Here is a 144,179-nt window from a genome sequence, read left to right as displayed (position 1 = left end):
TCTTCAGCCTTTCCAAAGTCATCCTATCAAACTCAAACAAACCTGCAAAAGTAAAAAAATCACAATTAGAAACAGAAAAAAATAAAATAAAATTTTTTAGCACCCCCAATTAAGTGACTGACCCACCTAGACCCACACGAACTGCCCACCACCACCCTTCAAAATCCACCCAACCCCACACTAAAACCACCCACCCATAACCACAAACCCCACCCTACCCAACCAAAAACCTGCTTATATTTTCCATTCAACAACTAAAACCATTTACATTGCTGTTAATCATTTCTACACCAAAATTCACAAATCACCACAACAACAAAACAAATCAAAACTTCCCATTTAATAAGCAACTAAATCCACGAAAAACCAAACCGAGTAAACTTTTCATCACCAATATAACTGATTCCTTAATTATAATCACACATAAAACAGAAACAAACAAAAAATGAAAAGCAACAAGCCAACTCGGATCAGCTTAAACAAATTGAGTGTGATGAAGAAACGAGGAGAAAGAATTGGGGTTGATGTCTTGGTGATGATGCATTGACTATGTTATACCACAATTTTGAATTTTCACAACAACCCAACCTGATCAAACCGATAGATTCCCCTGTCTATGCCCGTCTCCATATGCCAGTCAAGATCTGTTTAATTCACACTTAAAACATTTTGATACTTAACTCGTACCAATATCATTCTTAAAATTATCAAAATAATCCCACGACTCCATATGCTACTACAGCACAACTCATGTACAATAATGAAATTCTCTAACATTTGGTTACTGTATGCCAAAGTGTAGTAGGTTTCGTCATAAACAGATTAGCCACGTTCGTATAAAATGATAAATGCTAAACAAGGAATTCGCGACTTGAGCAAATTCAAACTTACTTGTTTGCTAGTTTTGAACGGAAGAGGGAGCCTAAGCGGGCTCATCTCATTCTCCATCACAAGTCTTTTCTAATAATATATCAAACAACCAAAGCCAAATCAAAATCAATCAATATAACATTAATTTAAGCTTAAACATCAACATGCATTTACGAGTCATCAGCATCCTCGTCATACTTGAATCTATGGTTAACAATCACAACAAGTTTTAAGCAAATAAACAAACAAGTAGAATTAGATACTATAGCTAATATTAAGCGGAAGGGTGATACCAAAGATGAGTAAACTATAAAAAATATCTCTTCTAGATACCAAAACATTACAATGTGATTGGGAATTGTAGATTGTCGCTTATTACTCGAATTCCCGCCGTCCCTAACCCAAGACCCCAGGCCCCAGACCCACCGCGCTCGAAAACCCCCAAACCCAACCCAAAATGCGAAACCCTAACCCCAAATACCCAAACCACCCACGAACCCAAAGCCCACACGAGACGGAAAGCACCACCCTCCCCGAACAACCCCATGAAAAGACCCACCCAAACCAAAACAACAGATCCAAAAACCCAAACCAAAACAACAGCGAAAATGAAGATAAAAAAACGAAAATTGAAAACAAAAATTCAAAAACTAAAAATCTATAAAGCGATAATTCAAAAACTGAAAATTTAAAACCAAAAATGAAAATTCAAAAAACGAAAATTAAGAAACTGAAAATTTAAAAAGCGAAAGTTAAAAAATTGAAAATTGAAAAACGAAAATCCAAAAACGAAAATTCAGAAACAAAAATTGAAAAATGAAAATCGAAAAACTGAAAATCCAAAAATGAAAATTCAAACGACAATTAAAAATAAAATATAATATACCCGATAAAGAAGCGGCGGTGATGCTTGAAGACGGCGATGATGCTCAGAGACAGAAGCGGCGATGATGCAACCAACTGAACAAAACCCTAACCACAACCAATTCAACTGAGCAAAAATACCAGATCTAAACGAGAGAAATAACCAAAACCACAATTTTTTTTGAGGAAAATGAATAGTTTTGAGGGCGATGAAGAGTTAGACAGAGGAAAGAATTGAGTGAGAGAAAGAATTGAGTGAGAGGATTTTATTTCTTATTTAGGGTTATGGACAATTGGACGGTTTGGTCAAATGATTTTGGTAAGACCAATAAATTAGCGTCTGCCAAACGGACGCTAATTTACTTAACGGACGCTAATTAGAGTCCGTTTTTGTAAACAGACGCTAATTAGCGTTTGTTTACAAGAACGGACGCTAAAATATAAGAAAGCAGACGCTAATTTGCGTCTGTCATATATCATACGCTAATTTTGAATTTACCGTTCACTTATACTGTCGGACGCTAAATTCATACGCTAAAAAGGCGGATTCTTGTTGTGCCACCTGTGGATGTAGGTCAAATTTGACTGAACCACGTAAATCCTTGTGTTCTTTTTTTGTTCATTTTTATTATTTTCTCACCTTTATTATTTCATTGATTTTCTCCGCATTAGTCAAACTACAACACCCTATTTCCTAACAAACTGGTATCAAAGCTTGGTTGTTTAAGATCTTAGGTGTTTATAGAACAAGTTTGATTTTTTATTATGTCAATGAAATTCGATATTGAGAAATTTGATAGGCAAGTAAATTTTGGCCTATGGCAACTAAAGATGAAAGCCATCCTGGTTCAAAGTGGCTGTCACAATGCTCTAGAAGGTGCATCCAAAAAGCCTTCGGGTATGACGGATATCAGTGGGAGGATATGGATTTGAAGGCACTCTAGCGATTCATTTAAGACATCTAATGAAGTTTTGAGAGAGGTTGCCAAAGAGACGACTGCTGCGGGTTTGTGGTTGAAGTTGGAGTCACTTTATATGACAAAGTCTGTGACCAACCGTCTACTACTAAAATCTAGACTTCATGATCTCTGTCTAGTAGAAGGTAAACCGCTTGAGTCTCATTTAGATGAATTCTTCTCTATAATTATGGATTTGCAAAAACATCGATGTTGAGATCGATGATGAGGACATGGCTATTACGTTGTTGTGTTCTTTACCACCTTCGTATAAGCACTTTCGATATACCTTATATGGTAAAGATGATTTGAGTTTGCAGGATGTTAATGAGGCCTTAACTCTGAGAGATTTAATTGACAATAAATTGGTTAATAAATCTAATAATTCTGCTCACACAAATGCTTTGGTTGCTCATGGTGGAAGGAATTCAGGTAAATTTATAACTATTGTCATGTGAAGGGTCATATTAAATCTGAGTGTTGGAAATTAAAGAAGAAAAATGGAGAAAGGTCCAATGAGGATCGATCTGCAAATATTGTTGACGCTATTTCTGATGATGATCTTGCACTTTAGGGTTATTACAAGATTTGGGGTTGCGGTTTCTACGATCTCTTTATGTTTGGTACCCTCTTGAGATCTCTTGATAAAACAAGAAACTATGCGGATTTTGTTTTGGAGTCTATGATAGATTGTTTTTGAGTTTATAATAAAGTAGCAATCTTGGTTATGCATTAGATTTTGTTCTAGTTATGCTATTTCTTATCTCAAATTTGGTACTTTTGTGTTTATTAAGTACATTGCAATTTAGAAATTATTGTTGTCATTCAGTTTCTAGAATTCTTTGAGTTTGTTGTTGAGATGAAGAAGTTTGAAGAGAGTTTGGTCAATTTGAGGAAGCATGCTTAGCGTTGGTGACTTTATACTCTCGATCTAGGCCATGTGATGGTTTTGTATACGGATTTTGTGTTCGAAGACGCATCGGTACACAATTATAGAAGATGTCAGTTTTCTGGATTGCCTACATGGGTAGGTTTATGGAATTTTGTTTAAGGTGGAGGTTCTATGGTGTTTGGTTGAGCATCATTTTTGGTTCAAGGTGGAGTTACCTTGTTTGTTCGGTTTCAAGTCAAGGTGGAGATTGTTAATTATGACTTGAAATCTTGTGAATGGCATAAGGCTAACTTTGAATGAACATATCTCTTAATCTATAAATGATTTTGATGTGATTCAAACTAGAGGTGATACCTTGTTCAAAGAGCTTTTCATCGATAGGTCATATGCCCAATTCCGATGAGAAACGAGAAAGTTACCCCCATTTTACGAAGGACTGCCGAGAGCAGACCACGACTCGTGGCAGCTACCGCGACTCGCGGTTTGCGAGATACGTTTCTAAATCAGTTTTTTTTATTTAGGGTTTTGTGCGGAGTATATTCTAGGGTATTTTGTGCGGGTTTCCTTATGCTATAAAAGGACCTCTTAGTGTTCATTATTTACACACAACTTATGAAACACTTTTAGCCTCTAGAATTTAGGACTCCTTGTATTATTCTCTCTGATTTTCTCCATTATAGTGAAGAAGCTCTGATCCCCCACCTATGGATGTAGGTCAAATTTGACTGAACCACGTAAATCCTTGTGTTTTTTGTTTGTTCATCTTTATTATTTTCTCACATTTATTATTTCATTGATTTTCTATTCCGCATTAATCAATTTACAACACCCTATTTCCTAACAGAGTTTTAATTAATTGTTCTTTTGTTGTTATTGAGATTATTGTTATTAATGTACTTCTTTAATTGACATAGAGGTAAAGGTGAGAAATGATCATGTATTTGCATAGAAAATGCATGTAATATTGTAGAGCCTAAATGAACGCAACATACAAAGTAAACTTAAAATTTCTTTTTGTTACTCTTTCAATGACTTGATCTATTGACTAACCTAGGTAACTGCTACACTGGCCCAGTTTCTTTTGTTGTTTGAATGCTATATAATTTAAGGTTTTGTGTTACATTAATTACACTTAGGCTATGTTTGAGAACATAAGCAGAAATAGAGATAAAATTGATAAGGTAGCTGTAATGAGTTGAACTGATAAGGTAGCTGAAAATTTCCGCACCTTAGATTGAGATGCTATAGCAACTCAATATCAGTCAATTTTTGAGCACCACAAATACAATTATTTATTTTAGTTGACTTAAACTTTTAACAGCTACTTATTTAAAATGACTTAAATATGTTGCCAAACAAAATATTTTCCATGTTATTCCAGATTTTAACCACTAGATCAGATATATGATATTTCGAGCATAAGCCGAGGACTAATTCTTAACCTACTACTTACTTACTGATCACAAAATTAGACCAGCAGTTTCCAACATTGATTAGTTGCATTCACATTGGAAAATCGTACAGCTTTATGTTAGCCAAGAAAATAAATGCGAAATAGCTTTGAAGATGCTTGTTCTGTAAATTAAATGAGTAAATATACCCTAAAATAAAATGATATGTTAGGAAATAATTGAGCGCGCGGTGTCGTCGTCCTCGTCCCTCCGCTATTCGCTTAGTTGATTACTCGTCAACGAGTATTATACTATTGGAGTCTTCACACGGCCACCACTCGGTGTTTACTAATAGAAGCTTTCGTTCATCCCTCGTCATTCACTTTGGTTATTGACATCTTAAGAAATGTTGACATTGACCAAGTCTTTAATAAAACGAAACAAAGTTATTAATCTAATACGCCGATTGGTAGCTGATCAATAAGTGTATGTTGGTGATCTGATAGTCATAATATTAAATTTAATTATATGTAATTTTGTTAGAAAATTGAAGTCTCACGTCAATATCTATCCTTATAGAACTTAATTATAATTTTTAGATATGTGCTTCTTTTCATAAGCTTTCATCACCTTATAATACCACATTCAAAGTGTTAATGGAAATCTAGTTTTTGCGAGTGAACAATCATTATAATGGAAAATATTAATATTACCTATAAATCTATAAGCCATCTAATAATGAGTGTTAAATACAGTCAAGTAGTCTAATGACTAGAGTATTCGTTAAATAGGGTTAGTATAGGGATTGATGGCAAACTATAGCTAATAATATTGTACGTATAAGAAAGTAGACCGGGATGTGGCATTGACGGATACACAGGGGTAGAGTGGGTACAATTGTACCCCCATTAATTCGAAAACTACATAGAATTTACACTTGGAAACTTTTCACAAAAATTGATGTTTGATTCAGTGGTAAGGAAGGGGATATTATTGAAGAGTTGGTCGCATGATCGATTCCAACGACTTCCATTTGCATTTTCTTTCTTTCTGTTTCTTACTTTTTCTTTTTTCGAAGGTTTTTCAACTAACACATTTTCTTCCTCTTACTCTTTAGACCCTTCTAAGTCTTATATTATAACTTATATGAAAGTTAAATATGTAATTCTTATTATGCATACAACAATACAAATTATGAAAATTGTCAATATTGCATTTATTTTTTTATCTCACTTTATACACTTATTAAATGAGCTTTTTGATCTTCTAATACCTTTTTCTACCGTATTCCATTAACACGATTATACTTATATCAACTACAGATTGTTGAAAAAAAAATCCTTCTATAATAGTCAATCTTTCAAATATCTCAAATTGTTTAGGGCTGACTAAATGTGAATATTATTAAATTTTGAGATTCAAGTTCATTATCATTGTCCACTTCTTGTATCGAGGCAATTATCTTTATTTGATTTCTTTTTCTCATACTAATTCTATTTTATGATCAAAGTTAGCGAAATTCGTTTCAAAAAATAAAATGCGGCCCAAAGATTAGAGACGCGGACATGATATATTTTACAAATCTAATTGTTCATTTTATTGTACCCTCATTTCTAAATTTCTAGATCCGTTATTGGAATGTGGGCTTTCTAAGGGGTTAGGGTCAGATTAAGATGGTTATTGGTCCATAATATGTTTTACCTATCAAAAAAGAAAAACTTCATATATAACTAGAGAATTTAATATGACCATGAATTTAGTTTACTTGCACTCAAAATGTATTTTAGACAAGTACAATGAGAATTCGGGAACTTGTGAATATTTCCTAAGTTGAGTTGTAACTACTAGGATTCTAGAAATGATTCGATGAAGCTGTGATTGAAAATGCTCGATCGGTTGGAGTTGTTAAGATTTCATGGGAGGCATTTTCGAGGAAAAACATATTTATGATGTTGTCATCCCTATTGCTCCATTTCCAGGTTTGACTTGCAAAAATAATGAAGGGTCTTCGGAGATATTATTTAGGGTAATGCTAAATGCAGCCCTTTGGGCTGCATATAAGCATTTAATACCTTTCCTAAACTAGTATAAAGTCAATCTTAACCTTTTCTTAAGAAGTGTACGAACTGTGACAGGAAAAAAGGGTAATCATTAACTACTAAGTCTATTAGTAAATGCCAAGTGGCTTCATCTTCGTCACACACATCACAGCTGGCTCCTTGCTGCGTTTAAAGGGGATTTTATAGGTATCATTTATTTGCTAAATACGTTTAAATGACACAAGACAACATTCACAAAGCAATTTCGCAATTTCTTGCAGGGCAAGGTCTACGATACTGATTATGTGTGTCAATGCAACGAAATGTCTGGAATTTCGTATTTTAATCTTCGAGGCAATAATATTTGGAGGATTAAAGGAATTAAGCTAGAATATTTTGGCTTATATGGTTGTAAAGAAAAATTAAAGGAAGTTGTTTAAATCGCATTACCTCATCACTCATCAGTATTTGGTCATGTTTGGTTGCATATAGGAAGTCATACTTTCTAGGAAGTTATTTTTTACATGTATTTGAAATTCCTAGGAAGTGTAAAATTGTGTTTGGTTGATAATGAGAAGTATAACTTCCTATGGGCAGTTCTACTTACCTAGGGGGACCTAGGTAAGTAACTTCCTCCATTTTGGAGGAAGTATAACTTTCTAGGAAGTGCAAATTCCCATGATTTTGCCAACCAAACAACTTCATATATACTTCTATTTCCTAGGAATTTGAACTTCCCATAATTTATCGCTTCCTAGTAAATTGCACTTCATATATTCAATCCAATTCCAATTAGATATTTCTCATTGTTAACTAGCCAGACTTGAGATTGTGAATTTAACTAGATTGTTAATTAGTGAATATATAGAAAAGGGCATATCCAGAATATTACAATCTAATTTCTAATGCAAGCAATCTTTAAGATATCGGGTAAGTAAGATCTAATTTGCAATTCAAGTGCATAATATTCTTTATTTAGTTTTGATGTATTTAAAGGTGAACTTTAGGGAAAAAAAAACATATTTTTCATTGTCGGCTTCCACCTCATCGCTCTCATATTTTGAAATTATTTTGACAATTTGATTTTAATTTTGTTTTTTGCAGCTAGTCTTCAGTGAACAACTTTAATTAATAATTATTACAATAACATTTTAATGAAAATTCTAAGACGTTGACATATATTATTTTAGTATCCATATTAATATTAAGAACCCACCTGATAATATATTATTTCTTATTGATCGGTGAGTATATATATGACAAGAATATACTAATACTCCATAAATATAATTAGACTATTTGTATATGGAAAACAAAATTTTAACTAGCAAGTTAATCGTAATTTGTAAGCAACAAAAGAAGAGGGGTTGTAGTAGTTAAGTTAATAGACCAAGTCAACTTGAGAGTAATAAACAATAATAAGTGAACAACATTGGTTGGACAAATCGGTGCAAACTTATTTTTAGGCCTAGAAATTATCATGCATTGCTGGTGCAATTGCTTGTACATTTCTTCCTTCAACCTATATGTTATTCTCTCCTCACATATAAATATAAACCACTACTACCATATGTTTCTCAATCTCCTCAAATAGACCAAAACTACATAAAGCTAATTGTACTGTATTACTACAAACTTGACTATGAGCAATTACCAAAATCTCCCTAAAACAATGAAAGAAAAAGAACTTGAGAAGGAAAAAGAAAAAATTATGAAAATGGTGGGCATCCCTCTCCCATCAATTTTTACCCCTACGGGAAATTCCCTTATTCCACGGGTTATAGTTACTAACATAACAGTTTATGCCATATCTACTGATATATGGATGAATTCTCGAAGGCATCCTACTAATAATTTACAACATGGTCTTAGAGTTAATGAAGTGATTACTGATATGGACCTTCACACGGCATCAAGTCATGGAAGTGTCATTGAGGTTCAAGAGGTGGTTCATAGAAAAGAGGAGTTGTTATGGTGTAAGGATTCCCAACAAAACCTGCCTTTGCACCTCGCCGTGATGAATGGAAATAAAGAGGTTGCATGCTACTTGATTAGGAAATATCCGCAAGCCTCGTATGCCTTGAATTGCTTGAACATGTCTCCTCTTTACCTTGCCGTGGTGCACCACTCTAAGGACTTGGACTTGGTTGACAACATGTTTCGCGAGCTGGTTAGGGATGATCATGTTGTTGACCATTTAAGTAGAGGAAAATCTATCGTACGTGCTGCCATTAAAGATAATAGTCAAGGTAATACTTCTTCTGCTTCTTAATACTTGTAACCGTTTAACTTTTACTATTGTCAATAACACATTTTTTACCATTAATATTATTTTCACTGATAAATTTAAAATATTATAAAATGTTGATTTATGGACAATTCATATTGAGACCAATCCAACAATATTCAACTTAATAGAATTTTTTTTATTCAACTATGATTCATGATCTTTTTGAAAAATCATTAATTATGGTAGTGTGACAACAAAATCATCCATATCAATTAGTACTCTTAAATGTTTAATATTTCTATTTTTAGCTATTTGATTCCCTTTAGAAAATTATCACATTCATAATTTTTTGGACTTGAATAATGTCGACTCTGACTTCTACTATTGTCATAATTAACTCAATTTACATTTGTAAAAGCGTATTGTAAAGATTAGCAGGTTTGACTACTATATAAAAATCAGATGAATTGTGATCCTTTAATATCTAGACAAGGGTTAACGTTGTAGACTTAGTATTATTTTTGATGAGTTCGTCTAGTAAGAGACCGTATACTTTTAAATTAAAATTAGGCAATGGTAAGCCCAATATTAAAAAAAGAATTAGTCCATTAATGACGAGTTTAATTTATTTCGATTACTAGTTTAATCTATTTAGTTACTAGGTCCACTTTTATATTAAAATTAGACAGTTTAATTTCTTTTAATAATTTTTGTATTTTGATAGCAAATTGTTAATTTTCATTTTCTTAAGGTTTAATACTCTAGTCCTTTTTAATAACATCATCATGACCACTGGTCTTTCGTCAATGATCGAAAAGTCAGTGCATTCACAACAAAGTCAAAAACTATATGGTCTTCATCTTATAATTAATGCTAATAATAGCAATAATTTTTACTTTAATTATCTTCTCAGTAATTCTTGTGTTGACTGTTTGTTTGTCAAATAATCACAGAAATGCTACAAACAATACTCAAGTATCAACCTGAGCTAATCAAGTCTCGAGATGAAGAAGGATTAACACCTCTATCTTACGCTGCTTTCAATGGTTATGTTGATACAGTTTACTACTTCCTCAAAAAGTTTGAGAAATCAATTAATTACCCAAACGAAGATAAGTCATACCCTATTCACAAGGCATGTTTAGGAGGCCAAGTTGATATCTTAAAGATGTTCCATTCCAAAATCCCTGAATCATTGCTCTCTGTTGATCATCATGGGCGAACAGTACTGCATCTAGCTGCGAAAGAACGCGGCAACAAGTTGAAGCACATAGTCTCATACTTGTTGAGCTTATCACACGGTAAAGTGCTAATGAAGAAGAAAGATGAAAATGGTTTCACGTGCTTGGAATTAGCTAGAAATAGCAGAAATCATGAGGTCGAGGAAGTTATTAGAAGAAGCATGGTTGCCTAGAAAAGACTTTTCTGCTGCCAAACAGATACAACACATTCATTCCATTACTTATTTCTGTGCCTTTTTTGTGGTGGGACGGGGGGATCTAAGGGTGAATACATACATATATTAGGTGGGTAATTCACATTAGTTTATACTATATTCTACTATATATACATACAGTTGCACTTTTATTATCAACAACGTTTTACATCTAAAATTTTCAATTTGGGGAGGGGAAAAACACGTACTTTTTTGTTTTTGTTAGTTGTTGTAATGCTAGCTTGTCGTCTAATTAGAAAAGAATGTATATAGACTTGTATATTTCGTGTGGCTTGCAATAGTTGTATAAATGCAATAAAAGTAGCAGTAGTTTCTGCAAAGATGCTTCCAGCAGTCTTAGTTAGTCTTGATTAGTTTGTGTCGGTGAACGTAACTATGATAATTCCAAATGACATATAGATCGGAATAGATTTTTCATGTGCTAATTTAGGATCTTTATTGGGGAGGATTTCAGAAATAATGATACTCGTATACAAGTATATGATGCATATCCTTCTTGTGCAGCTTTTGAGTTTCTGATATATAAGGAGCATAAAGTTTGCAAATTTACAGATAAGGCCTTTGGGTATGTCAAACCCTAGTGGCTAGTGGTTTAGTATTAGTGGGGTAAACGTAAAAAAAAAAAAAAAAAAAAAAGCCAATGAGAAACATGTTGAAGAGTCAATAAAGCCGGCTACACCTTAGTGTTCTTATCGCATTTTGGCGTTTTGCTACTTCACATAATGTCCTGAATTTCCAAATGACAAGAATATTCCTTTTTAAGAGATTATAAACTTCAAAATAATTATATTACTCTCATAATATAGTGCTTATATTTAATTTTGAATATTTCAAAATATTGTGTTTATTTCATTTTTTATTAATTCGGTTTCGCTAAATTATTCTCAATTTTTACACAAACTTTTCAAAACTAATCCTATACTTTCTTAAAATGTATGCTCTGTTTATTTGTCATTTCAAGGGAAATTTATTGCTTTCCGATTTATTTTAAGGAAAAAGAAAATAAAAACGTAGTTTCAAGACAAAAGTATTTCAGCATCCAAAATTAGCCAGTTTAAAATAGTGGGTTTTGGCTTAAATTTTTGGCTTGAGGCTCTAACCCCTGAAAAAAACCAATTTACCAAAGTCCTACTCGATCCTTCCATGATCACCTTTATTTCCCGCAAAAACTTACACAAAAATACAGGATAATATTCTATAAAGTCTAATTTGAACATATCATGTTATTAGATTACTAACTTGGTATTAGCAAAAAAAAATTACTGAATTGGCAATTCATTAGAATCAACAACTTATGAGATTAATTAGCCACATCCATCCTTGTATTAATTCAAATTATATGTTGATATAATGTTGTAAAGAAAACAGGACCGTAATATAATTTATATTGTATTTTAGTACGTAACTACTTTAATTCATATTATATTTGTCTAGATTGTTCGGAAATTTTCGAATTAATTGAAGTAGCTTTGGATCTTAGTACATCCATATCTATACAAATATATTAAAAGGCATGTTAAAGAAAGATGCCAATGTTTTATATCTATGTGTACTCCTCACTTTTAAAAAAATGTGTAAGTGCAAGATATCGAACACGTGACCTTTGAAATGAAAAGTAAGAGGTTAACTATCAATACACTATGACTTTGTTGTTTAATGTTTCAAATAAAATATGATAAAAAGTCTTGTAATAATTATAATTAACTAAAAAGACTTAACTTACAAGAGAATATTGATGTCATATTCTTTTACCACAATTTCTTTTAAGGTATTATTGTTTTCAAACACAAGTCTTTCAATTTTTTTTTACTTATCATGTCGTGACTTGAATTTTTCAATTTTTTAATGGACAAAAAATACAAAAAGTAGCAAAATAAATTATAAAATTTAAAAATAATAACATTTTTGTTTGTTGTAACTGACCCGAGACATCGTTCGGGTAAAAAAAGTACTTTAAAATGATACTCCCTCCATTTCACAATATAAAGCACGCACGATGTTCGAAGTCGAACTTTGACCGTTAATTACTCTCAATTTATGTTGATATAAAATTTTAAAAAATAATATTATTATAGTATTTTTCAAGACGAATCCAACGGTATGATTTTTATAATTTTTACTTATCGTATTTGAGAGATATTTGTGGTCAAAGCAAATTTTCGTAAAGCGTGAATGCCTTATATTTTGAAATAGAGGGAGTACATTGGAAATCAAGAATGATTTGATTATATGACAAAGAATTAACACGGTGACTTAAACTGGAAGCGTACTAAACCAACTAAAAATAAATTAAATGATGATCTAATTTTGAATTAATTGAAGTAGCTTTAATTTGGATCTGGTACATCCAGATCTAAAATAGACACATTAGGAATCAAGAATGATCTGGTTATATGACAAAGAATTAACATGAACACTTAAACTGGAGCGACCAATTACAAATAAATTGAAAACTATTTATATATAACACACTTCAAACTTGAAAATTATTAAACTAACTGACCTGAACCCACCAATCCATTACCGATAATTTAAGAATCACACATAACTCAAAACATTGATTCCACCTAATAGAAAAAGGTACATGAAGCCTTGACAGAATCTCATGACACATTGGTAGAAACACACATTTCAAACCCTAAAATTTTGTTTAATTAACCTTAACTTACTCAAAAGATCATTTTTCCAGGTCTATGATATTTTTCCAATTATAAGACTGGACTAGTTTGTGTAAATTGGCAATCATGCAACAGGAATTATCTTGCATACAATTGGTTAGAACTTAGTTCATCCCCCACCCCTCAAACGCACCTCAAAAATAAAGAACCCAGTTTGGACAAAAACAATATATAAAAGACAAATTGTTCCATCATCTGTCTTTCCCCTCAATTATTCAGATTATCTTTACAAAAGTATTATTTCCACTGTCAATAGTAGTATAAAATAGCATGCCTTTCTCTTTCCAGCTCCAATTTTTTTGTCCCTCATAGTCATAGCTCTCAAAGCAACCAAAAAAAACTAAAATATAACCCCTATAGGCTATAGGATATCATCTTCACAAATTATTAAACAAGGACCACATTATATATATATGACTAATAAGTAATAAGTACTGACTAGTAAGTAAATTAAGTGGTAACTGGTAAGTGCTCTGTTCATTATTGAAGTTCATTCATTCATGATTCATGGCTGTACAACAACAACACCAACAACTTCCCACTAATGACCACCAACTACAAGGTGATCCAAGCAGTATCAGCAGCGCTCGTATGATCAGATCATCATTATCATCGTTATCTATACTATCATCAACCACTAGCACACTACATTCATCACCCAAGACCACCATCAACGCAGCCCACTATGCAATGCTTCTGAACAACGACATCAATGGCTTGAAGGGTGTAGTCGACGAGGGCGGCAAATTCTCTGATCTTGTCTGGGAGTCTGATAACAGCACCATCCTTCATTTGGCGGCGAGTACAGGATCATCAAACATCATTGAGTTGATCATTCAACAAAGTCCAGAACTTCTCCAAGTTCAAAACTTGAATGGTGATCTTCCTATCCATGTTGCTGCAAAATCTTGTCAGCTAGACGCTGTTAAGAAATTAGTTCTTGGTGATATTTCGATGTTGGAGAGGGAAAATCATGATGATTATAAGAACACTGCCCTTCATATTGCATTAGAGAATCAGCAAGAGGAAATGGCTAAGTTTTTGTTCAGGAAATGCCCTAAAACATTTTACCAGTTGAATAAGCAGGGGATTTCTCCACTTTATTTGGCGATTAAAGCAGAATTTTGGGAGCTTGTTAGAGACATGCTTTCTGAAGATGTAGTTGCAGCATATCCGGATGCTGAGAATCAATTGTTGGAAGGGAAATCAGTTGTTCATGCTGCAATTATCGCCAAAAAGATAGGTACTTACAATACTCTATCAGTAATTAATTAGAATTTAGAATTGTCATAGTACGAGGTACAGTTTTAAATTCCATTTCTATATTCTAACTTATAAATTCACTACCAATCACTTTCTTTGTTTTAAATAAACTTCCTATATTCCTTTTCCAAGTCCAAAAAAAAGACGCATATGCTATATGAGCATGAGAGTTTGTGGAATAGTGATTGGAATGCGACTGAGTTTATTAGAGTATTGTAATTGATAATTGGTAATTATGCAATAAATAACAAAGTCACAAAGATACTCTTACTAAGTCACTTGAAAAGAAAAAACTTTCTTCTTCTTTGTTTTCGTTAATGGCAAAGTTATCATTTTACTTCTAATTTGATCTCAATACTACTACTCCAGATCTCAATGTCATCTCCTATTTACTATATTTTCTCATTAGTTAGATCTCAATACTACTGCTTCAAATGAGTTGATGAATAGTGGTTAGTACGCACATGTTAGTCTACCCATTCATTTAATGAAACTATGAAAATGTTACTACGAATTAAAATGTTAACATTTTCCAGTGACTCTCACTTAAACACAACTTGCTCTTAGTTACTCACTTTATTTTTCATCATATCGTTGACAACCACTTTTACAGCTAATCGCAATAACTACTTTTGTCAATCAGGCTCGAAAATACCAATAAAAGTATGGGCGGGAAATATACAAGAGAGGAGAATAAGCTAAGTACCCAGAAAATATTGTTGGAGAAATATCTCTATTATATATGTGAACTCTTGAATATTTTGGTGTCCACTTTTTTTTGACCATATACCCCTACTTAAAAACAAAAAATACAAAGTACAATTATCTGATTTAGAAAAAAAAGAAATCGATGCTTAAAAACTTGCAAAACAGTTACATTTTACGCACGTGTAACGTGTAAATAAGGCTAGTACTAGGCAAGAGCAAAGCATAGTTCAGGCCGTTCCTGATAATTTTTGGGCCCTAGGCGGATCTAAAAATAAAGGCCCCTATATGAGTCGATCCTAATATTTTATAGGTCATATAATTAAAACCTTCGTACCTAAAACTATAATTTATATTTTGTTAATGATACCAATAAAAAATAAGCACATAATATTATTAAAAATTGCACAAAAATAGCACAAATTTCACTAAATATTCAAAAAGTGTATCAATTTTTATTTAATTGGTCATAGTTAATTTCTTTTTTTGGGCCCCAAACGATCGTGGGCCCTGGGCGGTGGCACTCCTTGCCTACCCTCAGAACCGGCCCTGGCATAGTTTTTTAAGATAGATAAGCACACTACCTGACCTATACTAGAAGCAAGTAGAGCCATACATGAGATAATAATAGAGGGAAACCATTTAAATCATTTCACTGAATAAAGAGGGCTTTTAATAGCCTTGTACATATCAAATCCTAAAGTTAGTGTCGAACATGATCCCACGTAATACTGCACTATTAGAAATGAAAGTAACGGATACAAAGCACTAATCCTACACCGCTAAGGAACAGTACTGTTTCTCTTCACCACTCATTTGAAGCACAGAAACCAACAAATATATCATATCACTATATGAGGGTTTGATTAGGTCAAAGATGTGAGGTAACATTTTTTTAGTTTGTCTTATAAGAGATTGTTTATTTTTAAATTAAAATTAAATAATGATAAATCCAATATTAAAAGAGAAAATTAGTCTAATAGTAATTTATTTAATTTCTTTTAATAACTAGTTTTATCTATTTAGTAACTAAGTCTATTTTTATATTAAAATTAGATCATTTCTTTTAATAATTTTTGTTTCTTTCTTTGAGGGGGAGAAATACCGCATAAAAGTGAAGAAACGGTTTTAAAAGGAGTACATCTCATCAAATGATATGGACTCTCTTCATTAATTCTCTTTATCATTTTTTTTTAAATTCTTGTCGTTACACTTTTTATTTATGAAAAATATATAGCATCTTACTAACAATTATTGAATTGTGTGCACAAGTCTAATCGATTGTACATCGATGGGATGTTTCATATAAATTATCTTCCTATATATAAATTGTTTCTTCTTTGTTTTTTTAGTTCCGTTGCATATGTTTTGCATGTTTGACAGTGTCTAACTTTTGACATTTTAATTATGTACTTACTATGTTATTTAATAATTGAAATCAAGTGGATTATCACATAATTTTAGGAGCTTGACGGATAAGATAGACAAACAAGTATTTTGAAATAATTTTCGGACCTTACAATTTAATTACTTCTTGCAAGTATTTAAAATTTTCTGATTAGTTTGTCCATTTTTCTTGTCTATCATGATCCTAAAACTGCACACTAATTAAACCATTTGGTTGCAACTATTAAGGCTCTGTTTAGTTTGAATTAATGAAAATTCATTTTATTTCAGAATTCTGTTCAATTAGTTCGCTTATTTTTCTCTCATAGTTTTCATTCACTTCAATTAAATTCAAACATATTATGTTCGGTTCTGTACAATTTAGACAAATTCAGTTTATTTCAATTCAGTCGAAAAGAGCATAAATAATGGAGGAAGTATTAGATAAAGATTTGAAAAACTTGATATTTGAATATATATTCGAAATGAGGTAGTCTATTTCTCCAAAGTTTGAGAAGTATACCATATAAAGCAAATACATGTTTTTTTAATCAGTGGCGGATCCAACGTGGGTTCAGTGGGTTCAACTGAACCCACGTGGATTCGGAGAAAAATCGGGTAAAATTGGAAAACTAAGGAAATAATACCGGATATATATTAAGCGCGCGTATTATTTCAGTATGTATTATTGTGTTCCAGTGGTAGTCTGCGTGTTTTTTTGAGTCCTTGTGTTCAAGGTCGCAGGTTCTACTCTTCTTAAAAGGTCATTTTATTGTTGCTTTCCCTTTTCCTTACTTTTTATTACTACAAGTCTAGTGGTCTATATTACTACAAGTCTAATGGACTATAGCTAATGTTTTATATCTTAGTATTCTATTTCGTTCTTTTAGTTCTTCCTTTATTAATTACCTCTCCTTTATATTTGTAAATATATCACCCTCCAATTAAATATTACTAGTTTTATATGCACACGATATGTGCGAAAATAAGTAGAAAATTATTTTCATTCTCTTCTCAGTTTTCTTGCTTTAGGAATCAAATAATCATGCACTAACTATATTAATTACTTGACATTCACTGCTCATATACTTACGTGATATGTAATGAAATGTGTGTTAATATTTATAAAAAGATTATAGGTGCATTTTATAAACTAAATGTGTGAATATTAACATTTGACATGGAAGAATTTATACATCAATTCACCCAAACTATAATACGAAGAGCATATTGGTGTTGAATTTGTTGTTAGTTGTCATTTTAGATTTCATTTGTGCTAGTTTCTATATTATTTCTTTTTTTTCATCGTTTCGTATCATAGATATGTAATTACTTTCAACACTTGGTTAGTAGTGGATTTAAAGAAAATCGTCGTAATAATTGATACTCGATCCGTAGTTCGTTTTATAACTGTTTTTGTTTTAGAAGATAATGATAGTCTTTTGTTATACAAATATTTATTTTGTTATCTTTTGTGACGATATAATTAAGAATGGAACCTCTGCTAAGTACAATTGTTGAAAGTTTCTCTTTTCATTAAAAAAGATACAACTCTAGATAGTAAACGTAATTTCGGAACTTATGTTTGAACAACTCCGAACCCACGTGGCTCAAATCCTGGATCCGCCACTGTTTTTAATGCAAATTCATGTTTGTTATCTCTAGTAAAATGTAATCTTAATAACCAGGGAATTTACCTTTGCTTTTTATTTGCATGTATTAAGTGAGTTGAAATGCTAAGAGCTCTCATATTCTACTATGAGGTTAGAGGTTTGATTCTTATCACCTTCAATTTTAGTTACCTTATAAGAGTTGCGCCGGCTTTAGACAGGTCCATTTCCTGTAAACATTATAAAATTAAATTTGCAAGTTTATTACATAAACAACTTACATCCATTTTACTCGAAATGGGCAGATATCTTGGAAATGATATTGAAAGAATATAGTGAACTTTTATATAAGACGACAGATGAAATGGGAAGAAGACCACTATCATATGCGGCTTATATAGGCTTCCATGATGGGGTTAAGTACATCATCGATACATTCATAAACCAAGCATTCAAAATCGACAATAATGGCTTCTTTCCTATCCATTCGGCATGCAGCGGAGGCAATATGAAAGTAGTCAAGGAGTTCTTTACAAAGTTGCCTACGAATTCAAGGTTATTGCTGAACAAAAAGGGCCAAAACATCCTTCATGTGGCAGCTGCAAGTGGGAAAGCTGAGGTTGTTAAGTATGTTTTACGACAGCCGGAACTCGAGACGATGATCAACATGAAAGATGAAGATGGCAACACTCCATTGCTTTTGGGTGCCAAAGAGAAACATCCTGAAGTGGTTTATGTTTTAACATGGGATGAAAGAGTCAAGTTAACCGTCCAGAACAAGGGTGGATGTACAGCTCTTGACATTGCTGAGGATTATGGAGACGATGTTCCTTCATTTGACGAGGTACTTACGCTTACATTTTGTTTTTAGCTAACTGAACATAGCCTTAGTGAAACTCCGTGCTAGTGATTTCCATTTATCAATAAAAATAGGGTACAAACTAATGACAACCCTAATTGTATTAGGAAATCAAAGATAAGATATTTATTTAGAAAATATATTCAAAGATTACTCAAATCGTCTATTTTCAATATATACATAATACATTATCAACTTGTATTCTATGGTAATATAAGCAATTTGTAATTGTCATAAATTGATATACATTTATCTTGGGCAATGGAAAGAAGCTCTGAGCGAGTATAGTTATGGGCGACGGAGGGCGTATATGATATTTGCAATATCATGAAAAAAGTGGCACTTGTGTTTTTAAGGTAATGTTTCAAAATTGATAGCATAAAGACTCTAACTTAATTGATTATAGAAGTTTTATTAAAGGAGCAAAATGATATATGATGAAACAAAGTTTTTAGGTAGTTTTTGGTGATCGATGAAGTGTCAAAAAATTTAAAAAAACACATTACACAAGTAGATTATAGTTCATCTCTTATTACTATATACAGTATACTAATCCAAGAATATAGTTTTAACTTTAACAAACACTATATATTTCAGAAGTTGTTTTTATTTTTGACATCAATTCTGAATAGCTATGTTTAACAACTAATAGCTACCACTTAGAACAATAATTAGTTGACAACCATGACATTACTTTTTTTTTGAACTATCAGTACGGTATTAATAAATCTTTTTATTTTCAATTATGCAGCGCTTGACTTGGTTGGCTTTAAGATATGCGGGTGTCCCAAGAGCCCCCCAATTGCACTACTTCAACATAAACTATATTGACGCAGAATTAACCACACATAACCTCAGTAGTGCACCCTTACTTGTAAACAATCACCATAGGTCAACCACCTTTATGGCGCAAAACCAACCACTAACCCTAGTGCAAAGCCATTCCAAAACAAAACGAAAAATTAAGTACAAAGAGAGAATCAACACACTTTTATTAGTTTCCACCCTAGTAGCCACAGTAACCTACGCTTCCGGCTCCAGCATCCCTGGTGGCTATAACAACGACAAGCCCGACGAAGGCATGGCCACTCTAGCCCACAAGTGTGCCTTTCAAGTCTTTGTGATCACCAACACCATTGCCATGTATAGCGCCATCCTTGCTGCGGTCACCCTCATATGGGCTCACCTTGATGATCTCAGGCTCGTCCTATTATCACTCGACTTCGCGCTTCCATTGCTCGGTATATCCCTCGCCATGATGTCTGTAGCATTCATGGCGGCTTTGTATGTGGTGCTGCACACTATAGTTTCTTGGTTAGGTATTATGGTGTTAATTATGGGAGGGGTCTTCTTAAGTGCACTCTTTGTTTTCTTTATTCCTCTATATTCACCAACGTCTTGCATTAGGATTAAAATTTTGCGTTATGTCTTTCATGTTCCCTTCACTCTCATGCTGTTAGCTTGTGAGAAGGGAATAAGTGGAGTGCATTATTGATAATATATGGATGTTTTAGAGGACAAATGCTAAATCATACTGTATATTTTATATTTAGATAATGTTGTAAGGAATGAAAATGTTGTGGCTAACAAATCTGGCAATCGAATATAACTGGTTGGAATCAACATAAATTAATAAATAAGAATTTTTAATAAACAACACACAAAATTTACCTGAAATTTTAAATAGGAGAAATCACGAACTTTTAATATGACATGATGATACATGGAGATAATTTGATCATTCTATTAAACTCTCTAATTTATCTTTAGGGTTTTATAGTATCTCTAACTGATTTGCTCTCTCAATTTGAAAATTCTAGTTAATACAGTTAATAAGAGAAAAAAAAGCCACGTAAGTTATGGATTACGCATTCATTACAAAATTTGAACCATGATAAAGCTATTATTGACATGACAAATATAAAAAATGTATAGTTATATACTACTATATATATACCTTTAGATATGCTCAGCACAATATACTTCAAATTAACATATTAAGTTAATCATTCCAAGTGGTGCCCTTTATACCCAAAAAATTTGGTTCTCTATGCATACGCATGCTAGAACGAGCTAGGAGGGTTAATTGACTAGTACAACACGAACTATAGTTCAAGTGCACTAAACATCATAACATTTAACGGATATATTCCGTAGCATGAGCTTTAACTCGAGGTGCAAATGCACATCATAAATGTGATCGGAGGTTGGAGATTCCGTCGGAAATCTAGAATCTTGAATTTTTATTCTTTTTTTGCACCTTATATATATTCACTCCTCTTTTTATTTAATTTCTCTCGACTCCCCTACCTTGTTCAAACCCTTATCTTATCTCCTCCCCTGCTTCAAACCTCGCCTCCTCTCTCCTCCTATACACTGGTGCAATGGTGTAATATTTTACAAATCTCTCAATGTGAAACAAGAGCAGTCATCATATTTCATCGCAATCACACTCAATAGTGTCAAAATCAAATTGGGGATTATAGGAGGGGGCCACAAAATTGGCGGAGGAAATTGTGGGAGGCAAGAAGATAGGAAATTTTATCTTGTCATTTCCATGCTAGCTACTTTTCGAGATCAGGAACGAATAACAACCACCTAAGAAATCAATTTATCTATGGCACATGCATACGATTTGATTTTGTGAAACTATGGTAATTAAGTTGAATGTGATTATTTGTTATTATAACTATGTGTTAGTTTTCAAAATACACCTAAACTTGTATTTTCTATTACACAGTGTGTACTCAGCTTTGCTGATTGTTTTGTCATTTCTGTGGCCTGTCACTTGGTGGGTGGCAGAGTTTGATTTTGATGCAAGATAGTACGAGGATATATGATGAAGGTGTTTACTTTTGTAATAAAGTTTTATAATGTGAATTAAGTAATGACTTCTATATACATAGTTAAGCAAGTGATAGACTACTGAATTTTAGTCAGATTTTGGTGTATGTAACCCAGGAGCTTCTATCGGAACATCTTTGTATACATTAAGTAATGTATGGAGTGTGTTTTGAGGTATTTCGATATTCTCTTCCTTATAAATTGAGAATGTTGTGGTAATAGGTCAAATTTTATCTTGATAACGCTTCCATTGTGATTAAACTATGTTGATTAGAATTAGTAGAATTTTGGGTTTTTTTTTTTGGTGAAATAAAGGATGCATTAAATTAAATCAAAGTGTCAAACAAACTCCACAGAGTCAAACCTAGTGGTTTCACTAATACATTCGTCCAAATACGTTTCTACGCAGTAGCTAGGGACTTGATTGAAAATAATAGCTACGCTATTACATATTTGTTGGTCTTCATGTTCCATGCAAAACTTCGCCATTCGGTCCGCAAGCTTTGTTGTCTTGCCTCCTACAGTGCCAGGCCTTGAATTCCTCAAACTTCCGGGCTAACTCCCTGCATTTACATATAACATTAGTATAAATGTTAGTTTGGGTTACTTCTTGGTCAATGAGTTGCACCGCCTTCATACAATCGGAAAATAGTACCTGTTGGAACCCAAGGGAACACTCAAGAAGGGGGGGTTGAATTGAGTGGTGAAATCTAATCGTTTTTCGCAAAAATCCTTTTACGGCTCAGTGCCAGGCTCTGAGCCGAACACTCGAAAATCGCTAATTTACGTTTTTGCGAATAATAAACTTAAAAGATATCAGATTTGACACAAGATATAACGTGGTTCAATCTCACCTCTGAGATCTACGTCCAGAAACAAAAACTCTTTTATTTCTTTGAATCCTAAAATATCAAACTCTTGATACAATACGATTCCCCTCACTACTAACCCTAGTAATGACTCCCAACACTTAACTCTAAGTGTTGACACTCTCTAAAATGTAAAAGTTACATAAAAGAACGATCCTCAAAGATGTGCTTCTTAGTCAAGCAAATAGAGGACAATTACAATTGTGAAATAGTAACTTAAACCTAACCGCTCAGTGCTATGCTCAGTGCCAAGGAAATAGTTTTCAGCTTTTTAATTAGACTCGATTTATCTCTCTGAAAACGTGAGATTTAAAAGTGAATTCTAATTCCCTTTTATAGGCTTGGTTAGGACGAAAATCACTTAAAAATATCTTTATCTTTTAATCCTTGATTTAAGGGATAAACTTTATCTTTTTCTATCTTTATCTTTTAAACAAACAAAGATAAGTTTTCCATATAGATTTTCTTTTTCAACTTAAAGTATTTTTCCAAATCCTTTTAGAAAAACTGAAAACACGTTTTTATACAAATCTTTTCTTTGAAAACACGTTTTTATCAAAAACCGATTTTTATCAAAATCTTTTTCAAAAACTTGTTTTTATCAAAATCTTTTCAATACACGTTTTTTATCAAAATCTTTTATAAAACTTGTTTTTATTAAAAACCTTCTTTTTACACGCAACTTTTAGAAAATCTTTTTCTTTAAAAACTCGTTTTCCTAATCCCTTTTGATTTCTGATTTTGAAAACTTATTTCCTTTTTATATAGAAATATAATTTTAATATAATTATTTACTTTCCTAACTCAAAGAAGATAATAATTATATTAACTTTATATTTCTATATTGAGCACATTGCATATTACTAAGCATATTACATTTTAATCTAAAGTTACTATTCTAAGAAATTATAAACTCGAACTTCATTCTTGATTCTTCTTTTCTTCAAAGTCTTCGTTTATCAATTTTTTCTTCATGCATCTGTTGCAGTGTTACATACTTTCATGCTATAACATATTATATTAATTTTCATCATCAAAACATAACATGTGCATAAAACATAACATGTACATGCACAACAAATTCCCCCTTTTTGATGATGACAAACTCATGAATATAATATTGTTAAATAAACATTTGTTCCCCCTTAAAGTATGCATATTGACTTTTGTTCCCCCTCAAACAATGCATGGATTGAATATTTAGTATTTACCCTTTTAGAATCTATCCGTACCTCAGATTAATAGCTTTCAATCATTCACTTGTCCCCACATGCTCATTTATATTTTATTCACATTATTTCAACCTAGGATATCATCAAGATTCTAGTCAATATTATATGCTTTCTTTTCCCCCTTTTGTCATTCTCAAAAAGCAGCAAAAAGACAAAAAACACACATATAGTCAGAATATATCCAAAATAATCCAATAGCTCAACCAAGTGGGCTAGGGATGCTGGTGCTACAACCAACACCAATTCACAATCATCAGAAACATCCAAAAAGTATCCAAAAGTACCAAAATAGTTATAAAAACAACAAGTTTACAAAAACTACAAAGCATTATCAAAAGGTCAAAGTAGAACTAGGATAAAGAAAGCTGGTCAGGGTTTGGACATAAGTTGACGGTGACGTTGAGCGGCAAGGGTATCACTTGCTCTTTGACGAGCTGAAATCTGCTGTAATTGCCGGCGCATCTCACGCACCTCCTCCCCAAGCTTCAAACAACCAATACAAGCATCCTTTGGAACACAACCCCGAAAATCTTTCTTGACCAATTCATCATTCATAACACATAAATCCATCTTGCTCAAAAGCCCAGTACTCATAACATCAACACAGGTGACCCCCTTAGTATGGGACAGATCACATCAAAGGCATCAAAAACCTTAGTAAGCCAAACACCATAGGGATAGTATAGAGAAGATTGAGAAAGATTCTTCATATGGAGAATCATCAGATGAGGCAGACTAATGGGGAGATCATGAATCAGCAACCAAAGAAGGACCTGGTCCATAATGAGACATTCACCGCGGTTTTCAATGCGAGGCAAAATAGACTTGGTGATCAAGTTACGGAGTAGCTTATGTGGAGCAGAGAGACGGGAAACAGAAAAAATTTGGGCATGAGTGAGGGGCTGATCTGATAAGGTCCGGCTAATCGTGGCGTTGTCAATTCCCGACAACAACGGCCATGATTGGTGAGGTAATTCTGAAAAACCTGAGCAAGGTACTCCTAAGATCTGAGCTAACTCAGTCACAGTGAGGGTAATCATAGTACCATTGACAAACGAACTTAAGACCAAATCCTCATTAACAGACAAATTCTCATAAAATTCAGCAACCTTAGATTCATACACCCCAGCGTTACAATTCATCAGTTTCACCCAACCTTGTGATTGTAAAGCATCCAAGAAAAACTTAAATGCTGGTTGTGCAACCCAATCAGTGGGAAAAACCCGACCGGATAAAACTTTGACAGAAGTTTCTTGTTGTGAAGCAGAAGACTTACCGGAAGGATTTTTTTTCGTTTTGGAGGAGGCGCGTCGGAGGTAGCAGCGGAACTCGACGGACCTGAATGTTGTGGCCGGCGAGGAGAGGGAGGCGGGTTCGACTTTGGCACGGAGTGTGTAGCAGATCTGGTGGTCGGTTTTCGGACAAAGGGTTTTGTGGCCGGAGATTTTGAAGCGAAGGTTTTGAAGCGGCCTTTTGTGAAGGTGGGGGGTTTTGGTAAATTTGTTGTGGACGGTGGGGTTGACTGAGGAGGCGGTGGAGGAGGTGACGGAGGGGGTGACGGTTGTGGTGGAGGTGACAGCGGGGGTGTCGAAATTCTTGGAGGTGATGATGGGGGTGTGGGGGTCGGTGAGGGGGTAGATGGAGCGTCAGTTTTCTTGAGGAACCGCCGCCTAGCAACCATCTTTCTTCCCATGGTTGAGCACTTGCAGGTGAAAGTAGAGAGAAGGTGGAAGGTTTTTTAGGGTTTAACCGGTTATGAGAAGGGATTGGGGTTTGGGTTATTTTGAAAGTAAAAAGGAGCCGGTTTTGTGGGTTAGGTGGGGTTAATTAATGAGGGAAGGTTAGTCTACTTAGCCTTATTTCTCAAATGCTTTGCACGAGATTTCGAAGAAAAATTTTATAAAACAGTTGTTGAAATTCTTTTTGTTTTAACAAAGCAACATCAATGGAAATTTTCGAAAATTGTGATACTTTTGTTGGAATTTTTTCTGAAGCAACTTAGGTGTCAGTTATCAGGACAGCATCATTAGCCTTTTCAGGAGTCTTGAATTAAATCAAACATCTGACTTAGTGTAAGTATAATCTTTTGAACTCTTAAGTTTGCAAAGGGATCAAGGACACATTAATCAACTAGGCACTTGAAATACCCCAAGGCTAATCTAAGTTTTTCAAATCTTTCACGAGCAAGAGGTTTAGTGAAAATATCAGCTATTTGGTCTTCAGTACAAATAAATTCAAGGGCTATATTACCTTTTTCGACATGATCACGTAAGAAATGATATCTAATTTCTATATGCTTTGTACGTGAATGTTGAACAGGATTTTTAGAGATGTTTATGGCACTTGTATTATCACACATAATGGGCACATTATCAATCAAAACACCAAAATCTCTAAGTTGTTGTCTTACCCATAATACCTGTGCACAACAAGATGCGGCTGCAACATATTCAGCTTCTGCAGTGGAAAGAGCCACGGAATTTTGCTTTTTGGAAGCCCATGAGATTAAGCAAGGACCTAAGAAGGTGGCTGTTCCAGAGGTACTTTTTCTATCTACTAAAAACCCTGCATAATCTGCGTCAGAAAAACCAATCAAGTCAAAGTTGCCTCCTTTAGGATACCATAGATATAAGTTATTAGTGCCTCTTAAGTATCTAAGGATTCGTTTGACAGCTTTGAAGTGAGACTCCTTTGGACATGATTGAAATCTGGCGCAGAGACATACACTGTGAAGAATATCTGGTCGACTGGAAGTTAAATAAAGAAGAGAACCTATCATACCTCGGTAGATTGTTTCATCTACTTTCTTACCATTTTCGTCCAGATCTAACTTAAGTGCAGTAGGTACAGGTGTAGGATAAGTCTTTGAATCTTCCATACCATACTTCTTCAATAGTTCCTTCACATATTTCTGTTGATGTATCATGATGCCATTATCCAGTTGCTTGATTTGTAAACCTAGGAAGAAACTTAATTCTCCCATCATAGACATTTCAAATTCACTTTCATTAGTTCAGCAAAATAATGACATAATAATTCTGTAGTTGCTCCAAAAATAATATCATCAACATAAATTTGAACAACTAGCAATTCTTCCCCCTTACTTTTCAGAAACAATGTCCTATCTACTGAACCTCTTTTAAAGCCATTTTCCATTAAAAAGTAGATAGGCGTTCATACCAAGCTCTAGGAGCTTGCTTTAAACCATAAAGGCCTTATCTAGTTTATAAACATGTTTAGGAAAATTTTGATCAATAAAGCCAGGAGGTTGTTCAACATACACTGTTTCTTTTAAGTACCCGTTTAAGAATGCAGTTTTGACATCCATTTGAAAAAGTTTAATATTTTTAAAAGCTGCAAAGGATATCAAAATTCGAATAGCTTCTAAACGGGCTACAGGGGCAAAGGTCTCATCATAATCAATTCCCTCTTGTTGGTTAAAGCCTTGGCACACTAGTCTGGCTTTATTTCGAACAATCATCCCACTATCATCCAGTTTGTTTCTAAAAACCCATTTTGTTCCAATTACTGATTGATGAGTGGGACGAGGTTCTAGATGCCAAACTTCATTTCTTTTGAATTGATTTAACTCATCCTGCATAGCCAAAATCCAATCAGGGTCAGTCAATGCAATTTTATAATTAGATGGTTCAATTTCAGATATAAAAGCATTGAAAGCACAAAAGTTATGAAGAGATGAACGAGTTTGGACTCCCTTTGATATGTTGTGAGTATTAGGTCAGTAGGATGTGATCCTTGGTGTTTCCACTTCTTCGGAGTGAAAATTTCGTTCTGTGGCTCAGTGCCATGCTCTGAGCGTTCACTGTTGTTTTCGTTTTCTTCAGCTTCTGTTGGTTCTGCCGACACTTCTTCTTCGACAGTTTCAGTTACTCTTCTGCATCTTTTTCATTCTCGTCGCAGTTGTTGATTTGTTCTTCAGACTGTGCCATGCTCTGAGCCTCAGAACTTGTTTCAGGTTGATTCTCATCATGCTGTTTGTCTCGTGACTCTCTAATCAGTCCAATAGAGAAGTCTTCGTCATCATCTACCTGCACATCTTGTAAGCTTTTATCAGATTCATCAAATATGACATGGACACTCTCCTCCATACGCATTGTTCTTTTGTTGTATACTTTATATGCTTTGCTATGAGGAGAGTAACCAATGAACACTGCTTCATCACTTCTTGGATCAAACTTACCCAAATTATCCTTGCCATTGTTGTGAACATAACAAGTACATCCAAAACATCTTAAGTGAGAGATATTTGGTTTCCTACCTTTGATCAGTTCATATGGAGTTTTATTCAAGATGGATCGTACTTTAGTTCTGTTATATATATAGCATGCAGTACTTACTGCCTCGGCCCAAAAACTTCTAGGTAAGCCACTTTGTAGAAGCATGGTTCGAGACATGTCTTCTAAAGTACGATTCATCCTTTCTACAACTCCATTCTGTTGTGGTGTTCTTGGTGCAGAGAAATTATGATCAATTCCATTGTCATTGCAGAATTTTTCGAAATCTGTATTTTCAAACTCAGTGCCATGATCAGTACGGACAGACAGCAATTTACAATTTGTTTGATTTTGAACTTTTCGAATATGAACAAGAAAAACATCAAATGTTTCATCTTTCCCACCAATGAATAATGTCCAAACAAATCTAGAGAAATCATCAACAAGTACCAACACATATTTGCTACCACCTCTACTCCTTACACGCATTGGGCCACAAAGATCCATGTGAATTAGTTCCAAGGGTTTAGAGGTGCTAACAAATGTCTTTGACTTAAAAGATGATCGAACATGTTTGCATCTAGCACATGCATTACAAATTGTTTCCCAATCAAAGTTTATGGATGGTAAACCATCTACTAAATCCATTTTTCTCAATTTGTTAAGCAGTCTAGAGCTAACATGCATGTCCAAGTCTTTTATGCCAAAGTAGTGGATTATCTTGTAGGGCACTCATGCATGAAATTTTCTCATTAGGTAAGGTATCTAGACAGATTATATAGACATTGTTTAATCTTTTACCTTCCAAAATTACTTCCCTAGTTTTCATATTCAAGATTTGGCACAAATTTGCCTGAAATTCAACAACATTACCTTTATCACACAGTTGTGATATACTTAACAAGTTGTGTTTCAGTCCATTTACCAACATAACATTCTCGATGGAGTGTGTTAGAGACTTGCCGACATTGCCTATTCCAATGATCTCTCCCTTTTTGTTGTCGCCAAATGTAACACACCCTCCATTGTGGGCTACTAGTGAGAGGAATTGTGTTTTGTCACCAGTCATATGTCTTGAGCAACCACTGTCGAGATACCATAGGTTGCTTCCTCTCACGTTTACCTGCACAAGAATCACTTGTTAGTTTTAGGAACCCATACTTGTTTGGGTCCCTTTTTCTTACGTTGAGCATCTAGAATGTCTTTTCTAACCCAGATTTGAGTGACATGTTTAATGTTCTTTGCAATTCGATTTTTCTTTTTGTTACAGTCCTCAATTAGGTGTCCATTATTTCCACAAAAGTTGCAAATAAGATATTCAGGAAGGCCAACATATTTTCTTTTTCGAAAGTCTCTTTCGAAGGGTCTGGCACTGAGCCTGGCACTGAGTCGCTGGTCAGAATATCCTAATCCTGTTTTGTTCGTGTTGTTTGTGGTGCAAGTTAGGTAATTTAGAGCATTCTTCCCATTGGTCCATTTTTCGTGCATCTTTCGAGCAATAGAAAGTTGTGATTCCAAATATTCAACTGAGGTGTTCAAATCACTACTTCTTTTTCGGGAAATCTCTAAGTCCTTTTTAACCTTATCCAGTTCTTCTTTTATTTTCTCATCACTAGGTAGCGTAAGTGGGACAATTTCAGATTGTTGTCTTGAATTTTTAAGTTCATTCAACTCGTGATTTAAATTTTCAATTTGTTCCTCAAGACTAGACTTTTCAGCTTGGAACTCAGTGACTGGCACTGAGTTGTTTACGAGATTATCAACTAGAGTCTTTTCTTGTTTTAGTGTGTTTATCTCTAAGTCTTTCTCGTCAATCCTTTTTATTAGAGTTTTGTTTTCTTTCAGCAATTCCTTATATTCTGTTTCTAATCCAATTTTTAGCCTGGTCAAATTTTTTATTTCCTTTTTCATGTTATCAAAATTATCATTCATGTTTTGACAATCATCAATTACGTTTTCAAGCAATATGACAAGCTTACTTTTGGAAAGAAGATGAATTGAAGGTTTTAAAGAAGTTAGACTTACCTCACTGTCTTCTTCCTCTTCAAGAGGGTTCGAACTTTTAGCCATCAAGCATAGATGTGAGTCGTCATGGCTCAGTGCCGTCTTCAGAGTGGTCTGTACAGCATTCAGACATAATTTTGCTTCGTGGCTCTGAGCGTGGCACTGATCTTCGTCAGAATCCGAGTCTCCCCAGACTGCTGCGATCATGGCTTTCTTGTACTCCTTCTTAGACTGCTCTCGTTTTTCTCTAGGCTTTTCTTCATCCCACAGAGGGCATTCTTTAATCCTGTGATCATACTCACCACACTTGAAACAACCAGAGTTAGTAGCACTTTTCTTAGGGTTAAAAGTAGTGCCTTTACCTTTGGAGTTTCCACCTCTCCTGAAGTTGTTATTCCTATTCTTTTTCAGAAAGTTTTGAAATTTCCTAGTTAGAAAAGCTAGTTCTTCATCACTATCACTATCATCCGTTTCTACTTCAGTTTTTAAGGCCAACCCTTATTCTTTGGTTCACTTGATTTAGAGTCTAAAACAAGTTCGTGAGTCATTAAGGAACCAATGAGTTGTTCTAGTGAGAGTTTTGATAAATCCTTAGCCTCTTGAATAGCAGTTATTTTAGGAAGCCATTTATTAGTCAAACTTCTTAACACTTTTCTAACTAAATCTTCAGAAGAATAGATTTTTCCTAAAGATCTTAGTTCATTAGTTATTAGTGTAAATCTGGTAAACATATCTTTAATAGATTCGTCCTTATTCATTGTGAACAGTTCATATTGTTGGACTAGTAAATCTATCCTAGACTGTTTTACCTCGTTTGTACCTTCATGTGCCAATTCCAGTGTGTCCCAGATTTCCTTAGCAGTGGTGCAGCAGAGATCTTGAATATTCATCAGGTCCAATTCCAGATTGGAGAATACTCATAGCTTTGAAATTCTTTTCTGCCTTTCCGTAGTCACAGAATTGTACTCCTCTTCCTCTTTGTCGAACAGGTTTACCTTCATCATCTTTGTTTTGAATAGGAAAGGTCCAGTCTTTATGATTCTCCAGCATTAAAGTCAGAACCTTGAATGTAATATCCTCATCCTGGTCTTCCACCATCCATAATCTTTCCCGTTGAAAATTGGACACTTGGAATACTTGTCGCGAAAGTCGTCTTGTGTGTTCATGGTTTCTATTCTCTAGATGTGAGTCTTACGAGAATAGCCTGCTCTGATACCACTTGTTGGAACCCAAGGGAACACTCAAGAAGGGGGGGGGTTGAATTGAGTGGTGAAATCTAATCGTTTTCGCAAAAATCCTTTACGGCTCAGTGCCAGGCTCTGAGCCGAACACTCGAAAATCGCTAATTTACGTTTTTGCGAATAATAAACTTAAAAGATATTAGATTTGACACAAGATATAACGTGGTTCAATCTCACCTCTGAGATCTACGTCCACAAGAAACAAAAACTCTTTTATTTCTTTGAATCCTAAATATCAAACTCTTGATACAATACGATTCCCCTCACTACTAACCCTAGTAATGACTCCCAACACTTAACTCTAAGTGTTGACACTCTCTATAATGTAAAAGTTACAAAAGAACGATCCTCAAAGATGTGCTTCTTAGTCAAGCAAATAGAGGACAATTACAATTGTGAAATAGTAACTTAAACCTAACCGCTCAGTGCTATGCTCAGTGCCAAGGAAATAGTTTTCAGCTTTTTAATTAGACTCGATTTATCTCTCTGAAAACGTGAGATTTAAAAGTGAATTCTGATTAGGCTTGGTTAGGACGGAAATGACTTAAAAATATCTTTATCTTTTAATCCTTGATTTAAGGGATAAACTTTATCTTTTTCTATCTTTATCTTTTAAACAAACAAAGATAAGTTTTCCATATAGATTTTCTTTTTCAACTTAAAGTATTTTTCCAAATCCTTTTAGAAAAACTAAACATTACGTTTTTATAAAAATCTTTTTCTTTGAAAACACGTTTTTATCAAAAACCGATTTTTATCAAAATCTTTTTCAAAAACTTGTTTTTATCAAAATCTTTTCAATACACGTTTTTTATCAAAATCTTTTATAAAACTTGTTTTTATTAAAAACCTTCTTTTTACACGCAACTTTTAGAAAATCTTTTTCTTTAAAAACTCGTTTTCCTAATCCCTTTTGATTTCTGATTTTGAAAACTTATTTCCTTTTTATATAGAAATATAATTTTAATATAATTATTTACTTTCCTAACTCAAAGAAGATAATAATTATATTAACTTTATATTTCTATATTGAGCACATTGCATATTACTAAGCATATTACATTTTAATCTAAAGTTACTATTCTAAGAAATTATAAACTCGAACTTCATTCTTGATTCTTCTTTTCTTCAAAGTCTTCGTTTATCAATTTCTTTCTTCATGCATCTGTTGCAGCTGTTACATACTTTCATGCTATAACATATTATATTAATTTTCATCATCAAAACATAACATGTGCATAAAACATAACATGTACATGCACAACAGTACCAATTTTTTAAGACCATGATTGAGTGCGAGTTCTAGTCCCTCCCGAATCCCCTGAAGTTCAGCCCCCTAAAGGATCCCTCGCAAAGGTGGTTTTCGTGAAACCTATAACCCAGTTCCCCTCTTTTATTCTCAACACCCCCCCAAGTCCGCTTATCTGGGCTTGGCCCTTGAAAGCCACGTCTACGTTTAGCATGGTCCAGTTATTAGGTGTATGGTCTCCTAGGCGATAGGTCTGGGTACTAACATTTTGAGTTCCAGATACATGGGTTGCTTGAAGGAAGTCTTTTGCATTTCTCCACGCCTGAGCCAGTACTTCCTCAGGGGTATGTGGATTTTTTGTGGGATTGAAGATGGCGTGATTTCTGCTTTTCCAGATTTCAAAGCAAATGAAAGGAAATATGATAGGCCACTTAATGTTACGAAAACAACTCTTATACTTGGTGTTCTCTTGAACCCAAGTTATCAAATCGAGATTGCGGAAGGGATTGGGTGAGAATGCTAGAGTCCATATTCTTTGAGATATTGGGCATTGACGGAGGATATGGTTAGTATCTTCAACATCGTGCGAGCATCTCGGACATCGAGCTTCTTGGGTTATATGTCTATCTCTAAGCGTTTTGTTATGAGGCAGGCGGTCTAGACACACAAGCCATAGAAAGAATTGAACTTTTGGGCTTGTATTCACTTTCCATATCCCCTCTAATACTTCCATGTTATGGTTAGGAAACTGGGCTTGATAAGCTAAAGCTAGCGAAAACCCCTCGGGCTGAAGGTATATTGGGGCCCGAATGTCAGTTTGGGCATCCTGGTTAGGCGGGTCCATATTCAATATGCGACTAACTATGTGGTCCGGTAGAGTCAAGGATAAGAGTTCTAAGTTCCAAACTCCCTCCCTAATCACATTGCAGACTTTATAATTCTGCTCATATAAATTTAGAGGGCCACTAACATGAGCGCGAATATTGCCTATTCCTAACCAATTATCATTCCAAAAGTTTATATGTCTCCCATTTCCCATGATCCACTGACTGTTCTGTGCAAGGAGATCCCATCCTCTTCCTATACTTTGCCAAATTGGTGACCCTTTAGCAAATGATGTAACATAATCTCTATGAATATACTTCGAAGTTATGCATTTTTGCGCTAGACTATCTGGTCCTTGAGCGAGTTTCCATCCTAATTTTGCCATATATGCTTTGTTCATCAAAGTTTGGTTGCGTATGCCCAAGCCTCCCAGTTTTTTGGGCATGAAGGTCCTTTCGATCCCCACTAGATGGATTCGTTTTTGGTTCTCTACATCCCCCCACAAAAAGTTGTTGCACACTCTATCTAGGTCTTTGAGGGTTGCAGCGGGGAGAGCCATGGCTTGCATATAATAAGGCGGGATTGTTGAAAGGGTGGAGGAAATAAGACATAAACGGCCCGCTCTTGATAAATACTTTGTTTTTCAATTGGCAAGTTTCCCTTTAACTTTATCTACAACAAACGGGACTTGGTTTTTCGAGGGTCTTTTATGAGATAAGGGCAGGCCTAAGTAGGTACCTAAGTTTTCATTCTCCTCAATATTCAAAGTTTGTTGGAACAGGCACTTGTGCTCCGTGGGTGTGTTGGGGGAGAAAATAAGCCTACTCTTGGCTTCATTGATCTTTTGACCCAAATCCTTGCAAAATTTCCTTAAAATGTCCCTAACTGCAAAGGTCGTTGATTCATCGACTCTCCCAAAAATTAAAAGGTCATCCGCAAACATTAAGTGTGACACAGGGACTTTATCTTTTCCTACCCAAAAAGGAGTCCAAGTCTTATCCATTGTTGCCTGTATGATCATATGAGAGAGGGATTCAAGGCAAATGTTAAACAAATAGGGGGACATCGGGTCTCCCTGTCTCAATCCCCGTGTGTGGTTGAACGAGTTAGATTTTCTCCCATTTATAAGAATTGAGGATGAGGCCTGGGTTATACAACTCATAATGAGGTTGATGGACGAGTCATTAAGGTCTAGATTTTGGAGGCATGTTCTCGCAAAATTCCACTCAATCCTGTCATAAGCCTTTTCTAAATCAATTTTTAGCGCAAACCACCCAGTTTTCCCTTACTTCTTATTCATTGAGTGAAGGATTTCCGTGGCAACTACAATATTCACATCTGGCCCTCTACCCTTGATGAAACTATTCTGGTTTGGTGAGATCCGGTATGGAATCAAGGGTTTGAATCGATTAACTATAACCTTGGTTGCCAGCTTATACAAGGTATTACACAAACTTATGGGTCGCAGTTGTTTGACCGTGTCAGGGGGGTTTTGCTTAGGAATTAGACAGATAACTGCTTGACACATTTCCTGGGGAACTTTTTCATTTGAGAACCAGGATCGAATATTATGACAGACGTCCTTTCCTACAATATCCAACATTTTTTGGAATAAGATAGGATGAAAACCATCAGGACCTGGGGCTTTAGTAGGTTTCATTTGTTTCAGAGCTTTCCTTGTTTCTTCATCGGAGGGTGGATATGCTATGTCTATGAGGTGTTGGCTTGAGTTTGCTGACCATGGGCAATCCATCTGTTCTGATGAATAAAGATTTTCGAAAAACTTTTCTATGTGTATTCTAATTAAGCTAGTCAGGGTTCTGAATATCTATTCCTACCTCATTTCTAAGCGAGAGAATACGGTTAGCATTTCGTTTTATCATCACACTTCTATGGAAATATCTAGTATTCCTCTCTCCCTCCCTTAAACGATCCATTTTGTTCTTTGCGGCCCATAGGGCCTCTTCTTGCATTAAAATTTGAACTAGTTCGTCCTGAAGGTTTCTTTCTAAATCATACAAGAAGTTCGAGTAAGGCTTACTATGGAGTGCTTTTTGGGCTCCATGAAGCCTAGCCAAGACTTTTCTCTTCCTTTTATACACATTCCCAAACGTGTTCATATTCCAGTCTACAAGTACTTCTTTAAGATCAAGAAGCATGCTACCTATTTCTCCCCCCTCCCTAGGCCACGCAGTTTCTACATTTTCTTTGAAAGTGTGATCCAAGAGCCACATTGGCTCGAAACGGAATGGTTTAATGCCTATTTTAGGCGGGGGTTATCTAAGTATACTAAAATCGGGCAGTGGTCCGAGGTCACCCTAGGGAGATTCCAAAGGTTCGAATTCGGGAATTTGGTGATCCATTCCGGGTTAACCCACCCTCTATCTAGTCTCTCAAAAATTGGGTCTTTTTTCCGCATATTAGACCATGTATACTTTTGACCTTGGTAACCCAAATCTAACAAATTACAAGCGTTCATCGTAGATGCATACTTAAGAATTTTGGGTTGTTACACCATCAAATAATAAGGATATTTAAGAAAATTGGAATTTCTCTAGACTATTATTCAATAGAATAGTAGGTGAACTCAAGTCATCCTATCACATTAATACCATATTGATTTCAATAGAAAAATGGTGCTACCTAGGCACACATAACACTAGCTTGATGTTCTTGCTACCTAGAAAAGAAAAAGAATGCAGATGTTGGACAATGAAAACCTTATTTTTGGGTGCAAAAGCAGAATGAAATACTTGACGCAAAATGTTGGAGATGCGGGGGATTTCATTGAAGCATATTATCAAACGCTTATGTGCGTTATTGATATGTGCTTGCGTACATGACATTCCTTGATTAATCTAAAGCCAAAATGATAAAAGTATATTCCTTTTGTATGGGTATAACCCAAGTATATTAGCGGCCATCTCATCCTAGGCCGCGAATAAGATTATGGACGCGAGGGCGATAAAACCATTAGAAGCACCGTCCGAGCCAGTTCGTCCCCGAGGACCGACAGTGTTGGCGGACGCCTAACAAGACAAAATAAAGGGAATCTTCCCACCTGTCAAATGCGTCATAACCCTACACGTGTCAAAGGATTATACGCCCTGTCAGAGGAATAGTACTTCTATAAATACCCCAATGGTACTATTCTGCAGGTACATTCTCTCATACTAAAAATAGCTTATCTCTCTCTCTCTAGTTTCTCTCTCTATAATCTTTGTGGGACCAATTACTGACTTGAGCGTCGGAGGGGGTTTCCTCAAAACCACCCTGAGGGTAGTTTACGTTTGCATCCTGTGCAGTTCCCAGCAAGGACGTGACCTCTCACATTTTGGCGGACTCACTCGAGGACGCTAACCGTTTCCAACCGAAACACCTTTGATGTAAACATACATTGATCTCAACCATAGCAGACCAACATTCAAGTCATTGTGCACAATTTCACGTTCTAAATTGCATATCAACAGTGATGGCAAAGATAGAGAACTTATATTTTCATTGAATTCTTGCCCTCTGTTTGGGAAAAGTTCTGATTCTTTCTCCTTGCTTGTGAAGTAATTAATTCTTGCACTTTAGTGGAGCCATCGAAAATCAAAGTATGTTTTTGTTGTGCCTCTGCTACCGTCTTTTTTAAACTTGAAGCATTAAATCATCTCGAAATCATGATGAAATGGTAAAGCCAAGCAGTATAAAGCTTCTGTCTTTGTCAAAATTTCCCATGGATTGCTATCCAATTTCAATGGGTAATCGGGAATTTTGATAATATAATGAAACCCAATATATACCTGATGCTGCATATTTCTCTTGCTTTCCGTGGGAATGACTCCAGTTCACTAATCATGGTGATGATTATTGACGGTTCCCATGTTTTCCATATATATTTTTTTTTTTGAAAGGATCCAAGTTTTCCATTTTTAGAGTAGCTTAGTCTGAGTAGTAAAAACTGTAATTACTTACTAGCGTGAGAATTTTCTATAGATGAGCATGTGTTTAACATATTATCGTCCGCCAATCTCCACTGTTATTTCTCCCCCAGGTTCCGGAGCAATAGTTAATTATTGCCCCTCCTCGCACCAATTGTTTCAATATTGAACAAGAGGGTACCTGATATTACGAGGCCACCATGTATAACAATCCGTCCGACGCTCAAGTTAGTACCCAAGGATGGATAGATATCATAAAGAAAGTAGGGTATTTTGTAAAGAGTGGAGAGAGATCCCTTTACTTTGATTGTTAGTCCCCTATTTATAATAGTGACTTATTAGGTTAAATAGAGTAAATGAGCTTATTAGGGCCTACGGGCCATATAACGAGTTATTTTTAATAGAGGAACGAGCATACTCGTATTGAACCTATATATTATTATTAAGGTAATCGAGAATATAGACCGCTTTAGATGGCGTCATTATTATTCCCATACATTATTCATCGCAATCAGAAATGATCTTCACAACAATTTCTTAACTTCTTAATTTGATATGGTCTACGATGCGTAATTGTGAATGTAAATGCAGCGATACTTGATGTGGAAATATTAAGTTTGATCTTGCAACTTGCAAATACTTCTAGTAGCATAGTAGGTAGGAGGAACCAATCAACTAACTCTGAGTATTGAAATTTGAAAATATATCATAGTAGTAGCTCGATCTAGAAGAACATCGAAATGTGAACACTCTTTTGTTTGTTGACATGGAAATGAGAATCGAACAGGTGAATTTATAAAGGATTTTTTTATAATAAGTATCTTATATTTTACCCACTTTAATTATAATTACCTTATATTTTATTTTTTTTGTGTTTTACTACCTTAACTTTTCCAATTTTTTATATTTCACCACCATTTAACATTTTACATTCAAAATTCCATTTCCCCCCTTTCTTTTTGCTATATACCAAGCATTTTTTGCACGCGATGCGTGCTTGGATTTTTTTCAAAACAGAAACTCGATTTTTTTCAACGTATGTAAAAGTCAAAATTTGAACATTAGACATACAAAGTATAATTGTTTTTATTTACAAAATTTAATTGGTTTAGTCTCTGTAACTTAAGTCTCTCACCAATCTTTTTTTTTTTTTACTTTTCAAGTTCAAAATTCTATGAACAAAATAGAAATTTTATTGAATTTATCTATGATTTCTAATATTATAATTTTTTTAGTTGATTTAGAATTAAGTACACTACTTCATATATTGTGAAGAAAGTGGACACTTGGATTTCAAGTCAAATTTTTGTGAGTATGTATTGACGTTGTAGTGTATCGGTTGTAGTTTGTAAGTTAAATCCAAAGAAAGTGGACACTTGGACTTCATATCTTTTGGTTTTTGTAAAGTTTCATCATTTGAGTGATTTGTGTAATGTAAATAATCATACAATTCTATGATTTTAGTTGACTTGTGAGTGATTGTTATAATTTTATTTCCAGTATTTTTATTTGAATCTCCCTTTGGTTTGCAAGTGGATTTGTAATTTAGAAAGGAAAAGGGATAAAATAGTCTCTTCATTTGGGGACACCATAGCTTCCCCTTCCCTTATATTAGAGATATGTTGTACTTTAATTCTTGAATGATATTTTACATAAACCTTTTTTCCTTGATAATTAATCGCTATAATATAATAGAAAGAGATGGGTCCAAATATATGTAAGAGTTTCATTATATATAGGAAACACTATGGAAAAGTAAATAATTTTTTTTCCTCGTCTAACTTCTAAATTTTAATTTCACTACAAATACACCTCAGTTTGTTTTCCTTGTCTAACTTCTAAATTTTGTTTGCACACATTGATATTTAAAAATTTCCATCATTTCAAATTTGGTCCTTTTCTAAATTTTAACACTTTTAGCTTCAATTATATTTGAAATGAAATTTTGATTTTTTCATACACAATTTAATATTGGAATTTTTTTTTTTTAGAAAAACAAAAATCGTTACTTTTTGCAAATTAATTTAGTTTTTTTCTGAAAATGAATTTTTGCAAAAAATTGTTTGCAAAAAGTTTGATATTGTTTTGTTTTTCAAAATTTATTTCTGAACATGGATTTTTTGCAAAAGTTTTGGGCAAAAATATAAATATTGGCATTTTTTTAGAAAAAACTAAATTTATTTTATATGAAAATGAATTAAATTTAAGTCTGATTGTATAAAAGCCCTTTTGAACTCATTGTTGTCATCTCCATTTTTTTTAACTACATAACAGCCAACTAATTTCCTATTGTTTATTTCAACTAATGTGAAATAATTGGGAAGTTTGCAAATTATGCCGATGGATGAATGTGTGATATCACCGCCAAAATCTTATGTTTTTCTCAAATTTGTGTTTATAGGTAACTTTTGTGAGTATTTGTAAGTAAATTTTTGTAGTAAATGTTTCTTTATGTATTGATGTTCTAGATTATTAGTTTTACTTTGTATGTTGATTTTAAGTTTTAATAAAGTTTTTTGATTATTTGAATGATTTGCAACATGATTTTCTTAATTGTATGAGTGATTTGTAAAGTTTCTTCTTTTAAGTGATTTGTGAGTGATTTGTGAGTGAGTGTTGTAAATTAATTTTCGGTAGTTTTTTTTGAGTCTCCATTTTAATTTTGAGATTCCTTTTGTAATTTAGAAAGGGAAGGGGGGTAAAATAGTCAGTTCAAAAGAGGACACCATAGCTCCCCCCTTCCCTTATATAATAGAGATCTCTCCTCGATAGATCCAAGTAATCTTTGAAATTTCATTGTAGATCGAGATACATAATCGATATATGAGTTTGGCCTCTGTGTCATTTATTGTTCATGAACCTTTTTAATTGAGTAACTATTGTGAGCACTCCACTGTGTCATTCCAACTTAAATCAATTCATTTTTTACCTTACTCAGATACTTAAGGACCCAACTAGCACCTGGTGAGGCTTGAAAATCCCACTAATTTTTGTCCTTAACATAAAGAGTGTGTACCCATTTAAACTATAATTCCTCCTTACTACCAATATGCCAAATGAGGTTGCCAATAGCAGCTTTATTCCAAACAACTATGTTCCTGAAACCTAAACCACCTTTTTTATAACTGCAAATATTTTCCCACTTTACACTCCCTGACTTCTCTCCAATTGCATTTCCATACCATAAGAATTTCCTACAAACTGAATTGATTTTCCCAATTAAATAATAAGGAAGGAGAAAAATCTGGGCCCAATAACAATGAATACTTAGCAGGATAGACTGAATAAGTTGGGCTCTACCTGCATAGGACAGACTGAATAACTGCAACAATATGGTTATTTTATATTTTCTCTTTTCTTTTTACGTGATATATTGCTGCATATGGGTAAAACCGCAGCCATAAGCAATTATTCTACTAGTGCTCCTAGAATGGATTGACATTGCTTTCAGAAGCAGGAATATCCTCCAGTGGATCAATTGGATCAGAAGAAGATACTCATGTTCTAAAACGAGGAAGCAACTTATGTTTGTTGCATGTTTTAACAGCTGCTGTATATCATGTTTGGCAAGCAAGAAATGAGGCGTTTTGGCATTCTAAAGTGAGAAGAATAGAATGTACAGTTAACAATGTTAAAAATACAATAAAGCATAGAACTCATTTTTGTTTTGCCACAAATGGAGTGTTAGAGATTGTGAGTGGAAAGAAAACTTGTAAAGTTGTATAGTGTGTTTCTTGGCCTTGTGTGGCCTGTTTTATTTCCATCCCTTCCTAGTGTAAGGGCTTAGGTTGTATATGATGTTTTTTGAGAGCAATGTACTTACTTACTTACCAAGAAAAAAAACGCGGTGGTAATATGAATAATAAAAAGTACAAGGTGGTTATTCTCAAATTGACTAAAGTGGTTATAATAAAAAAGGTCTATTTATAAATTATGAAAATATCGAAAGCCATATATGATATATCATCATTAGCTTCTTTTTTTTTTTTTGATTTTGATATATCATTAGTAGTATTGAACTCTATAATATCCAATGCAATTATTCCACAAAAGAAGAGCAACTAACTGAATTTAATTTCCAATACAAGCATATATATTTTGCTTCCAATAAGACTCCTTCAGTAATTAGTTACTAGAGTTTCAAATTTTAACAAGCTACGGCTGAAAATGATTGAATGTTAGGATTTCTTGGGAGGAATTTTCCAAGGATATTGCAATGATGTCATGCTACTGCTAATCTTCTACCTTTGACTTAAATAAATTAGGCTGAAATAAAATAAGTTTCAAAATCTCTAGTCAATGATAAATTTTCTCCAGTGTAAAATACGGGATAAATTATATGAATAGGAAAACACCAGCCAAGTATTTAAGTAAACACCCAGTGCATTTCATCTACATCGCAGCTTGGCTGCCCTGCATCCATGCGGACATTTTCGACCTCGTCATCTGCTTATAATTATCTTTAAACATTTGCATCACAAACACAGATGATTTTCACAGCAATTTCTCAATTTTGTTTAGTGGACAAAGTTTTACGATTTGCGAATGTGACAGCAATGAAATATCCTGAATTCTGAATTTGATCTTCAGTAATAGTCGTAGTAGGCCAGCAGGTAGGAGGAACTAACAATGAATAACAAAATTATATTTATTCTCCATAGTTTTGATCTAGAAGGAAATAGGAGGTAGTGAGTTTTTCCTTCTTTTTATTCATTTATTATGATCCTTTTTTTCACCATATATCTCTAACAAATTTTTTTATTCTCATACTACTACTTTTTTCGTAATTCACCATATACCCTTGAATTTCTTAAAAATACATTAGAATGTCCTTAATGACTAACGGAATGTGGTTCATTCCATTAGTCATTAACCTTAATTTGAAATTACCTAATTAATAATCTAAATCTAAATTTATCAAATATGAAATGCTGTTAATTTGATGATAATAGGAATGCATGTATCTAGGATATCAAATTTATAATTGTATTAAATAATAATACCTTATAGGCTCAACCTTCAATTTGTTTGCTGCAACTTCTCTACGAAGCGAATAGATAAATGCAAATATATAAATAATTGCATAGAATGATGTAAACAAGCATATATCAAATTTTATAATCATATTTATATTATATATTTTTTTTAATAGAAGTATCACAATTTCAATAATTTTCATCAAGTTTCAAATAAAATAAAATAATTTAGATAATAAAACGAACCCTATAAGAATAATATGGAGAGAGTGTGTGTCTTTAGAATAATAATAGAATTCTATTATGATGGGTCTAGTAAATTAATTATGCATCATTCAATATTTTTTAATTGGAACATTATGTAACAACCTGCTCTTCCAAACTACTAACTAAATGTCGAAATTTGAAACTCATTCATCTGTGCTTTACAGATGATTTGTTGCTATTCTGTCATGGGGACTTTAGATCAATCTATATTATGCTTCAAGCAAGGTTTTCAGATGTTCTCTAATGCATCTGGCCTTGAAGTAAATGCTCAAAAGTCTGAAGTATATTTTGCTGGCATGAAAGATGATATTATTCAGAGAGTTACTGAGGTGAGTGGCTTTAAAAGGGGTTCTCTTCCTTTTAAGTACCTTGGGGTTTCCATATCCACAAGGAAATTGAAGGCTCATGAGTGTCAAGGCCTTATTGATAAAATGGTGAACAAAATTAAGGTGTGGAGTACCAGAAATTTATCTATGGCTGCTAGGAGTCGGCTGGTTCACAATATGCTGATGAGTGTGCACACATACTAGGGGAAGCTTTTCATAATTCCTAAAAGTGTTCTAAAGGAAGTTCATTCAATTTGCAGATGTTTTTTGTGGACTGGAAACCACAATGACAACAATGTTGGAGATGTGTCCTGGGAAAATCTGTGCAAGACTAAAACAACAAGGAGATTGGGCTTTAGGGAGACATAAAAATGGAACATAACTGTTGTGAGTAAATTAGCTTGGAGTGTTGCTCAGAAAAAAGATAATCTCTGGGTGAAATGCGTCAATGGCATTTATATTGGTTCATCTCATTGGGGTTCTTATAGTGCTCCAAATACCGCTAATTAGGGATAGAAATATGCGTGTATGGCAAAGAATGAAATGAATGATAAAACTCATACTACTCAATGGCTGAATGTTAGGCAGTATAGCATCAAAAAGCAATACAAGGCACTGTTGGGTATGGATGCGCATAACCAGTGGAGCAGGTATGTGTGGTGTAGATATACTCAATACCAAAACACAGAATGATAATGTGGCTTGCATTACAGGACAGATCGAAAACAAGGCAAATACTTAAGACTATGAATATATGTGTTGATGATGCTTGTATTATATGCCAGAAACATGTTGAAACAGTCAAGAACTTGATGTTTGAGTGTGTTTTTAGTGAACAATGTATCACTAGAGTGCTAAGCTGGCTTGGTGTCAGATGGGGTGGTAAAGGACTTCTCCAGATGTGCAGATGGCTTAAGGATCGGTACAAAGGATCTAGATTTAGAAGAATGGTGGCTACTGCTGCCCTTGCAGCTACTGTTTATATGGTTTGGAAAAATCGTAATTCATCTTACTGGGATCAAGTGGTCATGACTGTAGATAAAACTATTAGTGACATTAAGTATATGATCAAACATAGAATTGTACAAATCATGAACATGAAAGTTAAAAATAGTGATATAGAGTGGATTGAAGGATTGTAATGGCTGGGCAAGTCCAGTTGAGCTGTGGTTGCTTGATTTTTTTCCCTAGCTTCCTATAGGTTGTTTTGTTTTTTGGGCTTAATATAATTACTTACCGAAAAAAATACACGCTTTCGAATATTCTTGAGACATAGGAAGTGGGGGTCATGAGATAACTCTAGGGAAATAGGAGGTCAAGTTAAGAACTATCATGGTCTCAAAGGGATATATGACAGCTTCATGGTCATTTTGGGGTTATTCGGAGCCATTTTGGGGTTGCACTGAAAAAGTATAAAATTGGGTATTTAGAGGGATTCCGATGCCATAAGATGCCTCATGAGGACATGGAACGCCAATATAAGAACAATATGGCTTAAAACGGGCATATAACGGCTTTCATGACATTTCGGGGTCTTTTAGTGGGTTCACTTGAAAATTATAAATATGGTTTCGAGGAATTCTAGGCGCAACACAAAAGGTCCCAAGCACTTGGGATACTTTCTAAGTCATGTACGCTACTGTAGGAAGGTTTTAAGAGAAAAATATGGTCAGGTCAAGAGAATTCCAAAAATGCCACCAAAATCGCCAAAATTGAAGGTATTCACGCTTCATGATATTCTTGGGGCACAGGCACTAGAGGCCATGAGATGCCTCCTGGGAAATGGGAGGTCAATTTAAGAACTATCATTGGCTTCAAAGGGATATATGACGGCTTTCACGGTCATTTTGGGGTTATTTCGGAGTTGCATCAAAAAAGTATAAAATTGGGTATTTAAAGGCGTTCTCTCGTTTATAAATAATTCATAAATAAAAGTTAACTGATTTCTATATTTAATTATGATTATTTAATACAATGAAGGTCCTACACATGGTTTATTCGTAAAACTTGTGCCCAGAAGAAATGAACACTCTATTTAGGGACGAAGGGAGTATATATACTAAGCATGAATAGAGTATAAGTTTTGCTACGCAATTTGAATTTCAATAATATTTGTGCATTTGAGTATTTCTCAAAATATAGATGATTTTAAAAATAATTCATTTGTCATCTATCCCTCCGGCCATTCGATAAAGTTCCTTCCATTTACTATTCATATAGTCAGAAAACTTTTAAAAATTTCACCATATGTGTACTTAGTCATTTATGTATAAGAAACAAAATTATATTTTAAAACCTTGTTAGAATTGTTTCAACGTAAAATTTCATTATATTTACTTTTCAATTTTTTTTACTAATAAATTATCAAAATATATATATGCTCAAATTTGTATAAAAACTTAATTGGTTAAAACTGTGATCAGAGATCATGTAAAATGCACATAGGAAGATTTTGTGGAACAGAAGCAGTAGTTAAATAATAAAAAATTATTGTATTATCTCAATATCTATTTACTGTTCACATTATTCTTTGTAGGATGTATATTTTGTTGTCATATTGTTTTTCTTAGATAAACAACTCGTCTTATTTCAATGAATCCACCAATAATTATTCACGTTAAGTCAGTTTTAACTCCTTAATAGAAATGTGAAAGTTAACAACAAATAGTATGTGATTTACTTAATCAAACTCAATAAATTTTCATACTTTCTAAGATATTCATATTCATATATATACTATATAGAGTAATGCAAATTCTTTACTCTCTCTAGTTATTTTTGTTATGTTTTGTTGCTTCTTTAAAATATTCTAGGCAAACATTAACCATTTCTCTGGTTCATATTTGTAAAGTTGTGAATATAATATTTTAAATTACATAATAATCGAAATGATTATTTTTTGAAAGAATAATTAAAACGAATCTATAATTAGCAACAAAAGACGAGCGAGGTATATTGAGCCCTTAAGTCAATAAACTAAGTCATAATAAATTAAAATAAGCGATGAAATTAAGTAAGTTGGAAAATTTGGACATACTTTTCTTTTTTTTTCTCTCTTTAGTTGACATAGGACATACAACAAATTAGGTCTAATAATGTTCACGCATTGCTGGTGCAATTGCTTGTACATTTCTAGCTCTCTTCGACCTTCTATATATGCTATGATCCCTTGCTCTATATATATACACCTGCAGAATCCCATGAAGCACATCAACTCCACAATAACTAGCTAATTAAACTGATCGATCCATCCCCTGCCATCTTGAGAAATGGGCAACCCAAATGTTCCTAACACAAAGATCAGTGAAAAAGAAATGGAGAAGGCAAAAGAGAAGACGATGAAGATGATGGGTTTGCCTCTCTCCACTATATTTTTCCACGGTAACGATCGAGCAATCTTGAAGAACATCACCCCCATGGGAAGTACCCTAATCCCACGGGACATATATACCAACATAATCGTCTATCCCATGACGACTCATGATGGACATATGATACGCAAGTTTGATCAAAAGAATAATGCATCATCAAGTCGTCCAAGAACTGTCTCTCTAGACGGAGCAGCCAAAGAATTACGTAATGCCATCAGATCAAATGTGGATGAAGGTAATATGAGTTATTTCCTCACTCCCTGCTTAACTAATATAGAAGTGTTGGCAAAAAATTGTTATTGAAATTGTAAAATACAATAAGTAACATTTATTCATATATGAAATACTTCCTTTTTTTCAAAATACTTGACACACTTGTCAATGGATATTTTTAAACCATTAATAACTCTAGCTAATGTTTCATAAGTAAAAAATTATAAAAAGTTGATATCATAAAAGAATATATTGAGAGAAGTCTAACAAGATCCCACAAGACTATATTTTGCCTTACATAGAATTCACAAGACACAGTCAAAAAAGAGTGGGCGAATGGTGCAAAAGTAAAACTGTTTTAAGTATTTTCAAAATGGAGGAAGTAAACTACAACAATTTCATTAGTTAGTTCAATAGTTAAATTCATATTTATTTTTCTAAGAACTTAGACATAGAAATAAAGGTGTATACGACTTTTTAAGTACTCAAATAAATATCCCCTTAAAAAAATCTACTCAAAGCAATGTATAAAATTAAGATAATATTCGACTCTCAAAAAACTTGCATTACCTATTTTAAATAAAACGTTTGTGGAATTTGGAGTATAGAATATTGTGAAATATTAATTATATCTTACTTGTCTTTAAAATAAATTATTTAAATCACTTCCTCGCTATCGTAGTGAAAAATTAATGAATTGCCATAAAACAAAAAAATTAAAAACATTAGTTAACAGTTTTACCTTATGCTATTATATAGTATTTAATCGCTACACATAAATCTCATAAATTACTTATAATGATGTTCTATAACCGCTACCAATAATACACTCCAACAGCTATACGCTACTACAACCACTATTTTACCAAATACTCATAATTGATCTTGTCCACCGCTAAGCACATAGACGAATCTATTATGGGTCCTGGGTGGCCCAAGACCCCCCAAAAAATTTCAGTTTTCCTTTTTTTCTTAAACGTCAAGCAGTAAATAGGTTAACAGAAATATTCATGCAATTGTTCTCAAAAAGCAGATGGTGATCCAGTGGTTAACCATCAAACAATAGGTAGTTCATGTGGTAGTTTTCAACGCAAGATCGAATTCCTTTAGTAGCAATTCTCACTCCTCTTTCCTTTTTTCTTTTTTCTTTTTTTAACTTTTAACTTTTTCCTTGTTTTTTCTTTCAAACTTATAACTTTCTACTCTTTATGTTTTCTATTTCAGTACTTTTTTATTTTGGAATTCATTATTTTGAGTAATACCCATTTTATCTTAGTATTACTTCTTATTTAACCTTTTTTTTCATTTTTGTAATAAAATGATTAATCCTCCTTCAGTTTTCAAATAAATGAAACTATTTATTTTTATACACTATTCATATTCTGAGTATGACCAAGATTTATTTACAAATAAACAATAATTGTTATTATATAAGATTTTGGATTTATCTCTATTTACATTTAGGAAATTTGTATAGATTAATTATAAACTGAATGTCAATGGTTTGTGTTTGTTGATGAGTGTTAAAGTCAATTTATAATAAAAGTGGAGATAATATCGAAATTTAAATATAATAAAGGTATCTCTAGTAGATGACTCGGATATTATAAAATTTTGGTGTTCTTATCTCAAAACTCAACACCTCATTTGTGAACTAAGATCTTTGTTTATTTAATTGGTTTTGTTAGGACCCCCAAATTTAAAATCCTAGATCTGCCCCTGGCTAAGCACTACCTAAAACACTCGTGCAAACCGGGCCGAAGTCTATATACATCTTGCTCCAAATGATAATGCATTGTAAAACATAGTAAGTTTGACTATTAAGATCATGGGACCTTTTGTATCTAAGAAATGTACTAGTAGTATCTTGACATAGCAATTGGTTTGTTTTCATCTGAATTATCTTTCAGATAAGTTCTAATAAGGATTTCTTTTGGCTTTTATTTCATATATAACTGCTTAGATCATTTGAACGCCGGCCGGTCTTGAATCAATAGAGAAGTGTACTCAATCTTATTATAGGGCTAATTAATATATACACGGACAATTATCTACTATTTATGATTAAAGAAATTTTCCCCTCAAAAAAATGATTAAAGAATTTTAACTATCTGGCATCATATATATACTTATTGTGTTGACTGTTTGTTCGTTGAAATCACAGCAACGCTACGACAAATACTCGATCGTGAACCGAGACTATACACGTCTTACAATCGTGAAAACTATACTCCTCTATGTTATGCTGCATACAAAGGTTTTACGAAGACAGTTAGCTACATCCTCAAGAAGTATCCCACAATTTTAGATGATAATCCAAAGGCTTACCCCATTCACAAGGCATGTGCAGGACGCCATCTGAATATCTTAGAGATGTTTCATGAAAAACGCGGCGATGAATCGTTTTTCAATCCTGACTGCAAAGGCCGAACACCGCTTCACGTAGCTTGTGATGCACCCGCCGATCGCGAGATTTTCCAGTACTTGATGACGCTACCGGGGGCAAACTATGCTATGAGTGTGGAAGATGAGAACAGGGTAACTCCTAGGAGAGTTGCTTGATATGAAAAAAAAAAAAAAAATGAAAGGACCTACGTCCTCTAAACCTTGCAAACAAAGCTAAATCTTAAACGAGTAGTACGTTTCATTAAATCTGTGTATGCGCTTTTGTTGTATGTTGTATGTGTGTTTTCATGCGTAAGTATTTTCAGCTATCACATAAATCTTTGAAAGTAATAGTACTTTTTTTGGGTTCATCAGTCCAGCAGGATTGAGTACCCTATGTATTGCATTATTGTTTGTCTCTTCTCCTTATAAAGTCAAAGAATATAAACTTATATTTGTGTACTATTCTATTTAAATTTCCGCTTGATGTTGTGTGTTTATGACTATTTTATTTTATAATTTAAAGTTGCCAAGAGATATGAGTATAATTCATTAAAGCAACAAAGTTAGTTAACTATTACATGGAATTCACTTCTTTGGATTATGGGTGTTCCAATATATCAAGCTTTTATAACTTTCACCAATATCTAATTGAAGATGCCACGATATCATGAAAATAAATGGAAATAGAAAGGCTTTATAAAAAAAATGGATGTCATCTATCTATATTTATATATCTCTATTACATAAGGGAAGGGGGGAGCAACGGCGTCCTTTTTTGAACTGACTATTTTGCCCCCCTTTCCTTTCTAAATTACAAAATACCTGCTTGATTAGCTTCTGCTTGATTAGCTTACATGAGGAAAATTAAAGTTTCCTCTTATTATAACTTTATAGAAATAAAATACCTGCTTGATTAGCTTCTACTTTCACCGATCAACAAATATGTTTCATGTTATTGTCATTGACGACTACACATACATAGCTTTTTATGCACGCGATGCGTGCGATGACATTTTTAGGCCTAATTATTACTAAGTAGTAAACAAAAAGAAAATACAAGTTAGTATTCAAGTTCACCTCTATTTTGTAGAACAAGTTAGTATTTAAGTTCACCTCCATTTTGTAGAGATAAGATTCTTTGAAATACAATCAAATAGTATTTAAAAACACTTTAATAAGTATAAATAATGAATAAATAACGTTATTTTATTTCTATAAAATGCTTTGAATCTCAATACCAAAATGGTGGTCAAACAAAGCCACCGGAAATTAATTTTCAAAAATCACTCAGAAATCACTTATATGAGTAAACTTTACAAATCACTCATAGAATTGAGAAAATCACGTTGTAAAAATCACGCAAACCACTCAAATGATCAGGATACTTTACAAAATCTAAAAATTAACTTACAAACTAAAACTAATATACTAGGACGTCAATACATCCAAAAACATTCACAAAATTCACTTACAAATCATTGTTCTTAATAATCATTCACAATTACATACTCACAAAAATTACCTATAAACACAAATTTGAGAAAAACATAAGATTTTGACAGTGATATCACACATTCGTCCATCGACGATTTGCGAACTTTCAAATAGGTACATAATTCTTTTAATCTTCAAAGTTATTTCACATTAGTCGACTATTATATAGTTGAAAAAATGGAGATAATAGCAATAAGCTGAAAAGTGCTTTTATATAATTAGACTTAAATTTGATTCATTTTCATATAAAATATGAAACAAGATGTGAATGAAATTTGGTTCATTTATGACACTGATGAAAAAGTTACAAATTTAGTTCTTTTTTTAAAATTCCAATATAAAATTTTTGCCCAAAACTTTTGCAGAATATCCATGTTCAGAAATAAATTTTGAAAAACAAAACAATATCAAACTTTTTTGCGAACAACTTTTGCAAAAATTCATTTTCAGAAAAAAATTACATTAATTTGCAAAAACCATTTCATGCAAAATCAGATTGTGTATGAAAAAATTGAAATTTCATTTCACTTATCATTGAAACTCAAAGTGTTAAAATTTAGAAAAGGAGAAAAATTAAAAATGACCATTTCATGCGAAATCAGATTGTGTATGAAAAACTTAAAATTCCTTTCAAATATAATTGAAACTCAAAGTGTGAACATTTAGAAAAGGAGAAAAAATTAAAATGATGAAAATTCTTAAATATCAATTTGTGAAATCAGAATTTAGAAGTTAGACAAGGAAAAACCGTTTCCTAAAGATCTTCCCTCTTTCCGTCTAAGGGTGTTTCCAAAAGATCTTCCCTCTTTTGCTTTATTCCTTATTTGGCAAAACAAATTTCCCTATTTACCCTCTCATGTCACTATCATATGGTCCGCCATTACATTATTAATTCAATTTTACTCCCTTTCTCTCTCCTACTTTAACCCCTTTTTATTTGTTTATTTTCTTAACCCCTTTCTCTCTCCTACTTTACTCACACCATGCCCCACACAACTTGATTTTCCTTGGTATCTGTAGGAACAGTAAGTGGGAAGATCTTTAGGAAACGGAGGGAGTACTTTTCGGTTACAATTTTGGGATCATAGAGAAATTACTGAAATCCATATAAAAAACTATTATAAATTACAAAAATGAATAAAACCAAAAAAAAGAACATGACGATATTTAGTAAAGAACATCATACTGATTATAAAAAACATGCGCATATAAGACTTGATAAACAAAAAACTATTCAAAATCACAAAAATGAATAACAACATAAAAAGAACATGGAAAAATCTTATTCACAAAATAGAGGTGAATTTAAATACTAACTTACATTTTCAGTTTGTTTACTACTTAATATTAGGCCTAAAAATATCATCGCACGCATCGCGTGCACAAAAGGCTAGATACTTGGTTTTATATATCATCTATCTATATTTATATATCTATATAAAGCTAAGACATTTTGCCTACATGTCACACTTACAAACATTAGACCACATGTCATCGGGAAAATCAATCCTTGCATTTCCCATCGCAACGCGTAAACTAGCTTTGAAGTATTGCTGATTTGTCGCTTCCAGAAATATCTTGAGCGTGTGTCTAACTGCGTGATTTTCGAAATGAATAGTAATTGCTTTAAATAACATGATTTGGAATATATATGAAATCAATAACAATCTTTGCTATTTTGGTAAGTTTTACCTCACTGATTTACTGATGGAAACTGTCTAAGTTAATCTATTTCTCCATATTAAATGATCTTTTCTTATAAAATCTTTATTAAATGGAGAACCTTTGTTATTTTAGAATCTATAATCTTCAAAATTCGATTATGGACAATTTTCTCTAAAAAAAACAAGTATTTCATGCGATGTATTTTTCCTCCAGTAAGTCTTCAAATATTTGTTTATTTAATACCCAAACCAATTTTGCTTCATAGGAACCACATGCATGTGCTTCATCTTCATTTCCGAACAAAATCAACTTGAAAATCTTCATCTTCTTTGTTGAACAATAGCAAATATGAAGTAAATATTGACAATAAACATTTGATAAATTCGTGCATGAGTGGCAAGGATATGTAGTGACATAGGGAAAACTAGGTCGTTACTAGTCTCCTAAAGTCAAACAAAACATAACTAGACCACTAAACTAAGTAATTATCATTCTTCCACAAGGACTAAAGAGCAGCAATATGTGTTAATTTAACAATAAGTCAGGCCGAATAAATTGTTGGAAATTGTCAATAATCAACTAAGAGCTATGAAAATAACTAAATATCAAAGATAACTACAGTTAGGATATACGATTAAACACCAACTAATCAAGAAATAAACATAAGAATATCAAACATAGAGATAATGCATGAACTAGACTTGAATGAGTTATTGACTCAACATACAACTCTCATCCCACTCTCATAGGCGGAGAAATTCTCAACGACATCATATAAGGACTCTCATCCATTACTAACATATCCCGCGGTTCAAAGTAACCCAAGCCAATAATGGAAATCAATAGGTCACACTCTAATACAACATTCAAGTGATCAAAGAGAATGCAACATAGATTAGAAGAGCTAACAAGCAATAATTTAATCACACAAATTTCTAAATACAATATCAAATGCCTAATTCAATTATGATTGAGTTTTCACCCAAATCCTAACTCACTAACTACTCTATAAACACCAAAAAAGAAAGAGATTTTGATAACTTACCAACTAATAACATGATACTAAACATTAATCTAACATTGAACTAAACAAAATAACCCAAAAATCATTAAACTTAGCATTTAATAACTAATCTAATGAAAGTAATTAAAATAAGCAACAAAAGAGGAGATAGAGTCAGAAATGCTCATTGATTAGTGGTTGAAAGTTCCAATACAAGTGTCACCCTTGAATCTACAATTCTCCACCTTTCTTTTGAGTTTTCTCCCTTTTCTCCTTAAACTAACTATGAAGGCTAAACTTCCTTAAAACCCTAAAAGAATATCTAAACTAAGAGTGATGAGTAATACTTAGGCTAAAAAGTCCTTCATAAAAAATATTTGAGTTAAGGCCTTAAGGGTATTTATACACCAATAAATAAAAGAGAGAAAGAAAAGAGAAAAAAGAAAGGAAAATAGAAAAGGTAAAGAGATAAAAGAAAAAAGGATAAAGAAAATGAGAGTTAAAAGAGGAGTTAGAAACGGTAGAAAAATAAAAAAGGAAACAAAAGAAAGAAGGAAAAGACGAAAAGTACAGTAACTAAGGGATGAATAGACAAAATAGAATCCTTTCAAAAAAAGAATAGACAAAATAGAAAATGAAACTCCCCCCAAAATACAAAACATCAGTGATCTTTTTAAAAAAACGGTTAAAATTAGCGTCCACTTCCGCTTTTTCAGCGTCCATACGGCGGACGCTAATTTTATTGGTCTAATAAACCCAGATTTCCTCCCATTTCGCATTCGACTACCCATACAATCAATCCAAAACCGAAACTCCAAACCCTAACCCCTAACCCCTAACCCGACGACGGCAGCCACCGTCCATTTCTTCACGCCGGAGAACGCCGCCCAAACATCCCTCTCTTCAATACTTGACGCCGCACCCGAGCCGCCGCCGGTCTTCCAGCCCCGCCCCTCCAGCCGCCGCTCTTCCATTCCAGGTATGGTTTCATAGCTTTGTTTATTTTTTTGTGTAAAAATTATTAGTGTAAATTGATGATGTTTTGATGTTAATAGTGTTAAATTGTTGTTGTTAATTGTTAGTTGTGAATTTTTAATCGTTGTTGTTAAATATAAATTGTTGTTGTTGTTAATTTTTAATTGCTGTTAATTGTTAGTTGTTGTTGTTAAAATTATAAATATAAATTGTTAATTGTTAGTTGTTGTTGTTAAAATTATAAATATAAATTGTTGTCATTGTTGTTGTTGTTATATTAGAGTAATTGTTGTTAATTATTTTATAAATTGTTGTTATTACTTAGCTACTAATTGTTGTTAATTATTTTTAATTTTTCAAGTTTTTGATAATGTTCATTAATTTTAAAAGGTTTAGCTTAAAGATGATTATGATTTGTATTGGGGTTTTTTTTTTAATAATGAATAAACATGTCATTAGATTAGAGTTATGAATTAAAATGGTATTTGTTCTTGTTATTATTGTAGTATTTGCTCTTGTTGTTATTATTGTTGTAAATGTTGTTCATTTTTGTTCATTGTTGTTGGTGTTAATTGTTGGATTAGTTGTTGGTGTTAATGTTTGGATAAGTTGTAGTTGTTTTTAGTTTTTGTTATTATATTTTTTCTTCAATGTTTTTTAATAAAATTTAGTCTTTTTAGTGCCCACTTTCATCCGATAGCAATCAACTTAGTGCCCACTTTCATCCAATAGCAATCAACTTATGCCCACTTTGGTCAAGCAATGCCTACGTGTAAAGTGTCTAGGATTATGATATTTTGCTTATTTAATTATGACTATATGATTATATTATATTAAACTTTAATTATGATATATGTTTGATTATGATCACTATATATGCTATCATATATGATATATGTATGATTATAAACGTGGTAAAAAATATAATATTTAACCATTTTAAACTTTGTTTTTACTAGTTCCTATTATATTCTTACTTCATTGGTGTGATGTGTGTTATACTTTGTACTAGTTCCTATTATAATGAGTATTTAAATTGGTAGCAACTATGGTGTTTTCTCATCCTAATTCTTGTTAATAGTTCAAATTCTTGCTTGTTAGTTCAAGGATATAGATTTAAGGTTTATGAGGGAGTAATAGGAAAAGCAAAGTTGATTGTATATATTAAATATATTTAGTATATATTTACCTTAGTTATTACTTAGCTAGTTGTTGTTAATCTTTTGGATTTGCTAGTAAGTGTTATTGTTCATAAGTTGTCTAATATTTGTCCATTACATATCGTACGTACTTCAATTAACAAGTTTTGAATATAGTGAATTGATATTTTTTAGCTATGTGTAGAGTTTTAAATTATGAAAAGGAAGGAACGTAGCTGGATGTATAACAGACTTGACGGGCGTCGCCTTAGAACTGAGTTTGTGAAAGGGGTTGATGAGTTCATTGAGTTTTGTTTACAACATCCACATTTGCATGACAATGACAAGATAAAATGTCCATGCATCAAGTGCAATAACATGCGTTATTTGGAGGTGGACACGGTCAAAGTACATTTGTACAAGAAGGGTTTTAAACCGAATTACTTTGACTGGTTATGTCATGGTGAACGCGTTGCGGAGTCCTCCTCATCTTCTGCCCAGTCAAAGCCATATTTGGATATGGTGGTGGATGCTTTAGGGAATACTGAAGAGCATGATGTGCTTGCACTTTCAAACTCAGTTGAAGAAGAACCGAATGGTGAAGCAATGAAGTTTTTCGACCTTCTGAAGGCGGCTGAGAATCCCTTGTATGATGGGAGCAAGATATCGGTGCTGGAGATGGCTTCTAGAATCACAAGTTTGAAGTGTGAGTACAACCTACCACATAGGTGTGTTGATGGGTTTGCTAGTTTAGTGAATGAAGCGATCCCCGACAACAACCACATGGAAAAAACTTTCTACGACACAAAGAAAGTTCTAAATGGGTTGGAGCTTCCACATGAGAGGATTCATGCATGTCCTAGAGGTTGTATGTTGTTTTGGAAGGGCGACGCTCACTTAGATAAGTGTAGTGTATGCGGTAGTGATCGGTACAAGAAGACATTTAAGGGCAAGTTTATTCCTGCAAAAGTCTTAATCTACTTTCCAATCACACCGAGGTTGCAAAGGTTGTTTGCAACTAAAAACATATCTCAGGAAATGACATGGCACGCCGACAATCCTCGAGTGCGAGGCACATTAACACATCCAAGTGACAGTGAAGCATGGAAACACTTTGATAAAACCTTTCCCGACTTTGCTGCTGAGGCTCGAAATGTTAGACTCGGGTTGTGCACAGACGGATTTTCTCCATATGGTAAGTTCGGAGGGCAATATTCGTGCTGGCCAGTTATTCTCACACCATACAATTTGCCTCCATCTATGTGCATGAAGAAACCATTCATGTTTCTTTCTTTGCTCGTCCCGGGACCTAAAAATCCAAAAGGAAACTTGGATACGTTTATGCAACCTCTAGTTGAAGAGTTGAAGCAGTTATGGCATAATGGAGCTACTACCTATGATGTTTTAAGAAAACAAAATTTCAACCTTCGAGCAGCGCTGCTTTGGACAATTAGTGACTTCCCAGCGTATGGTATGTTGTCTGGATGGTGTACTGCTGGAAAAAAGGCATGCCCTTATTGCATGGATAAAAGCAAGACATTTTGGCTTGAACATGGGGGTAAAGTGACATGGTTCGATTGTCATCGACAATTTCTTCCGTCTGATCACCCATTTCGAAAGAACAAGACTGCTTTTTGTAAGAATAGGGTCGAGAATGGCGTGGCTCCTCACATAATGTCTGGAGAGGAACTGTGGCAGTGCGTGAAGGACTTACCTAAAGCAACTGATGGTCCCGAGGCGCTGAACCGATTGAAGAAGGATAAAAAAGGTTGGTTGAAACAAGATATTTTGTGGGAGCTTCCATATTGGAAAGATTTGATTTTGCGTAACAATTTAGATGTTATGCATGTTGAGAAGAATTTTTTCGACCAACTCATTAACACTGTGATGGATGTGAAGGTAAACTTCAGACACCCTTAGTGCAAGAAGGACATGGCACGTGTTTGCAAACGCGGAATGGAGCTTGTTGATGATGGTGTGGGAATTTGGTGAAGCCTAAAGCACCTTACACACTCGACAAGGCTCAGAAAAAGGTATTTTGTGAGTGGGTACGTGACTTGAAGTTTCCAGATGGCTTTGCATCGAACTTGAGTAGATGCGTGGATCTTAGTTATAGTAAATTGCAAGGATTGAAGAGCCATGACTGTCATGTATTCATGGAGAGGCTGTTGCCGGTTCTCTAAAAGAATTGCTTCCTTTGCATGTTTGGAAGGCGATAACCGAAATAAGTCAATTCTTTCGAGATTTGTGTGCGTCCACAATCAAAGTCAATGAGATGGAGCGCTTAGAAAACAACATTGCCGAGATCTTATGCAAGTTGGAAAAAATCTTTCCTCCATCGTTTTTCAACTCAATGGAGCACTTGCCGGTTCACTTGCCTTATGAAGCAAAAGTTGGGGGGCCCGTCCAGTATAGGTGGATGTACCCTTTTGAAAGGTAATTGAATTTGTTGTAAGTGTCATACATTACATACTGAATTTTTACACAAAATGCTAATCCTCACCTTATTGACAGGTTTCTTAACCACTTAAAGCGTAAAGTGGGAAACAAAGCACGTGTTGAAGGTTCAATATGCAATGCCTACCTAACTGATGAGATCACGAACTTCCGCTCCAACTACTTTCTGCCCGGGGTTGACACAAAATCAAGGGACTTAGGAAGAAATGTCAATCCTGATGTCGCCAACACACATGGTCTTGGTGTTCCCGAGTTGTTCAGGAAAGACTGCGGTCGACCAGGAACAGACGGTTGTTTGCGATGGTTGCAAGACATGGAGTACGAAAGAGCACATCTTTACGTACTCTCAAACAGTGGCATCTTAAGTGATTATGAAAGGTAATTTGGTTCAAGACCATTAAGTTACATTGTACTTGTCCTTTGCCTAATGTGTGTGATATTACTTACTCAAGGAAATTCGAGGAGCACATTGTCAATTCAAGATCGAACATTGCTATGGATGAGGTGTGGAGCAAATGTGAAGCTGAGTTCCCTACTTGGTTCAAGACAAATGTGAGTTTCGTACATTATTCCTACTAACCATTGAGATACCTTCATGTACTAACTTAGTCTCTGAAATCAGGTCCTTCGTGCCATGACAAGTGACGATGTCACTCGAGCTCTTGCTATGGGTCCGTCCAGACAAGTGAGAACGTGGAATCAATTCTTTGTGAATGGATATAACTTTCATACACACGAATATGGCAAGAACAAGTCAACCATGAATTATGGTATATGTGTACAAGCTGATGATGGAGCTGATTACTTTGGCATTTTGGAGGAGGTTATCGAACTGGTGTACCATGGTAATTTGGCTATTTATAAGACAATCTTGTTCAAGTGCAGTTGGATGGACTCAGACAAGGGTATGAACATTCATGAACAATATAGACTTGTGGAAGTCAACCACACCAAAAGACACCCAAAATATGATCCGTTTGTGTTGTCGTACCAAGTTAGCCAAGTATACTACGCGCCGTATCCCAGTCTTAGGAGGGATAAAAGGCAATGGTGGGCTGTGTTTAAAACGAAGGCAAGGGCCGAAGTTGATGCCCCAATTGATTTGGATGTTCTTCAGGAGGAAAGAACTGATACTGCTGCACTTCTTTGTGCCCCGGATGAGATACCAGACTATGATGCTGGTGATGACGACAATAATGATGAGATCATGGGATTCGAGGTGCCGAATGAACAAGGAGAACCAAGTGAAATTGAAAGCAGCGACGCGAGTGGTGATTTCACCGAAGATGACGATGACGAGGATGACGCGGATGATTATGATCTGTTTGATGATGTTTAGTGTGTCTTGTTAAACTATGTAGTTTGCTTTTGTTGTAAGACAATATGTTAAGTCATTTTATCACCTTTCCTCATTCTATGTATAAGACATTATTTATTTCTATTATATGCGTTTTATTTAGTTAATCTTTGTTTCATTTCAAGCTTTTTAAGAATAGATTAATTATGTTAAGTGTAATATATTGTACTATGGTTTTGTAATTGTGTATGATTAATGTCATTGTTTGATTGTAATATGTGATTAATTTCAATGTTTGTCACGCCTTAAATCTTTGTTGGTGATTTATTTTGCGGATGTCATCACGTGTCGGATCTCGGGGTGGTTCTCGTGGTGGGGGTAGTAGTCGAGGTCGTGGCAGAGAGCGGCCTGAGCCAGACCCTGACCTTTTACTTCGGCTTCAACATGATGACGATCTTGAGAGGGATGAGGCAGAGGAAGAACTAAGGGTAGAGGACAATAATGGGGGTGGGGTAGTTGACAAGCGAAAGGAGTTGGACCCCAATGGACTTTGGTAAATTATATTATAAGCGTGATACTTGATTACTTTTAATAGATTTTATTGGTGTTGTTTCTCTAATGTTTGCTTTGCTTTTCATCAGGTTTGAAGACAATGGAGTCATTCGCTCCTTGAGTAAATGCTTCAAGCAACATTTCCACCATCCATGGAGGAACTGGTCGCAGGTTGATGACGACACAAAAAACCATTGGTTTTCTCTTTTCAAGGTGAAATCGTATTTATTAAGTTTTTACTTAACTTTATAATATGATGTACTAACCCTTTGTTATTGGTTTCTTATATGTCCATGTAGACCATTTATAGATGGAGGGAGGAGATTGAATCCGAAGTGAGGTCTACATTCGACCAAAAAATGGCCAAAAGATTGAAAGATAATCATCACTTCACAGTGAAGAAGAAGGGTGGTGTACGTCCGGTATGGATGTCTACGAGCGTTCACGAGCAGATGATGAAGAATGCTCAAGACGAGGAGTTCAGAGCCCGATCTGAGAAGGCCAGCAAGAACCGACGAGGAGGTGATTTGACTAGCAATGTACCTCCTTCTCATTGCCAAGGCTCCATTTCTTCAGCAGAGCGCGCTAAAAGATTGTTAAGTGTAACTTGTGTTGAATACATTTAATCCATAAACTTTATTTAATTAATGCGTTTGAACGTGTAGGCCGCACAACATGGAGGGGTGCTACCTTCCGCTGTGGACATGTACATCGACACACACATGAGGGATGAGTCTGGAGGAAAAGTGCCGATCAATGCCAAAGTCCTGCAAATCAAGGTAATTGAAATAAACCAAAAAGTTATTTTATCGGAACATTAAAATAAAAAAAACTCGAAATGGCCTATTTTATTTCTTTTCATTGGCTAAGTGTCATAAACTTGCTTATAATCATACAACCAAGTAATAGAAAGCTTAAAAGAGTAATATAAGACTTGCATGATGCATTAGAACTTGAAATAGACGTGGAGGTTTGATTATAGGAACATTAAACACAAAAAATGGCTCGAAATAGCGTATTTTATTCATTTTCATTGGCTAAGTGTCATAAACTTGTTTATAATCATACAACCAAATAAAAGGAAGCATAAATGGATCATATAAGACTTGCATGATGCCTTAGAACTTGAAATATGCGTAGAGGTTTGATTATAGGAACATTAACCACAAAAAATGGCTCGAAATGGCCTATTTTATTCTTTTTCATTGGCTAAGTGTCATAAACTTGCTTATAATCATACAGTCAAGTAATAGAAATCTTAGATGAGTCATATAAGACATGCATTATGCATTAGAACTTGAAATACGTGTAGAAAATGGCTCGAAATGGCCTATTTTATTCTTTTTCATTGGCTAGTTGTCATAAACTTGCTTATAATCATATAACCAAGTAATAGGAAACTTAAATGAGTCTTATAAGACTTGCATGATGCATTCGAACTTGAAATATGCGTAGAGGTTTGATTATAGGAACATTAAACCAAAAAAAAGGCTCGAAATGGCCTATTTTATTCCTTTTCATTGGCTAAGTGTCATAAACTTGCTTACAATCATACAAACAAGTAATAAGAAGCTTAAATGAGTCATATAATACTTGCATGATGCAATAGAACTTGAAATATGCTTAAAGGTTTGATTATAGGAACATTAAACACAAAAATGGCTCGAAATGACCTATTTTATTCCTTTTCATTGGCTAAGTGTTATAAACTTGCTTATAATCATACAACACAAGTAATAGGTAGCTTAAATGAGTCATATAAGACTTGCATGATGCATTAGAACTTGAAATAGGAATAGAGGTTTGATTATAGGAACATTAAACTAAAAAAATGGTTCGAAATCGTCTATTTTATTCCTTTTCATTGGCTAAGTGTCATAAACTTGCTTATAATTATACAACCAAGTAATCGGAAGCTTAAATGAGTCATATAAGACTTGCATGATGCATTAGAACTTGAAATATGCGTAGAGGTTTGATTATAGTTACATTAAACACAAAAAATGGCTCGAAATGGCTTATTTTATTCCTTTTCATTGGCTAAGTGTCATAAACTTGCTTATAATCATACAGTCAAGTAATAGAAAGCTTAAATGAGTAATATAAGACTTGCGTTATGCATTAGAACTTGAAATAGGCGTAGAGGTTTGATTATAGGAACATTAAACACAAAAAATGGCTCGAAATGACCTATTTTATTCCTTTACATTGGCTAATTGTCATAAACTTGCTTATAATCATACAACCAAGTAATAGGAAGCTTAAATGAGTCTTATAAGACTTGCATGATGCATTAGAACTTGAAAAATGCGTAGAGGTTTGATTATAGGAACATTAGACCCAAAAAAAGGTTCGAAATGACCTATTTTATTCCTTTTTATTGGCTAAGTGTCATAAACTTGCTTATAATCATACAAACAAGTAATAAGAAGCTTAAATGAGTCATATAAGACTTGCATGATGCATTAGAACTTGAAATATGTGTAAAAGTTTGATTATAGGAACATTAAACACAAAAATGGCTCGAAATGGCCTATTTTATTCTTTTTCATTTGGCTAAGTGTTATAAACTTGCTTATAATCATACAACCCAAGTTATAGGTAGCTTAAATGAGTAATATAAGACTTGCATGATGCATTAGAACTTGAAATAGGAATAGAGGTTTGATTATAGGAACATTAAACTAAAAAACTGGCTCGAAATGGCCTATTTTATTCATTTTCATTTGGCTAAGTATTATAAACTTGCTTATAATCATACAACCCAAGAAATAGGTAGCTTAAAGGAGTAATATAAGACTTGCATGATGTATTAGAACTTGAAATAGGAATAGAGGTTTGATTATAGGAACATTAAACTAAAAAAATGGCTCGAAATCGTCTATTTTATTCCTTTTCATTGGCTAAGTGTCATAAACTTGCTTATAATCATACAACCAAGTAATATGAAGCATAAATGAGTCATATAAGACGTGCATGATGCATTAGAACTTGAAATAGGCGTAGAGTTTTGATTATAGGAACATTAAACACAAAAAATGGCTCGAAATGACCTATTTTATTCCTTTTCATTGGCTAATTGTCATAAACTTGTTTATAATCATACAACTAAGTAATAGGAAGCTTAAATGAGTCTTATAAGACTTGCATAATGCATTAGAACTTGAAAAATGCGTAGAGGTTTGATTATAGGAACATTAAACCAAAAAAAAAAAGCTCGAAATGACCTATTTTATTCCTTTTGATTGGCTAAGTGTTATAAACATGCTTATGATCATACAACCCAAGTAATAGGTAGCTTAAATGAGTAATATAAGACTTGCATGATGCATTAGAACTTGAAATATGCGTAAAAGTTTGATTATAGGAACATTAAACACAAAAATGGCTCGAAATGGCCTATTTTATTCCTTTTCATTTGGCTAAGTGTTATAAACTTGCTTATAATCATACAACCCAAGTAATAGGTAGCTTAAATGAGTAATATAAGACATGCATGATGTATTAGAACTTGAAATAGGAATAGAGGTTTGATTATAGCAACATTAAACTAAAAAAATTGCTCGAAATCGTCTATTTTATTCCTTTTTATTGGCTAAGTGTCATAAACTTGCTTATAATCATACAACCATGTAATATAAAACTTAAATGAGTCATATAAAAGTTGCATGATGCATTAGAACTTGAAATATGTGTAGAGGTTTGATTATAGGTACATAAAACACAAAAAATGGCTCGAAATGGCCTATTTTATTCCTTTTCATTTGGCTAAGTGTTATAAACTTGCTTATAATCATACAACCCAAGTAATAGGTAGCTTAAATGAGTAATATAAGACTTTCATGATGCATTAGAACTTGAAATAGGAATAGAGGTTTGATTATAGGAACATTAAACTAAAAAAATGGCTCGAAATCGTCTATTTTATTCCTTTACATTGGCTAAGTGTCATAAACTTGCTTATAATCATACAACCAAGTAATAGGAAACTTAAATGAGTCATATAAGACTTGCATGATGCATTAGAACTTGAAATATGCGTAGATTTATAGGAACATTAAACACAAAAAATGGCTCGAAATGGCCTATTTTATTCCTTTTCATTGGCTAAATGTCATTAACTTGCTTATAATCATACAGTCAAGTAATAGAAAGCTTAAATGAGTCATAAAACTTGCATTATGCATTAGAACTTGAAATAGGCGTAGAGGTTTGATTATAGGAACATTAAACTCAAAAAATGGCTCAAAATGACCTATTTTATTCCTTTTCATTGGCTAATCGTCATAAACTTGCTTATAATCATACAACCAAGTAATAGGAAACTTAAATGAGTCTTATAAGACATGCATGATGCATTAGAACTTGAAATATGCGTAGAGTTTGATTATAGGAACATTAAACACAAAAAATGGCTCGAAATGGCCTATTTTATTCCTTTTCATTGGCTAAGTGTCATAAACTTGCTTATAATCATAGAACCAACTAATAGGAAGCTTAAATGAGTAATATAAGACTTGCATGATGCATTAAAATTCGAAATAGGCGTAGAGGTTTGATCATAGGAACATTATACACAAAAAATGGCTCGAAATGGCCTATTTTATTCTTTCATTGGCTAATTCATAAACTTGCTTATAATCTTACACCCAAGTAATAGGAAGATTAAATGAGTAATATAAGACTTGCATGATACATTAGAACTTGAAAGAGGAATAGAGGTTTGCTTATAGGAACATTAAACTAAAAAAATGGCTCGAAATCGCCTATTTTATTCGTTTTCATTGGCTACATGTCATTAATTTGCTTATAATCAGACACCCATGTAATAGGTAGCTTAAATGAGTAATATAAGACTTGCATGATGCATTAGAACTTGAACTATGCGTAGAGGTTCGATCATAGGAATATTAAACCAAAAAAATGGCTCGAAATGGCCTATTTTATTCCTTTTCATTGGCTAAGTGTCATAAACTTGCTTATAATCATGTAGTCAAGTAATAGGAAGCTTAAATGAGTTATCTAAGACTTGCATGACGCATTAGAACTTGAAAGAGGCGTAGAGGATTGATTATAGGAACATTAAACACAAAAAAATGGCCCAAAATGGCATATTTTATTCTTTTTCATTGGTTAAGTGTCATAAACTTGCTTATAATCATACAACCAAGTAATAGGAAACTTAAATGAGTAATATAAGACTTGCATGATGCATTAGAACTTGAAATAGGCATAGAGGATTGATTCTAGGAACATTAAAAACAAAAAAATGGCTCGAAATGACCTATTTTATTTCTTTTCATTGGCTAAGTGTCATAAACTTGCTTATAATCATACAACCAAGTAATAGGAAGCTTAAATGAGTAATATAAGACTTGCATGATGCATTAGAATTTGAAATAGGCGTAGAGGTTTGATCATAGGAACATCAAACACAAAAAATGGCTCGAAATGGCCTATTTTATTCATTTTCATTGGCTAAGTGTCATAAACTTGCTTATAATCTTACACCCAAGTAATAGGAAGATTAAATGAGTAATATAAGACTTGCATGATACATTAGAACTTGAAAAGGAATAGAGGTTTCTTATAGGATACTAAAAAAATGGCTCGAAATCGCCTATTTTTCCTTTTCATTGGCTACGTTATTAATTTGCTTATAACAAACCCATTAATAGGTAGCTTAAATGAGTAATATAAGACTTGCATGATGCATTAGAACTTGAAATGCGAGAGGTTCGATCATAGAACATTAAACCAAAATATGGCTCGAAATGGCCTATTTTATTCCTTTTCATTGGCTAAGTGTCATAAACTTGCTTATAATCATGTAGTCAAGTAATAGGTAGCTTTAATGAGTAATATAAGACTTGCATGATGCATTAGAACTTGAAATATGCGTAAAAGTTTGATTATAGGAACATTAAACACAAAATGGCTCGAAATGGCCTATTTATCCTTTCATTTGCTAAGTGTTATAAACTTGCTTATAATCATAACCCAAGTAATTGGTAGCTTAAATGAGTAATATAAGACTTTCATGATGCATTAGAACTTAAATAGGATAGAGGTTTGATTATAGGAAATTAAACTAAAAAAATGGCTCGAAATGTCTATTTTATTCCTTTACATTGGCTAAGTGTCATAAAGTTGCTTATAATCATACAACCAAGTAATAGGAAACTTCAATGAGTCATATAAGACTTACATGATGCATTAGAACTTGAAATATGCGTAGAGGTTTGATTATAGGAACATTAAACACAAAAAATGGCTCGAAATGGCCTATTTTATTCCTTTTCATTGGCTAAATGTCATTAACTTGCTTATAATCATACATTCAAGTAATAGAAAGCTTAAATGATTCATATAAAACTTGCATTATGCATTAGAACTGAAATAGGCGAGAGGTTTGATTATAGGAACTTAAACACAAAAATGGCTCAAAATGACCTATTTTATTCCTTTTCATTGGCTAATCGTTATAAACTTGCTTATAATCATACAGCCAAGTAATAGGAAGTTTAAATGAGTCTTATAAGACTTGCATGATGCATTAGAACTTGAAATATGCGTAGAGGTTTGATTATAGGAACATTAAACACAAAAAATGGCTCGAAATGGCCTATTTTATTCCTTTTCATTGGCTAAGTGTCATAAACTTGCTTATACTCATACAGTCAAGTAATATAAAGCTTAAATGAGTCATATAAGACTTGCATTATGTATTAGAACTTGAAATAGGCGTAGAGGTTTGATTATAGGAACATTAAACACAAAAAATGGCTCGAAATGACCTATATTATTCCTTTTCATTGGCTAATTGTATAAACTTGCTTATAATCATACATTCAGGTAATAGAAAGCTTAAATGAGTCATATAAGACTTGCATTATGCGTTAGAACTTGAAATAGGCGTAGAGGTTTGATTATAGGAACATTAAACACAAAAAATGGCTCGAAATGACCTATATTATTCCTTTTCATTGGCTAATTGTCATAAACTTGCTTATAATCATACATTCAGGTAATAGAAAGCTTAAATGAGTCATATAAGACTTGCATTATGCGTTAGAACTTGAAATAGGCGTAGAGGTTTGATTATAGGAACATTAAACACAAAAAATTGCCCAAAATGGCGTATTTTATTCTTTTTCATTGGTTAAGTGTCATAAACTTGCTTATAATCATACAACCAAGTAATAGGAAACTTAAATGAGTAATATAAGACTTGCATGATGCATTAGAACTTGAAATAGGCATAGAGGATTGATTGTAGGAACATTAAACACAAACAATGGCTCGAAATGACCTATTTTATCTCTTTTCATTGGCTAAGTGTCATAAACTTGCTTATAATCATACAACCAAGTAATAGGAAGCTTAAATGAGTAATATAAGACTTGCATGATGCATTAGAATTTGAAATAGGCGTAGAGGTTTGATCATAGGAACATAAACACAAAAATGGCTCGAAATGGCCTATTTTATTCATTTTCATTGGCTAAGTGTCATAAACTTGCTTATAATCTTACACCCAAGTAATAGGTAGCTTAAATGAGTAATATAAGACTTGTATGATACATTAGAACTTGAAATAGGAATAGAGGTTTGCTTATAGGAACATTAAAGTAAAAAAATGGCTCGAAATCGCCTATATTTAATTCCTTTTCATTGGCTACATGTCATTAACTTGCTTATAATCATACAGTCAAGTAATAGAAAGCTTAAATGAGTCATATAAAACTTGCATTATGCATTAGAACTTAAAATAGGCGTAGAGGATTGATTATAGGAACATTAAACACAAAAAATGGCTCAAAATTACCTATTTTATTCCTTTTACATTGGCTAATTGCCATAAACTTGCTTATAATCATACAACCAAGTAATAGGAAGCTTAAATGAGTCTTATAAGTCTTGCATGATGCATTAGAACTTGAACTATGCGTAGAGGTTTCATTATAGGAACATTAAACACAAAAAATGGCTTGAAATGGCCTATTTTATTCCTTTTCATTGGCTAAATGTCATTAACTTGCTTATAATAATACAGTCAAGTAATAGAAAGCTTAAATGAGTCATATAAAACTTTCATTATGCATTAGAACTTGAAATAGGCGTAGAGGTTTGATTATAGGAACATTAAACACAAAAAATGGCTCAAAATGACCTATTTTATTCATTTTCATTGGCTAAGTGTCATAAACTTGCTTATAATCTTACACCCAAGTAATAGGTAGCTTAAATGAGTAATATAATACTTGCATGATACATTAGAACTTGAAATAGGAATAGAGGTTTGCTTATAAGAACATTAAACTAAAAAAATGGCTCGAAATCGCCTATATTTTATTCCTTTTCATTGGCTACGTGTCATTAACTTGCTTATAATCATACACCCATGTAATAGGTAGCTTAAATGAGTAATATAAGACTTGCATGATGCATAGAACTTGAACTATGCGTAGAGGTTTGATCTTAGGAACATTAAACCAAAAAAATGGCTCGAAATGGCTTATTTTATTCTTTTTCATTGGCTAAGTGTCATAAACTTGCTTATAATCATATAGTCAAGTAATAAGAAGCTTAAATGAGTTATATAAGACTTGTATGATGCATTAGAACTTGAAAGAGGCGTAGAGGATTGATTATAGGAACATTAAACACAAAAAATGGCTCGAAATGGCCTATTTTATTTTTTTTCATTGGCTTAGTGTCATAAACTTGCTTATAATCATACAACCAAGTAATAGGAAGCTTAAATGAGTAATATAAGACTTGCATGATACATTAGAATTTGAAATAGGCGTAGAGGTTTGATCATAGGAACATTAAACACAAAAAATGGCTCGAAAAGGCCTATTTTATTCATTTTCATTGGCTAAGTGTTATAAACTTGCTTATAATCTTACACCCAAGTAATAGGTAGCTTAAATGAGTAATATAAGACTTGCATGATGCATTAGAACTTGAAATTGGAATAAAGGTTTGCTTAAACTAAAAAAATGGCTCGAAATCGTTTATATTTTGTTCCTTTTCATTGGCTACGTGTCATTAACTTGGTTATAATCATACAGTCAAGTAATAGAAAGCTTAAATGAGTCATATAAAACTTGCATTATGCATTAGAACTTGAAATAGGCGTAGAGGTTTGATTATAAGAACATTAAACACAAAAATGGCTCAAATGACTATTTTATTCCTTTTCACTGGCTAATTGTCATAAACTTGCTTATAATCGTACAACCAAGTAATAGGAAGCTTAAATGAGTCTTATAAGACTTGCATTATGCATTAGAACTTGAACTTTGCGTAGAGGTTTGATTATAGGAACATTAAACACAAAAAATGGCTCGAAATGACATATTTTATTTCTTTTCATTGGCTAAATGTCATTAACTTGCTTATAATCATACAAACAAGTACTAAGAAGCTTAAATGAGTCATATAAGACTTATGACATGATAGAACTTGAAAGATGCGTAAAGGTTTGATTATAGGAACATTAAACACAAAAATAGCTGGAAATGACCTATTTTATTCCTTTTCATTGGCTAAGTGTTATAAACTTGCTTATAATCATACAACCCAAGTAATAGGTAGCTTAAATGAGTCATATAAGACTTGCATGATGCATTAGAACTTGAAATAGAAATAGAGGTTTGATTATAGGAACATTAAACTAAAAAAATGGCTCGAAATCATCTATTTTATTTCTTTTCATTGGCTAAGTGTCATAAACTTGCTTATAATCATACAACCAAGTAATAGGAAGCTTAAATGAGTCATATAAGACTTGCATGATGCATTAGAACATGAAATATGCGTAGAGGTTTGATTATAGGAACATTAAACACAAAAAATGGCTCGAAATGGCCTATTTTATTCCTTTTCATTGGCTAAATGTCATAAACTTGCTTATAATCATACAACCAAATAAAAGGAAGCTTAAATGGATCATATAAGACTTGCATGATGCCTTAGAACTTGAAATATGCGTAGAGGTTTGATTATAGGAATATTAAACAAAAAATGGCTCGAAATGGCCTATTTTATTCTTTTTCATTGGCTAAGTGTCATAAACTTGCTTATAATCATACAGTCAAGTAATATAAATCTTAAATGAGTCATATAAGACTTGCATTATGCATTAGAACTTGAAATAGGCGTAGAAAATGGCTCGAAATGGCCTATTTTATTCCTTTTCATTGGCTAATTGTCATAAACTTGCTTATAATCATATAACCAAGTAATAAGAAGCTTAAATGAGTCTTATAAGACTTGCATGTTGCATTCGAACTTGAAATATGCGTAGAGGTTTGATTATAGGAACATTAAACCAATAAAAAGGCTCGAAATGGCCTATTTTATTCCTTTTCATTGGCTAAGTGTCATAAACTTGCTTACAATCATACAAACAAGTAGTAAGAAGCTTAAATGAGTCATATAAGACTTGCATGATGCATTAGAACTTGAAATATGCTTAAAGGTTTGATTATAGTAACATTAAACACAAAAATGGCTCGAAATGGCCTATTTTATTCCTTTTCATTGACTAAGTGTTATAAACTTGCTATAATCATACAACCCAAGTAATAGGTAGCTTAAATGAGTCATATAAGACTTGCATGATGCATTAGAACTTGAAATAGGAATAGAGGTTTGATTATATGAACATTAAACTAAAAAAATGGTTCGAAATCGTCTATTTTATTCCTTTTCATTGGCTAAGTGGTATAAACTTGCTTATAATCATACAACCAAGTAATAGGAAGCTTAAATGAGTCGTATAAGACTTGCATGATGCATTAGAACTTGAAATATGCGTAGAGGTTTGATTATAGTTACATTAAACACAAAAAATGGCTCGAAATGGCCTATTTTATTCCTTTTCATTAACTAAGTGTCATAAACTTGCTTATAATCATACAGTCAAGTAATAGAAAGCTTTAATGAGTCATATAAAACTTTCATTATGCATTAGAACTTGAAATAGGCGTAGAGGTTTGATTATAGGAACATTAAACACAAAAAATGGCTCGAAATTACCTATTTTATTCCTTTTCATTGGCTAATTGTCATAAACTTGCTTATAATCATACAACCAAGTAATAGGAAGCTTAAATGAGTCTTATAAGACTTGCATGATGTATTAGAACTTGAAATATGCGTAGAGGTTTGATTATAGGAAAATTAAACCCAAAAAAAGGCTCGAAATGGCCTATTTTATTCCTTTTCATTGGCTAAGTGTCATAAACTTGCTTATAATTATACAAAAAGTAATAAGAAGCTTAAATGAGTCATATAAGACTTGCATGATGCATTAGAACTTGAAATATGCGTAAAGGTTTGATTATAGAAACATTAAACACAAAAATGGCTCGAAATGACCTATTTTATTCCTTTTCATTGGCTAAGTGTTATAAACTTGCTTATATACAAGTAATAGGTAGCTTAAATGAGTCATATCAGACTTGCATGATGCATTAGAACTTGAAATAGAAATAGAGGTTTGATTATAGGAACATTAAACTAAAAAAATGGCTCGAAATCGTCTATTTTATTCCTTTTCATTGGCTAAGTGTCATAAACTTGCTTATAATCATACAACCAAGTAATAGGAAGCTTAAATGAGTAATATAAGACTTGCATGATGCATAGAAGTTGAAATAGGCGTAGAGGTTTGATCATAGGAACATCAAACACAAAAAATGGCTCGAAATGGCCTATTTTATTCATTTTCATTGGCTAAGTGTCATTAACTTGCTTATAATCATACAGTCAAGTAATAGAAAGCTTAAATGAGTCATATAAAACTTGCATTATGCATTAGAACTTGAAATAGGCGTAGAGGTTTGATTATAGGAACATTAAACACAAAAAATGGCTCGAAATGGCCTATTTTATTCCTTTTCATTGGCTAAGTGTCATAAACTTGCTTATAATCTTACACCCAAGTAATAGGTAGCTTAAATGAGTAATATAAGACTTGCATGATACATTAGAACTTGAAATAGGAATAGAGGTTTGCTTATAGGAACATTAAACTAAAAAAATGGTTCGAAATCGCCTATATTTTATTCTTTTTCATTGGCTACGTGTCATTAACTTCCTTATAATCATTCACCCATGTAATAGGTAGCTTAAATGAGTAATATAAGACTTGCATGATGCATTAGAACTTAAACTATGCATAGAGGTTTGATCATAGGAACATTAAACCAAAAAAATTGCTCGAAATGGTCTGTTTTATTCTTTTTCATTGGCTCAGTGTCATAAAATTGCTTATTATCATATAGTCGAGTAATAGGAAACTTAAATGAGTTATATAAGACTTGCAGGATGCATTAGAACTTGAAAGAGGCGTAGAGGATTGATGATAGGAACATTAAACAGAAAAAATGGCCCAAAATGGCGTATTTTATTCTTTTTCATTGGCTAAGTGTCATAAACTTGCTTATAATCATACAAACAAGTAATAAAAAGCTTAAATGAGTCATATAAGACTTGCATGATGAATTAGAACTTGAAATAGGAATAGAGGTTTGCTTAAACTAAAAAAATGGCTCGAAATCGCCTATATTTTATTCCTTTTCATTGGCTACGTGTCATATAAAACTTGCATTATGCATTAGAACATGAAATAGGCGTAGAGGTTTGATTATAGGAACATTAAACACAAAAAATGGCTCAAAATGACCTATTTTATTCCTTTTCATTGGCTAATTGTCATAATCTGGCTTATAATCATACAACCAAGTAATAGGAATCTTAAATGAGTCATATAAGACTTGCATGATGCATTAGAACTTGAACTATGCGTAGAGGTTTGATTATAAGAACATTAAACACAAAAAATGGCTCGAAATAGCCTATTTTATTCCTTTTCATTGGCTAAATGTCATTAACTTGCTTATAATCATACAGTCAAGTAATAGAAAGCTTAAATGAGTCATATAAAACTTGCATTATGCATTAGAACTTGAAATAGGCGTAGAGGTTTGATTATAGAAACATTAAACACAAAAAATGGCTCGAAATGACCTATTTTATTCCTTTTCATTGGCTAATTGTCATAAACTTGCTTATAATCATACAGTCAAGTAATAGAAAGCTTAAATGAGTCATATAAGACTTGCATTATGCATTAGAACTTGAAATAGGCGTAGAGGTTTGATTATAGGAACATTAAACACAAAAAATGGCCCAAAATGGCGTATTTTATTCTTTTTCATTGGTTAAGTGTCATAAACTTGCTTATAATCATACAACCAAGTAATAGGAAACTTAAATGAGTAATATAAGACTTGCATGATGCATTAGAACTTGAAATACGCATAGAGATGTTGATTATAGGAACATTAAACACAAAAAATGGCTCGAAATGACCTATTTTATTTCTTTTCATTGGCTAAGTGTCATAAACTTACTTATAATCATACAACCAAGTAATAGGAAGCTTAAATGAGTAACATAAGACTTGCATGATGCATTAGAATTTGAAATAGGCGTAGAGGTTTGATCATAGGAACATCAAACACAAAAAATGGCTCGAAATGGCCTATTTTATTCTTTTCATTGGCTAAGTGTCATTAACTTGCTTATAATCATACAATCAAGTAATAGAAGCTTAAATGAGTCATATAAAACTTGCATTATGCATTAGAACTTGAAATAGGCGTAGAGGTTTGATTATAGGAACATTAAACACAAAAAATGGCTCGAAATGGCCTATTTTATTCCTTTTCATTGGCTAAGTGTCATAAACTTGCTTATAATCATAGAACCAACTAATAGAAAGCTTAAATGAGTAATATAAGACTTGCATGATGCATTAGAATTCGAAATAGGCGTAGAGATTTGATCATAGGAACATTAAACACAAAAAATGGCTCGAAATGGCCTATTTTATTCATTTTCATTGGCTAAGTGTCATAAACTTGCTTATAATGTTACACCCAAGTAATAGTAAGCTTAAATGAGTATATAAGACTTGCATGATCATTAGAACTTGAAATAGGTAGAGGTTTTTTATAGGAACATTAAACAAAAAAATGGTTCGAAATGCCTATATTTATTCCTTTTCATTGGCTAAGTGTCATTAATTGCTTATAATCATACACCCAATGTAATAGGTAGCTTAAAGAGTAATATAAGACTTGCATGATGCATTAGAACTTGAAATGCGTAGAGGTTTATTCATAGGAACATTAAACCAAAAAAATGGCTCGAAATCGCTATGTTTTATTCTTTTTCATTGGCTAGTGTCATAAACTTGCTTATAATCATATAGCAAGTAATAGGAAGCTTAAATGAGTTAATAAGACTTGCATGATGCATTAGAACTTGAAAGAGGCGTAGAGGATTGATTATAGGAACATTAAACAGAAAAAATGGCCCAAATGGCGTATTTTATTCTTTTTAATTGGCTAAGTGTCATAAACATGCTTCTAATCTTACACCCAAGTAATAGGTAGCTTAAATGAGTAATATAAGACTTGCATGATACATTAGAACTTGAAATAGGAATAGAGGTTTGCTTATAGGAACATTAAACTAAAAAAATGGTTCGAAATCGTCGCCTATATTTTATTCCTTTTCATTGGCTACGTGTCATTAACTTGCTTATAATCATACACCCATGTAATAGGTAGCTTAAATGAGTAATATAAGACTTGCATGATGCATTAGAACTTGAACTATGCGTAGAGGTTTGATCATAGGAACATTAAACCAAAAAAATGGCTCGAAATGGCCTATTTTATTCTTTTTCATTGGCTCAGTGTCATAAACTTGCTTATAATCATATAGTCAAGTAATAGGAAGCTTAAATGAGTTATATAAGACTTGCATGATGCATTAGAACTTGAAAGAGGCGTAGAGGATTGATTATAGGAACATTAAACAGAAAATTGGCGCAAAATGGCGTATATTATTCTTTTTCATTCGCTAAGTGTCATAAACTTGCTTATAATCTTACACCCAAGTAATAGGTAGCTTAAATGAGTAATATAAGATTTGCATGATACATTAGAACTTGAAATAGGAATAGAGGTTTGCTTAAACCTATTTTATTCCATTTCATTGGCTAATTGTCATAAACTTGCTTATAATCATACAACCAAGTAATAGGAAGCTTAAATGAGTTTTATAAGACTTGCATGATACATTAGAACTTGAACTATGCGTAGAGGTTTGATTATAGGAACATTAAACACAAAAAATGGCTCGAAATGGCCTATTTTATTCCTTTTCATTGGCTAAATGTCATTAACTTGCTTATAATCATACATTCAAGTAATAGAAAGCTTAAATGAGTCATATTAAACTTGCATTATGCATTGAAACATGAAATAGGCGTAGAGGTTTGATTATAGGAACATTAAACACAAAAAATGGCTCAAAATGACCTATTTTATTCATTTTCATTGGCTAAGTGTCATAAACTTGCTTATAATCTTACACCCATGTAATAGGTAGCTTAAATGAGTAATATAAGACTTGCATGATATATTAGAACTTGAAATAGGAATAGAGGTTTGCTTATAGGAACATTAAACTAAAAAAATGGCTCGAAATTGTCTATATTTTATTCCTTTTCATTGGCTACGTGTCATTAACTTGCTTATAATCATACACCCATGTAATAGGTAGCTTAAATGAGTAATATAATACTTGCATGATGCATTAGAACTTGAACTATGCGTAGAGGTTTGATCATAGGAAAATTAAACCAAAAAAATGGCTCGAAATGGCCTATTTTATTCTTTTTCATTGGCTAAGTGTCATAAACTTGCTTATAATCATATAGTCAAGTAATAGGAAGCTTAAATGAGTTATATAAGACTTGCATGATGCATTAGAACTTGAAAGAGGCGTAGAGGATTGATTATAGGAACATTAAACACAAAAAATGGCTCGAAATTGCCTATTTTATTAATTTTAATTGGCTAAGTGTCATAAACTTGCTTATAATCTTACACCCAAGTAATAGGTAGCTTAAATGAGTAATATAAGACTTGCATGATGCATTAGAACTTGAAATAGGCGTAGAGGTTTGATTATGGGAACATTAAACACAAAAAATGGCTCGAAGTGGCCTATTTTATTCCTTTTCATTGGCTAAGTGTCATAAACTTGCTTATAATCTTACACCTATGTAATAGGTAGCTTAAATGAGTAATATAAGACTTGCATGATGCAGTAGAATTTGAACTATGCGTAGAGGTTTGATTATAGGAACATTAAAACAAAAAAATGGCTCGAAATGGCTTATTTTATTCCTTTTCATTGGCTAAGTGTCATAAACTTGCTTATAATCATACACCCAAGTAATAGGTAACTTAAATGAGTAATATAAGACTTGCATGACGCATTAGAACTGGAAATAGACGTAGAGGTTTGATTATAGAAACATTAAACACCAAAAATGGCTCGAAATGACCTATTTTATTCCTTTTCATTGGCGAATTGTCATAAACTTGCTTATAATCATACAAAAAGTAATAGGATGCTTAAATGAGTAATATAAGACTTGCATGATGCATTAAACTTGAAATAGGCGTAGAAGTTTGATTATAGGAACATTAAACATAAAAAATGGCTCGAAATGACCTTTTTTATTCCTTTTTATTGGCTAAGTGTCATAAACTTGCTTATAATCATACAACCAAGTAATATGAAGCTTAAATGAGTATTATAAGACTTGCATGATGCGTTAGAACTTGAAGTAGGCGTAGAGGTTCGATTATAGGAACATTAAACCAAAATAAATGGCTCGAAATGACTAATTTATTCCTTTTCATTGGCTAAGTGTCATAAACTTGCTTAGAATGACTAATTAAGTATTTGAAGACTCGCATGATGCATTAGAACTTGAAATATACGTAGAGGTTTGATTATATGAACATTAAACCGTTAAAAATGGCTCGAAATGACTTACTTTTACTCAATTTCATTGGCTAAATCCATGCTTGCAGGAAAGTTATGATAAGACTCTTGCTGAATGTCAAGAAAGAGGGGAAAACAAGACCCCGAACCAGGTTTTCTTTGAGACTGTCGGCGGTAGAAAGAAAGGGTAGGTTCCTGGTTTGGGGACGAGTGCAGACCTTTACTTTGAGAGGTGTTCGAGGGGGGGAGGTAGTTCGTCCTCCAGTTGCGCTCCTTCCATGGTTTCTGAGTTGTCCGCGAGGTTCGAGGAAGAGAGACTCGAGTTGCAAAGAGAACGTGAGCGGATACAGAAAGAGAGAGAGGAGGAACGACTTGCCATACAAAGGGAACGAGAGGAGCGCCTTGCAAGGCAAAGGGAGAGAAGAGGAATGCCTCGCCAGGCAAATGGAGAGAGAGGAGGAGCGCAGAGTGCATGAGGAGTACTTGGCACAGATGAGGAAGACTATGGAGACCTACAACCAGATGATGAGCCAGTGTGGTGGTTCTTTCCCCTTTACCGGGCCTCGAGACCCCCCCCACCGGCGGTGGAGATGCGTTTGCGACGTAGGCTCCTATTCTTCTTTACAATATCTATTTTTTATATTTTTTGGGACGTGAGAACATATCATGTAGTTAAGACTGTTAACTTATGTTTGTGCATGTATGAATTTTTAATTAATTCAAACAGGTCATCAGTGCAGATTTCGACGCAATAGCGACGTAGTTGAGTATACTTTGGTGAAAGGTGAAACAGGTTAAATAATATTCAAATACTATAACAGGTTCAAAAATATTCACATACTACAATAGGTGAAAAATATTTTATAAAAAAAACAAATTTAGCGTCCGCTTTTACAATATTAGCGTCCGCTGTAAGAACAAAAGGAAAAAACTTTAATTTAAAATAATTCATTGTTAGCATCTACATCACAGGAATTAGTGTCTGACCTAGCAGACGCTAATTAGCGTCCGCTTGTGTCAGACACTAATTAGCGTTTGAATTAACGGTCGCTAATTAGTGTCAGACAGAAGCGACGCTAATTAGCGTCTGAACAGCGGACGTTAAATTGTGTCTGCAGCATTTCAGACGCTAATTAGCGTCTACAATCTAGCAAATAGTAAAATGTAAATAACGGACGTTAAATTGAGTCTGTCCAATAGCGGACGCTATTTTAGACACTATTAAATTAGTGTCCGTTTAGCAGACGCTAATGTGTGGATTAGCGACGAGGGGTTTTACGTCAGCCATTTAGCGTCCGTTGGCGGAAGCTAATCAGTTTAGCGTTTGATGATACCACGTTTTTAGCGTCTGATTTTGGCGTACGTTAAAGAGTGAAATTCTTGTTGTGTCTGGAACTTCTTTGTTTTTTAGTGAGTTCGAACGAAGCACCCGCTCGTATTTTGGCTGGGACATTATTTGCAACCCTGATTTGGTGGTGGTGGTGTTGATATTATTGTGAGGTAGTGGTGTTGTTTGGTAAGGTGAAGGTGGCTGATTTGGTGTTGTGGGTTAGGGTCTTAGGGAATGGGATGGCGGATTTGGTGTGGTGTAGGTTAAGAGTTGTGTAGTGAAGTTTATGGAGCACAATGGCTTAGCTTGGCTTGTGGTGTGGTGTAGGTTAAGTTGTGCATAATAACTCTACATCAAACCACACATTAACTCTAACTTTGAAACTCGAACATGATGGCTCTAAAACGCTTACCTACATGGAAAAATCAAACACAAGGGGGAGAAACGAGACATAAATCAAAAAAAATATATATAAAAAGAAATAACAAAAACAAGAGTAACTGAAAGGTAAAAAGATAGAAATTAATTACAAAAACTAAATTAATCCATCTTAAATTAATAAAACAGAGAAAATAAATAAATTATGAGATTAAGAGCTAAAAACTAATAAATAACTTTAGTTTTTCAATTAAATTATACAATATAAAAAGAAGAATAAAGCCAAAAAAATAGAAATAAATGAAAAAAAAAAACTATGAAAATAATATAAAAACTACTCTTAGAAATGACATAATTGTCACTTATCATGTAGTAATCATTTTTTGTAATTGAAGTTGTGATTTTTTTTTTTTATGGATAAAAATTATAAACTAAGAAGGTCAATCGTTAATATTGAGGTGACTAGGTGAGTGAGTTGGAAGAAAGGAGAAGATGAACTAATTGTCTAATAAGAGAGAGAGTGGTATATATATTTAATGAAAGCAACATGTTAGTAAGTGGATTTCAACTAGTGGTGTCAGAAATAGATCTGACTGCTGGGTCAACCTGATTCTGACCTGACTTGAACCTGGTTCGTCGACCTGTGAGGGTCAGTCTTCAGACCTGATCGAAACCTGACCTAGGATTACTCAGACCTAACCGGCACCTGACAAGATTATATGCTGACCTGATCAGACAGACCTGCATTCAAACTCGAACCCGATCGTACTCAACCAGATATTACTAAAGTTCAATTATTATTTTTATATCTACAAAATTATTTAAATATATTAATTTATAAAACTTCTTACATTTAATAATTAATTAAGTAAAAAATTAAATTACATTTAATGTAAGGGTTAAACTTTGAATATCATGTACTTGTTTATATTTTCATTTAATTATCCAATCTCCCCATTTTCAAATAATATTCTCACAAATACCAAATAATAGCCCGTCCTTAATGATGGAAGTCATAATTTTAAAAAGAATCAGGCTACATCCCTTTAATCTAAGAGATGGAAATGATTTCAAATTTTACTTAAAATCTGAAGCAATTTTAAGAAAGATATATACACAAACCAAGCATAAATCAACAAATATGCAAACATCCTGTCAAAAAAAAAAAACAAATATGCAAACCTAAAATCTCAAATTCAAAATTTTCAATTGAACATGGGGAGATCTAAGATCAAAATCCTTGATAATTACATTCGCTCATTATAGAAAATGATAAACTAGCTAGATATAGAAGTTACAAAAAAACAAAAACAAAAATAATTACAATAAAAAAAACAAAAATAATTACAATAAAAACAATAATACTTTAACTCTTAAATTCTGTAATGCTATGTTTGGATAGCAAGATTTCATTTCAAATCCTAGATTTGGATGAAATATATTGTTTGGACACATTTTCTAATATTTATTTCTCTCTCCTTTAGTAAACCCACACTTTTTCTCTCTCCTCCATTAAACCTCTATTTCTCTATCCTCTATCAAACCCCCTTTACAAAACAGTGATTAGGAATTGAAATACAAACTTTAAATTCCAGATTTCAATTCCATTATTTGAAATGAAATACAAGTTTCCAAAAACTACCTAAATTGATTTGGTTATTTCCAAACTTAAAACTTGCCAAACTTTTGGATATTGAAGATAAAAGTTACAATCACTCAACTAATTCCATTTGTTCCTTCTTCATCAACATTATTCAAATATGAGAAACTTAATTATACTATAAGAATAAAAGAAGAGTAAAGAGGAAGAAAAAAATAAAATTAACGATGAACATTCAAGAAGTGAATATCTAAAACGAAAAAATAAAAAAAATAAAATTAATCTAAACCTTCAAACCATTGACACAAGGAACCACCACCACCATAAAAGAACGTATGAACCGAGGAAGCACCAACCACCGCTGATGTAGGACAAAATCCTAAGACCACCACCTACGTCGTTGATGATAAATTAGGATTACTTTTCATATCGGCAAATGAAAAGCCTCACGTGCGCGACGACGAGCAATAGCATCAGCCATATTAGTGTCGAGAATATTCTTAAGTTCGTCAGAAATTCCATCAAATTTAGAAGATAGAGAAGAAGAAGACATGGGTACTGATATTTCTCTGCTCTCTTTCTTCGTGGTGTTGTTTTTGTGCACGATAAAATTACAGCAATTAATCCCAATTCTTTGTTTTCTCGCTGAATTAATCAAAACCCAATTATATTATTGCTTGAAATTGGAGAATAAATTACGGGAAATTTTAAAAAGTGCGCAAAAGATTCGATAAATATGTACCTACATCTAGCGGAGGGTGGTCGTCGTTGTTGGTGGAGTATGACTTTGTATATTTCAAAGGCATGTAGGAAGAAGAGGTGATTTTTGTAATCAGAAAAATGTAATTTTGGAAGGGAAAAAAAAAAGGAAGATTGAGTTGAAGGAAAATTGAGAATTTGGGTAAAACGGGTTTTGAATGAATGGTAGTGGAAGAGATAGGAAAGGAGTGGAATGTGAGCAAAATAGGAAAAGACGATATTTGGCAGCGAAAGGGTTGTGCCATTGTGGTGGCCGAATTCCGGCAAGGATGATGGAAGGAGGGAGCAGCATAGAGAAATGGAAGGAGCAGCACAGAGATCAGAAATGAGATTTTTACGTTTGGCCATTTGGAGGAGAGATGGGAGAAGGTGATAGGGTAGGGGACGATCTAACGGTTCATTTTGTTTTAGACATGTATATATCCAACAGTTAATATTTATGATCCATGTGCTTTGTGTTGTTTTCTTGTGTAACCATCAGGATGCTCGACGATGCTTGGCGTCGGTGCCCCGGGGAGTTGGGACATAAGCTTCATCAGGCGTCGATTTTGCTTCTCGATCACGATCATTCGCTTTGCCATGAAATAAGCTTCTTCGTCGCCAGGAGTCTTTTCTGCGTCGTTCAGAGGATCTTCTTCCTCGAACTCTGCATCGTCTTCAGATTCGACACTGTCTGAGTCAGTGTAATTTTGCATGAAAAGGATGTCTTCCATATTGGCATGACGCTTTGTCTTGGATGCTTTTGATGAGGCCAACTCCTCTTGCAGACTCTGGATTTTCTCTTGAGGCGAAGAGAAATCATAGGATAAACGCTCATTAGCTCTCTTCATTTCGATCATCTCTGCTTTCATTTGATCATAGTGTCTTTGAGTTTCATCGAGACTTGGTGTTTCAGCCATTGTATGGGTTTTAGAAGAAAATAATTAATCTGGTTATACCCCACGGTGGACGCCAAATTGTTTATGCTAAAATTTGCCTTACGACGGAATTAAAGTTAGGGACGTGACAACCAAATATTTGAACTTATGAAACAAGGAATTAATGCAAAGGGGGATTCCAGGGATTGACACAAAGAAATGGTGGTGTGGAAAATCCCAATGAAGGTGGGTAAAAACTGCGGGTGAAGATGATTCCACCAATCTACTATCGATGATCGTCGTTCTAGATGAACAACAATCGTTACAACTTATCTTCTTGATCTAAGTAAAGGAGTAATCCGTGAATGAGAATGGTGAATAGCTTTTTCTTGTATGCTGTTTTTCTGAATAATGTCGTGTGTTTTTTATGGCTTTTTATGTGCTTAAATACCATAATACTAAGCTAAGATTTTACAACGGTTGTCTTCCCTAATTCTAGGAGATTCTCCTTGCTATGCTCAACTGATCGTATCTGCCTCCTAGCTTTGTGCAACTACCGCTTACTCGCAACCTTATTTGGTCAAGCACGTTCAATTTATAATCCTTCTTTCTCGGACCATTAGTTGCTTATTCGGCTGACTTAGTCTCTGCACCTTACTTTCGCGGTTAACCTTGCGTCTTAGCGTCAAGGTTCTTAAGTCATTACGTCAACATCAACCTGTAAAAATCAGACATAACAGGATGTAAACCTATTTACTTAGGGATTTAAGTTGATATCAAAAAATAAATGAGAGTGTAGTGAGTATTTTTTTTTCTCGAACGTTTCCGTTTCTTTTGCTTTCTTATTTCAACGTTTCAGGATCCTCCTTGTCCAGAGGATTTTAGAATGGTGGCACTGCTGGTCTAGCGCATATGTATATCTTGTCCGACCACTTGAATGATTCAATTAATGTTTGTAAATTTACAGAAAAAGGTCTCCTGATTTCTAACATCCACAAAAATAAAAATAAATTATAACATTCCTAGAACTTAGTGGCCAGTGGGCCAAGATGAAAGAATAGCCAATGAATATCAAGTTGACCTCACCAATACTTCTAAGAAATGTCAATAAAGATGGCCAATTTATCATAGCCTTTATAATCTGTAAACCAGTGGGTCGCTCAAGCTCGGGAAATATTTCGGGTATTGTAATAATTTAATATATTTAAATTTAATTTCGTAAAAAGAAGATAGTAACATATGATTGCCTATATTTGTTGTCCCTGTTTTTCTAACAATAATAGTAGTAGATTTTTCTATTCATTTGATTTTTCTCCTGTAATTTCATTAAATAATTTGATAGGGCGTAAAGATTAGTAATTAGAATTAGAATATAGTTACATACTAAGATTGTGACATTCGAATTGAAAGGTCATGTATTCGAAACCTTTTACACTATTATTTCGATAACTTTCTAGGATAATATATCATTTTAGAATTGAAAGGGAGACAATATGTGACGAGCTATAAAGCTTATTCATACATTTTGATAATATATATTGATATTCATAATACTACAATTCTACTTTGACTTTGACCTATAAATGTGAACAAAAACAAGTTTCAAGCTCTATATGTGCCCCCATCAATTATTGCTATAATATCTTTAAAAAAAAAACAGCTTCTTCTAGAGTAGTTGGTGTCCATATTACTTTGTGGACGTGTTTCTATTTCCACCTTCGACCTAATAAAAGCACCCTCAAGTGACAAGTGAAAAGGACCCATTTCCACAAATCATTAAACTTGGACGACATAATAATATAGTATGACCAATTAGTAAACGATACTAAGTGGGATTTGGGAAGTTCCAATCAAGCTAATTAAAAGTTGTGTTCTATAAAGGACCTCATTCATATCTGCACAAGCACAACTATTATAAGAACTCTTATATTATTCCACCAATCAACACCAACTACAAGATTAGCCAAGCAGTAGTAGCACCCCAAAAAAAAAACATAAACATTCGGCTGATATATACTACTATATATCATCAACCACCAGCATGCAACCTCCACAACGTTTATTGCCCATCCATGCCGGACACTATGCAACGCTAGTCAGGGAAGACCTAAATGCCTTCAGGAGTGCAATAAACCAAGATGCCAACATACCTAATCTCGTTTGCGAGTCTGACGGCAGCAGCCTCCTTCATCTAGCAGCCAGTGTAGGGCACATAAGATACATTAATTTCATTGTCCAAGTAAGTCCAACACTTCTTTACAAGACAAACTCTAACAGCGATCTTCCCGTCCATGTTGCCTCAAGGAACGGCGAGCTAGAGGCCGTTAGGACGTTGATATCTCATTCGGCTGCACAACCGCGAAATAATGCTGATGATGAGATATCAATGTTGGAGGCAAAAAACATGGATGGGAACACTGCTCTTCATATTGCATTAGAAAATCAGCAAGAAGAAATGGCGAAATGCTTGGTTGAGAAATGCCCACAAACATTCTACAAGTTGAACGCACAGGAGATTTCTCCACTTTACCTGGCTATTCAAGCACAATTCTGGGAGCTTGCCAAGTACATGCTTTCCACACACATCGTTAATCAGTGTCCCGATGCTCCAAATCACTTAAATCTTCCCGAGGCGAAGTCAGTTATTCATGCAGCAATTACAGCAAAAAACAAAGGTACAACTAACTCAAACTGGAATGTTTTTTCTCTATTAATCAACCAAATAATTCCAACATCAAATGGAGAAATCCAAGTTCACGCTTCCCTCTCCTCCTTTTTCCTCCCTTTCCCTTGACAAAATACATCATTGGGCATGCACACGCAAGCTCGATGAGGGAGAAAGTGACTATACACACCGACACACGCCCAGATGAGGTTTCATCCTAAAACCAATTGTTAATAGGAAGAGTAACCCATTAAGCTTATATATTAGTCATTCTCTCTTGTTCTTCAATGTGGGACAAACTCACATGTGAGTTAACACCTTAATATCTCCAGACCCCTACCCACATTTCCCTCCATAATTCTTATCCAAAAATAATGTTAAAAGTGTCGACAACCATCTTGCAAGACATAAAGAGAAAGTATTATACATAGTACATACAATTATTTTCTAATGTACTTTCTAAACTATTGCGTTTGTTCTTTTTTCTTTCTGACGAGGATTGGCGACCTTAGCCATCTCAGTTTAATTTACTTTTAATTTTAGTTTCTTTATTATCTATCACCACTTCAGAGGTAGTATTGAGGGTAAATTAAAATTTATCAACAAAATCTGATGTTCGAGGATGGACTTTTTATTACAATCATTGACATATACTTCTATATCTCTTGTAATAAATTACTCTTGTCATGATATAATCTTCATATATTACCACCTACCAATAAGGTTGTATAGGTGGTATTAACTATAAGCTATTTTTACGTCATCACCACCTCTTCATGAACACTTGCTCAAACCTAAGTGTAGAATTTTTTAGAGGAGAAAAAGAGAAACTTGAAGAGAATTAGAAAGACTACATTTTTAATATATTTTTCATACTCACATAATAATGAATAAACAGAACAACCTTTAAATAGGCATACAAAGCACTACTAATAACATGTCCAGTATGTAGCCAACTAATTGCTATCCCACTAACTAGACCATTATCTAGACCACTACTTGTTAACCCACTAATTAACTAATTATTAGCAACTAATCCTAACTATTAGGAAAACTATTTGACTAATTTTGAAGCATAATCCAACACTAAGTACGTATATAATGGGAATATACTCATGTAATTTTACTGCTAACTGAGCAGATATCTTTGGAATGATTAGCAACCAATACACGGAAGTCGTACGATATAAGACAGATGAAAGGGGAATGACACCAATTTCATATGCTGCTTACACAGGCTTCCTTGATGGAGTTAAGTACATATTTAGTAACAATAGGTTGCAAAACCAAGCCTTCAAAATCGACGAAAACGGGTTATTTCCTATTCATTGGGCCTGCATGGGAGGTAATGTTGACGTAGTCAAGGAGTTCATTTCACATTTTTCTGTAAGAGCCATGTTATTAGTTAGCAAGAAGGGACACAATATCCTACATGTGGCAGCTGCAAGTGGGAAAACTGTGTTTGTTACTGCCCCAAAATTAGTAGTGGACTAAGTAGTTAATTGTTAGTGGCTAGAAGTTAGAGTTAGTGGAGTACATTGTGGGCCATGATTACCCACTTTCTAATGCATTTCCTATTCTTTAGTTAAGTTTGTTTATTGTAAAGCCTATATAATGGCTTGTTTATTGTTATGATAAATATATGAAAGCATTACTTTATGCAAAACAAGTGTAAAGTTACTGCACTTTACAACAAATTTGGTATCAAGAGCATTAGAGAGAAGGAAGACACGTGCAGCTCTTTTTTTCTCTAAGTCAGGTTAGGTCCTCAAAAAAAAAAAAAAAAAAAAAAAGGGGGGGAAACGTGATTAAAGAAAAGAAGGGAAAGAGTAAAGTTAGAGAGAGAAACCCACCTTCTTCCAAAAACACAAAACACACGAGTGAAACACTGTGAGGAAATTGACCAAATTGATGGCAACAAATGGTGTAAGTTCTTCTACTCAACCTCTTATACCAATTTTTAAGGGGGAGAAGTATCAAATGTGGAGTTTGAAGATGCAAACTCTTTTCAAATCCCAGGATCTTTGGGACATGGTGGCCACAGGGTATACCGAGCCGATTGAAATACCGGCGGAGCCCGATCAACGATTAAGAGAGAATCGAAAGAAGGATGCAAAGGCCTTGTTATACATCCAAGGAGCACTGGATGACTCAATTTTCCCACGAATCTCAGCAGCTAGCTCTTCAAAAGAGGCATGGGAAATTCTCAAAAAGGAGTACCATGGTGATAGTAAGGTAATCTCAATTAAATTGCAAACCTTACGTGGTAATTTTGAAGGTCTAGTAATGAAAGACAAAGAATCAGTGCAAGATTATTTGTCTAGAGTGTCTGCCATTGTGAATCAAATGAAATCATACGGTGAAGATATTACTGATAGTAATGTAGTCAGTAAAGTATTGCGAAGTTTAACTAAAGAATTCAATCATGTTGTTGCTGCAATTGAGGAATCAAAAAACATGACAACCTATTCCTTTGATGAATTGATGGTTCCTTGTTAGCTCATGAAGATAGGTTCAGGAGAAATGAGGAAAAGGTGGAAGAGAAAGCTTTTCAGGTGAAAGGAGAGCCCTCAAATAACTGGAGGTCTGAAAGCAATGGAGGTCGTGGAAATGGAAGAGGTGGATTTCGTGGTCGAGGTCGTGGAGGTCGTGGCCATGGCAGAGGAGGACGTGGTCAATTTTCAGGAGGTAAAGTTGGTGTTGGTAAATTTGCAGGAGAATGCCATTACTGCAAGAAGTACGGGCATAAGGAGGTGGATTGTTGGTCCAAACAACGACATGAGCAGAAGCATGTCAATTTCACAGAGAAGGTTGAAGAAGAAAGTAAGTTGTTTATGGCACATTCTCCCTTTGGTGCTGATTCAAATGATGTGTGGTTCATAGATAGTGGATGCTCGAATCATATGACGGGTGCAAAGTCATTATTTCGAGATCTTGATGAGGCGGAGAAAAGCGAGGTACGACTTGGTGATGACAAGAAGATTCAAGTCGAAGGAAAAGGTACAATTGCAATCAACACAACTCAGGGTAACGTAAAGCTTCTTTATGATGTGCAATATGTTCCTAGTCTAGCTCATAATTTGTTAATGTTGGACAACTTATGAGTTCTGGATATTCTGTTACGTTTAATGTATGTGTTGTGTCATTCAAGATACGAAAAATGGCCAGTCCATAGCTAATGTTCACATGTCCCGAACAAAATGTTTCCTTTAGCCGTCTCAAATGTTACTCAATGTGCTTTAGTTGCTAAAGGTAATAATGAAGCAAAATTGTGGCATTTACGCTATGGTCATCTTAATATCAATGGGTTGAAATTGTTGTGTCACAAGCATATGGCTATTGGGTTGCCAAAAATCAGTGCCATTGATTTTTGTGAAGGATGTGTGCTTGGAAAACAACGTAAAAAATCTTTTCCTAATGGTAAGTCGTGGAGAGCATCATATGTGCTTGAGTTAGTACATGCTGATTTATGTGGACCGATGAAAACAGAATCTCTGGGAGGGAGTAAATATTTTTTACTCTTCACAGATGATTACAGTCGTGTAAGTTGGGTCTATTTCTTGAAATTCAAATCTGAATCCTTTGTGTATTTCAAGAAATTTAAGGCCTTGGTGGAGAAAGAGAGTGGTTGCTACATTAAATGTCTCCGGACTGATCGTGGTGGAGAATTTCTGAGCAATGAGTTTTCTGATTTCTGTGATGAGTTTGGCATTCGTAGAGAACTCACAGCACCGTACTCACCAGAGCAAAATGGTGTGGCGGAAAGAAAGAATCGTACTGTAGTTGAAATGGCAAGATGCATGCTGAAAGAGAAGAAGCTTCCAAATCAGTTCTGGGGAGAAGCGATAGCAACAGCTGTATATCTTCTCAACATTTCTCCGACAAAGGCAGTCCTCAATCAGACCCCTTATGAAGCATGGAAAGGAAGACCACCTCGGGTAAGCCACTTAAAAGTTTTTGGATGTGTAGCATATGCATTGGTCAACATTCGCACTAAGCTAGATGAGAAGTCTGTTAGGTGTATTTTCATTGGCTATTGTGCACAGTCCAAGGCATATCGCTTGTATAATCCATTAAGTGGTAAAGTGTTTATAAGTAGAAATGTGGAGTTCAATGAAGGTGAAAGCTGGGATTGGAGTCTTGTTGATCCAGGGGAAACAACGTTAACAGGAGCTTCAGGAGATTTTGAACTTTCACCAGGTGACATAGCAGCAGCAACGCCCATTAACGTAGCAGCAGAAGCAGCTGAACAAAGCACCATCTCTTCATCAACATCCTCAAGCAGTAGTTTGAGTCCTTCCTCATCAAGCAACAATGGTTCCCCTAGAAACCAAAGTCCTTATTCTAGTTCTGAATCAGACTCAGCATCCGAATCACCTCCAAGGAAAACCAAATCTTTGAGAGAATTGTATGATACATGTACCTTTGCCCCTGTTTGTATCAGATCCTATTTCTTATGCAGATGCTGCAGGACAAGAAGTGTGGGAAAATGCAATGAAAGAAGAGATAAAATGCATCGAAAAGAATCTTACATGGGAGCTAGTTGATCTTCCTCAAAGTAAGATTCCAATTGGGCTCAAATGGGTATTTAGAACCAAATACCACGCTGATGGTAGTATAGACAAGCACAAGGCGCGTCTAGTTGTGAAAGGATATGCTCAGCAACAAGGCATCGATTTTGAAGAGACTTTCTCTCCAGTAGCTCGCTTTGAAACAGTGAGAACATTCTTAGCTCTTGCTGCTCAAAAACATTGGCCTGTGTACCAATTTGATGTGAAGTCTGCGTTCCTAAATGGTGAGCTAGAGGAAGAAGTATATGTCACACAACCTGAAGGGTTCTCTGTGACGGGAAAAGAAGATAAAGTTTATCGACTAAGGAAGGCTTTGTATGGCCTGAAGCAGGCACCAAGAGCATGGTACAGCAAGATTGATTCATACTTCTTGGATGATGGGTTCGAAAGAAGCAAAAATGAGCCTACTTTATATGTGAAGAAACGAGGTAAAAGTGACTTACTGTTAGTTTGTCTTTACGTCGATGATATGATATATATGGGTTCTTGTGAATCACTTGTTGCTGAATTTAAGTCCTCTATGATGAAAACTTTTGAAATGTCGGATTTGGGGTTGTTACATTATTTTCTTGGGATTGAAGTGAATCAATGTGCTAGAGGGATTTTCATTTCTCAACGAAAATATGCAAATGACCTGCTTAAAAGGTTCAATATGGAAAATTGTAGTACAGCTCCGACTCCCATGAACCCAAATGAGTCCCTCACAGCTGATGATGGTACGGGCTCGGCAAATGCACCGTATTTTAGGAGCATGGTTGGTGGTTTAAATTACTTGTCTCATACAAGACCGGATATAGCATATTCTGTTAGTGTTATTTCTAGGTTCATGCATAATCCAACTATGCATCATCTTGGAGCAGCGAAAAGGATCATGAGGTATGTAGCAGGAACTCATGCTTACGGAATCTGGTACTCACAAGCATCCAAGTGCAGGTTGCTTGGGTATACTGACAGTGACTGGGCAGGCAGTCTCGATACTAGGAAAAGCACATCTGGTTGTGTTTTCAGTTTGGGTTCTGGTGCTATTACATGGAGCTCAAAGAAGCAAGAAACGGTGGCTCTGTCATCCTCAGAGGCTGAGTACGTCGCCACAACTGCTGCAGCATGTCAGGCGGTATGGTTAAGGAAGTTACTCTCAGACTTCCAAGAAGAGCAACTTGGTCCAACTCAGATTTACTGTGACAATAAGGCAGCAATTTCCATGGCAAAAAATCCGGCATTCCACAGCAGAACAAAGCATATTGATATACGTTGTCATTTCATTCGAGATCTTGTTGCAAAAGAGTTAATTATGCTGAAGCATTGTGGAACGAAGGAGCAGGTAGCTGATGTTTTGACAAAGTCATTGTCTGTTGGAAAACATGAATATTTCAGGTCAAAAATGGGTGTAACTGATTTTGAGGGCAAGGGGGTGTGTTTGTTACTGCCCCAAAATTAGTAGTGGACTAAGTAGTTAATTGTTAGTGGCTAGAAGTTAGAGTTAGTGGAGTACATTGTGGGCCATGATTACCCACTTTCTAATGCATTTCCTATTCTTTAGTTAAGTTTGTTTATTGTAAAGCCTATATAATGGCTTGTTTATTGTTATGATAAATATATGAAAGCATTACTTTATGCAAAACAAGTGTAAAGTTACTGCACTTTACAACAAACTGAGGTCGTTAAGTATATCTTACGACAGCCAGGATTTGAGAAAATGATCAACACCAAAGATAAAGATGGTAACACTCCCTTGCATTTAGCTACCATGGAAAAACATCCTAAAGTGGTTTATATTTTCACATGGGATAACAGGGTCAAGTTAACCCTCCAGAACAAGGCTGGATTTACAGCTCTTGACATTGCCGAGGAATGTGGAAATGGTATTCCTTCATTTGAAGAGGTACGTAAAAGTAAACATATGTTTCGCATTTTTTTTTTTACAATGACAGCCCGTTTGGTAGTTGTTAATAAATTGTTGTAATGGGAATGCATGCAATCTCGATCACCCCTGAACTTATGTTTTTGTCTCTAAGGGGAAGCAATTTCATTGCCACTCATTACCACCTACAAGGTGGTATTGGATGGAATGAAAATTCAAGAAGGAAAATAGAGACTTTAGGATAAATTAGGATTACCATGAAAATGGACAATGATTTTTTCACAAATTCACACAAATTCATTCTCATTACCATAATTTATAATCAACTATCATACTGGACATGCATGAGGGAATAAACAACAGAGTCTACATTATTGAAGTTGCCAGTAAATAACTAAAACGAGCTCTTTTGACTAGTATATGACTGTCTAATAAAGTAGAATAAACGAGTGATCATGTAATTTTGTCACCGATACTTATTTTGAGGAAGGAAATATATACATTTATCAACGTTTTCTTCTTTCATCGATAGTTTGTTTCGATAGGAGAATTTGTATAGGAAAAGGACAGTTTCAATTTCCATTGTTTGGATACAATTTTCTTTTCCTCTTCACCGAATATGAAGTTTTTTTTTTTAAAAAAGTGCGAGAATGATTATTGCTATGACGCAGACTTACAAATTCTAATAATTGGCCACACTAGCTTCTTATGTTGACCCTTAATATCGAGGCTTGCGTTTACTAGTCAATGTATAAAGAGCATGTTGCTGCAATTCATTATTATCAACTCTAAGAAATATCTTATCTACCCAAAGTACATGTAGCCACTTATTTTTGGAACCCCCCTAGACGAGTTTCATTGAATCATTGAAGAGCGAGAAAGTTCCACTATATATGTCAACTTTTTTACAAGCTAGTATGCACTATAATATTCTAATACTGATGAAATTCGTAGTGAAAATTAATTTAGAAAAATAAACTTAATAATTTTCAACTGTTCATGTACTTTGTCACTAATTATACACTCACCTAACAATCATCCACAACTTCATGAAGTATATGATGGTGCAAGTGTTCTTCATGTGTAATTAGTGTTGAAATTATGTGGGATGAGAGTTATTTGCTAGATTTATAATTACAATGGAATTCCTTTCTTCTTAAATGCTTTACTTCCCACTTATCTGTTTACGCATTTCACCTCATACACTGATTATCATACATATATTAGGATCTTGGAGGCCATATAGATTTTGAATTTTTGTAAATAATAATCTCGTAGAACACTTTAATTTGTAGTTAGTTGTTCAGGCCTTCAGGGGTTATAATATATATGAGCTATTCCAAGACCTTAATCCTTAATATAAAAGGCCGCCTTCAGTCTTCAATGTACAACAATTTTATTTACTTTCCTTCGTTTCATACTTTTAAAATTACAAACTATTAGACAATTTTTGGAGAGGAGAGAGATAGAGAAAGAAAATAAAAGGGTCTCGTGTGATAGGAGAGAGATAGAGAAAAGTTATTACCCAAAATGAAAGTGTCAAAACTAAATTGAAACTCAGTAAAATAGAAAGTGTCACAATTAAATTGAAACGGAGGAAGTATATAAATACCAACATATAAAGTTTATTGAACCATCACGTACTATGCATGAAAAAAATTCCATCCTTGTCTTGTTTTCCTTATCGTTTCGTTTTTGCCTCACTACCAGTACCTCATACTGCTATATATATTTTTTATCATCATCATTGATTAATTTTTTTCTCTAAGTTAATTGCATTACCTATCTAATATACTAATATGTTTACATAAAATGATACTGTACATTCTCTAGAAACAAAATATTGATACTATTGATTGATAAGTATATTTCAATCTTAAAATTTGCAGCGGTTGGCTTGGTTATCCTTAATATATGCGGGTGTTCCAAGAGCCCCACAATTGCACTACGTAAACTGTCTTCATCCGCCAGCAGACATGAGCACAGGTAGCCAAACTAATGAACACCCATCTGTAGCTGTAAGTGATGAAAATACCTCCACTGTTTCCGTGGTACTCGATGACCAAGGAAACATAGTAAGTTTTCAACAGAAAAAGAAAAAAGGAAACACAGTAAGTAGTAATCATCCAAAAGTGAAAAAGAAAAACAAGTACAAGGAGAGAATCAACACACTCCTATTGGTGTCCACTCTAGTAGCCACCGTAACCTACGCTTCCGCCTCGAACATCCCTGGTGGTTATAACAACAATGAACCCCACGTAGGCATGGCTACTCTCGCCCACAAGGCTGCCTTTAAAGTGTTCGTGATCTGCAACACTATTTCCATGTATACCGCCATCCTTGCTGCGGTCACCCTCATATGGGCTCACCTTGATGATCCCAGGCTCGTCCTATTATCGCTTGACGTCGCACTTCCGTTGCTAGGAATTGCCCTTGCCACCATGTGTGTGGCGTTCATGGCGGGATTTTTTGTTATGTTGCATAATGTAGCTAATTGGTTAGCTGTTTTGGTGTTAGTTATCGGAGGGGTGCTTTTAGGTGTACTAATGATTTTATTTATTCTTCTCTTGTCACCAAGGTCTTGCAACGGGGGGAATAAGATCTTGCGATATCTCTTTCATGTTCCCTTCACTCTTATGTTGTTAGCTTCTGAGAAGGAAAAAACTGGACTGTATTGATTTTAGTTTTATGTGATGCTTCCCAAATCACAATTCACATGGTCTATTATAAGTTTTTTTAATTAGGTACAAGGAAATTATGTATGTAGGTACTTTTGACACTTTTTACCTTGTAACTTTGAATTTGAACATTATCAGCTACTTTTTGCATTAATTTTGCTACCTAGGTAATGGTTCACATAAATTGTTGAATTACACTATGTAATACTCCCACCATTCTTTTTAATCTACACACTTTTCTTTTTATTCTGTTTTTTTTTTTTTAATTTAGGCACTGTTACTTTTCTATTTTTAGTAACATGTCACATCTACTTTCTCCTCTTTTTCCGCCCATGTCATCCACTTTTTAATATTTTAACCATTTTTTACTTTCTCTTTTTCACTTTTTAGTTTTTCTCTCCACTTTTTCAATTTCTCTCTCATACTTTTGTAGTTTCTCATTGATTCTCCTCCAAAGTAAAGTGATTAAATCAAAAAGAAACGGAGGGATTATGTTATAAGCTAATTGTATCTAGTTTATTTAAATACAGCTTGTTCATTAGGGTTGCTCATAAGCTTAAGTATTTGTTAAAAATTATTTGTTAATATCTTTTCTAACTTTCATAATAATTTCGTGAACATATTTCTAATATTAATTGAATTTAACTAATTAAAAAACGTAATTATTGATGACTATTACCTTATTACTTCAAAGATTACTACTTCTTCAAACGATATATACTTCCTCTGTTTCGTTTTAAATGTCACAAAGGGGTAATTTTTGTGCGATATAAAATATTCTTTTATTGCATTTAATCTAAAACGTAACGGATGAAGTACAATACTTTGTCTAACCTAGAGGTAAAAGAAAAAATTGATCAGTTAGAGTATGGTTATGTATTATCAATCATCACTTTGTAAATTTGAGAAATCAATCAGTCATCACAAGAACAATCTTATATACGAGATTTGATCTTATATTATATAGCTATCACTCCCTAAATCTTACTAATAAAATAAGCTAGTTTAACATTATATTAAGATAATATCCATATCAAGTTTTTTAGGATTACATAATCAATTAAGAATATAAATCAAGCATGCACTCCTCTAACAGATGGAGTATCAACCTATCACTCCTTCAAACTTCAAATTATTACTTCAAACTTCCCCTCGTCTGGAATTTACTCCCCTTGAGAAAAGAAAGGCATGTGGACTGAAGGAGAGTGTGAAAATCACTCATAAACGGTCGTTTCACCTTTAAAAATACTAGAATCTTCCAAAAAAAAATTAAGTGATATTGGCATATTGCTGAGATGAGCAACAGGATAATGGGGGAATTAAAAGTGGCATCAAACAAAAATTAATGCTAACTCAATGCACGTGTGTGGACATTTTGCCAATTGTTTTAGGAGTAACTTGGCAACTTGGGGCAAAGCATCAATTAGCCAGTTGGCGGTCCCCTCTGACCCCATCATCTTAGTTGTAACCGCACGTGCCTTACCCATTACCAATTGGCTGATTGTGGTCCTTCCTCGACAATTGACCATGACTTTTACCCATATGCTTTAAAGGCCCATTTCCATGGAGATGTATTGTAGATAGGAAAAGGAGAGAGCTCCAGATCCACCCATTCAAACAAGATAATAAGGCTATTTCTTCTTTTTATCTCTATAATAACGGTTTGATTCTTGTTCCTTATAAAATTAAATCTCCAAGTTTCCCTACATATAAAGAATCTTTATATTATCTATAAAAAATCTAATATACACATATACTTGCATACATACATATATAATTTTTTTTTCAAAACAAGTAATATGAAGGATCATACTGAATTGGCACATCGCTCACATTCAACCAGCCAGGTTTGTAGGTCAGACTTCTTGAGCCCCTAATGAGGTTTGATCTAAGGATCTTGAAATCATGAGACCAACTTTTTACCACTAGGACAAGCCTTACTTAATTGTATATATACAAACATGTATGCAATAAAATGTATTGTATATCATAATAACACAATCTAGTGGATAGAAAACCATGGAGGTTTTGACTAAAAAGTTAATCTTATATTCAATAAATTTGAAACATAAGTGTCAAAATAGTAATGAAATTTCATCATGTTAGATAGTGAATTAAATGTCTATTTATCATTTAAATTGTCTCATACTTATCCATATCTATCAATATAAAATTTATCATATATATGACATAAATTTTTGTTATGTTGTAAAAAAATTACACAAACAAAAACTAACTCGTGTGTCATATGCGCGTAATCTAATGTATTATATTTCTTTCAAAAAATTATGTATGCAATTTTCAGAGCTATGTATAAAAAGATAAAATGAAAATATGGAGCACTATTAAGCATAATAAACATCGATAGAAGCTTTTTTTATCGTCTTATTAGAAAAATTAAATAAAAATTCTCTTAAGGAGTGGATTTTTATTAGGAAAATCCCTTTGCATGTAGTTTCTTGTTGAAAGGAATTTAGGGTCGTCAAGCTAAGAGAAATGGCATTCTAATTAATAAATAAATTATTTTACTCCATGAGAAAACTTAAAAAAAATTTGTTTGGTATATATTCCAAGTCCCACATCGAAGAGATAAGTAGTTACCTAGTTTATAAGAGTTCACTAACTACATTAGTATGAAGCCTTTCAGAAGGAGCCCAAAAACAAATTTGTGCATGCTTTGTACCATTTGTAGGGCCCACGAGTCCACCTACAACTCCACTATTAGTATGATATTGTCCACTTTGGACCTAGCCTGCATGAATTCGTTCTTGGCCTCCTTCTCAAAAGATCTAATACTAATTTAGTTGGTGAACTCTTAGAAACCAAGTAACTCTTTATCTCTCCAATGTGGACTTGGGATGTATACCCAACAATCCTCCCCTCATACCAAGGACCACAAGCCTCCCCTCAAGCGATAATCCGTCTAATCATCTTGTCTCGCCGCCAACTCGCGAAACACACCACCTGACCAACACAATATCAAGAAGACTTTCGACACAAGGCACCAAGCACAAATTTCCAATCACGAGGTCACATTGAGAGTCTTCCATATCTCCTTAGATCTCATGTAGCATGCCGTCGAGCTATGGTTGCAACCAATATATTTTCGCTCCATGCTTCCAAGTTGTACCCCTTGATATATTCCTGCTCTACAACCACATGGTCATGCATTAACTAAGTCACCCATCTTCGAGAACCATACATAATACATCCACCCTCTAAAGCTACACCACTCTGCACCCTGCGTGCTCCAGCAAGCCAACCATGGGGTCCACCATTGTATGCATAAACAATTATATAGTAACAAGTAATAATAACGCGAAATTAACACAAGAAACAACAATAAAGATCACATAAGAATATTTAACGTGCAAACCCAAGAACTGTGAGAAAAAATCACAAATCAATGCACTAAGACTTTCAATGATGTTTACGATATGGTGAATTACAAGGCTTATAATATCTTCTCGGTCTTCCCTAATCACCTAAGAACCCGGATCCCTGAGATCCGAGCCTCGAACCCGAGTTTACCAAACACCTTACATCTTGGCTTTTTCTCTCTCAACCCACTTATTATTCCCATCCCATGGCTTATATATATAGCCAACTAGAAATAATATAATCTTACTAGGAATATAACAATAATCCTAGATAGAATAATATATTCCCAAAAGAAAAAAAAAAGCTGGCCTAATATATCTATGCTAGGGAATTAACAAACTATAAAACTTAAGCCAGGTAGAGTAAAACCCATATTGGGTTGCACATGACAAGACCCGTGTTACTGGGCGCGCTAATTCCGCTGGGTACGGGCTGCTGACCTGCGAAACCGGGATTCCCTGGCGGGCTGGCAGCAACTATGCACGTCAAGCTAAGGGTACGAGCTCTTCCACACCAAATCTCGTGGGTTGTTGTACTTCCTTGTCAACTTCGCTTCGTCTACTTACTTCATGTTATACATCTTCGTTCAACACATACCCAATAAATTTTACAATAGAAGGCATGGTCGATCTCTGAAAAGTAAACAAGGGCGTATTTACGTTGGCAAAGGAAGATGATATTAGTATTACAAGCTACCTCAATCGGCAAAGAAACACCTGAAAACACGATTTTATCATTCACTAGTAGAATAATTGCTTATTGCTACGGCTGAATTCGTGCGGTTTTACCCATGCCCAGCAATAAACCATGTCAAAAGAAAATAAAAAAATCGAAAATTAACCTATTGCTGCGAATTTGGGTAGAAACCGCAGCAATAGATGTCAATGGAAAATTTTCAAAATTGTTTGAAGATCTATGTTGCAGTTCCCACCCAAACCCGCAGCAATAGATTAAAATATTAATATTTTAATTTAATATTTTAATCAGCAATAGATTAAATATTAATATTTTAATCTATTTGTTGCAGTCTCCTTAATAAACCGCAGCATTAAAAGCCCACTATTATATAATAATACTTGAGTCGCACACTCGCACAAACCTAGATCATTAAAACATAAATCTAACCTTGCCTCCCTCACTTCTCAGTTCTCCCTCTCAATCCTCTCACCCTATCTCTCTCCCATCTTTCATGGCGCCTCCCTCGCTAACTTTCGCTCCTCCTTTCTTCGTCTCTACTTTCGCTGCTCTCCTTTCTTTCTCTCACTTTTACTGCTCCTTTCTTCATGCTCACCATTTTTCCTCTACTTGTGCATTTTCTATGAAGCACGAGAGAGAAAATGGGAGGTGGCCATGGAGGTAAACTTTTCACGCCACTAAACGATGGTATCCCGTCACTGGCAAGAGCATGTGAGCTCTTATGTGGTAAACTTTTCTTCTCCTCCATTTTTGTTTTTCTCTCCATCTAATTTCATCTTTTCGATGTCAACGTATTTTGTGATTTCTTGCTTTTATTTGTTCACTAATGATGAGGTTTTTATTTCTTTATTTACGGTTTTTTCACCATATACCCCTAACAAATTTTTTTTGCATCATATACCCTCGCAAGTTTTCAAATTCATCATATACCCTCCAATTTTCAAAAAATACATCAGACCACCCCTTTAACTAACGGTGTTAGACTTCCGTTAGTCATTAATCTCTAATATCCCCTAAACCTAATTAACTATCCTAAATCCTAAATCCTAAGTAACCCTAAAAACCATAACTAACCCTAAAAGCCCACCACCCACCCCTAGCCCACCACCCCCACAACCCCAACCACCACCCATCCCACCACCCTCCCAACAACCCCAACCCACCACCCTTAACAACCCCAGCCCCACGAGCCCACCACCCCCACCCCCGCAACCTCGTCAGCCCCCACCCCCTCAACCTCGCTAGCCCCCACCCCCACCCCCACTGATTTTCGCACCCCATCGAATTTTGGCACCCCATCCCACCTGATTTTGCACCTCTAACTCTCATCACCACTGATTTTTGCACCCCAACAGTTCCAGGAAATCGACGAGGTGGGGGGTGGGTATGCGAAAATTAGTGGGGGTGGTGGTCTGAGTTGCGAAAATCCGGTATATATCGAATTTGAAACTCAGTGGGGTGCGAAAATTTGGTGGGGTAGGGTGCCAAAATCAGTGGGGTGGTGGTCTGAGTTGCGAAAATCAAAGGGGTGAGGGGCTGCAGGGGTGGGGATGGGGGTGGGGAAGGGGGTTGGCGAGGTTGCGGGGTGGGGGTTGGTTGCGAGGTTGCGAGGGTGGGGGATGGCGAGGTTACAGGGGTAGGGGAGGAAGGGTGGGTTGCAGTGGTTGTGGAGGGGGGTAGGTTGGTGGGTTGGGGTTGGGTTGGGGGGCTGAGGTTGGTTGGTGGCCTAGGGGTGGGTTAGGGAGAGAGATAGTTAGGGTTTACTTAGAGTTAAGGTTAGGGTGGGCGAGAAGTGGTTAGGGTTAGCATATTAGATTAAGGGTTAGGGTTAGGATCAGGGTTAGATTGAAGTTAGTTAATTAGGATTAAAGGGGAGTTTAGAGGTTAATGACTAATAGAGTTTAACGTCATTAGTCATTAAGGGTAAGTGAACGTATTTTTCGAAAAGTGGGGGGTATATGGTGAATTTCAAAAGTTGAAAGGATATATGGTGCAAAGAAAAATTTGTTAGGGGTATATGGTGAAAATACCGTTTATTTTATGATGTTGCGTCGCTCAAAGAAAATGGTGGGAAGTGAAGGTTTGAAGGTTCGCCACCGAAGAAACGGACACTGTAAGTTTGAAGTGAAGCAACAGTTCAAAATTAAACCATGCTGACTGAAGGAGGATATTTGATTAATTATTTTCATTTTTGTTGTTATTTTTTTGATCTCTTGATTATTTGTTTTAGATATGATCGATATATACTTTTTAGATATTATTTGTATTTTCTGATTTCAATATAAAACTTATAATGTCAAATGTAAATGTTGTAGTTATGGGCTTTGTTAATTCATTTGATGTTTGAATGAATTCCAAAAAAATCTGGTTGTGTGGTTTTCTTTGTGAAAATGTTGCGTAGATGAAGTATATGACATTATAAATGTATGATTTCTTTTTTTTTTTAAAAGTAACCTATTGTTTTTGTTGTTCGTAAAAACAGCAGCAATAGACTCACCTATTGATGTTGTTAGCAACATAAAAACAACAACAATAGGTTGCTTTTTAACTATTCTTTTTTATTATTATTGATACTACCTATTGCTGCGGTTTTTGGTAGGAATCGTAACAATAGGTTGCCCTATTGCTACGATTTTCATAGGTAATTACCCGCTGTTGCTCCTTTAATTGTTTTTTTGGAAATTGAAGAGGAAATATATTACCAAAAGAAAGGTTATTACAAAAGCTAATCACACTAGCTAGATTAGCCACCCAACACAAAAGCAAGCAAACAAACAGAACAACACTTAATAACTTACACAATCATTTGTCTCCTATCTTACTCTGAGCACCTAACAGTTATCCTAAACATCACATCCCTAATTACAACCTCGATGGGCTTAAGTACATTAGAGAAAATCAGGCTATTGCGTTGTCTCCACACAGCATAAACACATTCAGTGAGTATCATAACATAAATTCTACCAGATTTCTTACTAGCCATTCTCCTTGCAATTTCGATAACACTTTGAAAAGTGTTGTTGGACCTAGCATAGTGTAACCTGGAGCAAACACCCTCCAAACATTACTTGCAGACCAACACTGGAAAAAGGGATGCTGCACAGATTCAGTTTCTAAATTACAAAGGTAGTGAGTATTAGTATTACAATGAATACCCCATCTACTGAGCCTGTCAATAGTGGCTAGCCTGTTATGCAACCCAAACCATAAGATGAATTTACTTTTTGGCGCTGTAGCATTGTTGCAAATGAGTCTCTTCTATGGAACTCTAACAAACTCCCTTGAAATAAGTCTGTAGGCTTTTTTATAAAAAAGGTGTGCCCATTGCTAACAGCCTGCCAGTGTATGCCCCGACCTCTAATCATCATTATTAAGTTAATTTGAGTGTCATTAGCAGCGGAACCTAGAGGGTCGGTGTGTTACCGCCGTACTTCCCGAGTGGAAAGCACAAGGCTAACATAAAATCATACTTCAACATATTATAACTTAAAGCATCATAATTATCCATTTAACAAACTAAAGTTGAAACTTAGCAACTAACATAGTTTGACACAAACTAAACCACAAGTACTTTAAGAAAGCTTAAAACTAAACAACTCCTCACAGCTACGCCATCCCGTTATCATCATCAGTACCTAAAACAGAAAACAAAACGTCATGAGCCGAGGCTCAGTAACATACTACTCTAACATCGTAAAATATTTCAATTCATTTTATTGGCAATCAGGGAGGAGAGAAATAGTAAAATCACTTCATAAACATGTCATTTAATCGAAAACATAAAACATTACCATCAACCTTTATCATGTTAACCTTCATCATATATCTTTTAATTAGGTAACTTGGCTAGTACATCATAACATAAGGGACGTCTCCCATTACATACCAGTCGGGCGGTCACATCATAGGTGACACTTGTGGTGCCCGTATCATTTAACAGTCGGGTGGCCACAACATAGGTGACACTTGCGGTACCCGTATCATAAATCAGTCGGGTGGCCACAACATAGGTGACACTTGCGGTACCCGTATCATAAATCAGTCGGGTGGCCACAACATAGGTGACACTTGCGGTACCCGTATCATACTGCCAAGAACCATCTTTCGCTGTACTTTATCATGTTATCATTTCTTTTACATATCATATCATAATTACATTACATCATTGTAATCATAATCATGAAACATCATTATCATCATAGTGTCATCATCCTCATATTTTCATAAACATCAAAATCATTTCATATCATCGAAAATCATCATATTCATAAAACATTTCATATCCCACAATCCATACATCAACAACATAGTACGAAATACCATAAAACTTCATTCGAAAGGAATTGTGGGTGTTAGCAGTAGACGTTACCTGGTACCGTAGCTACGTTTTCTTGAGAGCCGGGGGAGGCTTGTAATATTCCTTCCCTTAATCTAATAAATAATTGAATATAAAATTTATTACTATTTAATTAGACGTTTTGTTTTTCCTAAACAATCTTTCATTAGGCGTGAGATTACCCATAAAATATTTTTAGACATTCGAGTTATACTTAAGCATAATTAAATTTAAGTTTACCTTATAGTCCATACCATTACTTTCATCATATTTTAAATATACAAGTTATAAGGAGATGATTCTAATGGTAAATAATGTTAACATGTGATTCATGTTTTCATAAACTATAAGTACATGTTACTAAATAGATTTACTTTAACAACACTCATGATATAACAATATTCCTACTTTCTACTATGTTTACAAACTAGGCCAATGAGTGCTATTTCATTTATTACTATCGAGTTACTAATTTATAAGCTTAGGTGGTTATCATTTAACTTGGATTATTAATATCAATAATGTAATGACCACTAATATAATATAATTCGAACTCCTAATATCCTTTAGAAACTAAAATTAATTATAAAAGCTCGTCAAATTACTCATACATGAGCAACCATCAATTTTCGCATGATCACTAAACTAGGTTGGTTATTTACATTAGTCTAGTTATTTAAAATATTAGCATTAGCCTCCTACATTAGTAATTAGTAAACTTATGAAGTTAATCATACAAGTTTAGTGTTCTAAATATTAACTTACAAAAATTCAGATTATAAGGACTAGTAATTAATTAGTTTAACCTAACCTTTTTTAATTAATTCTTAGTATAATTATCAACCCAACTAGTTAAAGGTTTAATCTAAACTAAGTGTCTTAATTGAAACAACAAAACAGTCCACTTAAGCCCAATATATCAAAACAACAAAATTTACTTAAGTGACTTAACTATGTAAATCAGATTATAAGCCCAACAATATGTTTAGCTCGCTAATAAATTAAACTAACATGGCCTAATAAAACACTAAATCAGTTTCAACTTAACTCCATTAGCCCAATAATTAAAAGTAGCTTCACTAACATTATAAGAAAATCAGATTTGAGCCCAACTAATACACATGCAACAACTTAATTGAGTTGGTTGAATTAATATAAATCAGTTTTCTATAGGCCCAACTTAAACTAATTATCACTAGGTAGTAATTTGGGCTTGCATTAGCATTAAACTTGAAATCAGTTTAAGAGGGAAAAATAGAAAAGAGGTTTACCTCTGCTCACTTGGAGCAGGGACGAACGAGGCAGAGAACGAGCTCCGGCGAGCTCCGGCTGAGACGACGGCAGCGGGCGACGACACGGGAGGCCTGTGGCGGTCCTCGAAGCTCCGGCGGCGGCAGAAAACGCGAGCAGCAGCAGCAGCGCGCGAAACAGAGGGGAGTTCGAACGAGGTGAGACGAGAGAGAAGAGCAGGCTGCGGCGTAGGTCGTCGGCGAAGGAAAAATGTTCGTCGGCCAGGGGGGGTGGCGCGCAAAAGGTGGGGCGCACCGTGGTGGTGGCTTGGTGGTGCCGAGAAGAAAGAGTGAGAGGAGAGATTTGTGATTTTTATTTGTGGTGTGAGTTTGTAATTCAAGCTCATTACTTCTGTGCATTTATAAACAGATAATTGGAGACAAAAATTGAAGGTGGAAGATGATTAATGGTGGTTCAAATAGGGGAGATTAGAATAGGGAACAAAGAGGGGAGTAGGGGTGGTCGGTGTTGCCGTGGGTTCACCTAGGGGAGGGTTTCCTCCTCCTTTTTATTTTTTTTTTTATTTTGTTGATTTCCTTCTTTGTTGTAGTATAAGTTACTTGGGTGTTATTACTCATCTTACTCTTCAATTACAATATTTCATAGAATTTGTTAGTTTAGTTAAAAGTTCTAAATAAAATAAATCATAGTTAGACTTACTTAACTAAAATAATTATTAAGTGAACGATTTCACCTTTTTAATTACTTTAATAAACATGTTTAAAATTTTGGGATATTACAGCCAGCCTCCAAGAGAATCCAACAATTTCCTAGTGCTTATAATCTTCCTAAGTAACCAAGAAGATTGATTACTAATTCTCACAGTAGCATAAGTATGCCTTTTAATATAATAAGCATGCACCCATCTGACCCACAACTTGTCTTTTTTGAATTCAATAGCCCACAGAAGCTTCAGCAAATCAGCCTTATTCCAATGATCCATACTGACCATGTTCCACCCACCTACACATTTAGGAAGCTGAAGGATGTTCTAGACGACAAGAGCTTTCCTTGAATCTTCAGTTCTTCCTGCCCATAAGAATCTCCTACACACACACTCTTAACAACTTTAGTTATCTTCTTAGAAAGAGGAAAGATGTGAGCCCAGTAGTTTTGCATACTACTAAGCACACTCTTCACCAACTGTAACCTCCTAGCATAAGAGAGCAGATGAGCCATTCAGGTCTGAGCTCTACTTGTAATTTCCTCCACCAAAGGCTTACTTTGGGTATAAGTTAGCTTATTTGAAGTTAAGGGTACCCCTCAGTACTTGAAAGGTAAAAAATCAAGGGTACCCCTACTTGTAATTTTCTCTTTTTCAATCATCTGAGTTGTTTCATCAACATCAAAGTCTCTTTGACAATGAATTTCCTCCATTTTCTTCCTCAGATGCTCTAATTTTTCATGAGCCTTCCCAGACTTTACTCTATGTAGCTTCTTAAGCCCCCTTTTCACTGCCTGCAACTTCAACCCCACACTTTGGAGATTAAACTTCCCATTTACATATTGCCAAGCACTACTGCATGCTTTGGAAATCGGCATGATCAGCCATGAAATTCATAAATCTAAATGGCCTTCCATTCTCCCTTGATTCCATATTCAAGTTGAATACCAAAGAAGAGTGATCAGATACCCCTGGTGCTAAGTATTAAATGTAGACATCAGCGTGCACTAGTCATGCTTGATTCACAAACTCTTTATCAATTCTCCTCATGATTATTTCCTCCCTTGTACTACTATTAGACCAAGAGTAGAATAAGCCAGAGCTTTTAGCTTCAATTAAACTTGAACTTAGAAGAAATTCCATGAAGTCTCTTATTTCAGCATCAGTAATTAAAGTTCCATTTAACCTATCATCTAAGTGGCAAACAGAGTTAAAGTCTCCTATAACCATAAGAGGGACTAACCAATGAACATGTTGCATTAGCCCACTCCACAAAGCTTTCCTATCTACAATAGAGTGTAAACCATACACAACCACGATTTGGAATTAATGTCTCCCACCTTGCACATTTTACACCATAAACTGCTCCTGAACATTTATGAGTTGCACATTCACATTAGAATGCTTCCACCCAATCCAAATTCTTCCGCTAGGGGAATGGCTATAATTACAAAACCAACTCCAATCTTTCCCAAAACTCTTCTGAACTTTCCCCGCATTATGACACCTAACCCTGGTTTTAAACATGGCACAAACCTCCACTTTCTGAGAAAACAAAAAGGCCTTGACCTCCTTTATTTCAAAAGGATCATTTATTCCCCTTATATTCCATGATGTACCAATCATCATGAAAGATAAGGGTTTGGTCCCTTAGCACCCCCAGCTCCAACTGAGATTCTACTTTCAGACAGTTCATAACTAACAGATGTTCTAGCAGCTCGAGATGCTACTTGTCTCCCTTTTCCTTTGATTTCCTAGTTACCACCTTCCAGTCACCATCTTCCTCTGAGTGTTTCCTCTGAGTAGGAACTATTGGCGTGACCACAAGGGTCACATCGTCAGGTGGGGGGAAACTAGGTCCCTCATGAGAAGGTCTTGCACCCTCTCCCTCCCCAATCGTAACTTGTAAAGCCTCACTTGAGTCAGGGGCAAGAATTACAAAAATACAGGGTCCTTTTGGACTTCATTTGGCCCTTTTACCACCCACTAGGGGAAAAAACATAAAGGGCTGCACAGGAAGGGCTGCGCTTTTCGTAAAAGCGCAGCCCTACTAGTGAAGGGCTGCGCTTTTTTAAAAAAGCGCAGCCCTACTAAGCAGAAGGGCTGCGCTTTTTAAAAAAAGCGCAGCCCTTCACTAGTAGGGCTGCGCTTTTTTAAATAAGCGCAGCCCTTCTGTAGGTAAGAAGGGCTGCGCTTTTAAAAAAGCGCAGCCCTTCCTGAAAAAATTTGAAATTTCAGAATCGCGGGCTTTGAAATATTGAGCGGGGATTCGTCAAATATATTATCCCTCATTCTCTCTCCTCTCTCACGTCCCTTATTATTCCTTTCCTCCTTCTCTCTCATCCTCTCTTCTCTAACTCCCATAAACATTTGCGACAAAAACCTTGAAATGATTTGCACTAAACATAGCGACGGAGTCCGATTGCCTATTGTGATACCTTTTCGGAAGCGGAACGAGCCAACGAGTCAAACTCACCGCTATGCCGTGACGTTTAGGCTTTTTAAGCCATCCGAATTTGTTTAAGCCTCCAAATAGCCATTTTAAGTTTTTCCGAAATTTTTTTTTTCCCTTAAATTATGTATTTGGGTTTTGTTTTATGTATTTAAACATTATTAAGTTGTAGTTCTTGTATTTTCAGATCTATAATGTTCTTGTATACTTCTCTTTGTTTATATATTTTGATTAATGTTCTTGTATACTCTCTTTGTTTTGATTAATGTTCTTGTATACTTCTCTTTGTTTTGATTAATGTTCATGTATACTTCTCTTTGTTTTGATTAATGTTCTTGTATACTTCTCTTTGTTTATTTTGATTAATGTTATTCTTGTATACTTCTCTTTGTTTATTTTGATTAATGTTATTCTTGTATACTTCTCTTTGTTTATTTTGATTAATGTTCTTGTATACTTCTCTTTGTATATAATTTCTTGTATTTTCATCTTTGTTTTGATTAATGTTCTTGTATACTTCTTGTATACTTATTTATACTTCTCTTTGTATATTAGTTTTTGTTCCTTTTTTTCATTTTCGTTTCATTCTTTTTATTGTTTTGGGTCTAGTATTTTCGTTTCGTTTCTCTTCTCTTCTGTTTAATTTCAGAAAATGTGAGATTATGAGTTAAAAAATGACAAAAAAAAAAAAATTTTTTTTTTTTTTTTTTGGTAGGAAGGGCTGCGCTAGTTAGGAAAAAGCGCAGCCCTTCTAGCCCAGAAGGGCTGCGCTTTTTCCTAACTAGTGCAGCCCTTCTGGGCTAGAAGGGCTGCGCTTTTTCCTAACTAGCGCAGCCCTTCTAGCTTAAGGGCTGCGCTTTTCTAGCGCAGCCCTACTTAAAAAGTGAAGGGCTGCTACTGAAAGGGCTGCTACTGAAAGGGCTGCTGTCAAAAAGCGCAGCCCTACATGCCTTTTTTAGCGTAGCCCTTCTTCATTTTTCCACTAGTGACCCACTTCTTTGCAAGCTTAGATGGCTTAGGCTCAACCACACTTTTCCTTTCACAAGAGTGTCCAAACCGTTGACACTTTTGACAAAAGGGAGGTAACTATTCATAAATTACTTTTTGCTTAAAAATAATTCCATTCATATCTGCAACACTTATATCAGTAGGAATCTTAGCAGTTACATCCATCTCAACCAATATCGTTGCAAACAAAATCCTTAATTATTTGGTAGTGCACTCATTAATATAAACAGGCACCCTCACTGCACTCCCAATCCTGCTCAAAGATTCAGGGCTCCAGCAGTTCAACGGCAGATTAGGTAGTTTTATCCATATAGGTATGACTTTGAGCACCTCTTTGTGAAAATTGAAGTCAAAAGTCCATTGTGTTACTATCATTGCTTTGCCATAAAATAAATGAAGACCAGAATACAGTATTGCATCTCAATCCTCTCTTGTTTCCATTTTTACCACAAAGTAACCCTCATCATGCTTAAATATCTTTGGTTCAGTTTTAGGTACCCATTGAGTCTTATAGTAGTTAGTAATGGCCATCATATTAGGGTTTTTGCCCTATCACATACACAATAAGGTCATTCTCCCAATTTTCAGTCATTCTATATATCTACACCAATCTTCATCAACTGAGCTACCGACTAACCATTTAATAGTATTGGAGCAACAAATTTTAAAGCCATACCTTTATATCAGATTTTACGTTGTGTAAAGTCTTTCCAATTGTTATTACGAGCCTCCTCAACTAGTTTTATCGGCTTTAAAGCACCAGCATCCACCGGAATAGTAGCCTCAGGTCTCGAAATTTCAGGTTCAACCATCTGAGTTACTGTTCCATTGCCTTCCGTATAATCGGCACCCACAATCTTCTTCTGAGCATTTGTATTCTCTTTATTAGTACTTACATATCCCGATGCTAGCTCATTAACACCGGAGTTTTTCTTTTTCCGGCCCATCCTACCGCCAGGTGCACGATAACAACTCACTTTATCATGCGCCTAGAGAGAGAGAGGTCTCTTTTTCTATAACACTTCAACTTAGTTTTTCCTTTCTTTTATTACGCCCTTAATTGTTGTGCGGCGAACACTATCGTAATAGGTCACTTAATGACCATCACAATTAGCATTTATCCTACTAGTGATTCATGTGAAAATAGTAATCAATATATTCTCTCAACTTCAGTGTAATATAATCATTACTAAAAATTATAAAATCATTTGTTGATAAATCAAAATTATCATATGTATGATGCCTGGTAAATATAGTCGTTAAAATATATATACATATAATATAAAAAAATTGACTTCAAAGTATATTTTTTCTCACACTTCTCTCTAAAAGCCATCTTTAGTCTCTCAACACTTAAGATTTTAGACTACACTAATATATTAAGAGTGCTAACGAGTGAGAACGGCTCGAAACTTATTCAGATTCGGCTCAGTCAAGGCTTGATCAAAACTCGGCTAGGAAGGGATTGATTCGAGTTCAAGATCAGCTTGGGACCTTATCGAGCCGAGGCTAAGGTTGAGTATGAGTCTAATGGAATTCCTCGAAAGCTGATACGTGTCGTTTACCGTATAAAATTAAAAACCTAACTTAAACCTTCAAAAATATTTATAACTAGTAAAAGGGTAAGAAAGGGTCGATCCCACGAGAAGATTATTATAATTCCTAAACTCAAATATTCAATTAAGTGACAAAAAATATATATTATATACGAATTTACACTATTTACACTATTCACATATATACGATTAGGGGGGTTTCGGTTGTAACCAACTACTTAGACCAAGTAAAATTAAAACTACTACTAAACTAATAATTACAAGTGACGACACACAAACTCTATTAATTCCCGATTCGATCATAGAATGTTTAGTCATAATTTAGCTTCTTAACCTTTATAATTGAGACCACTTTAATATTTAACTTAGCACTTAGAATGGTGAATTATCGCCGCGATCAATTCTTGTCTTACTCATTAAAAATCTAGAATCTTTCTAAGACAAATCCAACCCTAATAAACTTGTTTTATTAGCACAATTCATACACTTAAGATTATTAAGATGAGCCGCTCACTCTTATTAACCTCAAGTCGTCCTCTTTATCCAACTATTAAACGCCGCGCCTAATAGTCATATAGCATAATTTGAGTATCTAAACAACTAATTGCGTCCAATTACAAGTAAAGATATCAAATTTCATAACCAACCAACAATAGTATGAATTGTATAAATACTAAATTAAATAATTAAATTCAATCAACTTAGCGTTAACCAATTAGACTCAAATAATAGAAATATAAGAAACTGAAATCAAGAATAAATTCAGATAGAATCAAGTTCAATCACAAGAACAACTAATTGAAAATAGAAGAGAGAAAACTCATGACTGTAGACCCGAATTGATGCAGCCGCTACCCTCAATTCGCTTCCGAACGCAATACTTCTTCAATTCCTGTCAACTTGTCGATCTTGGACGAACCCGATTATTTTCTTCACTCTCACGAACTCTCTTGTATGTGTGCGTGCTTTTCCTTTCCAAAAGATGGTAAATTTATATCTAATTGTGTAGAAGATAGAATCAAAAAGATCAAATTTCATAACTGGAAATCTCCTAACAATCTGTATCGTGAAAATTTTAAGAGATAAAATCATATCTCCTCCTTGTTTCTTGCGTGGAATTCGGTAAGGTAGAAACAGCTTTCCTCTTCTTTTGTTTGCTGTGTAGACCAAGTTGAGGAAGGAGGAATAAAGGTAGACTTGGCCCCTTTGTTTTCTTTCTTTTACATTACAAAACTCACGTGAGCTTGAGCTCACTTTTATTATTTTTTTTTTCTTCTTTTCTTTTCTTCTCTTCTTTCTTTTAGTCTTGTTGTCTTCCTTTAGCAAATTGAACTTGTAAAATACCTATAATAAAATAACACATATTTAAGCTAATTATTCAATAAAATATAATATGGACATAAATACATCACTTATTAATAAAAGTCAATAAATATTATAAAATAACACATAGAAGACAACTATAAGACTAATTTTAGGGGACAAAAATATAGAAATATATGCGCTTATCAAAAGCTCACAAGCATGGTTAATAAAGTTTTAAATTACAATTTTATTTTTTTATTTTTAATCCAGTTGGACCTTAAGTATTACTCCAATAAAGTTCAACATTAGTTAAGAAAACAAGAACCAACCATATTTTCTTTATAAATAGTTACTACTCCCTACCTCAGCTTAGAGTTTAATTTTGTACCACCTTGGTTGGGAAATAAATATATACTCTATCTTTTCACAAAAGGAATGAAATATATTTTTAAATATTAGATTACTTAATAATCTAAACTTTCTGTATTAAAAGACGTTCCTAAACAAGAAACAGTGCCACGTGGTGCTCTCGTTAAGGGTATTTTACTCCATGTATTCCACATACAAGAAAAAAAAATAGAAACCACATACTGCACATAGTATAATGTTTGATCCCGTGACTTCAAGTTTATAAACTAAAGTCTTAACCACTAGACCAAGTAATATTTAATGTTATCATTTTAAATTATAACATTAATAAATGAAAATTTTCTTTACTCAGAGGCATATATAACTCGGACCTAATAATTAGTTAAACTATTTAATAATTGATTATTTAACTACACTTAAACATATTGCTAAGAGCCTAAGATGCTGCCTTTTTTTGGAGTTCTTTTTTTTTTTTAACAAAATATGAAGTCTCACATTGAAATCTTAGCTTTAACAGGTTATAAAAGCATAGGTAAGAGTGACTTTTTTTTCTTTAAGAAAACATGAAGTCTAATATCAAAATCAGCAATGCTAAGAGGGGAACCAATTCATAAAAGCATATGTAGAATGAGTTTGTTTTTCTTTACCAAAACATGGAGTCACACATTGAAATCTTAGCTAACAGGAAAACTAATTTACAAAAGCATATACATGTAGACTGAGTGAAGAAGCTCAACTACTTGCTTTGGGTTACACTATTGGCATACTTAGGTCTATACGATCGGGCGTACGTATATCATTAGTTATTAATTAACTTGGTCAACAATTATGATTTTGCTCAACTTTTTAAAAAAGAATTTCGAGCAGCCCAAATATTTGAGTCAATGAGCTTCAAGCTTGAGCCGAATTTGACTTCAACTTTTTCGAGCCAAGTCGATCGAGCTTGAGCATGTTCGGTCTTGATTCGACTCGTTAATATCCTTAATTAACTAAAGTTTCTTATCTCTTACTCTTTTCTGACTTTTACTCAAAATCCCATCTAACTTAGGCTCATTCACATCCAAGGAAAAACCTATGCTCGCACTTAATTATAAGTTTATGGTCTTCCATCGGCTTATAACTAATTAAGTCTTATCTTAAGTATAAGACTAGATTACAATGATATTATCAATGAACTTTTAAATAAACATAATGCTATAAATTTTGGTTTCTTGAAAACCTCATTTATGTGTGGAACAATACCGGTTCACCATACTTCCTTTACTTCTTAATAGATGCATCATATTGATTGGGCACACTTGCATATTCACATATTTGACCATCAATATATTCAATTATTTAAAATTGAAGGGAGTATACTATAGGAATAATGAAATTTAATATATACTTCTATATATTAACAATAAATTTTGTTGTATGAACAATCAAATTTGTTATGTGGTAACATTTCGATTAATTGTAAGAATAATTGTCATACGATGTAGAAAAAGAACTATAAATGGTGTAGGTATTTTAAATAAGACATGGAACTCAATATAATTTTGATGCACATAATTTTCACTAGATTAGTGTAGCTTAAAGTAAACTGAACATTAATTTTGGAAACATTGTGCAATAATAAATTTTATAGCACTGATTTTATGAATTAGTACCTTTTATGTTTCATTTTTGTCTAATTAGTACCTTTAATTAATTTATTGTTTTAAATTCTGTACATTTAAAGTATAGAATCATTAAATTATTAGCACAAAGGTGAAAGAAGAAGATAGGAGATGGATACATAAGTTGTAATTTGCTGGGTCTGTCCGGTAAAGGTTGAGGTTGCTAGGCCTGTCTAGCGTGTCTTTTGGCTGTATCGATTTTGTTTAGGGCTTTATAATTACTTAACTTCCAAAAAAAATCAGTACATTTTCCCAAATTTATGTCCAAATTGGTCAAAATCCTGACATCATTAACCTTGTTTCCCCCTTCAATTCTTGCACGTGTATTGCAGGTTCTTTCCTGTACATCCTCTCTCCAACTCGCCCCTACTAATCCCCCCATTTATATACCTTCCTTCCCCATCAACAAGAAACTTGTTCCATCTTTCTCGAAATTCTCTCTGGTCAAAGACAATTCAACTATAGGGAATTGGGTTTCAAGTTGACTTCTCCGAGTTCAGAGGTATGTTTTGTTAATTTATTTTTCTAGATAGATTCGCTGCTTTGTGGTCCAAAAAATCTAAAATGAGTACCTTTCCACAAGGAGGATTACTCAGCATAGTAGAGACAAATGCTTAGGATGATAGAGATAAAGAGGATAGAGGGAAAGTGGGGGAAGGGAGATAAAAGAGGAGAGTGAAGTCCCACAAATTTGGAAGACACAAAAACACAAAAAATTGGAGAAAGAAATAAAGTTAGTGTCGGAATTTTGACCAAAAGGTACTAAATTTAAAACATTTGAAGTACTTAAAGGTACTACTTCCTCCGTCCCATAATATAGTGCTTGTTTCCTTTTTGCACGGTTTCTAAGATATACCTTTGACCTTTGATATCTTCAATTCCATATTGATAAAAAAATATAAAAGTTGATATTATGGAAGTACATATTAATACGAATATAACAAGGTCCTACATGAGTATTTTTTTTCTTTATATTAATGAGCGTATTTGGTCATAGATTTTAAAGCTTGACCTCACGAGAGAGAAACTTAGACTATATTATAGGACAGACGGAATAGTTGACAAAATAAAACATAAAAGGTACTAGTTCACAAAATTAATGCTATTAAAGGCACTATTCCACTCCTGTGAAAAAAGGTAGCATTTCACGATTTTCCCTTTAATTTTACTTTACATGAATTATTCGTCACCAACAATTTTTATCAATCAATAAACAACCGATATAAACAATTGATAAGAAAAAGAAAATTGGTCATATCAGCCAAGTCAAACACACACACACACACACAACATTAACTAACAACCACCAAAAAAAATTGACAAACAATCATTCAATTTTACACATAAAAATATTGCATTACTCCTATTTTACAAACTATACATTATAAACATATAACAATCCAACCCATAAATTGGGGGAAAGAAAAGGAGCCTAAATTAGTGTTGAAACACTTATAGTAAAATGTGTTCGTTGATGATATATGATGATTATGTTTCAATGTTGTGTTGTGATGAAACATAGTGAGAAAGAAGAAATATAACAAAAAGAAAAATTAATAGAGGGCTCGCTCTCAGTAGATCGCATGCTTAGAGCTGTCAAGTAATTGGAATTTGAACCAATTTCTCTATGGAGCGCTTGCTCCATGGAGGAGCGTTTGCTCCTCTTTGGAGCACTCGCTCCACAGGGGAGTGCAAGCTCCAAGTTCGTTAGTTTGCCTGACGAGGCACTTGTTTTGTTAAATGTTGCGTGCCTTCTTATGTAAATGGTTGCGTGATCTCAATTTTTTCTTTTGTAAATCTTCCCTAGTATATATAGGAAGATGTCACGTATGAAATGAAGTTAGATTCATTCACATACTTGTTTAAGGAGATTCATTTCTAGATTTTTCTCCTTGTTCATTGTAAAATACAACCTTCAAACACATTGTATGATGAGAACCATACGCACGATTAACATGAATGACTAGATTATGAACACAAAGAAGAATACCAATGAACATGTAACAACAAAGATGTACATATGTTCATTTGGCTTGGTATCCATGTACCTATGTATCGGCTTGTAATCCATGTATATTTGGCTTATTATCAATGTACATGTGCACACTATATTCTATGTACTAGCGTGTACACCATCTAGACGTTGAAAAAAGAGGGGTAAGGGAATCTTGGATAATAAACCCACGAGCTACAAGTTGTAAGTACTGTAATAAGAATCCTAGTAGTAGTAATACAATACTCCATTTTGTTTTGTAAAAGGTCCTCATTCCAACAAATCCCCTTATTATATCTATTTCCTCATTTACTTACAAAAATATCCCCTCAATAAAGAAAAGAAAAAGGTCAAAAAGTGGGGCGAGGAGTATTGTGGAGAGGCATTCTCCTCGTGAGCAGCCTGTCACGATTGTCTAACTGCCTCTCCCTCTGCCAACTAAAATAGAGAAGACTCAATACTCAAACACTCAACACTAAAGAAAAGAGGAGAGAGAAAAGAAACCCACGCAACGCACGCACCAAGGCAGGCACTAGGCAGCATCACTTAGACAACCCACACGCTTTTTCAGCAGTACCCCCCAAACAATAGAGACTTGGAAAGAGAGAGAAAGTGAATAATAAGCATTCTTTGTTTGTGTGTGTCTGAGGCGAGGAGAGAGAAAATAATGGGCGGAGCAACAGGAAGATTACCTACTTGGAAAGAGAGAGAAAACAACAAGAAAAGGGAGAGAAGAAGACGAGCTATTGCTGCTAAGATCTTCACTGGTCTTCGAGCTCAGGGTAGTTATAAGCTTCCTAAACACTGCGATAATAACGAGGTTTTGAAAGCTCTTTGTAGAGAAGCTGGTTGGATTGTTGAAGAAGATGGCACTACTTATCGCAAGGTTTTTCTTTTCTTTCTTTTTGATCTGATTGCTACTTTTCTGTTTATAGATCTGATTTCAATTGTTTGATTTTAGGTGGATTTCATCTTTCTATGCAATTTTAGAGGGAATGCTATCTTAAGATCCCAAATTCATTTCTGGGTTTCAATTGGATTCACTTGAAGTTTATTTCTTCAATATTATCTGTTTACAAAAGTCTTGATTTCTGATTTCTAATTTCTATATCTATTCTATTCTGCATTTCTGCTTGGTTAGATTCACAATTTTTTCCGTCCTTGACTCTTGCAAATAATATCATAAAACTAATGTGTTGATTTCAATCAATTTTAAACCAAGGCTGATTTTCTTAGTTTTGCACATTAATATCTTTGTTTTTACTCATTGACTTGTTTATGCTATTCTGTGAACTGATCTGTAGCAAAGTATTGTGATTCTGAATTTCTGATGTGGTTGGCCGTTCTGTGAATTTAATGGAGATTCAGATAGTTTTGTAAATGTACTCTGTGCTAATGTAGTTGCATTTCAGGGATGCAACCCACCTCCAATGGATATGGCGGGCACATCAGCCAACATTAGCGCGTGTTCGTCTCTTCAGCAGAGTCCACAATCATCAGCATACCCCAGCCCTATACCTTCATACCATGCCAGCCCAACATCATCTTCCTTCCCAAGTCCTTCGCGTTATGACTCAAACCCCTCGAATTACTTGCTCCCTTTCCTTCGCAATTTGGCTTCTATTCCTACGAATCTGCCGCCTATTCGTATATCAAGTAGTGCCCCTGTAACTCCTCCGCTCTCTTCCCCGACATCTAGGAGCTCCAAGCGTAAAGCGGACTGGGAATCCTTGTCGAATTCAAATGGTTCTGGCTCTCAACAATCTGCTCACCACACAGCTTTTGCTGTTTCTGCCCCATCAAGCCCTACACGCCGGAACAACATTACCCCTACTATACCGGAATGTGATGAATCCGATGCTTCTACTGTTGATTCTGGTAGGTGGGTGAGCTTCCAGACAGGGGCCACCTTAGGTTCTCCATCTTCTCCTACATTCAATCTTGTAAAACAAGCTGTTGCCCAGAGGAGTTCTATGCAGGGCGCACTTAATGGGTCTGTTGCTCTAGGTTGGGGAGGTGCTATGGAGAGAGGACATGGTCCCGAATTTGAGTTTGGAAACGGTGCTGCTGTTATGGCTTGGGAAGGTGAGAGAATACATGAAGTGGGTGTGGATGATTTGGAGCTTACACTTGGAAGTGCCAAGGCTAGATGCTGAAGGTACTCCCTTGCAGTTCTCGTATTTGCCTCTCCCAATTGAATTGAAAAGTAGGTACTTGCTGAAATTGTTGTATGTAGTAAAATCAATTGTACAGGTTTCCTATCAAATGGAGCCATTTCTGAGGCCTGATAATGTTAATCATGATAGGGCAGACTTTGGGTAGTCTGGGAAAGCATATATATGACATGAAAGGTGCCTTTACCTTAAGCAAACTGAGAGGCAGAGCGTGTCAATTGTTGATGTTGCTTCCTCTGTTTCTTTTTTTTTTTCTTGAGCATAAATGGTTGTTAATATAAGGTTTTATTTGTAAGTCGTGACTGTTAAACTAGGCTGGTTTTAGAGGCTTAGCATTGTAGAACTTTTGGTATATGTTAAAAGTCCGAGGGTAACTCAGGCACCTATAGTGACTAGCGTAGTAATTCTAATCAGCCAAAAAAAAAGTTTGTTTTTTTTATTTGTAATAGCAGCAGCCAATTTCGGTGATGAACTGATGTTGGCTTATCGATTTAACTGTTTTTGTTCTTGATTTATGCTGCTCTAATTGCAGTGTTTGAGTGCTGTGATGGCAGCATCTTAAGCACCATCCAAAGATTCATTGCGTAGTTTGTATGGAACTAAGTTATGGTGTCATGTTCATGTCAAATCATGTTTATTGCAGTGTTTGTGAGCTTTGAATTTCAGTGATGTTTATTTGCACTGTATGAGAACTTCGATGGCAGCATCTTAAGCACACTCCAAGCATGTAGTGCATACTTTGTATGATATTCTTACAGCAGTTATAGGATATTTGGAGGACTTCTTCAAATTTTTATAACTTGTAGGATCAATTTGGTGTCAGTTCGTCAATTTTTATCAATGATTCATATGAATATCTTGGAATCATCAACAATTTCTTCAAATATATTTTTACTTGTCAGATAAAGCTCGTTTGGTTGAAGTTGGGAAGTATAACTTTCCATGATTTGCATTGCCCATGAAATTTTATTTACTAGGAAGTACATTTTTTTGTTTGGTTGAGCATGAGAAATTATATTTCCTATGAAAATTTTCACTTACCTAGGGAGGCCTAGATAAGTTATTTCCTCCCTTTTGTACGAAATAATGTTTTTGCCAACCAAACAACAACATATATTTACTTCCTAGGAATTATAATTTTCCATGCATTTGAAGATTAACCAAACAAGCTCAGAGTTTGCAATTGATTTGATTTTTCCTGATCTCTTTATATTATTGCATTTTCAATTCTAACCATTGAAATTTCTTAGTTGATTATGTTTCTTTTTGAGTTCTTTAATCAACTTCAATTTCTTCTGATATTTAATCCAATCTCCAAGTGCGATGGGCGATGGGTACAAATACGCAAATTCTTTCGCTTGATCATCATTATCTATATCCATCAAGGAGTTTTGATGGATCAAGATTTGGAGAATGGACTATCAGCTCAAAAAAGCTTGCATTCAATGATGGGTCCTTGTTTAAGCTTCCTTCATATTCAACCACACCGAGGAGTGGGGGAGAGGTTCGATATCTGAGTGTCTTTTTTATCGTGAGGGTTTGATTTGGAAGAGCGTTTTCTCCAGATCTTAGAACACTTGGTTTTGCTCACTTAACCATGAATTCTTGATCTCTTACGATCTCATTTGCAATTAAACACATTTTATTAGTTAATATCACAAGATTAAGTTGATTTACAAAGAAGAAAATTACACATAATAACCCGTATAAACTTCTAAATACTGTACTAAAGTGTTTGATGAACTAATAAATCAAACAATCATGGTACACATTGTATTCAGGGGTTGCTGACTTGCTGTAGCCCCCATTGTGTGCTGTTACATGTAATCATTTGGATACGCGGATATTTTGTCGTTAGTTTCAGGGAAAACATCAAGTCTCGCTAGGTTGATGTTTAAAGTGCATTCTGAAACCGAATTATGATTTTGAACATTAGTGCCCCTCCTTTTTGTCTCCGTGATTTGTGATTGGGAATGGCAACGGATCCAATCAGGCTGAATTTTAAAAACTTCGTATTTGACCCAGCTTTATTCAGATGTTATTCGGGTCGTCCGGACTCGAAATAAACTTAAGACTTATGTCCGTCTAATCTGCCTCGTAAATGACATGGACTATTTTATTACTTAAGATCACAAAAGTGAGTGTTTGATAATATAACTGTACAATATATTACTTGTTTTATAATAATATATTAATATAATTGTTTTATTCTAATGTAGATCGAGTTTATAAGCTGATAAGGTGGCATTAGTAGTCAGATTCTGGTCGATTTGTCAGATTTTTCATTTCTCAGAGGACTCGAATGAGATTTTCACATTCTCGAATTCAGATTGGAATTTTTTGGTTAGATCAAGTCTGAATTGGATTCGGAGTAAATCGTCATCCCTACTTGTATTTATAGATGTGTAGCTTGATATATATCTTTGGCCCCTCTTTCGGGAACCCCATGATAAGAAGAATTTCCTAGGTGCTGTCGTTGCACAGGGTCACTCACCTAGAGGCCCAACAAGCCTCAAACCCCCCCTCCCCCCCTCCAAACAATATTGAAATTGTTGGTTCCACAAAGATTTGAACCTTAGTCTTACATGTGAGAGATAAGAAACCATACCATTGTACCCAAGGGTCCTTGGTAGATGTATAGCTTGATATGGCGAGGACTAATGTCTCGTAGTATTTTTACTACATCACAATCCAATTCTCTTAGGGTTTTTTCTATTGATCATATTTTTCCTTATTTTCATAAAACATAAGAAAAATCAAGAAAAGTCTAGAAATAATAAGAAAAGTTTAGATTAAATAAGAAAAGTTTAAAAAGAATACAAAAAGTTCATAATGGTTAAGAAAAGTAAAAACTAAAAAAGATAAGGTGGAGAGAACATACCTTTAATCCTGAGAATAGTTAACGTTATTTTAGAACAATTTGTACTCCTTCAAGACTTCAAGGACTAGATACCCTACCGTTCGTTAATATTCCATATCACATTTGCCTTGTTGGGACAGACACATTGCACTTGTTTGATCGAACTTATTAGTTATTACATGTAGGCTTCTTTTGATTGGACGAAAAACATCTCCAATGAAAAATGATTCTCCTTAGATATTTTCCAATGGAATGGGGGGTGGATGGGAGGTAGGTGAAGAATAGAAAGGAAAATATATTTTTCTTATTTGAGAAGGAAAATATGTTTTCCTTTTTTTGAGCAGAAAAATGTTTTCCATTACTATAAAAAATTATTTTTCAATTTCCACCGGTTTGAAAACTGTTTATCACCTTTTACAAACCAAGCAAAGGAAAGTGGGAAAACCCCCTTAATATTTTGTCAGACAAACACACTCTTACACATCTACATCCTCAAAGTGTTATAAAGTAGATTAATCCATCATCATGTAAGATGAAACTACTGAACTTTGTTCATATTTTGAGAGAAAAGAATAGAGAGAAAAGTAGAGGGTTTAAGGGTAAGGTTTATTTCTAAATGATTATTACAGCAGCTTAGAATCTCTCTATTTATAGTAACTATTACAATGAATCTAGGGAAAAAGAAATAAATATGATTACATTAACTTGGCCTTGCACAGCTGACAAGTATCACAAATTAACTAACGACATTAGTTAGAGGATAAATAATCAAGTGTGACTCAGTAGAAGTTATCCAGTGTGATGCACTTCATTGTGTAGTAGCATTAGGGATAGCTCCAACATCCCCCCTCAAGCTTGGGGGTGTAACCAAGCCAAGCTTGGATAAGATAAGGTTGTGCTAAGAGGAGGGTAAGATTTTAGTGAAGATGTCTTCAAGCAGAGATTTGGTAGGTAAGTAAGTAAGTTGAATGAGACCTTCTAATATCTTATCTCTGGTGAAGTGGCAATCAATAGCAATATGTTTTATACGGTCGTGAAAAACTGGGTTTTTAGCTATGTAAATGGCTGATTGATTGTCACAATGTAACTAAATTGGTTGAAGTTGAGTAATACCAAGTTCAGTAAGAAGACTAACAAGCCAAGTAACTTCTGAAGAAGCAGCATCCATGGCCCTGTACTCAACTTCTGAAGATGATTTGGACACTGTTTGTTGCTTCTTTGATTTCCAACTTATGGGAGAGTTGCCAAGCATCATTAAATGGCCTGAAACTGAGCGCCTAGAATCAGGACATGAGCCAATAGGCCTGAAGTTATATAGGACCAGTAGCATTGAGTAGAATACCTTGGCCACAAGTGGCATGAACATATGTTCAAAGTGCGTAAAAGAGCATGACAGTGAGGTTGTGTAAGCATTTGAATCATTTGGTTTTCAAAGTAAATGAATTTGCTGTATAATCTGATTCCACAGCCACAAAAACAACAACCTCAAATTCCCACCAAGCAAGTAGATGAAGCTAATTCAGCATTTTGCAGGAGATCGAAAAGATACCAAGACATACCCAACACAATCACTGTAGTTCTGCAAAAGCTGCAAAAACCATCTCCCACAAAGCAAAACTCTCCTGTGAAGGAATCGAGACCAACAACTAGATTCTTTCCAAGAAAGTAGTTTGAACAAAAACTGTTTTGGTTACTAACAATGATGATTAATTAGTTTTGAACAAAAGTAGAACTTTGTGTAATTAGTAGAAGTACAAAGAAAACAATTACCATTGGTTTGTTATTTTGCAAAATTATGCTAAGTGGTACTCAACTTTAGGTTCTAATTACAAGTTATGTTGATCAGTAAGTTTTATGTTCTTAAGTGACTGTTATATGTCAATTAGAGACCATGAGAAGCCAATTAGTCACTATTTCATGCTGCCTTTAGATTTCATCAGATTAGAGACTACTTTAATCCATTTGATGCTTATTCAAATTAGTCACTTATTCATTTGCTGATTACTTTAACTTAAAAAACACAAAGATGGACATCTAATATATTTCAATAAGTGACTATTTAAATTCACTTGGTACCTAATTTAAGCTAATTGGTGCCTACTTTAATCTATTTACTAAATATTTAAGAAATTAAATGACAAAATATATAATAATAACAGAGAAACTTCAAATGTGAAAAGGAAAGAACCAAATGTATTTATTACCATAATCACGAACAAAATGTCACTCCAATTACATGTGTGGGTTCCTAAATGTTAAGAAAATAATAAGTGGCCAACAACAACCATTGTGTCACCAACATAAATCATCATGTGACAACTATAATCATTCAAGAAACTACAACAATATAGCACGAGGAGGGCAAGCAACAAACTCCTTTGCTGCATTAGAAACAACAGCAGATTTATCGCCTTGACTTTTTCTTTTCTCAATCCTTGACTTTGGCCTCACACTTCTTCCCTTGGTTTTGCACTGAAGAGGATCAAAAACAACGAACTTACTGTAGTGGGATGTACAGAATCAGATTCTAAATCAGCAACATCAAGCTTAGAAAACAAAGCCTCCACAACACCAAGATCACGCATATAGCCCTTCTTCAACATCGGAATCAACTAGTTGCAGTTGATTATCCAAAATTGAAATAACTGATTGTACAATCTTCAATAGAAAATCTTCAAAACCTTCATACGTTGAATAATCCATCCTACAACACATGAATTCTTATGATTCAACCAAAATAGCTACACATAATTCTAAGTGAAATCTACAAAATATACAAAATTGTAACTAAAAATCAAAATTATGAATTATGAACATAAATACGAATTTCTCAAAATCTATGAAAATATCACTTATAATTTGAAATATTAACACATACTTCAAAGTACTGTTTTTTTTTTCTAGATAGAGAATTGAGCTAGAAATATCTTGATTGAGATGGAAATTGCAGCGTAAAATTCCAAAACTTGATATGAGAAGATCTGAGAATTCGAAATAATATGCAGCGGTGATTTGCTTACATAAAAATTGAATCAACTAGTTGTAAGTTGATTATTCATGATTGAATCAACTGATTATATTTCATTATGTGATGCATCCTCCGATAAAAATTCTTCAAACCTTCATACATTGAATAATCCATCCTACAAACATAAGTTCTGATTGTTTAACAAAAATACATGCACATACATAATTCTAAGTGAAATCTACGAAATATACAAAATTGTAACTAAAAATCGAAATTATGAAATATAAACGTAATACGAATATCTCAAAATCCAAGAAAATCTCACTTATGATTCGAAATTCTAACACATAATTCAAAGGATTGTTGATTTTCTAGAGAGAGAATTGAGCTGGAAATACCTTGATTGAGTTGGAAATTGTAGCGCGAAATTCTAAAACTTGATATGAGAAGAGAATTCAAAATAATATGCAGCGATGATTTGAGAAGAAATTATATGCAAATAATATGCAGCGATGATTTGAGAAGAAATTCTATGCAAATAATATGAAATTTTGGGTTGAGAATTCTAGATTTAATACACCGTTTTTCATTTTATGTAGAGAGAGAATGTTGAGAATTCATTGAAGCTGTATTTGGTCTTCGTTTTCTAGTTATATAGATTAATGTTTTCTCTTTTTTCTTTTTTTTTTGGTTTAGCTTGGGCGCTAAAGTGGGTTTGGGTTGGAAACCTATGTGGGCTTGGGCTAGGCTCCTAATATTAACATTATAATTAGGCGGTCTAGCCTAATAATTTGTGGAAAGAAATTGAGAATTTTGTTAAGCATGAAGATGAATTCTGTTTGGCTGATATAATTTTGGCGCAAGACTAATAAAATTTTAAATGAAACTGATTTTTTTCGTGAAGCGGGAAGATGAAATTGGCTTAAGATAAACATGGATTCTATAAAAATTTGGGAAAGAATATTTTAAAACAGCCACGTCAAATGACCAATTTATCATTCCTATTATAATTCCTCTGTGTTAATAATTAGACAAAAGCTAACGGACGTCTCGGGATGCTAGATAAGAAATATATAGTTCTATTTAATTACTCATATTTATATAAAGTAATATAATAATTTATAATTCCAATGCAATGCATTTAAATGCTTTGCATTGGAATTAAATGTTTTTCCCTTTCCTTTTGAAAAACATTAAATGCTTTGCATTGAAATTATATACTTCATCTGTTTCTAAATAAGTGCAACATTTCTTGTTTTCACGTTTGCCAATGCATTATTTTAACCATTAATATCTTCAATTATCAATAAGTAAAAATTATAAAAAGTTGATATCAAAAAAATTCACATTCAGACGAATCTAACAAGATCCCACATGACTATGTTTTTCCTAAAATGTAAATCACCAAAGCTAATTAAAGTTCAAACTGTGAATAGTAAACACTATGCAAATGTTGCACTTATTTAGAAACGGAGGAAGTATTATTCTATTATTTTGTATAAATATGAATGATTAAGTAGAACAATACATTTCTTATTTAGCTCCCAGGGCGTCCGTTAGCGGGATCCTAATAATTATAATGTTATGACTTTTGCATTATTACTATAATTACTTTGAGTGCAAACTCGTGATTTATATATGATACAAACTTTAACATGTAATATGTTATTAGATTCATCTCAATATATAATTACAAGATTTCAATTTATAATTTTCAAAAATGAATAATTAGAGATATTAAGGTTCAAAGTTATATATTGATAAGGGTAAGAGGCTAAGAGGCAAAACATTGCAACTATTAAAAAATAGAACAAGTATAAGTGAAGTGTAAAGGGACTTGGTCTCTACCCTCTTTTACAATTATAAATATTTGAAACATATTTTAATAAATCTAAAATTTTGGTTAAAAAAAAGTAAAATATCGTTAAAGTAGGTTATAATTGTTCTTAGCTCATCATTATTCTAGGAAAGTTTAAACGTACGTATTTTCAATATTTAACTTGCTCATTTAGCTATTTAAGAGAGTAATTATTTTTCAACATAATAGTAACTATGATTAAGTAGGTTAAACGAGTTATACAAATAGCCCGTTTATTAAATAGCTCAGATTGAGGTTGAGTTTTTCAACCTATTAATTAAATGGGTTATATTTGTGCTGAGTAATTCTTGACCCATTTATTATCGGCTCGAACACAAATTTAACTCAATCCGACTTGATTCTTATGTCAACCCTAAATAACCCATAATTTTACAACGGTCATATTGATTACTTGTGGAAATAAATCCGATCAGATTTATGCTGATATTTTACCTAACTACGTGTGAATGCCATTAGTATTTGGATTCATTGAAGATTTTAGAAAATTTTTTAAATGAATAACAATTAACAAATACTAATATCTAAATTTTTTTACTGGTAATAAGAAAAACCTTGTCCAAACTCCAACCAACACCTCCTCAGTGCTCAGTCCTCGAGAATATTTATAGTACACCCGGGTGTACCATGCTCATGGTACACCCGGGTGTACCATGCTCATGGTACACCCGGGTGTACCATGCTCATGGTACACCCAAGACTATTTTCTCCAAATGAGCAAAATGCGCGAATGAGCAAATGAGTAAAATGAACAATGAGCAAATGAGCAAACATTTCTACTCATTTAAGAAAATGAGCAAATACTTTTATTACAAAATGAGCAAAATGAGCAGATGAGTAAATGAACAAATTGCCCATATGAGCAAATTTGGTGTCAAATGAGCATCTGAAATTCTAATTTATTACAAAAATACCCCCGGATGTACCATGCTCATGGTACACCCGGGTGTACCATGAGTGAACTCCTCAGTCCTCACCTTCAAAAGAAAAAAAAAAGTGTAAAATTTAGTCATATAACCTTAAGGTCACAAATCACAATAAATAAAAACTCTTAGCACTAGAATGAACGGGGTACATCTATCGATTTTTTACCATATATGTCTAGGAGTCTAGGACAGTCAGAATAGGACAATATATTTTTATTGTCTAAACCCGTAATTGTCTTAACTTTTTTTTTCTATTTGTAATTGAGGATTTTTTTTTTATCTATATAAGCCTACAAAAAAAAAAAAAAAAAAATCGAACTTGTTGTTCACATCACCTAATCTTAACCACTAAACTAAAATATTTTTTGTATTTGTTTTTGATCCATATGAGCCACGAAGGCAGTATATTCTTTGTATTTGTAATTGAAGGTTTGATATTCATTGAAATGCATACCAACATAGCAACGGCCATATCAATCTATAAGCTAAGTATAAATATGACCACACACCATAAAATTTTCTGATTATCTCCATCATACCTTTGCCTGTTCCTCCTTTAATAACCATGGTAATCTCATCAAAAACCCACGTTGCGCTCCTTGCTAGCCCGGGCTCAGGCCATTTGATCCCCGTAGTAGAGCTAGCCAAGCGCCTAGCTGCGCATCATGAACTGACCATAACCATCTTTGCCGTCACCCCTTCCGTCCACCGTGCAGAGGATGAGATATACGGCTCTGCCATTTCGTCGTGGCGCGGGGTCATCAACACCGTGATCCTCCCTACCGAAACACAAAATTTCCCATCCAAACAATCCTTCATCCCTACGCTGTTGGATATGATGAGGGATGCTCTCCCTGCCTTACGCTCCGCAATCAACGGCATGAAGAACAAACCCATTGCTCTGATTGTCGACCAATTTAGTACAGAGGCAATCAAGACGATCGCCCAAGAGTTTAACATGTTCAAGTACGTGTTCATTGCTTCTAATGCAATGTTTTTGTCCTACAATTTATATCTTCCGCACGTCGATAAAGTGGTGAACCGGGATGAACCGTTTTATATCCCTGGTTGTGAACCGATCCCGGGTGAGGATCTACTTGAACTAACCTTTATCCCCGATGAACGGCCTTACAAAGACTTCGTCCGTATGGGCTACGACATCGCCGCGGTTGATGGCATTTTGGTGAACACATGGGATGATCTTGAGGCCAAGACGCTTCTTGCATTTAAGGATTTAAGGTTCATGAAAGAAATTGCTAAAGCACCGGTTTATCCCATTGGACCTGTGGTTAGAACGGGTGAACCAAAAGGTTTAAAACCCGAGTTAATCAAATGGCTGGACCGGCAACCAAATGAGTCTGTTGTTTATGTTTCATTTGGGAGTGGTGGGACCATATCAGCTCAACAGACTATTGAATTAGCCATGGGTTTGGAGTTGAGTAAGCAACGATTTATTTGGGTGATCCGACCTCCTATAGAAAATGACAATGCAGGTTCCTTGTTTAAGTCCATGCATGGTGAGGGAGGGCTCTCTAAGTATCTGCCGGACGGATTCGTCGATCGAACACACGAGGTAGGTTTTATTGTGCCAATGTGGGCTCCTCAAGACGAGATCCTGCCCCATCGATCAATCGGAGCATTCGTTTGTCATTGTGGGTGGAATTCTACTTTGGAAAGTATTGTAAATGGGGTGCCTATTATCGCTTGGCCTCTTTATGCAGAGCAAAAAATGAATGCAACTATGCTTGTTAATAATCTTGGGATTGCAGTTCGATCTCATGTGAAACCTAGCATGGAGCTAGTGGAAAGGGGTGAGATAGCAAAAATGGTGAGAAGGGTGATGGTGGATAAGGAAGGAATAGGCATAAGAACAAGGGTCAATGAGTTGAAAGCAAGTGCAAATAAGGCCTTGAGCGAGGGTGGATCTTCTTATAACGCATTGTCCGAGGTAGTTAAAAAGATTGTGAGCTGAACATTATATTTGTGTTACTACATTCTACATAATAAGGTCATGTCATTATCCCCTTGAAGATAGTTGTTATATCATGTCTAAATTCGTTTTAATTTGCTTTTACTAAAGCCAAAAAAAATTAAGAAGATATTCGTTAGTGTTATCTCTTTGTATAATAAAAAAAAATTCACTTTGGTGGAGCAAATAAGTTCGTCTTATGTTCTATCTCTCCACCTCAGCCTCTCTCCCCCTTCCCTCCACCACCGCAGCTCCCAACCCCCTCCCCCTGCTAACCCAGCCACTTCTCCTGACGTAGGCAGATTGGCGGAAAAGTTCGAAAAGGATTTGCGACAAAAGTAAGACCTGAACTGTTTTGCGGAAAATGGGCCGACATAGTCCGATTGACTATTGTGATACCTTTTCCGAAGCACTACCCCGTGACGTATAGGCGTTTTAGGCCATCCGGGTCCGTTTAAGGCCCAAAATCAGCTTTTTAATTATTTCCGAATTTAATTATTTCCTTAATTTTGTTTTAGGGTTTTGTTGAATGTATTTAAACATTATTAGGTCAATGTTTGGAGGCAGTTTTTGACTTTAATAATATCACAGAGTTCATACTCTTTCTGGTGGATTTCGGAGTTTTTACAAATTTATCGCTTGTAAATCTGTGTTCTTGATTCGAGATTAGTGTTTGCTAATTTCCATAGTTCCGACTTCGTCAAGTGGTATCAGAGCAGGCCTTCTCCTGTCTCTTTTCATAGCTTGAAGACCATGGGAGAACCGGTGACTAGGGTAGATCTTGAAGGGGTTACCGCGGCTTTTACCACGGCCCTTACTGCATTGACCGAGCAGATGACTGCGTTGACTACGCAGATGAATAACATGCAGAACAATAACAATAGAGGAGGAGACAAGAGGGGAGAACGAAATCGAACTCCAGGGAAGAGGGGCAAACGACCTGTCGTGGTAGATAGTTCGAGTTCTGAGGAAGAAGAAGTTTATGAAGAAGAACGTAGCGAGGAAGGTAATAATTCTTTTAAGCATGATTATAGAGTAAAAGCAGATATTCCGTTGTTTTATGAAAATATGGGAGTGGAGGAATTTCTGGATTGGCAGATTGATGTCGATAGATTTTTCGAGGTTATGGAGGTTCCCCAAAATAAACATGTTAAGATGGTGGCGGTTAGGTTGAAGAGTACTGCTGTTGTTTGGTGGGATAAGTTGGTTGCACAGAGGCAAAGACAAAGGAAAGGGCCAGTTAAGACCTGACGACGCATGAAGCAATTGATGTTGGAGCGGTTTTTACCGTAGGATTATGAGCAGATTCTGTATAAGATGTATATAGAATGCGTTCAGGGGAAGAGGAGTGTGACAGAGTATACAGCAGAGTTCCTGCGATTTTCTGAGCGCAATGACTTAGGGGAATCCGAAAATCAGAAGGTGGCTCGGTATATTAGTGGACTGAAGAATTCTCTACAAGAGAAGATTGGTTTGAAAACTGTGTGGACTGTGGCAGAGGCATCCAATCTGGCGTTAAAGGCGGAGCAAATTGTGAAATCCCCTGGAAATTTCTCTTCTTTCAAAAGATACTCACCCAGAGTAACTTTGAATTTAACAGTGAAAAGGAGAAAAGTGCAGTAAACAAGGAGTCTGGGTCTGCACCAAAGGTCGGTTCGAGTAGTGCAACACAAGGAAAGGCCCCTGTACCTAAGCAGAACAACCCGTATGCCAGGCCTAGTGGGGACACTTGCTATCGTTGTAACGGCAAGGGTCATAGGTCTAATGTCTACCCAACTAGGAGAGTCACTGCAGTTTTAGAAGGAGAAGCAGATGGAGGGGAGTTTGAAGAAGAAAATGATGAGTATGCAGATGCGGAGTTTGCTGAGGAAGAGTCTGAGGATCGAGTTAACTTTGTGTTGCAGAGGGTCCTGTTAGCTTCTAAAGAGGAGGGGCAGCGTAAGAACCTGTTTAAAACTCATTGTTCTATTCAGAACAAAGTCTGTAACCTGATTGTGGACAATGGTAGTACGGAGAATTTGGTGTCCCATAAGCTAGTGGAGTATTTGAAGCTGTCCACAACACCACATGAGAAACCATACGCCTTGGGTTGGGTCAGCAAGGGGTCTAAGGTTCGAGTGACAATGACTTGCAGAGTTTAGAGATGTAAATGGATCGGGTTCGGGGCGGGTGGAGCGTCACCCGCATCCATCACCCGCATCCACCCACTTCACCCGATCCATCCATCACCCGCATCCATCTCCACCCGAATCCATCCATCCATTTGTAACCGGGTTAACGGATGGATCGGGTGATTAACGGGTGAAATCAAATATTAGGAGAAGAAAGAAAAATTACTAACAAGAACCACTAATCCATTTATTTAATTCTACTTACTATGTAAAATCGTCTCCAAATTAACTCTAATCCGCATTATTAACATAAAAATATTTTTAAAAGCCAAAATTTAAAAATTATATACTTTTTACTTTAAACGAGTGACGGTCGGGTGGTAAACGGATGATGGATCGGGTGATGGATGAAAAAATATCACCCGAACCCGACCCGCATCCATCACCCGATTATCCGTCACCCGGCTATCATCCATTTAAACCGGGTTTTTCACCCACTTAATAAACCGGGTGGAGCGGGTGGTCGGGTGATCCACTGGATATTGCCATCTCTAGCAGAGTTCCCATTTCCATAGGGAAACACTACAAAGACGAGGTAATGTGTGATGTTCTTGATATGGATGTATGTCATATTTTACTTGGTAGGCCTTGGCAGTTTGATAATGATATTATTTATCGGGGAAGGGATAATGTGCTGATGTTTACTTGGGGATCCCATAAAATTGCAATGGCTCCTGTTTTGAATTTTGATGATAAGGCTGTGGGAAAGAAAACCAGTTTCTTAGTAATGACTTATAATGATAAGGAACTTGATGATGCTGTGAAAGAAACTGAACTTTTCTGTCCGATAGTAGTTAAAGGGTTCTTAGGGGATGTAAAAGAAGAGAACCTTATTCCTGCTGAAGTTTCGGAGATATTAGAGGGCTTTAAGGAGTTGATTGCTGATGAGTTACCAAAAGAGCTACCCCCATGCGTGACATACAACACCACATTGATCTGATTCCTGGTTGTAGCCTATCGAACCTTCCCCACTATCGTATGAGTCCCAAGGAGAATGAGATCTTGAGAGAGCAGATTGAGGATTTGTTGCAAAAGGGGTTCATTCGGGAGAGTATGAGTCCATGTGCAGTTCCTGTTCTTTTAGTCCCTAAGAAGGGAAATTAGTGGCGGATGTGTGTTGACAGCAGGGCCATCAATAAGATAACTATCAAGTATCGATTCCCTATCCCTCGTTGGAAGATATGCTTGATGAATTGGCAGGATCTAAGGTGTTTTCGAAGATAGATCTGCGCAGTGGATATCATCAGATTCGTATTCGACCTGGAGATGAGTGGAAGACAGCTTTCAAGAGCAAGGAGGGGTTATATGAGTGGCTAGTCATGCCTTTTGGTTTATCTAATGCACCGAGTACTTTCATGCGTTTGATGAACCAAGTTCTTCGTCCTTTTACTGATTCTTTTGTTGTTGTTTATTTTGATGATATTCTGATTTACAGCAAGGACAAGAAAGATCACCTGGAGCATGTGGCTCAGGTGCTGCAGGTGTTGCAGGAGAATAAGTTGTACATCAATCTGAAGAAGTGCACGTTTTGTACCAGCAAATTACTCTTCCTGGGTTTTGTTGTTGGTGCCGAAGGAATTCAGGTGGATGAGGAGAAGGTGAGCGCAATATGGGATTGGCCTACACCTACATCAGTTACGAAAGTTCGTAGCTTTCATGGCCTAGCAACTTTCTACATCAGATTTATTCGGGATTTCAGTACCATAACCGCACCAATCACAGAATGTTTGAAGAAGGGGAAGTTTCAGTGAGGAGATGAGCAGGAAAAGAGTTTTTCTTTGATTAAAGCCAAACTTTGTCGTGCCCCGTATCTAGCACTCCCTGATTTTGACAAGGTGTTTCAAGTTGAATGTGATGGTGTGCAGTGGGTCGGTATTGGAGCAGTTCTGTCTCAAGAGAAAGAGGTGTGGTTATTTCAGTGAAAAGTTGAGTGATGCTAGGAAGAAGTGGAGTACGTATGACTAGGAGTTCTATGCAGTGTTTAGGGCATTGCGGCAGTGGGAGCACTATCTAGTGCAGAGGGAGTTCATTCTATTCACTGATCACCAAGCACTTAAGTTCCTCCACAGCCAGAAGGTTATCAATAAGATGCATGCTCGGTGGGTGAGTTTTCTGCAGAAATTCCCTTTTATTATACAACATAAATCTGGTGTGCAGAATAAGGTGGCAGATGCATTGAGTAGGAGAGCTTCCTTACTCATCACATTAGCTCAGGAGATTGTGGGTTTTGAGTGTTTGAAGGAGTTGTATGAGGATGATGCGGAGTTTAAGGAGTTGTAGGCAAAGTGCAGCAATGGGCAGCCTAGTGCAGATTTCCATATTCGATAGGGGTACCTTTTTAGAGGTGACCAGTTGTGCATTCCTTGTTCGTCCCTACGCGAGAAAGTGATTAGAGATCTTCATGGAGGTGGTCTTGGAGGACATTTGGGGCGGGATAAGACTATTGTTGGGTTAGAAGAGAGGTTTTATTGGCCTCACATGAGAAGGGATGCTGGTACTATAGTTCGTCGCTGTTATGTGTGTCAAGTCTCCAAAGATCAGTCTCAAAATACGGGTCTTTATATGCCATTGCCTGTTCCTGATGATATTTGGCAAGATTTGGCCATGATTTTGTGTTGGGGTTGCCTCGTACTCAACGAGGAGTGGATTCTGTTTTTGTGGGTTGATCGATTTTCGAAGATGTCTCATTTCATTGCATGTAAGAAGGCAGCTGATGCTTCGAATGTGGCTAAGCTTTTCTTTAGGGAGGTGGTCAGGCTTCATGGTGTTCCTACCTCTATCACTTCGGATAGGGACACTAAGTTTCTTAGCCATTTTTGGATAACTCTGTGGAGAATGTTTGCGACGGCACTGAACAGGAGTTCAACAGCTCATCCACAGACAGATGGGCAGACTGAAGTCACTAACAGGACGTTGGGGAATATGATTCATAGTGTCTGTGGAGATAAACCAAAGCAGTGGGATTTGGCTTTGCCTCAGGTAGAGTTTGCTTACAACAGTGCTGTGCATTCAGCCATAGGGAGATCACCCTTTTATGTGGTCTACACTTCTGTCCCTAGGCATGTGGTTGATCTGATTAAGCTTCCTAAGGGGCTGGGAGTTAGTGTGGCAGCTGGGAATATGGCAGAGGAGATTGTTGCTGTCAAGGAGGCTGTGAAGGCTAAAATGTATGCTACTGGCGACAGAAGATAAAGCTATTGTTGATATAAACACAGGCGAGTAAAGGTTTTCAGTGTGGGTGATGAGGTGATGGTGTTTTTGCGGAAGGAGAGGTTCCCTGTTGGTACCTACAATAAACTGAAACCACGCAAGTATGGGTCATTCAAAGTGACGCGCAAAATTAATGACAATGCATATGTGGTCGCTCTGCCGGATGATATGAACATTTCCAACACGTTCAATGTGGCTGACATTTATGAGTACCATGCAGATCAGGCTCTTTATGGTGATACGAACTCGGGGTCGAGTTCTTTAGAGGTAGAGGAGACTGACGTAGGCAGATTGGCGGAAAAGTTCGAAAAGGATTTGCGACAAAAGGCCTGAACTGTTTTTCGGAAAATGGGCCGACGGAGTCCGATTGACTATTGTGATACCTTTTCGGAAGCGGAACGGCCCAACGAGTCAAACACATCGCTAGGCTGTGACGTATAGGTGTTTTAGGCCATTCGGGTCCGTTTAAGGCCCGAAATCAGCTTTTTTATTATTTCCGAATTTAATTATTTCCTTAATTTTGTTTTAGGGTTTTGTTGAACGTATTTAAACATTATTAGGTCAATGTTTGGAGGCAGTTTTTGACTTTTAATAATATCACAGAGTTCATACTCTTTCTGGTGGATTCCGGAGTTTTACAGATTTATCGCTTGTAAATCTGTGTTCTTGATTCGAGATTAGTGTTTGCTAATTTCCATAGTTCCGACTGCGTCATCTCCCCTCCGCTGCAACCCCCACCATCTTAGCCCCCACCCCTCCGCCTCAATTTCCCGTAGCAATATTCAATGCATCGCGCGGTTCCAAATGAAAGAGAGAGATCTGAGTGTTGATTTTACGACGGATTTTCAGATCACTCAGATGTGGGTTGAATTTTCGCGACAATCAAATAGTTGATTTTTCGATTTTGCGTTGAAACATGATTGAATATGGATTTATTTTTAAAAAAATAATGGTGAGGGTGGTGGTTGTTATTGTTAAGAGCTGCGGTGCGAGGAAGGGAAGGGTGCAGGGGAGGGTAGGGGGAGGTTGGTGGGTTAGGGTTAGGTTAATTAGGGTTGGTGTTTGGCGATCAGGTCAATTAGGCATTAAGGGTTAGAGTTAGGGTTAGGGGTTAGAGTTAGGATTAGGGGATAATAGTGGTAAAATTATAAATGAAGCTAACGGCGACTTAACGTCTGTTAACAAAAAAAGGTAGATAGTGCACAGTTTGAAAACTCATGGGTATATGGTGAATATTTGAAACATTGAGGGTATATGGTGAATTTCGTGATTTGTCGGGAGTATTTGGTGAAGAAACCGTACTATATTTAGGGCCCAAATTTATATTTACATATGGGCCTCAAAAATTTTAAGACGGCCTTGATTTCCAAATTGGATACGCAACCCTTAAATTATAAGTAAAATGATTTTACAAACATTTTTTTATAAAATCGTTACCAAATTCGATTGGGTATTTGTTAACACCCCTTGGCTACTAGGTAATAAATTATATGTATCTCAGATTTTAATCGAGTTAGCTCTCTCCTTTCTGGGTTGAATAGGTTTAGTCAATGGCATCGAGCTTAATTGAATACCGACCACGCAAATTTAAACTTAATTAATTTACTTATGTATGCATGATCGTGTCAATATTATTTTTTTATCCATATGAGCTACGAAGGCAGATCGTGACAAGATTGTATTACACCCCAGTCAGCCTCATCAATAGATCTATCTAATATTGAAAGAAGATGAGTGTTTCATCAGCCCGTTAATGTGAGCAACTCATAATTCGTCCAATTTCATTCATAAATTCTTTTTTCAAAAATGGTGTGGCGCGGGAGGAAGAAGCTAAGATTTTTGATACTCGAAAAGAATGACTAGTTTCTTTGGTTTAATTTCAGTTTTGGCAAAATATAATATATGGATTTTTTTTTTTTTGTTCGAGAGAGTTAAAAGGACAATTGATGTAGAAGGGATTAGAACCTAGGTCTTGGCCTTTGAGTGCCACCTCCCAATACTTTAACCAATGAAACTACTTTGGATCCACTTAATATATGTTTTATGTTATAATTTCAATCCAAATTCCAATGGATAAGTATTAAGAAATACTTTTTATGAAAAAAATAGGAAAATTGGATTTTAATAATCCAACATTTAAGCGGTTTTCTTAAAATAGTACCACTTATAAGTTATTTTTGAATAATCCAGCCTTTTGTTGGTATCTTCTCATAATGGTCATTGACCTATTGTGATTGACATAACAGGTCAAGTGTAACACGTGTCACACTATTCATGGTTAGACCATTTTCTCCCTGCTCTACCTTTTTTTCTTCAGAACCACAACCACCTAGCCACCATTATCACCACCCCATGCCAGCCCCGACCCTTACCCCACCCCACCCTAAGCCCCAACAGCTCCATCCCACCCCACACCAATATGCTAGCAGCCCCACCCCACCCCTACCCCCAGCTTGCTGTAGCACCAACCCAACCTCAACCCCACTCCCACTCTCACCCCAACCCACTGCAAACCCTAAACTCCACCTCCATCCCAGCTCCTTACCCGATTTCAACCCCTATAACAGCCTCCCTATAATCCCCCCATATCTCGCAGGTAGCCAACCCTGCCACCCCTCTCCCCTTTGCCTCATGCCCCCTTCACCCCTCCTCCGTCTCCTATTCCTTCGCTTCTTTCCATCCTGTCACCCCCCTCTCCTCTCCCTTCTTCTGTTTTCACCCCCTCTCCTCTCCCCGAGCTTTCCGACACCATATTGTTAACGACGACGAGTCGACGACCACTACCACACATAACCACCGCTACTATTAACGACGACAACGACGACAACGCGATTCGAGAAGATAGAGAGAAAGAGGAGAGAGACTTGAGGAAGATAGAAAAATGAATGAAGAGAGAGGGGGGTAGTGGAATGGTGGCCGAGAAGATGGTCTGGCAGAGGTAGCTGGGGCGCGGTCCGAGTGGAAGGGATGGAGGGTCAAACTAGAGATAAGGAGGTGAAGGGGGAAGGAGAGAGAAATGAGTAGGAAAAGGGGAAAAAAATTACCTCAAGTTTAGGTCACAAGTCACCTGGGACCATTTTGAGAATATACCATCAAAAGGTTGGATTATTAAAAATTAACTCATAAGTGAGACTGTTTTAAGAAGACTACGACTTAAAAGTTGGATTATTAAAATCCAGATTTCAAAAAAGTATTGATTTTCAAATATGTACATAACCAAAAAAACAGTTTAATTATCTTTAAAATAAAGAAAGAAGCTAAATCATCATAATATTTATTAAAATGTTAATTAGAGAGAAAAATAAAATAGAATATATAATGAGAGAGCAAGTGGCACACTCCACTGAAATTGACGACTTGGCAAGTTCTTTTTTAAACTTCGGTGGTGTAGCAAGTTTTTCTTCCAGTTGGATGGCTTAGTAAGTCACTTTAGTAACTTAGCAAAACAGTGTTTATCACTTGGATGGCCTAGCAAGACTTTTGTGCATCTTCAAAAAGGATATCAAAATATCTACTGGTTTGCTAAACGACGCCCTAGAATTTCCTACTAACGCCCTAAATACAGTATTTTTATACCGTGTTTATATACTTGCATTTCTTTCTTCTCTCCTCCAAAGTTCCACACCACCACCACTGTACCCCACATACCACCACCACCGTACCTCCATACCTCCGACAGACCACCGCCACCACCGTACCTCCGACAGACCACTACAACCACCGTACCTCCGACAGACAACCACCATCGTACCCCCACAGACCACCACCACCTCCTTCTGTCTGTTTTTTCTTCATTTTCATTGATTTTTTTTTAACAAAAAAAGAGGCGTCTATCATGGACGCCCCACCATCGGTAGAGGCGTCCATGGCAGGCGCTCCACCATATGGTGAAAACTCATCTACTGGTTTGCTAAAGGACGCCCTAGAATTTCCTACTAACGCCCTAAATACAGTATTTTTATACCGTATTTATATACTTGCATTTCTTTCTTCTCTCCTCCAAAGTTCCACACCACCACCACTGTACCCCACGTACCACCACCACCGTACCTCCATACCTCCGACAGACCACCGCCACCATCGTACCTCCGACAAACCACTACAACCACCATACCTTCGACAAACAACCACCATCGTAACCCCACAGACCACCACCACCTCCTTCTGTCTGTTTTTTCTTCATTTACATTGATTTTTTTTTAACAAAAAAAGAGACGTCTATCATGGACGCCCCACCATCGGTAGAGGCGTCCATGGCAAGCGCTTCACCATATGGTGAGGCGCCTGCCATGGACGCCTCCCTTTTTTAAAAAAAAAAATTCAAAAAAAAGGGAGGCATCCACCATGGACGCCCCACCACCGGGGTAGGCGTCCATGGCAGGCGCCTCTTCCTGTGGTGGAGCGCCTGCCATGGACGTCTACCCCGATGATGGGGCGTCCATCGCAGACGCCTCCCTCTTTTTCTTTTAAAAAAAAACGCTATATGGTGATGGCATCAAGATGGCGATGGCGATGTTGGATTGATTCTGCAACAAATTCTGGGTTTTGAACATTATGTTGGTTTTGTTTGAAATTACTGGAGATAAGCTGCTAGTGGATAATACTGATGAGGGATATCAACAGCCATTTGATTCTACAATTCGATTCAGGATACACTGCGCCTTCATGGGTTGTGATTATATAGTATTTTCCTCAAATTGCTGTGATTAATGTTCCTCAAATTTCTTGAAAATACAGTAATTTTGGCGCCTTCATGGGATGATTAACCATTTGCTGTGATTTCTTGCATTGCCGTGATTTTATTTTGTGGAAAATACTATCTTGCATTTGCTATGATTTTATTTCCATACACTACCCATTTTGTTGCAATCTTGAAATATACAAATATAGTATAAAAATACTGTATTTAGGGCGAACTAGGAAATTTTAGGGCGTAATTTAGCAAAACTCAATATCTATGGGTCTAACTAAATAAACTTATTCTATTTATTACATTATATTAAAGCAGAAATCATAACTGACTTTGATATCATTATATAACTGTATTATTAATAAGAGTCTTATATATTATAAACCACTGATAGGACCATTGTAAAAGAAATTTGGTTATTTCAAAGTCTCAAATTTATTTAGTGATAAAAGCTTCATAATATAAAATATAAAATAAAAACTCACATAACTAGTTTAGATGAAAAGGATAATTAAACTACATTAATATTAAAATAGTAGCAACACAGGACTGGGTGACCCGAACAGGAAGGAGGAGAGATTTGGTCCACTTTATAAGCCCAAAGGAGGTTCCATACTAAAACCAATTGGTAATTGTAGGAGTAGCTCCTTTAGCTTATATTGTGGTACTTTCTCTCATCTTTCTTCAATATAGAACAACTCACATGTACACAACATACATGAGATTCAACAAAGTCATTGTATAATCTCCTCAAACAAAAAAATATAAGTCATTGTATAAGATCCCTATCAACGAAAAACTTAATTTATATTATATACTAAAGCATAAATCATCGATAGGATAGTTATAAAAATGAATTTGGTTAAAATTCATATATGGCGATAAAAGTCAAAACGTTGATATATTAAAAAAAATCTGGTTTAATATTGACGAGAACACAAGTAGACAGAAATATGCTTTCTAACGTGACCCTACTCCCTACTCTCCCCATGCGGCCATGCGTAATGGTAGCTCTCAGTCTCACACGGCGAAATGATACAAGACCTTAAACATCACGTAATATTAAAAAATTCAAATTTAGTCTTCAGAGAATTCTTTCTAATCTTGAGTTGAATTTTCTAACTTGTCCTAAAATGATAAAGAAATCCTAAAATCAGGTAACAACTAACAAACCAAATTGACCATCTCAAATCTGTCCATTTTCACAAATGTACGTCTCATCTAATTACTTTTCAACAGATTCAGTCTTTATATACTCTTCTTGATTCAAACTTCCTTGCACCACCTCCTCCTACATTTCTAACTTTCACATATATTTTTTCTCTCTTTCTTCATATCAAATCATCAACAATGGTGATCCCAACAAAACCTCATGCTACTCTACTTGCTAGCCCTGGCTTAGGCCACCTTATCCCCATGGTTGAACTCGCCAACCGCCTCACCGCACACCATAATTTCCACGTTACCATTTTCGTGGTAACCATGGAGCCTGGCCCAAACAAGCCCAACCTCCTTCCTAACCAGCCCAACACCCTCAAACCCTTGTATGATCTCGTTGTGCTCCCCTATGTGGACTCCTCGGCCCATATGGGCCCAAGTGATAAGATCATGACCCGACTTGTCATCATGATGCGGGGCTATGTTTCGAGCCTACGGTCTGAACTTGGGTCCATGGAGCAGAACCCGACCCTACTTGTTGTAGACCTTTTTGGAACCGAATTTCTTACGCTTGCAGATGAGTTTAACATGATCAAATATGTTTATATTCCTTCAAATGCGTGGTTTTTAGCTCAAACCGTGTGTGTACCTCTCCTAGATAAACAAGTGAAGCATGAAGGTCCCCTCATTATCCCGGGTTGTAAACGGGTAGAGTATGATGATATACTTGACCCGGTTTTCGACCCCGAAAATAAGGACTATGATGAGTACGTTCGTATTGCTCTTGATATAGGGACAGCTGATGGGGTGTTGGTTAATACTTGGGAAGACTTAGAGCCTACCACACTTTTTTCCTTCAAAAATAATAAAGTGTTAAAGGAAATATTTAATAAACCGGTCTATCCGGTCGGACCACTAGTTCGACCGGTTAGACCGGAGTGTTTAGGGGAAGAATTATCAGAGTGGCTAAATAAACAACCTAAAGAATCAGTCCTTTATGTCTCATTTGGAAGTGGGGGAACCTTGTCTAGTCAACAAACCATAGAGTTAGCTTTGGGTTTAGAAATTAGTCAACAAAGATTTATATGGGTGGTACGTCCGCCAATTGAGCATGATGGAGCTGGGGCCCTTTTCCATGCAATGGACGGTCAAGATCATATGATCTCTCAATACTTGCCACCCGGGTTCATGACCCGAACCCGCAACTTGGGTAAAGTGATCCCTATGTGGGCCCCACAAATGGAGATACTAGCTCACCCGTCGGTTGGAGGATTTTTATCGCACTGTGGTTGGAATTCGACACTTGAAAGCCTTGTTAATGGTGTACCTATAATTGCTTGGCCACTTTATGCCGAGCAAAATATGAACGCGGCATTGATGGACGAGGAGGTTGGGGTGGCGGTCCGGCCCAAAGTGTTACCAACCAAAGTGATTGTGGGTAGAGAGGAGATTAAGAAGTTGATAAACAAGATTATGGTTGATGATGAAGGTATTAAGATTAGGGAAAGAGTTAAGGAGGTGCAAGGATATGCAAAAAGAGCCTTGACTACGGAAGGGTCAACTTGTAAGTCATTTGTGCAAGTGGCCAATAATTGTGAGATGAGGTTGAACGGTCATACAGCGATAGCTAGTACTCCCTCCGTTCCATAATACAAGTTATTTATTCTGTTTTTTACACGGGAATCAATATGAAGTGGAATATTGTTTTTTTTTTGAATAAAAAGATTCATTTTTTATTAGGAAACACTTGCATTGTTTTTTTTTTTAACAAGAAATAAAAACTGAACATTTAAGTTGCATGGTTTAATGTGTAGAAGAGTTTAATGAGGTAAAATATTTCATATTGTCATTAATAATAGTGCATTGGAAGCTGAAATTATGAGGACATTTTGGAAATTAAATTATTTTCATGAAGGAATTTTGAGCATAATTATTGATTGAAAATAGAAATATGACTTATATTTTGAGACGCCTTATAAAGAAATAAGACTTATATTATGGGATGGAGGGAGTATTACTAATTGATGGGGGTAGTTTGCATGTATGCTCTAAACTTCGCTAAAATTCAATAGATTAGACGATGGGTATATTTATGTCGTCGTGATATTTTGTTGGATAAAAAATAATTATGTTTATCCATTGGCTAGCTCTAGAGTTTGTAAAATGTGACTTGCAAGTTGCTTCTATGTGTTTAGTGGTGATTTAGAAAAATAAATGTTCTGGTGATGACATTATAATGCTTTTATAAGTTTGCATTATTAATTATCTTAGCTTGTCCATCTCCTTTTAGATGTTATGTTGCTTTTATAAGTTTCATTATAACGTTATCTCCCAACTTTTTTTAGAAATAATTTTAAAAAGTTGTTTTTTCAGAATAAAACTACACATTAATATAAATATTACAAGTTCTCAAGAATTTCTGTCCCATGTAAAACTTAACCGTTTGATTTTTGCACTATTCACATACAATGGATAGTCTATAAGATGTTTAAAGATTGATCTTTATGTTTTTTCTCAACACATCAACGTTTTTATAATTTTCACGAACATTTCTTCCACTTTTTAATATTTGCAACATTTTCTAGTCTAGGATGTTCTTTAATACTTGCAACTAACACTTCATATTTTTGGCTATATATTTTTTTCTCTTTCTCTCCTAGCACACGAGGGTTTTTTTTTTTAATATCTTTGTCATCTCCTTGGTCCTTATGCTGTTGTGCACATTTCAACAATGTAATTATTGAAAAGCAGGGAAAATAGATAATAAAGATATTGATGGTTAGAATTTTGCACCGGTAAATATACTAATCAAGCTGTTGCAATCAATATGAAATAAGGAAAAACATTTTTTATTTTTTTTTACTATATAGCATTATCTAGAAGATGATTAATAGAAGAGATGAGATGAAAACTTGACTCCTCCACACTTATACGATTTGGGTTAAATACATACTACTTCCTCCGTCTAATTTATAGTGCTTGTTTCTCATTTTACATAAAAATTAACGAAACTATTATTTGTTTTAATTATTTGTAGTACTTGCATTGGAAAATACAAATAGTAAATGTGGCAACAACTTTCGAGGTAAAAAGTAAGGATAAATATTAAATATGAGCTATGTGACTACAAGTTTCCATGTAAATGAGGTCAAAATAGGAATAAAGTTTATTTAATGATGACATTTTAGAATAAAATACAATTTCAAAAATCGAAATAAGAACATTTTGTAACACCTAAAATAAAATACAAGCACTATAAATTGGGACAGCAAGAATACATGTTAGTAATAAGTCGCCTTTTAAAGACATGGTATAATAAGTGCTCGGTTTCTATTTTCTTCATAACACCTAAAATAGTTAATGTAGCTATTAAATACTCCCTCCATATCGATATATTAGAAGTACTCCCTCCGTTTCACAATATAAGGCACTCACGATATTCGAGGTTGAACTTTGACAGTTAATTACTCTCAATTTATGTTGATAAAAAAATTTTAAAAATAATATTATTGTAGTATTTTTCAAGACGAATCCAACGGTATAATTTTTATTTAACGTATTTGAGAGATATTTGTGGTCAAAGCAAATTTTCGTAGAACTTATATTTTGAAATAGATGGAGTATCTTACTAGGTTACAAAGGCAAGCTAAAGACTAAAGAGGGACTACTATATATCATGAGAATTCAACATTGGTACGTTAGAAGTATGAGTAATAGAACATTGATATTTTAACCGACAATCAATATAGAAGGGGAAGAATTTCGTCAAAAAAAAAAAAAGAAGGGGAAGAAAAACTTAGTTAATCAAACGAATAAATGGAGAGTAGAAGAAATAGAGAATCATGAAATGGAAGTGTCTGTAAAAGATAGAAATATGGCAGTAAACACATGGGAGAAAAAACGATTAACTCCACAGATAGTCTTCTTTGTGAGTGACCATGGTGCCTCAAAAGCACATAGGGTCGTTATTGGAGCCTTCAAACTAACTACTTCTAAAGGTATTTTGCTTCAAAGATCTCAAAAGAGTTCAGAAACAAATCCAATAGCAATAACTTGTAAAATTAAAGATTGAGTTTAAATAACAAATATGGAAATATAACTAATTCAGTAGCTAATGTGACTTGACCATATCAATGGGTTCTGTTGCTTTTCTTAACCATGCCATCTCCGTTTCATTCATATAAGGTGACAAAATTTCTCGACACCTTGAATGATAAGTGTTCACCCAACTTATCTCTTCTGGGGTCAGAAGTTTCAAGTCTATCAACTTATGTTGATATGGGGCCTGAAACAAAAAGTAAAAATATTCATGTTCCATAGAATATGGATTGATGAAACTATATCTTGCTTGATTCTTAAAAGTAGTTAGTTTTAATTAAAACTGCACATCTTTTCCTAACAAACATTCCTAGCAGTTTGGGAGTCGGGGGGAAGGGTACAGATTCCCTTCCGTCAAAGTGCCCCAACCTTAAGGTTGGAAAGTGCAATCATTTTCACCAGGTCAAGCTTAGCTTGGTATTTCCTTTAAAAGTTGACAGAGACTATTCAACAACGGTATAAAAATACATTAACAGATTAAATTTCACTTTAAACAAGAAAAAAGAATCCAAAATTAGATAAAAAGCTCACCCATGTAATATGCTCAAATTCTAGGTACCCTCTATCACCGAAGTTGAATTTTGTATTTGCCTCGTTTACTATAAGCACATTCTCCAATCTTATACCAAAATTCCCGTCCTCGTAGTAACCAGGCTCTGCAAAAAAAAACCCATTCAATGCAAATTGTCAAAAAATTGAAGTATCCAAGAAAAGGCGACCTAACAAAGAGAAAAAAATGTAGCAAGATGAACGAATAAGAAAATGCTACTGATAGACAGATAGTCACTGGGTTTCAATGATCAGAATCATCCTTTAGGTGTCCCAGTGCTCATTGCAAAATTACCATTGCTTACAGTAATTATTCTCTTTTACTTTCTTACAATACGTGAGCATGTCTTCAACACATACTATATGTGAGCAAGCATCAGTAAACAACAAAATGTATATGTCCCTAGAGATACATGGAAGTGTTTGCTACATTACATACTAACCATCTGTTACAGTCATTGCAGCTTGGAGAGGCACATTCTGAGCCTGGGGTCTGAAGCTAATCAAATGGGGACCTGCTCAAACACAAACAAACTAGAGTTTCAACTCACAAATACAGATAGTTACAAATATGGACTTAATAGGAGTATTAGCTAGAAAAAACAGTAAAATAACATATGTTTTTTGACAACTAGAAATGATTTTACAGGGAGATATCAAGAATTCAAGATCCAAGAAGGTTATCCTCTTTGATTTCGTTAATTCATTTTTTCGTCTAGGAATGTTCTCAAGATTGACAGCCACCTCAATACTAGCATTGAATGTGTACTTGGTGAGTTTTGTGTTGTTATTTCAATTCTCTTCTTCTAATAGTAATGCAGCTAACTATTGTCCAAATAAAACACACAACCCATACTGACCAGCAAATAAGCACCCGAATTCCTACTGTGTGATATACAAATTGTTCCCGTATTGAAACAGGTGGCGGTCATCAAGCAAGTCCACTCCACTCTTGGCAGACTTGTATGAAGACCGCCACCTGTTTCAATTACCGGAACACAAACCAATAGAAATAAGATCAAACTTCATCACTTACCTTCATGCACGTTGAGGTAGGACCCTATGCCATGACCTGTACCATGTCGATAATCAAGTCCATACTTCCACAGAGGAACTCGTGCAAGGATGTCGAGAGCATGACCTGATGCAGACTTCATCAGATTAGAGCAGCCCCGTGCACAATATTTAGTATATTAATATAGGGGGCTGTGTAAGAGCATCATAAGATTGATCCCATTTTGTACACTTCTCACACTCATTGATCATCTACTAATCAGCAGGACATCAAAGCACTAGCATAAATCTAGGCAGTCCCAACTGCTCAATCAATTCTCATAATACAGACAAGCACTAAAGTTGCCGTACCATTAGTTCCTTTCGGAAACCGAGCATTACCCAGTGCAATGTGACCTTTAAGAACCTGCAAAGATAAAATTACATGTCATAACTCAAACCAGGATAATGAAAAGGTGAGGGGGTT

General features: G+C 34.9%; 11 protein-coding genes and 1 long non-coding RNA gene across 12 annotated transcripts in view; 11 read left to right on the top strand and 1 right to left on the bottom strand.

Annotated features, from left to right (window-relative positions):
- Nucleotides 1–8,616: 8,616 nt before the first annotated feature.
- LOC104895947 (protein ACCELERATED CELL DEATH 6) lies at nucleotides 8,617–10,923 on the top strand. Its single transcript, XM_010682596.4, has 2 exons — nucleotides 8,617–9,261; nucleotides 10,196–10,923. Exons 1-2 carry the CDS (start codon nucleotides 8,655–8,657, stop codon nucleotides 10,654–10,656), a joined length of 1,068 nt encoding a protein of 355 aa, XP_010680898.2. The 5' UTR covers nucleotides 8,617–8,654; the 3' UTR covers nucleotides 10,657–10,923.
- A 2,737-nt stretch (nucleotides 10,924–13,660) lies between these two features.
- LOC104895946 (protein ACCELERATED CELL DEATH 6) lies at nucleotides 13,661–20,728 on the top strand. The gene is made up of 3 exons (XM_048645834.2): nucleotides 13,661–14,619; nucleotides 18,646–19,184; nucleotides 19,951–20,728. The coding sequence occupies exons 1-3, from the start codon at nucleotides 13,884–13,886 to the stop codon at nucleotides 20,692–20,694; spliced, it is 2,019 nt and encodes a 672-aa protein (XP_048501791.1). The 5' UTR covers nucleotides 13,661–13,883; the 3' UTR covers nucleotides 20,695–20,728.
- Nucleotides 20,729–46,411: 25,683 nt separating this feature from the next.
- Nucleotides 46,412–49,596, top strand: LOC104895945 (uncharacterized). Its single transcript, XM_010682594.4, has 2 exons — nucleotides 46,412–46,799; nucleotides 48,942–49,596. Exons 1-2 carry the CDS (start codon nucleotides 46,463–46,465, stop codon nucleotides 49,337–49,339), a joined length of 735 nt encoding a protein of 244 aa, XP_010680896.2. The 5' UTR covers nucleotides 46,412–46,462; the 3' UTR covers nucleotides 49,340–49,596.
- A 4,022-nt stretch (nucleotides 49,597–53,618) lies between these two features.
- Nucleotides 53,619–57,624, top strand: LOC130589373 (uncharacterized). The gene is made up of 3 exons (XM_048645836.2): nucleotides 53,619–54,306; nucleotides 55,647–57,340; nucleotides 57,436–57,624. The coding sequence occupies exons 2-3, from the start codon at nucleotides 55,658–55,660 to the stop codon at nucleotides 57,622–57,624; spliced, it is 1,872 nt and encodes a 623-aa protein (XP_048501793.2). The 5' UTR covers nucleotides 53,619–54,306; nucleotides 55,647–55,657.
- On the top strand, nucleotides 57,427–60,337 carry LOC109135265 (uncharacterized). The gene is made up of 6 exons (XM_048645837.2): nucleotides 57,427–57,877; nucleotides 57,956–58,276; nucleotides 58,351–58,450; nucleotides 58,521–59,748; nucleotides 59,837–59,960; nucleotides 60,047–60,337. Exons 1-4 carry the CDS (start codon nucleotides 57,717–57,719, stop codon nucleotides 59,235–59,237), a joined length of 1,299 nt encoding a protein of 432 aa, XP_048501794.2. The 5' UTR covers nucleotides 57,427–57,716; the 3' UTR covers nucleotides 59,238–59,748; nucleotides 59,837–59,960; nucleotides 60,047–60,337.
- An 80-nt stretch (nucleotides 60,338–60,417) lies between these two features.
- LOC130591949 (uncharacterized) lies at nucleotides 60,418–77,364 on the top strand. The gene is made up of 2 exons (XR_008969934.1): nucleotides 60,418–60,526; nucleotides 76,730–77,364. It is a non-coding gene; the product is annotated as an uncharacterized LOC130591949 (long non-coding RNA).
- A 5,947-nt stretch (nucleotides 77,365–83,311) lies between these two features.
- Nucleotides 83,312–85,727, top strand: LOC104896162 (protein ACCELERATED CELL DEATH 6). The gene is made up of 2 exons (XM_010682881.4): nucleotides 83,312–84,239; nucleotides 85,371–85,727. Exons 1-2 carry the CDS (start codon nucleotides 83,606–83,608, stop codon nucleotides 85,721–85,723), a joined length of 987 nt encoding a protein of 328 aa, XP_010681183.3. The 5' UTR covers nucleotides 83,312–83,605; the 3' UTR covers nucleotides 85,724–85,727.
- Nucleotides 85,728–90,496: 4,769 nt separating this feature from the next.
- LOC130591905 (protein ACCELERATED CELL DEATH 6-like) lies at nucleotides 90,497–94,158 on the top strand. The gene is made up of 2 exons (XM_057395878.1): nucleotides 90,497–90,682; nucleotides 92,551–94,158. The coding sequence occupies exons 1-2, from the start codon at nucleotides 90,497–90,499 to the stop codon at nucleotides 93,337–93,339; spliced, it is 975 nt and encodes a 324-aa protein (XP_057251861.1). The 3' UTR covers nucleotides 93,340–94,158.
- A 20,240-nt stretch (nucleotides 94,159–114,398) lies between these two features.
- LOC104895944 (BES1/BZR1 homolog protein 2) lies at nucleotides 114,399–116,786 on the top strand. Its single transcript, XM_010682593.4, has 2 exons — nucleotides 114,399–114,936; nucleotides 115,463–116,786. The coding sequence occupies exons 1-2, from the start codon at nucleotides 114,718–114,720 to the stop codon at nucleotides 116,204–116,206; spliced, it is 963 nt and encodes a 320-aa protein (XP_010680895.1). The 5' UTR covers nucleotides 114,399–114,717; the 3' UTR covers nucleotides 116,207–116,786.
- Nucleotides 116,787–124,333: 7,547 nt separating this feature from the next.
- LOC104884703 (anthocyanidin 3-O-glucosyltransferase 5) lies at nucleotides 124,334–126,826 on the top strand. Its single transcript, XM_010669390.4, has one exon. It carries the CDS (start codon nucleotides 125,420–125,422, stop codon nucleotides 126,824–126,826), a length of 1,407 nt encoding a protein of 468 aa, XP_010667692.1. The 5' UTR covers nucleotides 124,334–125,419.
- Nucleotides 126,827–138,156: 11,330 nt separating this feature from the next.
- Nucleotides 138,157–139,820, top strand: LOC104884711 (anthocyanidin 3-O-glucosyltransferase 5). The gene has a single exon (XM_010669397.4). The coding sequence runs from the start codon at nucleotides 138,245–138,247 to the stop codon at nucleotides 139,700–139,702; it is 1,458 nt and encodes a 485-aa protein (XP_010667699.1). The 5' UTR covers nucleotides 138,157–138,244; the 3' UTR covers nucleotides 139,703–139,820.
- Nucleotides 139,821–141,876: 2,056 nt separating this feature from the next.
- LOC104884704 (aminopeptidase P1) overlaps nucleotides 141,877–144,179 on the bottom strand; it is a 14,866-nt gene continuing 12,563 nt past the window's right edge. Inside the window, exons 12-16 of the mRNA XM_010669391.4 lie at nucleotides 144,065–144,119; nucleotides 143,736–143,840; nucleotides 143,143–143,214; nucleotides 142,682–142,806; nucleotides 141,877–142,337 (exon numbers count right to left, since the gene is read on the bottom strand). Of these exons, the coding sequence (XP_010667693.1) occupies nucleotides 142,164–142,337; nucleotides 142,682–142,806; nucleotides 143,143–143,214; nucleotides 143,736–143,840; nucleotides 144,065–144,119 (531 nt within the window). The 3' untranslated portion in view covers nucleotides 141,877–142,163. The remainder of the gene's footprint in view (nucleotides 142,338–142,681; nucleotides 142,807–143,142; nucleotides 143,215–143,735; nucleotides 143,841–144,064; nucleotides 144,120–144,179) is intronic.

The sequence above is a fragment of the Beta vulgaris genome, chromosome 6 (genome assembly GCF_026745355.1).
Source record: "Beta vulgaris subsp. vulgaris cultivar EL10 chromosome 6, EL10.2, whole genome shotgun sequence".
NCBI classification, from domain to species: Eukaryota; Viridiplantae; Streptophyta; class Magnoliopsida; order Caryophyllales; family Amaranthaceae; genus Beta; species Beta vulgaris.
This window is presented reverse-complemented; position numbering and strand designations above follow the sequence as displayed.

Coding starts and splice junctions, on each gene's coding strand:
- LOC104895947 (XM_010682596.4), top strand. CDS start 8,655: ATGAGCAATTACCAAAATCTCCCTAAAACAATGAAAGAAAAAGAACTT. Junction 9,262..10,195: donor CATTAAAGATAATAGTCAAG/GTAATACTTCTT, acceptor AAATAATCACAG/AAATGCTACAAACAATACTC.
- LOC104895946 (XM_048645834.2), top strand. CDS start 13,884: ATGGCTGTACAACAACAACACCAACAACTTCCCACTAATGACCACCAA. Junction 14,620..18,645: donor AATTATCGCCAAAAAGATAG/GTACTTACAATA, acceptor CGAAATGGGCAG/ATATCTTGGAAATGATATTG. Junction 19,185..19,950: donor ATGTTCCTTCATTTGACGAG/GTACTTACGCTT, acceptor TCAATTATGCAG/CGCTTGACTTGGTTGGCTTT.
- LOC104895945 (XM_010682594.4), top strand. CDS start 46,463: ATGGGCAACCCAAATGTTCCTAACACAAAGATCAGTGAAAAAGAAATG. Junction 46,800..48,941: donor CAGATCAAATGTGGATGAAG/GTAATATGAGTT, acceptor TTGAAATCACAG/CAACGCTACGACAAATACTC.
- LOC130589373 (XM_048645836.2), top strand. CDS start 55,658: ATGAAAAGGAAGGAACGTAGCTGGATGTATAACAGACTTGACGGGCGT. Junction 57,341..57,435: donor ACACTGTGATGGATGTGAAG/GTAAACTTCAGA, acceptor AATTTGGTGAAG/CCTAAAGCACCTTACACACT.
- LOC109135265 (XM_048645837.2), top strand. CDS start 57,717: ATGGAGCGCTTAGAAAACAACATTGCCGAGATCTTATGCAAGTTGGAA. Junction 58,277..58,350: donor ATCTTAAGTGATTATGAAAG/GTAATTTGGTTC, acceptor TACTTACTCAAG/GAAATTCGAGGAGCACATTG. Junction 58,451..58,520: donor CTACTTGGTTCAAGACAAAT/GTGAGTTTCGTA, acceptor CTCTGAAATCAG/GTCCTTCGTGCCATGACAAG.
- LOC104896162 (XM_010682881.4), top strand. CDS start 83,606: ATGCAACCTCCACAACGTTTATTGCCCATCCATGCCGGACACTATGCA. Junction 84,240..85,370: donor AATTACAGCAAAAAACAAAG/GTACAACTAACT, acceptor CTAACTGAGCAG/ATATCTTTGGAATGATTAGC.
- LOC130591905 (XM_057395878.1), top strand. CDS start 90,497: ATGATCAACACCAAAGATAAAGATGGTAACACTCCCTTGCATTTAGCT. Junction 90,683..92,550: donor GTATTCCTTCATTTGAAGAG/GTACGTAAAAGT, acceptor TAAAATTTGCAG/CGGTTGGCTTGGTTATCCTT.
- LOC104895944 (XM_010682593.4), top strand. CDS start 114,718: ATGGGCGGAGCAACAGGAAGATTACCTACTTGGAAAGAGAGAGAAAAC. Junction 114,937..115,462: donor ATGGCACTACTTATCGCAAG/GTTTTTCTTTTC, acceptor GTTGCATTTCAG/GGATGCAACCCACCTCCAAT.
- LOC104884703 (XM_010669390.4), top strand. CDS start 125,420: ATGGTAATCTCATCAAAAACCCACGTTGCGCTCCTTGCTAGCCCGGGC.
- LOC104884711 (XM_010669397.4), top strand. CDS start 138,245: ATGGTGATCCCAACAAAACCTCATGCTACTCTACTTGCTAGCCCTGGC.